We start from the raw sequence: 114,145 nt of genomic DNA, 5'->3' as shown, positions 1-114,145 counted from the left end.
GATACAGCCTGCAGCCAATGATTCTAGTAGCTGTCCGCATTTTTCTTTTGTAAACCAATTCGTACCAAAAGACACTCCAAGGCTCTGCACTGTTCTCCACCTGCTACATAATGCTAGGACACTGGAGGATTTGCAAAAAGTTATGAATCGTATTTTTTAAAGGACTTACCAGCAGCAGCAATGCCAAAGCATTAAACACACCCAGCCCCCTTCCTAGGTTGCTGAAACAGTGACAGCTTGGAGTGAACCAAGAGGAATTTATGGGGTGTTAATAACTTAGAAAAACAATAAAGAAATAATTGGCAAAAAGAGGGGATTGTGGTGAAATACAATATTAGTTCTGGTACCAAAACACAGGTAGTGCAGGTGCTATATATTGCCCTGCTTTCCCCCCCCCCACCCCCGCTTCCAATATTTTGAATCGGCATCCTGTGAGAATCCAAAGATTCACCAAAGCAGAACTGACAAACTCATCTCTATCTAAGAGGACCCAAGTGTCTTATACAGTACTTGTCAGTGGTTTCATCTCTTCCCCACCCCTGTTGTTTGTTAAAGCTTTATCCTTCCTCTGCAATATGACTGGGTGACATACAGCTAGCCATGCTACAGACAGAGGAATGGTAAAGTTTTGAAGTCCAATTCAGAGCCTTCAAATACATCTGGGCTCCATATATCAGCAGTATGAATAATGGAAAACTTATCTCCCCAGCAAAAGCAACTGCCATGAAAGTGGTAATCAAACTACTGGAACTGGCATCAAAAAATGCTATTCTCCCACCCTCGCAGTCCTGATAAACACGGATTCTGCTGAACTATGTCCCCCAAGGCAGAAAACAGATCTGATTTCAGAGCCCAGATCCCCTATCAAGACCCACTGCAATTCCACCTATCGTTTTGACAGATTCCATAGCAACACCCACAGCCCAGCGCCCACCCCGCAAAATTATCGCTACCTACCAGTAATGCCTCCCTGAGGCAAAGCCCTCACAGCACAGTGCACAGACAACCGAATCAAAATACATTTAGGTAGTTAGAGAGCCATGCTTCATGCACTTTCAATTTTCAAACAGCACTAGGTGTGGATGCACACTATTTGGACCCTTCGTCAGATTTGCTTATGGAAGAACAGAGCAAATCCACATTAGAGGCAAGTCCAGGCTAGGGGCAGACTGGGTAATACGGAGCCCAGAGCAAAGAAAAACGTAAGCTTCTTAAATATTTATTTGGGGCCCTCCTCCCATCACTTTCCGTTATTTGTATGCTCTCAAGTGCACTGCATAATAGTTGTGGCAACACCATATCCTTTCTGATTGGGGCCTAACTTTAAGTAGATACCTGTATAAATGCAGGGATATATATAGCAATGTATTGATGCTAGTTCCACATCTCCCAGATCTAGCATTCTGGAGCAAGACCCCTCCTCTTCAGAGAGGGGGGAATTTGCGGGCGGGACCCGCTCTACGCAGCAAGCAGGGGGCGGGGTCCGCCCCCTGCTCCACCTTTACCTGCCGCGCTTAGGGCTGGCCAATAGGGCCAGCTGGGGGGGCGGGGCTAAGAGGTCTTTAAAATAGCGCGGCAGGCTCCAGATCGCCCCTTCTCGCCCCTGCACCTCATCGGATCTCCCACCCACCCGCCCTTTAGGTCGTCCCTTAGTCAGGTACATTTTGACCTTGCTATGGACTTCGGTTGGTCGCCTTTGGGTCGCCTTTGGTGGCCCAAAGGGTCCGGGTAGGAGTTTTTTCTCCAATTGGCTAATTGGCACCGGCCTCTTGGTTTTTTCGCCTACCTCGTAGCAATTCGTCACAACTTCTTCTTCGGTATTTGGCGGTAGGCAATGGAATATGGAGTTGTCTGGTGTGTTCGAGGACTGGTTGTGGCCATCATCCAACCCTCCTCGTATAGGGGTATCCCCTTAAGGCAGGGGTGTCAAACTCAAATTCATCGGGGGCCGCATCAGCAGTTTGGTCACCCTCAAAGGGCCGGTTGTATCTGTAGGACTATGTGTCCACTCTTTATTATCATAAATTATTGTCACTGCATTCAATTATTACTGTTTTTGTAATAATGTAAGTAATAACTAGCTCTGAAAGCAGAAACATAGTCAGAATAATGGCAAGTAGATATTCAAATGTACAATTATTGTACAATTTATTGAAAAATGATTTTTGGTAACTGCACTGGGTGGTGGAGGCTCGCTAGGGTTTCATGCAGGACCTTTGCAGAGCTACTAGTACCTGGAGATGCTGGGGTCCTTCTGCATGCAGGACAGATGTTCTGCCAGTGAGCCACCACCCTTCACCAAGGGACTGGCTGAGGTTGACTCACTGAAGCTGCTCTCCTGGTTCCAGGGTTTAAGGGCCAGAAGTATAAAGCAGCATCCTATGTTTCTGAGGAGAGGGAGAGGGAGGGGAGGGGAGGAAGGAAGGAAGGAAGGAAAGAGGGAGTGGGAGGGAGAGAGGAAGGAAGGAAAGAGGGGAGAGAAAGAAGAGTAGGAAATAAGGAAGGGAATAAAGAAGGAAAGAAAAAGAAAGAGGGAGAGAAGACGGAAAGGGAGAAAGAAGGAAGGAAGTAGAGGGAAAGAAAGAATAAGAATGAGGGAGAGGAAGAAAGTTGGGAAGGACGGAAGGAAGAAAGGAAGGAAGTAAGGAAGAAAGAAAGAAAAGAGGCAGCAGGAGGGAGAGAGGAAGAGTAGGAAAGAAGGAATAAAGAAGGAAAGAAAAAGAAAGAGGGAGAAAAGACAGAGATAAAGAAGGAAGGAAGGAGAGGGAAAGAAAGAATAAGAACGAGAGAGAGGAAGAAAGAAAGGGAGGGGGGGTCGCCGCCTTGATTCAGCGCCAGAAAAGAGCGCGAAGGGACCCAGGGGCAAAAAGCATTTCCCGTGCAGCGTGAGGCAGCGGGTGTCCGTTTTAGGAGAAGTGCGTAAAGCCTCAGAGTTACACTTCGTGAGGCTGAGCCGCTGCTGAGCTCACGTTCATGAGGCTGAGCCGCGGCAGGAGGAGGAGGAGGTGAGGCAAGAGGAGGAGGAGGCAGCGGCTTGCCGGGTCGGTGCCCGGCAGCGCCGTGCGGAGAGTCCCGAGCCTCTGGGACGCAGCAGTGCTCTGTAGCACTTTGAATCCTCCTCCTCCTCCACGCGGCACTGCTGGGTGCTTTGTCTGTGCTTCAGCAGCAGCAGCAGCTGTTTCCAGGCGCCGAGCCGTGGCAGGAGGAGGAGGATTCAAAGTGCTACAGAGCACTGCTGTGTCGCAGAGGCTCGGGACTCTCCGTGCGGCGCTGCCGGGCACCGACCCGGCAAGCTGCCTCCTCCTTCTCCTGCTGTGGCTCGGGGCACTCTACGCAGCGCTGCTCCAGCTGCCTTTCTACCCCCCCCCCCCCGGCCCCAGCTGTTTGTCGGCGCGGCGCTTCAGCAGCAAGGTCCCACTGCTGGGTCCCGCTGGCTGGGGCGCTCGGCGGGCCACATGACGAGGTCTGGCGGGCCGGATTTGGCCCCCGGGCCTTGTGTTTGACACCCGTGCCTTAAGGGATCCAGCGGTCGTGGATCCCGTCCTACGCCCTGCGGGTGGCTAGGGCCATGGCATGACCCCGGTGGCACCAGGGGGAGCTTTCAGTTGTATTTGCATCAACAGGCTCCTTGGGGTGTTAACCTGATATGACCCCCCGCCGAGCGGGGTGGAGTCACGCTTGCTAGGGAGTCCAATGCCTAAGCCAATACCACTCACTTGCTTTAACCAATAAAGTTGTGGCCTTATTCTACCCATTAACCTTAATACCACGTGTCACTGTGTCTTTATTTCTTGCGGGGGGGCGGGTCCTCGAACCGCAAGTGGAAAAACAGGGCAGAACACTGGAGCCAGTGTATTGCCAGTGTATTTTTGCGAGGTTGGTATACAAAATGAAAAGTTGGAAAGCTACTAAGTATTCCTGGCTACAGGCTGCAAATTTAGGGGATTGGGTTGTTTAGTGCCCGATTGGGGTTATGCATTGCTTTTCACAGAACATGGGGTCCTATTGCTCATACTGATGTATTCTGGATGCCAGCAGAAAATAGCTGTCATGGACTCAATAAGATGTAATAATCTTCTGTGCAAGCGGGCAGTCAGATGAAAAGTTGGATTTCCATTCGCATGGGATTAAAGTATGCCGACCAAGCAGGGGTGTGTGTGTATAAATTTGTGACCAGCAGCAGCAGCCTTAAGGTGTTTTTAAGAAAGGCGTAAAATGACAGGGAGCCTCAGCCAACATTTGGGAGGCGTTTTCGAAGCAATGGGGGAAGTGTCCGAGCGAGCGGAGAGGTTTAATTATATTTTCGGCGGTAGTGCTTCCGTTCTTCTAGGAGCGTTGTGGGTGGCTCTGAAAAGAGCCTTTGGGTCTGGGTATTTTGTCAGCGGCCCTGGTCCGGGCTATTTGGCCTTTTGGCCTCACTACACCGCAACGGGCGCGGTGCTGGGCTTGGGGGCCACTTTGGTGCCTTTGGCGGTCTTGGTCAGGGGCTTGGGCGCAGCCTTGGCGCTGGCCGCGCTATGCAGAGCTTCGGTCTTCTTGGGCAGCAAGACGGCGTGGATGTTGGGCAAGACTCCGCCCTGCGCTATGGTCACTCCGCCCAGCAGTTTGTTCAACTCCTCGTCGTTGCGTACCGCCAGCTGCAAGTGGCGCGGGATGATGCGGCTCTTCTTGTTGTCCCTGGCTGCGTTGCCGGCCAGCTCTAGGATCTCTGCGCTGAGGTACTCGAGCACAGCGGCCAAATAAACGGGCGCTCCGCCGCCGATGCGCTCGGCGTAGTTTCCCTTGCGCAGCAGCCGATGGACTCTGCCCACGGGAAACTGCAGGCCGGCTCTGGAAGAGCGGGACTTTGCCTTGGCTCGCGCCTTGCCACCTGTCTTGCCGCGACCAGACATCTTCAAAACCTCCTGACTTCTATCTCGACCAAAGAACGAAAGGAATGCAGGTGCTTGGAGTGCTTGGAGCCTTTTATACGTTTCTTGACCTAGCTGCGATTGGCCGACGACATACAGGCCAATAGAAAAAAGGATTCTATTTCTAAACCAATGGGAGACGAGTGCGCGCGGGTGTGGTCCTGGGAGAGGGGAACGGTATATATTTATTGTAGAAGAAAGGACAAATACTGTCTCTCTCTGCTTTCTATTCGTTAGACCCTTCCCGAATGGTTTCTAATGGAAATATTGATGCTCGTGGGTTGTTTTTTGTTTTTGTTTTTACCCCTACGATGTTTTGTGAGAACGGGCCTATTTTGCAAGTTTCCCCTGTGTATAGAGGTTCTAACCGATTCCTTTGGTTATACATTTCCAACGCGTGAAAGCTGGATATCATATTAATTTATAATATATTTAATGTAGACTGCCTCATTGGCTGTTTTCACGCAGCAACCCAAACCAATCCTTTTAATTTTCTGTTTCTTCTTGCTTCCGCGCACTGGAGGTGGTTCGCAGTGATTTATAATCTCAGATAGGAGATTATTATCTTTACTCCGATCAATCTTGTGTTCCCCGCGCTGTTTGAAGGGCAAATATATTTGCGTACCAAAGTGGAATCAGGAAAGGAAAGATAAAATAAAACCTGGAGGCAATTTATAACTGCGACTACCAATGCAAAAGACGTCTGAGCAAAACAAAAAAAAGTTTCCCTAGCGAGAACATACTTGAGATGCGTCATCTGGTATGTGTGGTATGGACGCGGGGATCGTGGATTCTTTGAAATTGATTTTGTTTTGCCACAGCTTTGCACGTTTCAGTGCATGATTCCACAATGCATTTATTAGGAGAAGCCAAAATGTCACAAAACGAAGGGACAAGCTGTGTTTACAAAGCTCTTCTGTAACAACAGCAAAGGCGAAGGGAGAGGCGGGGAAAGGTGCCTTGATGTCAGCCTTTTTATGCACATACACAAACTCCGGTTTCTGTTTACTATTCATCCTGATGATTAATACACATTGGATTTTTAAAAAGTAGGTTCTGCAGATTGGTCTAAAAGTTAGTAACAAAGGTCAATGCATGCATGTATTTAAGCCAGACTGTTCCCACTGAGTAAAGGACGGGATAAGTACCAAAGGGGGGCGGGGCGGAATCTGCCAACAAAACTTCAGGCGTTAATTTGAACATCCAGGAACAGAAGAAGGATTTTGTGTGGTGTCAAAAATGTTTACAAAAAAAAAGGGATGATTGAAAGGTGAAAGGAAGCCAGGATGTTCTGTGGTTCTATGGTATTGTGCGGATTTGGCAATTGGTACATGAAATAGACTTGATAGTGGATAGTAATATGAATACAATAATAGCTAGGGACTCTTTATGGCGATGGCTAATAAAGACCCAGATGTTGGGTTTGGGGAGAAGGGGACGACAGAGGACGAGATGGTTGGACAGTGTTCTCGAAGCTATGAACATGAGTCTGACCAAACTGCGGGAGGCAGTGGAAGACAGGAGTGCCTGGCGTGCTATGGTCCATGGGGTCACGAAGAATCGGACACGACTAAACGACAAAAAATGTTGGAATTGTCTGGAAAATACAGTGGATGACATCTCAGTCCGGTCCTGATGTGAAGTGAATGCAGAAATTCCTAAAATTGTTTTGCTGCTACTGTAAAACCTTTGACTGCTACAGAAATTAACAAAAATCATGCTCAATCTGCCTCTCTGACATTAGTTGGCAAGAACCGCCTTTAGATCTTATGATGAAGGGCAGTATATAAATCAAATGAATGAATGAATGAATGAATAAAATGACATAGATCTGAAGTCTTTTTCCAGGTTTCAGACTCTCAGTGAACTAACCAGGAACAATTTAAGGCTGCGCTTGTGAGATAACCAAATCAGAAGCACTATATACATACAGAGTAATATTATTATTATTTCAATTTATTTGCCACCTAATACAAATGCCCAGAATATTTCTGTGCACATTTTTAAAAATAGAATCAAATCTAAAAATGAAGCACTGCACCCAAAATATAACACAAACGCAGTTCAGTATGATGTTCCTATTTCCTCGGATACCTGGAAGAAGTGGTATATCCTATGTGTGTCCCACTATATTCAGTGGCTTACTCACAGGTAAGAGGACACACAATCTGTAAATCCTTAACATCTGTAAATTAAAAAAATGTAAGATAAATGTGGGACTACAGTGCAAAAAAAGCTGCTGCCGGAATATACTTCTTAGTTGTTTTTTTATAAAAAAAAGTTGCCATGAAGACTGCTGTGAGGAGAAGGTGGCTCCTCATCCCCTTATAAGATTATACATATGGGTAATTATTACGGAAAACCAACAGTTTTTGAAATATAATTTGAGTTCATGAAAGGTAACTATGTCGCACAGGGATTATATTTTAAACGAAAAGATTAAAATGAGATGTTATTTGTTGGTATTGGTAACCTTCTTTTGTCTATGTGAACGTCAAGACTAATTACATTTACAACGTCTCTAATAAGTGTCTTTTTGAGCGGCTCAACATTTCCCTCAGGCAGGCGAGCGAGGTGCCGGGGAGGGGAAAAGGCGGGAAAATCTGAAGCGCTTGGCAGCCATTTCCGCCAACTGCTCAGGAGCATCAAACCCCGCCCCCCTCTGCTTTCTCTACCGCAGCCTGGGCCTGTTTAGTCCTAGACTAGAGGTTAGAGGTGCACTTTTACGAAGTATCGCAGGGAATTGTCTAACGTAAACTGCGTAACAGGTTTCTTGGCGGACCGTTGTAGCTTTCACGCGCTGGAAATGTAGAAGCAAAGGAATCTGCTAGAAACTGTATAGACGGGAGAAACTAGCAAAATATCCCGTTCTCACAAAACATCGTATGGGTAAAAAAACCCCAAAAAACACAACAACCCACGAGCATCAATATTTCCATTAGAAAACTGTACGGGAAGGGTCGGGTGAACAGAAAGCAGAGATAGACAGTATTTGTTCTTTTCTTCTACAATAAATATATACCGTTCCCCTCTCCCAGGACCACACCCGCGCGCACTCGTCGCCCATTGGTTTAGAAATAGAATCCTTTCTTTTATTGGCCTGTTCGTCTTCGACCAATCGCAGCTAGGTCAAGAAACGTATAAAAGGCTCCAAGCACTCCAAGCACCTGCATTCCTTTCGTTCTTTGGTCGAGATAGAAGTCAGGAGGTTTTGAAGATGTCCGGTCGCGGCAAGACAGGCGGCAAGGCGCGGGCCAAGGCCAAGTCCCGCTCTTCCAGGGCCGGCCTGCAGTTTCCCGTGGGCAGAGTCCATCGGCTGTTGCGCAAGGGAAACTACGCCGAGCGCATCGGCGGCGGAGCGCCCGTTTATTTGGCCGCTGTGCTCGAGTACCTCAGTGCAGAAATCCTGGAGCTGGCCGGCAACGCAGCCAGGGACAACAAGAAGAGCCGCATCGTCCCTCGGCACCTGCAGCTGGCGGTGCGCAACGACGAGGAGTTGAACAAGCTGCTGGGCGGAGTGACCATCGCGCAGGGCGGAGTCTTGCCCAACATCCACGCCGTCTTGCTGCCCAAGAAGACCGAAGCTCTGCATAGCGCGGCCAGCGCCAAGGCCGCGTCCAAGCCCCTGACCAAGGCGGCCAAAGGCACCAAAGTGGCCCTTAAGGCCAGCACCGCGCCCGTTGCAGTTCAGTAAAGAGCAAATGGCAAAATAGTCCTGCCCAGGGCGACCAAATACCCAGACCCAAAGGCTCTTTTCAGAGCCACCCACGACGCTCCTAGAAGAACGAAACCACTATCGTAAATAAATTCAGGTGTTAACTTGGACAATTGGCCCGTTGATTTTTAAGACTCCTGGGAAATTAGGTTTCAGGGTCATTTTAGGATATAAAATCACATTTAAGCTGGTCGCATCCCTTGCTTTGGTTAGACACTTAAATCCCAACTTTTTGTGACTCATTAGCAATATTGGGGACCAATGCTTGCATGCACCATACATCCATATGAGCACCAGCACCCCATGTTTTAGGAAAACTGTTGCATAACTCAAAAATGGGTCACTATCTGATGATTTCTTATCTAACTGGTGAAGCTAGCTGTATGGTCGGATACAGCCTGCAGTCAGTTATACTAGCAGCTTTCCAACTATTTTGTATACCAACTTGCACCAAAAGGCACTGCCTCCAGTGCCCTGCGCTATTGTCCAACTGTACACTTGGGGGATTTGAAAAGGGTTCTGACTCACTTTGTAGCAGCAGCAGCAGCAGCAGCAGCAGCAGCAGCAGCAGCAGCAGCAGCAGCAGCAGCAGCAGCAAGGCCTCTCAACCCAACCCACCCCTTTTGCAGGTTGCTGAAACAGTGACAGCTTGGAGTAAACTAAGAGGGTATTGTGGGGAAAGACAAGCTCTTCTGGTAACAAATACACAGGTTGAACAAGTGTTATCGATTTCCCTGCCCCCAGCCTCAGGTCACTGTTTTGGATCAGCATTCTGTGAGAATCCAAACATTCACCAAAGTAGAACTGACAAGCTTCACCTCTGTCTAGGAGAAGCCATGTATCTTATACAGGGTGAGTCTTTTTAAGGAGGCCCCGTGGAACATGTGTACTCTGTATCCACGGGGCCCCTTTTAAAGGACTCACCCTGTACTTGTCAGTGGTTTCATCTCTTCCCCACCCCTGGGGGGGGTCTAGTGGCATAAGAAAACACAACAGCTCAGAAATATTTCAGTACTTTATTAATTTTTAGCTTTGGAGGAAAATGTACAACTTTTGAGATTTATATACAATCCTATGAAAACATTACCCAGTAAACAGCGTAACTCTAAAACTTAACTAGACTGGCTAGCCTCTCTAGTAAGTCGGTTGCCAGTCCAGACCTTTAAGTACCGGTACATAATTTCATCTGGGCTCCATATCTCAGCAGGATGAAGAATGGAAAGAGGGCCTTCTTAGTAGTCACTTCCTCCCTGTGGAACACCCTCCCTTTAGATGTCAAGGAAATAAACAACTACAGTACCTGACTTTTAGAAGACATCTGAAGGCAGTCCTGTTTAGGGAAGTTTTTAATGTTTGATGTTTTATTGTATTTTTACTATTCTTCTGGGAGATTTTCAGAGTGGCTGGGGAAATGCAGCCAGGTGGTTGGGGTATAAATAATAAAAAATATTATTATTATTATTATTATTATTATTATTATTATTATTTAGTAGTAGTAGTAGTAGTAGTACTAGCAAAAGCACAATTTAGCCTTTGGGCACGTGGCCAGGGATCTTTAGCCTCTAACAGCTGTGTGGCTGGCAGAAACCCAACAGGTCAAGCCTTTCCTATACTGTACAGTAGTATGGAAATACTGCAAGAAATGTGTATGTGGTTGCCACCTAGTGGCCAAAAGGCAGAAGTATCTCTTTGGAAAGGTTGAAAGAGCCTTGCCAGCACCAGATAATACAAGCAGTTTTAAAAATTGCACCTGCAGTCCAGAATCACAGGCTCCTTAAGAATCTCTAGGCAGATTGGACTGGTGGCCTCACCCTGGGATGTGGACTAGATCAACTTTCACCAATCTGGTGAGCCCTCCAGATGTTTGGGGGCTGTAGCTCCCATCAGCTAAAGCCTCTGGAGGGCACCAGGTTGGCGAAAGCTGATCTAGCCCACATCCCATAGAGGCCAAGAGGTCCTGACGTAGACGGACTCCTAGCCATGGGCACTTACTGATCTACACAATGGAGCTTCCACTGTTTTGTCTACAACCGCTTGCAAAGACCTTGCACAGAGTTGATTGCCGCACCTTAAAACAAGACACCTATTCAGGACACGGGTGTGTCACCTGCTTGCTGTAAGGCAGAGTCACAATCCCAGTGGCCACAGCTTTCACTTTTGTTGTTGATCTGCAGCAATGAGCAGGAGATGATGTTTCATCCTCATACCATGAAAAGCTTCATTTGCTGGTTTCTGCACACCAGGCCGCTTTAAAGGGACAGGAGCAGGCAGGTGTCTTTCGCTGAACAGCAAACAATCCTAATAAACAAGGTGGATGGTAGAAGACAGGGAAGCAGCAGCCTCTATGGCAAATCAGGTAATATATGCAAATATTACCGTTATAAATGTATTAATATAACTGTTTTGATTTCTACGTTGCATTGATATTATGTTATGTAGTTGTGTGGTGTAAAGTGTCTGTGGTCTTCTGATTGAAGGGTTGTATATAAATAATAATAATAATAATAATAATAATAATAATAATAATGCAGATAAATAAGTGAAGATTAAGTCTCTGAATTAGCTCCTCCACAGGCAAAAAAATCCAATAGGTATGGCTTTCCCATCTCTGCATTACCATGCTGAAAAGCAGCAGCTTCTGTACAATGGTCCTCAGCTCAATCTCAGATGGAAAAGCTGACCAAATGCAGCAACCCTATCTAGGTGTCAGCATAGCTTAGTCTACCTCAAGGTCCGACCTCCCCCCCCCCCGAGTTAAATGGCTGAGTGGGGATTTGAACCCTGGCTTCCCAGGTCCTAGCCCAGCACTCTAACCACTACACCACACTGCCCCTCTGCCTTTTCTCCTTCCCGTATTTTCCATACATCCACTACAGCTTTCCCCTCGTTCCCCCCCCCCTTTTTTCAAAATGATCATAAGGAGCGCCTCTTTTAAGGGAGATGTGGGGAAGATGTTACTTTACCTCGATGGGATTTCTTTCCAGCAAATTCCAGTACGGGGAGAGGTATAAATGTTCTGCCTCCTTAGTTCCAGACACTTGGAGCCCTCAAAGGAATGGAGTCTTGGGCAACGAGAGCTCACAACCTTGAGTAGATTTTAATAATGATAACTCTAAACATTTATACAGCACTACAGATTGCTTGGGCTCCATGATCACTGCAGATGGTGACAGCAGTCAATAAATTAAAAGATGCCTGCTTCTTGGGAGAAAAGAAATGACAAACCTAGACGGCATCTTAAAAAGCAGAGACATCACTTGCCGACAAAGGTCGATATACGGTAGTTAAAGCTATGGTTTTCCCAGTAGTGATGTATGGAAGTGAGAGCTGGACCATAAAGAAGACTGATCGCCGAAGAATTAATGCTTTTGAATTATGGTGCTGGAGGAGACTCTTGAGAGTCCCATGGACTGCAAGAAGATCAAACCTATCAATTCTGAAGGAAATCAGCCCCGAGTGCTCACTGGAAGGACAGATCCTGAGGCTGAGGCTCCAATACTTTGGTCACCTCATGAGAATAGAAGACTCCCTGGAAAAGACCCTGATGTTGGCACAAGGAGAAGGGGACGACAGAGGACGAGATGGTTGGACAGTGTTCTCGAAGCTACGAACATGAGTTTGACCAAACTGCGGGAGGTAGTGCAAGACAGGAGTGCCTGGCGTGCTCTGGTCCATGGGGTCACAAAGAGTCGGACACGACTAAATGACTAAACGACAACAACAGATTGCTGAAAACACACTGATACGTTCTCTTAGAAATTCTAATGACACTGCGAGGTAGGTTGGAATATTAGGGTCCCCACATTAATTTTTATGTGTGGTGGGGAGTGGGCTAAGGGAGGAGAAAATGAGTCAATTGAACTTAATTTTTACTTTAAACATAATTGATAATGGTGAGGTAATACATATTGGGTATATGTGAAGTTAATCTCATCCAACCCCTAATTAAACAGACTTGTTCCTGCCACACGGGCCTCTGCAATTGGTGGCACAGTGTCTACCTGTGGAAAAAAGTTTTGACAATTGCAGGTGAAGTTACTTTGGGAATATCGAGGGGGGCATCGATTGCCACAGATTGCTTGCCCTCCCCCCTCCCTCCCCCCAATTTGCTTCCTCTTGTCAGCTTTGTATAATTATAGGAATATCCATGCTGTACAGTGGTACCTTGGTTCCCAAACGCTGAAAACCCGGAAGTGTTCCAGTTTTCGAATGTTTTTCGGAAGCTGAACATCTGATGTTGCTCTCGGCTATTGTTTCGGGGCACCAATAAGAAGCTGCACCTTGGTTTTTAAACATTTCAGAAGTCAAACGGACTTTCGGAACAGATTAAGTTTGGCGCTTTTGTTTTGCAATTTATTTTGCATTTTTGTTTTTGAGGCATTTTCAGTTAATTTGTTTTTGTGACTATGTGGAACCCAGTTCAGCTACTGATTGATTGATTGATTGATTGATTGTGTGACTGCGGAAATGGATTTTTTAAAAAAACCAAACCCATCCAAACAATGACTATCATCAGTGCAGGTAATAATTTTTTATTTTTAAATTTTTATCATCTACAATACTGTCTTATTTATTTTATAGTACACTGCATTGGTTCTTGCTTTCATTTATGGATCAATGGTCTCATTAGATAGTAAAATTAATGTTAAATTGCTGTTTTAGGGGTTGTTTGGAGCAGATTAATCCGTTTTGCATTATTTTATAGGGGAAAGCACACCTTGGTTTTGGGACGCTTTGGTTTTGGAACTGACTTCCAGAATTGATTAAGTTTGAGAACCAAAGTGCCACTGTACTCGTATTCAAACCTTTCACATACATTTGCAATTCTTACAACAAGCCTGCAAGGCAGGCTGCAAATAGCAGAGGTGACAGAGAGGGAGGGAGGGAGGGAGGGAGGGAGGGAGAGAGAGAGAGAGAGAGAGAGAGAGAGAGAGAGAGAGAGAGAAGCTTGTCTAGGTTACCTGAGTGGACTCATTACAAGAGAGGAGAGGGCAACTCTCAAATTTGTAGCACAGGTGTTCAGCCATTATGCTATGACATCCTTTCCCTCTACATAAGAGCCAGCCGGGACCCACATATTTCATAGCTGACGTCAAAAGAGGCTATTTATTTTTATTTCATATGGGGACAGAAGAGAGGGTCTCTTCTTATTTCTTTCTTTCTTATTTATTTATTGAATTTATATACCGCCCTATGCCCGGAGGTCTCACAGCAAAGATCACAATATATAAAATCAAAATAAAAACAATGACCCAATAACACCCGCCCAAAAAAGAGTTGCATTTTAAAAGGGTATAAGTATGTTGATCAGGTCAACAAAAGGAACAATTTTGGCTGGCGCCTAAAAGTGTATAATGAAGGCGGCAGGCGAACTTCCCTGGGGAGAGCATTCCACAGACGGGGAGCCACTGCAGAGAAGGCCCGTTCTTCCCAAGACCTGCCATGAGGGTTCCTTTAGGGGAAAGCAACAGATTCAGTCCGACTTCCCCTGCTCTTTCCTTTCCATGTACGTGCTCAAAAGATCCCTGATCTCCCGCGCTCGGGGGTTGGCTGCGTACACTGGCTGCCTTTCTGGCTGCTGGTAAGACCGCGAGACGGATCTGACCACTTCCTGCCAGCCTTCCTGGAGAGGCTCCCCTCTGGTCTCGCAAATGTTGTGCAGGATGCAGCAGGCCACAATGACCCGGGGGGCGTAGCGCTCCCTCACGTCCAGGCGGGAGAGCAGGCAGCGCCAGCGGCCCCGAAGGCGCTCGAAGGCGGACTCTGCCACCGCGTGGCAGCTGGCGAGGGCGTTGTTGAACCACTGTTGGCGGGCATCCAAGTGCCCGCCGTACGGAGTCATCAGCCAGGCCAGCAGCGGGTAAGCGGGGTCTCCGAGGATCACCGGCTTCAGCTGCTCGCCCCCCATGTCCATGGTCACGCTGGGACCAAATGTGCCTTGGTTCATGGCGCGGAAGATGGGCGACCCACGGAAAATCCGGGCGCCGGGAAGCTTCCCGGAGCGCCCTGCATAGACGTCCGTGAACCTGCCTCTGTGGTCCACCAGAACCTGCAGGACCATGGAGTAGTAGCCTTTGCTGTTGATGTACTCGGTGGCTCTGTGCGCCGGGGCGATGATGGGGATGTGGGTGGCGTCGAGGACCCCGATGCAGTGAGGGAAGCCCTTGGCAGCGAAGCCTTTCATCACCTCCTGGGCACCGGCCAGCTGGACCACGTGGTGGTAGACGTCGTAGAGCGCTTGGCAGACTTCCATGACGATCCTGGAGACCGTGGAGCGGCCCACCCCAAAGCACTCGGCCACCGAGCGATAGCTATCCGGGGTGGCCAGCTTCCAGACGGCGATGGCCAGCTGCTTCTCGACGGTGATCGGAGCGCGCATGTTGGTGGTCTGCCGCTCGAGGACGGGCCTCAGCCGATCGCACAGCTCCGTGAAGGTCCTCCTGCTCATCCGGAAGTTCTCTCGCCAGAGATGGTCGTCCCAGTGGGGCAGGACCACTTTCTCCCACCATTCGGAGCGGCCCGGCTGCACCCAGAAGGCCCTCTCCATGATGTAGAGCTCGTCAATCAGGCCAGCCAGGACAGCCGGCGACTGGAAGAGGCACGAGCACATCATAGCCTTCAGAGAGTCGATGCTCGACTCCACCACCGCTCGGAGGCGCACCGATGCAGCGTTCTCCACCATCTCCTCCAGCTCGGCCAGGTCGTCGCGCCCTCGCGGCAGAAGCTTCCGGCGTGTTGCCAGCCGTGCAAAGATGCGCGACTGGACCCCCACGACGGTCGTGATGGCAGCCACGGCAGCTGTGGCGGCGGCGAGAGCTGCTGACACCATCTGATCGCTTTCTGGAGAAGAGGAAAGACAAGAGAGACTGTTTTGGGAACACCAGGAATTAGCTGTTTTGTACTAGGGGAGATTCTGGCGATGGAGCTCCATGTCTTTTAGGCAGTGGGTCCCAGGAGCCTCAGTGGGGAAGAGCCTCACACCAGCTTTGGCCTGAGCAGGAGATGCTTGAGGCTGAAGGTACAGGCCAAGTAGCCTCTCTCTGGCTAAGCTACAGACCTCCTCATTTCCAGAAATGGACTTTACTTGCATTTTAGGCCAGGTTCAGTGTTCAGTGGCATTTGTTTATTTATATTATTATTTTTATTTATATTATTATTATTTATATTGCAACTCAATAGAAATGGTCACCTCATTCCATAGCTGCCAAGTTATCCCTTATTTTAAGGGATTTTCCCTTATGCTGAATAGGCTTCCTCGCGAGAAAAGGGAAAACTTGGCAGCTATGCCTCATTCTACAACTGGACCTTATCCTGCTGATTAGGTGGGGCCTCTAAAAGAAAGGGTTTTTTTCACGCAGTGCATGGTTTTTAAAAAATGATTTTCAGTTTTTGACATTTCAATAATTTTACAATTCTTCTAACATTTCAAAACTCGACTTCCTTTTCCCTCTTTCTGCAGTTCCTTAAATTTATTTAGTCCAAAACATCTGGAGGGCCGAAGTCTGGGGATGCCTGATCTTAATCAATCAGAAAATAACCTATTGTTGCTCCTCACCCTATTCCCACTCTTTTGCCACCTATCCACCACTCTCCCTTCTTTGTCCCCTGCTGCCCCCCCCCAATTTTCTAACTGTAGCACAGTGCCATCCAGCTATGCTTCTACTTTTCAGCCCTATCTCAATTTCCCCCCCAGTTAAGCTCAGGCCCTGGATCCTGCCCTCCCTCCCAAATATTTGAATGCTTCCTCCTGTACAAGGAGAATTTCCACGTTTGAAACTTGCAGTCATGGAAAAGGCCAGGCTACTTCTGTAGGTCCAGGATTTTGTTGTTGTTTTACATTGAATAGGATAGAATTAAAAAGAGAGAGATTTCCTGCTTGTAGCAGGAAATGCTGAAATTCTTTTGTGTTTTGCCAGCCGTTGAGAGTAAAAACCGACCTTGACATGTTGGTTTAATCTCTCAAAAGCTGAAAACATCCCAGAGTTTGCACTACAAGAGTTTGCACAAGCTAGGGCCGGACTGGTATGTTCTTGGAAGCCTGAGAAGGAAGTGGAAACTGCCTTGTTTATCAGTTTCGCATGCACACCCTTCACAGCAGCCCTTGAAGGCTCTTCTTGGTCACACACCCTCATTCTCAAATCTAATAAACTAAAAAAAGAAAGAAAAAATCCCTACCCTCTTTTAATTCTATGAACATGTACCTAGGCACGCATCTTTTAAGTCTCTCAATAGCTATGCGAGAGTTACAAATATAAACAAAAACGCTAGCTTATTCTCCTGCTTTGTGAAACGAGCAACTTATTGTGGGCAGAGGATACCTAGTTTAGATATACAGTCATACCTTGGTTGACGAACGCCTTCTGAACGCCTCCCGAACGCTGCAAACCCGGAAGTGATAGTTCCGGATTGCAAACATTCTTTGGAACCCGAACGTCCGACGCGGCTTCTGATTGGCGGCAGGAGCTTCCTGCAGCCAACTGGAAGCCACGCCTTGGTTTTCAAACGTTTTGGAAGTCGAACTGACTTATGGAGCGGATTCTGTTCGACTTCCGAGGTACGACTGTACTTCAAAAGCACACCAGACAGAAGGGATGCAAAAGCCAGCAAAGCACATCCACCTCCCACCTGATGAAATCAAACTTATGACTCACATGGTTGCCATTGAAATACTCTTCTGTTTAGTTTTTCTGTCCGAGTCCTTACCTGAGCTGCTATTCCTTGGCATCTCCTCTTTCTCAGGGTCCTGGAGGTTCCACGTTTCATCTTCTCTCTCCATCCTCAACCTCACCTTAGGCTTTAAGAAAGGAGAACCTAATCAGGAAAGAGAAGCCAGAACAAAGGCAACCGCCAGGGGCTGGCAGATCCCAACAAGGCCTGCCGCTCCTACTGCGCCAAGATGCTGCCTTTACAAGATGAGAAGCTCCAAAGATTATAATCATCCTCCCAGCATCTGAATAATTTCAGTAGTAGCTTTAAGAAAGATATGAGACCTAAGATAAACCAATAATTAGTTAATCTATGATAAAAGTGGGTACTGGCAACAAATACTGTAATATATAACTGAAATAAGGAATAGACGGGAGGTCGGGTCTATAGTTCAAGGACCACTTTTTGCTTTATTGATTTGTAATTCATACTGTCTTTATCACTGTTTAGATTTGTATTTTTGTCCCCCCCCCTTTTGGTGTATCAATAATAATAATAATAATAATAATAATAATAATAATAATAATAATAAATAAAAAAGATGATAATCATCCAAGCATGTGCTGAGCAGAGTAGGGTCTGGAACAGATTTTCATAGGATTGTAGAGTTGGAAGGGACCTCAAACGTCATCCAGTTGGTGGAGCATGAGATTCTCAATCTCAGGGTCGTGGGTTCGAGCAAAAGAATCCTGCATTGCAGGGGGTTGGACTAGATGACCCGTGTGGTCCCTTTCCAACTCTATGATTCGAATGCAGGAATTACAGCTTGGTTTCCTGGTAGAGCTGAAAAAGCTCCAGAAAAATGGAACCAAAATCATCAAGAGACTGGAGACACTCACATACTCTGTATGACCATACTGAGCAGGGGCAATGTGCCTCACATCCTTGGGCATCAGAGCAGATCTACCCAGCGCTCTGAACAGTGCCAGGCATTGTGGTTTATCCGCTATTTTAATGCCCACCAGACCCCACAGCAACACCACATCCCCATCTGTACTGTACATTTAAAGCAGTATCATTCCGTTCAAAAAAAGATTAATGGCTTCCCCCCGAAGAATTCTGGGAAATGTAGTTTGTTAAAGGTGCCGAGTGTCATTGCATGCCTCTGACTACCAGTCACTGGGAAGTGCAGCGGGGCAACTGTTGTGCTCCAGCCTGCTGGCAAACCTCCCCACAGGCCATTGGATGAGCCATTGGCTTAGTGAGGCAGGTAAAGGGACCCGTGACCGTTAAGTCCAGTCGCGGACGACTCTGGGCTTGCGACGCTCATCTCACTTTATTGGCCAAGGGAGCCGGCGTACAGTTTCCGGGTCATGTGGCCAGCATGACAGACGCTTCTGGCGAACCAGAGCAGTGCACAGAAACGGCACTTACCTTCCCACCGGAGCGGTACCTATTTATCTACTTGCACTTTGACGTGCTTTCGAACTGCTAGGTTGGCAGGAGCAGGGACCGAGCAACGGGAGCTCACCCCCTCATGGGGATTTGAACCGGCGACCTTCTGATCGGCAAGCCCTAGGCTCTGGTTTAGACCATAGCGCCACCTGCGTCCCTAGTGAGGCAGGTAGAAGACCCCTATTCCACCTGCAGAGACATTATTCCCAGAGTTCCCTGGGGTTAAACAACACTGTTTCCAGTTCCCAGCATTCTTGGGGGTAAACCACAGCCTTTCAAGTGTCATGACGCTGGTTTACAGTAATGGTATAGTGCAGAAGAAGTCTGTGTTGGACCCATTTCTAGGAAATTGTGCAGGCGGCTGCCAACTTAAAATAGCGACCCTTAAACAAGCTTCCTGGGAAGTCAGTCTCGCTGAACTCATTGGCACTTGCTCCAAAAGAAACATGCACAGGATTGGGCTGGGATTGGGGAAGGTGGCCACTCCTCTGCGGTGGAGGAGGTCTTAGGTTTAATCCCAGGGACCTCAGGATTTCAGGCCGCTAGCCTGAGAAGGCTTGGGACCTGGCTATGGCAGGGATGAGGGGGGAGGATAGCTGGGGGCAACAACGTCCACCGTCCCTGGTCACTGGCTACGTTGCCTGTGGCTGATGGGAACTGGAGTCCCACAGTGCCAGGACTTTGGAGACTTGCCACTGGCTGCAGCTGCAGACAATATATAGCTAAATCAGAGGCAGTCAGTCTTCCGGTTTGTCTAATATCCTATTTATTTTTACCTAGAAGACCAAGAGCTTCCAACCAGAGCCAGATGCAAAAGGCATGCCTCCAGGGCGGGGTTTTCCCAAAGGTGGGTCGCCAACTGTGGTTGGTTTTTTTGGGACTACAACTCCCATCATCCTTAGCTAGCAGGACCAGGGGTCGGGGTGATGGGAATTGTAGTCCAGAAACAGCTGCAGACCAAAGTTTGGGAAACCTTGCTCTAGGGCAGGGGCAGCCAGTGTGGGGCTTCTGATACTTCAAACTACGACCCAGCCTGCATTCCCAAAGGTCAGGGACAATGGGAGCTATAATCCAAAGCGGCTTAAGGGCGCCGGTGGAGTTACCTTGTGTTCTGAGCAGCAATAATTTATTTCCAGGGCCAGAAAGGAATTGAGCCGGAGCTGAATTTAACGCAGGAATCCCCCTCCCCCCCGCAGTTCAGGAATTTATGTTTAGGTGGAGAATATCATTTCTTCACTGCTGATGGGACGACCGAGCGCTGGAAGCCCTTGCCGATCTACTGCAAACCATCCAGATCTCGAGCCACCTTCCGCCTACGGATTCCCACTTGATCCAGCCTTGTCGGCGTCTTCCTTATCCCATCCTCCCGTTTGCATTCAGGGAGGCGCCAGGCTCCTTTATCGCAAGCTGCGGACCACAGGAATCATCCTGGTCGCTCCATCTGGGAGATGAAAAGATCTCAGATTCACCCCCAGGATCGGCTCGGCTCTCCGGGCAAAGTTGGGTTTCTTAAATCCGCCCACCCCCCGCACGATTCCTCCGCCTTGTAAGCAGCAGAGAAGACTGGGATCTCCTGGGATCCCCCACTTCCTGGAGGTCTCGCGGATTCTGCAAATGCACGCAGGAAACGCGCGTGCAGCGTGCAAGAAGAGACACGAATCCAGGATCGGCAGCACACCCTCCTCCGAGAGCCACGGGGCCGAGGAGATCCTCTTCCTGTGGCGGCTGCGCCCGAAGATCTCTTACGTGTCAGCTCCCCTCAGGGTCCTAAAGCCCGCCTGCTTCTGGGAGTTGTTATTCTGGGTCGGCTTCTTCACCAAGACTGTGCCTGCGATCAGTGCCGGATTTACCTATAAATCTAAGCTATAGCTTAGGGCCCCACTCTCTTGGGGGCCAAAAAAAAAAAAACACCCTGGGTGTACATTTCCAAAATATAAGATAAAAAACAAATAAAAGCTACATATAGTAAGCTAGCCTGCTCCCTAAAATATCACAGGTTTGCTCTTTCTAGATATAGGGTGCCTACATTCTGCATGGACTGGTTGCATGGCAACATGTGCAAATGGCTTTAGATACCTGTTAGGTCCATAAATTACCTTATAAGGTAAAGGGACCCCTGACCATTAGGTCCAGTCATCACTGACTCTGGGGTTGCGGCGCTCATCTCGCGTTATTGGCCGAGGGAGCCGGCGTATAGCTTCCAGGTCATGTGGCCAGCATGACAAAGTTGCTTCCGGCGAACCAGAGCAGCACACGGAAATGCCTACCTTCCCACTGTAGCGGTACCTTTTTATCTACTTGCACTTTGAGGTGCTTTCGAACTGCTAGGTTGGCAGGAGCAGGGACCGAGCAACCCCCTCACAGGGATTCGAACCGCCGACCTTCTGAGCGGCAAGCCCTAGGCTCTGTGGCTTAACCCACAGCGCCACCCGCGTCCCACAAATTACCTTATAGCATACGGTATATTCAACACCAAAAACAGTGACCCTTTGTTGTTGACAAAGGACGGCTGGACATATAAAGTAGCTTAGGGCCTTCAGTAGCTTAGGGCCTCATCAGACCTAAATCCGGCCCTGCCTGCGATGCAGTTCTTCCTGCTACACTTAGGCATCATGACTGTGCCCTGTCACCATGGGTCAGGCATCCACAGCAGTGACCAGAGGAGGAATGACTGCTGGGAGGAGCCCAGAGAGAAGAAACGCCATGGGGCATCTGCAGCGGCACAACTGGATACCTTCATCTGCCCCACCTTCAACAAAACATGTCTCTCCTACATCAGTCTCTACAGCCACAGCAGGCGCTGTGACTCTCCAGCGGTTTGACTTTACCCCCCAAGGTACACTCTTCCATAGAATCATAAAATTGGCGAGATGGAAGACAACTGGAAGGTAATCTAAATATCCAACCCTCTCCAATGCTGGATTCTGAACTAAAGTACAGTGGTGCCTCGGAAGTTGAAAGGAATCCGTTCTGGAAGTCCATTCGATTTCCAAAACGTTTGAAAACCAAGGTGCGGTTTCCGATTGGCTGCAGGAAGTTTCTGTAGCCAACTGGAAGTTGCATAAGTTGCGTCAGGCGTTTGGGTTCCAAAGAACGTTCACATACCAGAACACTCACTTCCAGGTTTGCGGCGTTCAGGAGCCAAAACGTTCAACTCACAAGGCATTTGGGATCCAAGGTTCAACTGTATATGCATGATGGATGGCCATCCAACCTCTGCTTTAAAAACCTTCAAGGAAGGTAAGTCCACCACCTGAAAAAAGAGTCCATTCCACTTTTGAACAGCTCTGACCATTCTGATGTTTAGTCGGAATCTTTTTTCTTGTAACTTGAAGCCATTGGTTCAAATCCTGCCCTCCGGAGAGGAAAGAACGAGCTTGCTCCATCTTTCATGTGACAGGCCTTGTGATACTGGAAGATGGGCTATCCTATCTCCTTCTCAAGTCTCTTCTTTTCAAGTCTCCCAAAGCTCACAGATGCCAAGCAACACACCACACTCCCGTGTGGCTTTCAACTGGCTGCAGTAGCTGTGCCTTTGACAGGAGTAGCAGGCGATAAATGTTTAGCTCCGAGACAAATTCTCCCACCAATCATCCCATCACTCATGGGAGAGGAATTCTCCCCTACCTGTAGGCTTCGGGGTGTTACTGGACTTCAACACCACCTACCTTAGGGATGATGGGTCTTGTAGTGCCATGTTCATCTGGCAGCCGTGGGGGATGTGAAGCTTTTTGTCTGAATTTTCAGTACAGAAATGCTTACGCAGAAATGCTTAGAAGATACCAGTAAATGATACCAAGGAAGGAGGGTGGGGTTGTTTGGGTCTGCATGGTTCACAGGCGCCCCCCAGTGTGGAGGCTGTTTGTTATAATGTGTCTAGGTAGGAACAGCTGGTTCTTGCATCCCACAAAACAAAAGATGCTCCAGGCCATTCTCAAAGAAGAGGCGGGTGTGTCAACAAGAGCCCTCTTCACGCAAACAGACCCATCCAGGCAGACCCGTCTGACAAGGTCTCTTCACCGCTGCCACCTCCAAACCCTTTTGCAAAGGACAAATCTACCACTTCTCTGACGTAGCACCACCCCTAACCAGAAGCTTGCAGAAAGGCCATGGGTAGGCAAACTAAGGTCCGGGGGCCGGATCCGGCCCAATCACCTGCTAAATCTGGCCCACGGACAGTTCGGGAATCAGCATGTTTTTACATGAGTAAAATGTGTCCTTTTATTTAAAATGCGTCTCTGGGTTATTTGTGGGGCATAGGAATTCAATCTCCCACCCTCAAAATATAGTCTGCCCCCCCCACAAGGTCTGAGGGGACAGTGGACCGGCCCCCTGCTGAAAAAGTTTGCTAACTCCTGAGACAGACCATCCCAGAACCCGTTTTCCTGCCTTGTCCATCCTCCTTCTCATCCACAGCAATTTACTCAACCCTGCCTCCCAGAGTCTTCTTCTTGCCCCCCCCCCCAGCACAAACTCATAAGAGTTGGAAGGTACCCCATGGGTCATCTAGCCCACCCCCCTGCAATGCAGGAATCCAGCCCACAGCCATCTCTGGGTGGGCTCGAAACACCGACCTTCTGGTTAACACCCAGGTGCACTGACCCATTGCGCTCTTATTCATTATTGCTTGCTTTTGTCTCCATCTTTCAGCCACCCTGCCCTTTATCCTCCCGTCCTCTGGGCTCCCTTCCACTCCCCAGTTCTAACCCCGCCAACCCTCTTTTCAACACACACATACGCGGAGAGTTTTCTTCCAGCCCAATCTATTTTCATTTCCTTCCCAGGTGATTTGTCAACAGTATGTAACTATCACTTCCTCTTCTGCACTTAAGAATACTCGACAACATTCCGTGATGTTGCAGCAGCTTAGCCAATGGCTGGGGGTTATTTCAAACACCAGCCTATTCTTTTAACCTATCCTAGTAAGTCATTCTCCAGCATGGAGCTTACAACTTCCTGCGTATGGATCCCACAGTAGAACCGGCATATAGGAACCATACATTGAAGAAATTGCCTGTAGGTTTATGTATGTTGGCTCCCACCCACTCAGATAGATTGTGGGAGGGGTCTGTTTTGCTCCTGTTTTATTATGTCTTTTGTGTTCCCCAAGAGGTGCATCTGAGATCATAGAAGACGCTGCCACCAACTTTTCCCTATCCACGTTCTCCAGGCCATTCATCATTGTAAAAATGTGCCTGGAGACAGACAGGTTGTGTATCCGTAGCAGTGACCAGAGGAGGAATGATGACCACTGGGGCAAGTACAAAGAGAAGAAATGCCATGGTGCATCTGCAGCAACACAACCAGATGCCTTCATCTGCCCCAGCTGCAACAAAACATGTCTCTCCTGTATCGGCCTCTACGGCCACAGCAGGTGCTGTGATTCTCTAATGGTTTGACTTCACCCCAAAAAGCGCACTCCTCCATTGTCTCCCGAGACAGACAGATGCCAACAAAAAACCATTCAACCTAAGGTCCCATATATGTGACACACACACACACATATATATACATACACAGGTGAAGCTTGGAAAATTAGAATATCGTAAAAAAGTGCATTTATTTCAGTAATGCAACTTAAATGTGAAACCAATATATGGCATAGATGCATAACATGCAAAGCAAGATATGTCAAGCCTTTATTTGTTGTAATTGTAATTATTTCTCGTTAGGAGGGTCAATTATAAATGGAATGTAATTAATGAAATGTTATAGCGATGTTTATTTTGTATTATTGTATCTATATGTTTTATTACTGTGGAATTTCCAAAAGAAAGCATTTGTAAAAATTAAAAGAAAAATAAAAAAATAAAAAGTTGCATTACTGAAATAAATGCACTTTTCGACAATATTTTATTTTTCAGAGTTTCACCTGTATATATATATGGGTGTGTGTTTGTGTGTATACAGAGAACTATGAAGATCGAACAAAATGGTTTTGTGTTGAGTGGCACGTGAGTCTCTGTGCTACAACATTTTCCTCCCACCCCTTATTTACCAGAACTAGTAATGTGGGGAGAAAAAAGAGTAGGGGGAAAAGAACCCCACCCTCCAACTTTTATCCCGCCCCCCTTCCTAATTACAAAATCATTAACTGCAAAAAAAGTTTTTTAAATTCCTGAAAAAGAAAACTACAACCCGTTACAAACGTAGCCCGGATGCCCCGCACGCTAATGGAACTACAGCCAAAGAGTGCCGCCACAGCCACATCGCCGCCACAGCCGTCTTGGGAGTCACCTCCGGTACCTCGCCCGCGCCATGGGCCGCCTGGCGGACCCCAAGCGCAAGGGAGAAGCGTCTGCCGCGTGACCGGGCTGCCCGAGCCGGGGTAGCCGGGCCTGCCGGGTTAAGGCCGGGGCCGGGGGAGCCTGCGCCTCTGCCTGCTTTCGCACGAGCGACTCTAGCAGTTCCGTCTGGCGGTTCATGAGCGCAATGATCTGTTCAGTGTCTACGCGGTCCCGCTCCCGCTCCTCCAGATCGGCCTTCGCGTACTCGCCCAGGGCCGCCAGGATCCGGTCGGTGGCCGTCTGCACCCTCCTGTCAGCCGCGTGGGTGATTTCCAGCGCCAGATCCTGCCTGTTTTTCCTCTTCCGCTTCCGGATGTTGGCGAGGCGCTCTGCGGCGTACGACCTGGCGGGGTCAGGCAAGGGACTTGGGGAGGGGGTTATGGCCCCGTCTGAAAAGCACGAAACAAAACTATGCTTAGAACTCACTTCCTCAACAGCAAGTCCCATTGAACAAAGTGGGACTTTCTGAGTCAACATGATTCGGATTTTCAGTGTTAACTTTAAGAAGCAGTGCATGAGTTTGCTTCTCCCCCCCCCTCCTTTCTCCTCCTATTATCCTTTTGTGTTGTGTCATTTTTTGGTATAGCTTGATTTTTTAAAAAATTGATCTGTAAGCTCTCTCTACTATGGGTTGGTTCAACTGAGCCACAGTGCGAAGTAAAGACAAACATGTTGGCTCCTATCCATCCCTTGCTGCAAATTGTGGGCTGCAAGACCAACCTGCAAGGCTGTTCCCTCGAACAGCGTCCCTGTTGACATGAGACAAGCACTCGCTACCAGTACTTTCTGGAAACGAATAACATTTCTGGAAACACTGAAGACAAATTTGTTTCAACACAGAAACGGCCTTAGGTTTAACAATACAAAATGAAAACGTCAACTTTTTCAAACGTTGGCTTTTGGTGCTGCTTTTAATAGCTTTTGCGTGTGTGTCTGTGTGTTCCGCTCCTTCTGTGGCCTGCCTGCAAATTGCCTTGAGACAGTATGTAAAAAGTGATTTATAAATTAGTAAGGCTACCTATTAACCTAACTCCACCTATTAGAAAGGATTCTTCCTTGCCCCAGGTGAGCATCTAATTTACATCCAGTCATTCAAACGATTAACCTCAGGAACTGGCAGTTCTTATCTACAGTAATTGTTTTGTCCTGTTCTTACCTACTGTTGAGGCAGAGCTGCCCGGTTTATCGCAGGGAGTAGACAGCAGAGGTGGAGCCGGACTGCTGGCTTCTGCTATTCCTGAAGACAGACATAACATTGATTAATTTCAGGAGCATAGCTGGCCTTTGTCCACAGCAACAATCCTAGCCCCCCCCCCCAAGCTTCTGGTCTATTGTATCACAAACCACTTGCAGGCTACACAATGTTGTTGCGCAGAATGGGCTGAGGAAATGCTTGGGGCAGATGTGTGAATGCAGAAAGCATCAGAATGAAATGATCATTATATACAAAACACACCGCAGTCCCTTGGGCATTAACCCAGCCCTTGCATTTTGATTATCGAGTTCAAGAACATCATATAACAGTGTTGTTGTCTTCAAGCACTAATCCTGGCAGCCAAAGGCAACCAAGCCTTATGAGGACCAGTTGAAGGAGATGGGTATGTTTACCCTGGAAAAGAAGAGATAGGATATCCATCTTCAAATATCTCAAGGGCTGTCACATGGACGATGGAGCAAGCTTTTTTTTCCTCGCAATTTAGAGGGTAGGACCAAAACCAAGTTGCAAGAAAGGAGATTCTGACTAAACATCCCATAACTAAACAACTGCATGAGAGGAAGGACGTGCACATGCTTCATGCCCTCCCCGAATCTGTTCTGGAGGCACGGAGGCAACCGCAGAACAGATTTAGGGAGCTCACTGTGGGGGTGGGAAGTCTCACTGTACAAGCGGAAGTAGCTCTGCTCTTGCAAGGTTTGATTGCTACTTTGGATAGGACTCACTGTCTGTAACGCTGCAGGTATTACGGAGCCATTGTGGCAGGTAGTCACTGGTGTTTTTTTTTTTATCCTCCGTGAATTTATCCAGTAAACTCATCTAAGCTGGCCGGCTGTCACTACATCTCATGGTAAAAGGTAAAGGTAAAGGACCTTTAGACACTTCGCAGGGTTGTTGTGGGGGATTAAATGAGGAGGACAACCATGTACCCTACCTCAGCCTTCTTGGAAGAAAAGGCGGAATCTAAATGCAAGAAAATAAAATGAAAGACACTGTCTCCCAGGGATTCCTTTTTTTTTTAAAAAAAAAGGCTATTTCGAAAACCTCATTCCACAGGGGTCTCCTCAGACACCAAATGCCGCTACTGACCCATGGGAGATGTCACGGGCATTTCGTCGGGGGCTTCCTCCTTTATGTACAGTATAGGGAAGCCACCCCCCAGGCTGGGGACCTGGGGAGGCGAGCGCGTCCTTAGAGGCAGCGTTTCCTGGCTGCCCGCTTTGGCCCCCTCCGCCACAGCTTCCTCCTCGGTGGAGCACTGAGACATCGAGTCGGCGACAGACGCCCCGCGGCGGCTCAAGGCGGGCAGCGCCTCTGGGGGTGAGAGGTCCGCCTCGTTGGCCAACAGGTGGTCGAGCTGGTCGTAGAAGAGCCAGGCCAAATGTCCTTTCCCCGGGGAGTTGTTGGCCTTGGCTATCCGGTAGTCCCTCTTCAGAGTCTTGATCTTGGAGCGGCACTCCAGGGCAGAGCGCTTGTGGCCTCTCTGCGCCATCTTGCTGGCCACCACTTGGAAAGTCTCGATGTTCCGGTGGCTCCGCTGCAGCTCCTGCTGGATCTCCCGCTCGCGCCAAATGACCAGCAGGTCTATGATCTCGGGGTAGGTCCACGTGGTGCCGCGATACTGCCTGTAGGGGGCAATGGCCGGCTCGGGCGTTTCGGCAGCTGGAAAGCCAAGTGGGATGGAGGTGAAGCCAAGTGGGAGGGAGGTGAAGAGAGAAAGAGAGAGAAAGGTTAACTCAGACAGGACAGGGTGGGGAGAAAAGAGCTGAGAAAATTTAATTCTTTTTTTTTGGGCATGTGTGTCCTGAAGCATCACAATTACAGTACAATAATTTTTAAACTCTTGAAACAGAAGGAGGTATCAACAAAAATAAGTTACAGGTAGGTAGCCATGTTGGTCTGCCGTACTCAAAACAAAATAAAAAAAATCCTTCCAGTAGCACCTTAGAGACCAACTAAGTTTGTCATTGGTATGAGCTTTTGTGTGCATGCACGAAATCTGAAGGAGTGTGCATGCACACGAAAGCTCATACCAATGACAAACTTAGTTGGTCTCTAAGGTGCTACTGGAAGGATTTTTTTTATTTTGTTTCAACAAAAATAAGGACTGCGCTAGATCTGAAACTAAGAAACTAGAAGGTTTTCAGCATTCCTCAAGTGGACTCTGCTGTGCAGCCAGGCTTGAGGCACACAATGCACGAATCCCCTGGGATAGCTCAGTTGGGAGAGCATGAGACTGTTAATCTCAGGGTCGTGGGTTCGAGCCCTACATTGGGCAAGAGATTCATGCATTGCATGGGGTTGGACTAGATGACCCTCGTGGTTCCTTCAAACTCTACGATTCTTTGATTCTTCTTTGATGCTTTGAATAAGGAGGGTGCATCTTCCTCAACGCTGGGTGAGCGTAACCTGCTCATTCAAACTCTGGGCAGACAGAGGGAGAATAGACTTCCCTGCATTGAGGTTGAGGGAACATTCTTTCATATGTGGTGGAACTGTAAAATGGTAAAAGAGCATTGGGAAATAATTCATAATGAATTGGGGGAAAAAATGTTTCAAAGTACTTTTTTAAAAAAAGAAACCAGAGTCCTTTTTGCTGGGGATAATCCAGACGGAAATTCCTAGGTGTCAAAAAAGGTTAAACTGATGGAATAAGTGCAGCTTGCGGACCTAACATAAGAGAACAAGAAGAACATATGTTTAAAGATTGGAAAATGTTTATTGAATGTATGGGGGAAAAGGTTGAAAAGGTTGGCAGCATTAAGATAAATTCAACAGTGTAAACCAGTTTTGGTGCATGTAATAATGGAATACTGAATGGTTTAGTTTATGTAAAATATGCAGGGATTTATGATATGCAAAATGAACCATGGAAAGAAAAGAAGGGAAACCACTGACATTTTCAGGTTGCTTAAATGAGTATTCTCTAAATTGTAAAACAGAAAGTTTAATAAAAATTAGAGAGAGAGAGAGAGAGAGAGAGAGAGAGAGAGAGAGAGAGAGAGTAGAATTCCTGGTTAGAAGGCATGCCCTAGCCCTTCCAGGTGGAGTTGGCCCCTCACCTAACTTCCTGCTTCCAGGCAGGATCCGCCTCCCTCTCGCGGCTTGCTCGCTTGGGATCCACGGCTCTTCCTCGGACTCAATCTTGCAGATCACCTCCGGCTCTTCAACAGGCAACCCTGCGCAGGAAGGAGCAGAAGAGCAGCAAGGCCCAGGTGAGTTGGCCATTCTACCCATCACTGGCTAGGGAGACGTTCTCCAGAGTCCACGCTAAAAAGAATTCCATCATTACTGGATGGAAAGGTTGGGGGTGGGGAGGGGGCAGGATTTGGGGTTCTTACCCAGCAAGGCCATCCTTGCAAAGTTGTTCTGCATGACAACACCCCCAGCGCAGGGCTCTTTGGTTCTGGTCCAAAACAGCTCCCTGATGAAGTCCCACCACCGTTGGGCTCAAGAGTCACCACCATCCAGAAGAAATACACGGGGTCAAATTTCTCTTCCCACGGTTTCTACCAAGGAACTGTGACATGTAGGGGGAAAGCAGAGGAAAAGGTGAATCATTTGGGAGCACTCAATGCCGCAACAAGGTTGAAGCCAAAGCCTGGTCGCCTGGTCTGTTTTCTTTCTGATTCTGTGCTTCTAACTCATTCAAGAGTTTCTTGTTCTCTAGCGTATCTTGGTCCTTTTACTTTTTATGCTCCATATGCTTGGAATCACCTTCCAGGAAGCAGTGGTGAGTTGCCCCCTCACTCCATATGTTCAAAGCTCTCTTTAAAATTTGTCATTTTTTTTCTGGAGCCTTTGGCTCTGCACAGCTCGTTCTATTATACCAGGTGTCACTGTCTGTGAATTGGTGCCATTTTTAACTATTGATGTTTATCACATTGTTTATATTAGTTGCTTTAGACCAGTGGTTCTGAAACTTTTTTCTCTGGGCCACACTTTCAGAATAAAAATTTGCTTGCAAATACCACAAAGTATTTTATTGCTAAGAAATACATTGGGGAGGGGGGAATGCAACAACTTCTAGCAGCGTTTGATTTATAACATACAGGTGAAACTTGGAAAATTAGAATATCATCGAAAAGTGCATTTATTTCAGTAATGCAACTTATTATTATTATTATTATTATTAATTTTTACAAATACTTTCTTTTGGAAATTCCACAGTAATAAAACAAATACCTGTAGTTACAATACGGTAATACAAAAATAAACATCGCTATTACATTTCATTAATTACATTCCATTTATAATTGACCCGCCTAACGACAAATAATTACAATTACAACAAATAAAGGCTTGACATATCTTGCTTTGCATGTCATGCATCTATCTCATATATTGGTTTCACCTTTTAAGTTGCATTACTGAGATAAATGCACTTTTCGACGATATTCTAATTTTCCGAGTTTCACCTGCAGAACACAACTGCTTTATAATATGATCATGGGACAGCCAGAAAGTATAAAATGATGCAGCTACATAAGAACGTGAATCATTCCCAAAATCAAAATATATTGATTGTCCTTGGAACTTCCTGCCTGATACTTGCCATCTTCTCCTGGACTGACCATGGCTGATTATCGGTTAAACATCTGTCATCTAAACTTGCCAGATGTTTAACCGATAATCAGCCATGGTCTGCTCTAGCCCAACCCCACTGCTCCATACAGGATCGACAATACAGGGATGCAACTACAGCACCCCTGAGAGAGCCACCAGGTTTCGGAAGCTGCTCTGAGCCTTCCGGGACACCCGACCCTGGCAATTTCAGGGTGGCTTTTTCCTCCCTGGGTCCTGCGTCAAAAGCACCATCAAAACCCGCAAAACTAGTTTGAACAGAGATCCCAGCTGCTGGTGGGGTTGGGGAAAGAGACCGCGAGTATGCATACGTTGAGCAACGACAATGGCTCTAAGATGCCACCTCTGAATCTCAGGAGAGATTATTTTCTGTGCTGAGAGCCTGTCTCTGTGGTTGGTCTTATTATTCCTTGCCCACCCTTCACCCTAAGGTCCTGGGGAATTGCAACACCAAACTGCAATATTAAAAACAGTTTTATAGTCACAAAAATAAGGCAGGTGCTAAAAATGTACACCTCAAAAGCAAGGGTAGAGAGCTATTTCTTTAGCCACCACCAGAAGCTGTGCAGTAGAGGTGCCACTCTGTGGGGAGAGACCCCCACAACGTAGAGCAGGCATAGGCAAACTCCGGCCCTCCAGATGTTTGGAACTACAATTCCCATCATCCCTGACCCCTGGTCCTGTTAGCTAGGGATGATGAGAATTGTAGTCCCAAACATCTGGAGGGCCGGAGTTTGCATATGCCTGACTTAGAGGTTGCCACCGAGAATGCCCTCTCCCAGGCTGCCACCCACTGAGGGTGGAGGAACTGCCAGGAGGGGCCCTTCTGTCTATCACAGCACCCGGGAAGGACTCCAGGAAAGGAAGGTCTTCCAGATAGTTGGGGGGGGGTCTAAGGCAGGCATCCCCAAACTTTGGCCCTCCAGATGTTTTGGACTACAATTCCCATCATCCCTGACCACTGGTCCTGTTAGCTAGGGATCATGGGAGTTGTAGGCCAAAACATCTGGAGGGCCGCAGTTTGGGGATGCCTGGTCTAAGGCATTTAGGGCTTATTTTGAGCACCTTATATTGGGCCTGGAAATGAACCGGCAACCAATCCAGCTGCTTTAAAACAGGTGAGATCTTAATTGGAAGCCCAGCCAGGAATCTTGCCTGATGCTTTTTGGAGTACGATGGGCAAGTCGTGTCTGCCTAGAGAGGAAGGTGGCTGAAACCAGATTCCAAATGCCTTGTTGATTTGTTTAAAAATAAGAGCCACCGCTTGGGAAACTGTCCCGAGACAGAAGGAAATCAAAGTAGCAAATGTAGCATAACGTACCTGGGGATACTAACAATGCACGCACACACACCTGGAGAACACTGCCTCTCTCATGCCACCTGCAACTCTCTCTTAAAAGTAAATAATTAAAGTAGTGACATGCTAAAAATAAAAATCAGAACTCGGGCCCTATACATTATCTTGTGAATCGCCCTGAGATTTTTGGATGAAAGGTGGTGTATAAATTTGAATAATAATAATAATAATAAATTATTTGTATTTATACCCCGCCCTCCCCAGTCAAAACCAGGCTCAGGGCGGCTAACACCAATAAAATTACAATAAGACATAAAAGAAAAGAAAACAATTAATTAAAATACAGATTAAAATACAATATTAAAATTTAAAATTTAAAATGCAGCCTCATTTTAAGTAGTCCATAAATCCAAACCACGAGGGAGGAAAACACAGGGATCAGACTGAATCCAACCCAAAGGCCAGGCGGAACAGCTCTGTCTTGCAGGCCCTGCGGAAAGATGACAAATCCCGCAGGGCCCTGGTCTCCTGTGAAAGAGCGTTCCACCAAGTTGGGGCCAATACTGAAAAGGCCCTGGCCCTAGTTGAGGCCAATCTAGCCACCTTATGGCTCGGGATCTCCAGAATATTGTTGTTTGTGGACAGTATCATACCATACAAACAGCCATGGCTAAAGAATCCTGGGAACTGTAGTTTGTTATGGGTGCTGAGAGCTGTTGAAGGAGACCCCTATTCCCCTCACAGAGCTTCAGCTCGCAGAGGTTCCTAGGAAGAGGAACTGATTGTTAAACCACTCTGGGAATCGTAGCTCTAAGAGGGGGACAGGGTTCTCCTAACCACTTCCAGCACCCTTAACAAACTACAACTCCCAGAATTCTGGGGGGGGGGAGCCATGATTGTTTAAAGTGCTGTGAAGACTCTTTATCCTAGCTTTTGACCCCAGAGGTGTATATTGACCTCTCTTGATTGTAAGTTTTTATGTTACGCTTTAATGATGAAACCCACCCTGGGACCATGGTGTGAAGGGCAGGTAAATAATAATAATACAGTAATAATAATAATATTGTGCAGCTGAGGCCACACACAGAGGGACGCAGGGGTGAGGGTGTCAACTGAGGACCCCAGGACTGAAAAACGAGAAAGACATTGGAGTTTCAGTGAGAGTGGCGGTACTGATCTCAATTTTCTTTAGGGAATTTGAAGAAACCAGGGGTAGAAGCACCTCGCTTCTTGCCCAGGACTTCTCAACCTTCTCTTCCTCATCCGGGTGGATTTATGCAGGCATAAACAGGAACAACAACACCCCCCCCCGCCCCCAGCCTCCCACCAGTTTATTGCTGTCTTCTCAGAAACAAGTTCCACTGAGTTCCATCATGTTGCGCTTACACAGCCCCAGGGAAAACGTCGGCCAGCACGGACCACCATCCTACTTTCCCCAGCCCTACCTTAAGCCCAGACAAGTCGTTCTTAGCAGGAGAGGGGGGAGGATCTCAGCTCCCTAATCGCCTTCTCCACTTCTTGTGTTTCAGTGGGAGGCAGAAACCTCTGTTTCTGGATTTCTAGCAATCATTATTGGGGGGGGATTTCTCTTTCTGCAAAGTTTCTGCTGTTTCCTCGCCCGATCCACCGCACACCCACACCCACTCCCAAGCCCCAAGACCTGCAAGAGAAGCAGGAACAGCGCGGAAGCATAAAAAAGCATGTGAGAACGCGCGATCACGGGAGTTAGGGGGGGTCTCTACTCGCATTATTCTGGAGAGCACCCCAAACTCTGATGCACTTCCAGGGCCACCCCGACCTGCCAGAATGACTCACACACTTCGCCCAACTCCGGTCAGGTCCTAGAGACGCACCTTTTCCCTTTTTTTACCTTCCTACCTGCTGGGTGTTTGGTTTCTGCAAAAGTGACGCGTCTGCAAAGCCTCCGCGATCCTGGAGCGCGTTTGTAACGCGGCGAGGAGGAGGCAGCCTCGGTGGCAATGGCTCCGGCTGCTGCTTCCGAGGAAAGGAGGCGGAGGACACTCGCCAGCACGTCCACACACTTCGCGGTACCGAGCGGGGAAACATGGAAAAAAAGAAGACCCAGGCACTCGGAGCTGTCGTGGCTTCCCTTGCAAGGCAGCCCGGGTACTGTAGTTCCGCCAGAGGCCGCGCCTCTCTTCGCCGGAGTCTCTCTGTTCCCCGCCAGAACTACAACTCCCAGAGTTCCCTGGGAGAGAGCGGACCCGGACTAGCTGAACTAGTTTTGGAACCGGTTTGTGTTTGTAGTGCAGATGCCGAGAGGAGCAAGCAGCGACCAACGCCTTGGAAAGGAGGGGGTGTGGATGCGATGGGGGTTTCAAAATACATATATATTTTACCCAGAGCTCAGAGGCCAAATTTGCATGGCTGATTGTGGGGGTATTTGTTTGTTTGTTTTAAGTTGTGATTTTGTTCCTGGAGGCTTTATGGAGCCTGGAAGGAACGCTTTTGTTTCGGCAGATGTTTAGAAAGTTGATGCAAGTTTTAATCCGTTTTTAGTCTACTGTTTAAATTTTGGGGGGGAGGGAGGAGTTATTCTATAAATTTATTTTGTATATGGCCATCCACCCGCAGATCTCAGGGTCGTTCACACACACAATATTCAATATTGGAAAAAAACCCCACAAAATATGTAATAAAAATATTGTAACTTTTCCTTATTGATAATTTTATTGTTTTGTCCTGTTTTGTAAACCGCTTTGAGTGTGTTGTTTCTTTGTTTTGCAATGAAGCAGTGTATAAATCACATGGGAAAATAATGAACAAACATTTTGAAATAGATTTGTTGTGCAAGCCTATGCATGGCTACTCGGAAGTCAGCCCCGTTGAATTCAATGTGATTTTGTCTCCAGGATGTCTGTATAAGATGGGATCTGCAGGCTGCAATTCCATACATGTTTACTAAGATGCTTGGTAGGGTTTACCTCTGAGTAAACATGCAGGATTGCTGCTGCCCTTTGCAGGTTTACCTGGGAGCTGTGGGTTAAACCACAGAGCCTAGGGCTTGCCGATCAGAAGGTCAGCGGTTCGAATCTCTGTGACGGTGTGAGCTCGCGTTGCTCGGTCCCAGCTCCTGCAGAAAGCACGTCAAAGTGCAAGTAGATAAATAGGTATTGCTCCGGCGGGAAGGTAAACGGTGTTTCCGTGTGCTGCTCTGGTTCGCCAGAAGTAGCTTTGTCATGTTGGCCATATGACCCGGAAGTTGTACGCTGGCTGCCTCGGCCAGTAAAGCGAGATGAGTGCCGCAAACCCAGTGTCGTCCGTGACTGGTAAAGGGATCCCTTTACCTTTAAGCCCCACTGAATGCAGTTGGGCTTCTGTATAAGCATGCATTCAAACAGCACTATTAGGATTGCTGAGGACTGTTCACCTGCCTGCTCCCTTCCATCCTGCACCTTCAACAACCTTTCCAGTGAAGCTTTCACCTGCACTTCATTTGTATGCTGGGGTAGGGTGTGGCTTCGCTTGCAGAAATGATGTACACCAATCAGCATGCGGCAGTAGTCACACTCTGGGAATGGCTTTGGCTCGCCGGCTAAACCAGGTAAGGGTAGCCGATGGGTCTCAAACCCTCCATGAGTTAGGAACTTCTGAATGCGAAGATGGCGGATTGAGTGGATGAGATCAATAGTGGATTCAATGATCAAGAAGGTGGCTTCTGCACCTGCTGTAGAACAGATGGGGCCCATCAACCTGGAAAGGTAGCCCATCTAGGAGATGGAAAACTCTGATCCTAAACCTCCGCTGCCTTGTGGATATACTCATTTTTGAACCCCGAGGAAAAATTCATACCTGCTGGCATGTGGGACATCTTCGGGAGAATAAACGGCTAAGGAGTAAACCGTACACATATCAGGAGTGGAGTCCCTAAAAGGGTCAGATGTTGCTTTGTACGCCTCCTTCTGGCAACTCCTACAGCCAAACGTTGTTGTTTAGTTTAGTCGTGTCCGACTCTTCGTGACCCCATGGACCATAGCACGCCAGGCACTCCTGTCTTGCACTGCCTCCCGCAGTTTGGTCAAACTCATCTTCGTAGCTTCGAGAACACTGTCCAACCATCTCGTCCTCTGTCATCCCCTTCTCCTCCTGCCCTCAATCTTTCCCAACATCAGGGTCTTTTCCAGGGAGTCAGCTTCAGGATCTGTCCTTCCAGTGAGCACTCAGGGCTGATTTCCTTCAGAATGGATAGGTTTGATCTTCTTGCAGTCCACGGGACTCTCAAGGGTCTCCCCCAGCACCATAATTCAAAAGCATCAATTCTTTGGCGTTCAGCCTTCTTCATGGTCCAGCTCTCAGTTCCATACATCACTACTGGGAAAACCATAGCTTTAACTATACGGACCTTTGTCGGCAAGGTGATGTATCTGCTTTTTAAGATGCTGTCTAGGTTTGTTATTGCTTTGCAGCCAAAAATATTTCTTTCCTTTCCTTTGAACCACATCAGCAAGGCCAAGAGGGGGGTCTTGTTATCTGGGCAGCCCAGGACCTCCATATACACTGCCCAGGCTTGCAGCCCAGGGAGGTCACTTCAGTGCTGCAAATGCAGAAAAAGCAACAGTTAATGAGAGCTTTTGAATGCATAGGAGAAAGGTTAGTGAGATAAGATTGTAACTGTTATGTATTAGTATATATAGTTTTCCCTCAGGTCCTTGACAGTTGTTTTAGGAGGGAACTTTAGGGGGGAACTTTGAATTATGTTTGATACATTGTTTGAGCCAGCCTCTATAAAAGCAGGCCAGCTCGGCAATGCAGTTCAGTTCTGTTCCAGCTTCCAAATAAAGAGCTGCTTTGGAGAGATTGCTGTGTCGTCTGCTATGCTTACCCACAACTTAACAGTAACTTGAGGCCATTTAAAAAGAAACCATCCTTAAGAAAGTGAGGCTGCCATGCCTGTGAGAGCACTGTTATGAAAGGGCACATCTCCTGCGCTAGACATAATTTTAATATTATCTCTCCCCAGGCCAAGGAATCCCGGGATTTAAAGTTCTGTAAGGAGAGCTGGAGGCCTGTTACAGAGTTATTGGCACCATCACCAAACTGAAACAGCAAGGATTCTCTGAGCCTGGGAAGCAATGATTTGGCATAAAATCTCTCCAGGCTTTCCACTCTGCAGCAGCTGGTGAGCTTAGAAGCACTTAGGCACAGAATAGACAAAGATAGCCACTGAATAAATCAATCTGATCACCCAGGCGATCTTGAATGGACACAATTAGAAGCCCAATTTAGGCTAAGCTGGAAAGGGCAAGAGAGAAGAGGGATCTTGTGCTCGGGGCCTGGTTATGGTTTCCCCCACAGGCATCTGGTTGGCCACTGTGAGAACAGGATGCTGAAGTAGGTGGGCCATTGGCCTGATCCAGCACAGCTCTTATGGTTCTTAGAAAAGCACCAGTTTTTAGTGTACTGTAGTTCTCTCCTAAGTCAACAACCACACCATGTCTCAGGGGCTATCTGAGGGGAGAAGAGGCACCAGAGATCACAGGTTCAAATCCCTGGCAAATCCTGCTGAGGGGAGATGGGGCAGCTTCATCTTAGAAAATTGGAGGTTGGTATGGACTGCAATAAAATCAAACCTAAATTATTATTATTATTATAAGGAAATCAGCCCTGAGTGCCCACTGGAAGGACAGATCCTGAAGCTGAGGCTCCAATACTTTGGCCACCTCACAAGAAGAGAAGACTCCCTGGAAAAGATCCTGATGTTGGGAAAGATGGAGGGCAGAAGGAGAAGGGGACAACAGAGGACGAGATGGTTGGACAGTGTTCTCGAAGCCAGCAACATGAGTTTGACCATGGCTATGGTCCATGGGGTCACGAAGAGTCAGACACGACTAAACAACTAAACACAACAAATCTTGCACTGGACTCCGCCTGACTTTGGTGATCCCTTTTGGCAGCAGTTTGCATAACAAAGTGATCTTTAATGAAATTGCCTCAAGAGGGCCACAAGGTGGCAGCAGATACAAAGAAACGTAAATTTGAGGTGGGAAAGGCTGAGTTTTAAACTTCATGCAAGATGTGATAGATGGAGAGATATTCATGCTATTTTTGTACTGAGATTTACTGCATTGCAAGAGGTTGGAACAAATGACCCTTGGGGTTCTATGATTCTATTATTCCCTTCACATCATCCTTCTGACAACACCTCCCTTGTATGGAATTCCTCTTCCAGTCTGTACCTGCTGCAATACACGAACATTTAAAAAGAAACTACTTTAAAAATAAAAATCCTGTTTCTGCATTAGGGTGCAAATCCATGCAGACTTAATCAATCCATTAAAATTCATTTGATCAAGCAAGTAAGATTTATTTAACAGGATGACTAACGTGGGCTGATTTGCCTGTGTGTGACTACACTTTGATTCTTGATCATTTGCACTGCTGACATGTTTAAATTAGCAGAACTTTAAAGGTACCTGTTGAGTTTTACATTATTATTTTTATAGGGACAAATGCACAAGGCAAAACACTCTTGAGCAAGCTGGTTTAAATGATCTTCCTTTGATACCTGAGTACGCTCCTTCGATAGCTCAGCTGGTAGAGCGGAGGACTGTAGAATGCATAAGAAAGTCATCCTTAGGTCGCTGGTTCGATTCCGGCTCGAAGGACATTACCTTTTGCGGAAAGGCCGAAGGTCGGCATTTCCAGTGAGGGCTGAGAGAGATACCGGTAGCTGCTGCCAGACAGTGTGGACAACGCTGAGCTGGGCGGACCAAGGTCCAGTATATAAGACGGCGTTGTATTTTTCCTAATCACTTCAGGACAAGATTCTAGTCCACAGTGATCAACAGCTGTTCTAGAATTCTGTGCCTTGTTACTCAGTGAGATCTCTGTGGCTTCTCCAACGTGTGCTAACAAGAAAAAAATGGCATTTTCGGTTCCATGTGTTCAAAGCGGATGAGCAGAGAGTCAAGGCTAAAGAGAAAAAAGCAGAAAGTGGGATGCCTAACTTTAAAAAGTAGTAGCCAATGGGGTGGCCCAAGTCAACAGACCAACCAATAGCGCTCGCTGCTTCCATAGGATTTTGCACCCAATAGTGTGACCTCTTTACAATTTCAACGAGCCAATCGCAGAGCTTAGTTCCAGTTCCGTACTTAAGCATTTCCCCAGAAGTTCTATTCCTACCCCGTACTGTTTTTACGTAAGGAAATTCATTCCAGGTGCAGCCTAATAACAGACCCTCTCCATCATTGTTGCGGTTACCCTTCTTGCCCGATCCTTTGCGTTCTGCAGCGTTTTGCAGACTCGGAAAGCTTGCCATGCTTTTGTGACCTTTTAGATTGTGCCACTAACGGTATTATTACCCGATCTTGGGATTTGGAGTTACAGTACTTTTTTTTTTTTTAAAGGAAGACAAACAGCGCGATCCTGTGCATGCCTACTCTCGAGTAACACCCATTAGTTCAACGAACATCTTCCCAAGTAAATACAGGATTGCAGTCAAAGCTCACACGTGCAACCCAAGCCAAGTCCACGATCAGAAAGCAGAGAAACAGATTAAAACTTCCATTATCTATTTGTCTGTCTGTCTAGTATTGCCCGAGAAACATGTGAGATCTGACACAGCGGAGCCTAACTGTATACTGTACCAGGTTCTCTGGTCGTAACACCTTTAAAAGAAAATGCATTCCAGTGGCGGGGCCTCTTTTTTGGGGGGGAGGAGATTGATGCCCTCAGCCTCCAGTGCACTCTGATTACCTGTGAATTAAATTGAGAATGCATCTGAAATTTGGTGGGACATTTATAATAGAAAAGGGAAAAAAACACAATGTCCTTCGAGCCGGAATCGAACCAGCGACCTAAGGATGACTCTCTTATGCATTCTACAGTCCTCCGCTCTACCAGCTGAGCTATCGAAGGAGCGCACTCGCGGCTTTTAGTCACAGCAAATAAGTGCCTCCGCGATCAGAGTTTCGTTTCTTTGCTTTTCCGCCTTCCAAATTACACATATGTCGACGCAACAGAAAAGATGACGTTGAAGGCAATTGATCGGCACGTTGCTAAAGCAACGCATTCCAACCACATTCTGTAAAGCTGACCAATTTAGCATGGAGGGGGAAGCAATCATATATATATATATTGCTTTTCGCAGACAGATGGGAACGCTGGTCGTCGTGCAGCAGCTACTGGTCGATGCTATCCACGTTGACTTGGAAGCTCCTCAGTGTTCAGAAAGGATTACTCTCAGATTAACGCGTGCAGGGTGGCAATCCTGCTAATCGGACTGGCCGAGGCGGCGGCAGGGCGTGAAGGACAGACGCGGAGAGAGGCACAGGAACGTGTACAAATGGGCGCGCGTGTGCATATAGGTAGGCGCGCGTAACGTGTGAACCTTCCTATGGGCGCGCGCGTGTGCTTATGCATACTGTATTTGCAGCTCAGCTTCCCAAGCAAAACAGCTGCCCTACCTTGGATCCGCCACACGGTGGCGGTAGGTCAGCGCCGAGGCTGGATCACGATCTGCGGGTCCGATTCTTCCAGTGGTTCCAACTCTCACGCTTGGAATCTTGATACTTTCCTCTCCTGGCACACTTCTATTTCTAATCTATTTTATTCACACCAGCAAGATTTTCGTGGAGCCAGACTGGAGATTCCAGGGCTAGAGTGTGGCGGCGCCTAAACTTTGGAACTCCCTGCCTATTGAGATCAAGCAGGCACCTTCACTATACTTTTGGCACCTGATTAAAAACATTCCTGGTGAGACAAGTCTATGCAGGTGCTTAGAAAGTGGTGGCAATTTTAATAAGTTTTAATTTTGTAACTTTTGTAATGCTTTATTATAGCATGGGTGGAAAATTTTGTGGATTTTTATGGTTTTATCTTTTTGCAAACAGCTATGGGGGCTTTTTAAACAATCAAGCGGTGCATAACTTTTTATGAAATAAAATAAAAAATAAAACAGGCTGTCAAGCTGAAGGTCGCCTGCCACATCAGCATCGGCAACATCTCACTGACTGACTTGTTTTTATTGTCTTTTGAATTATTGAGATTCTGGTTGGCTGCCTTAGGTGACTGGCAGGCTGTTTGGGCAGGCCTGCTTTCAAGCACGCAGGAGTTTGGCAGGAAAGAGGGGGAAAAGTGCAGCCCTCTCTCCTGAACTGTCACTTAAATGCACAGAGGAAGGAAACAAAAGAATTTGCTGGAAGATCCAACAGGAGCCATTCCAGGAAGTTTTTGCTGTTGTTGGCAAAGCAATCATTACCTACATCTGTTCCCTCTGCATTTTGTTGTGGGGTATGCGTGTGAGAGAATAACTGGTTTTAATTTGAAATGTTCTTGATCCCCTTTGCTGGTCCTTCCTGGTGCAGAACAAGGAACTTTTTTCCTTAAATCACAGTTGGTTCTCTTTTATAAAAACAGAAGCAGGGCTCACCTTCAGGCCTAATCTTGTTTTCCTCTCCCCTCTCCTTTCCTTTCTAAAAACCCACCTGTCAAATTTTCTTCTTCCTCTTTTCTCATTCTCCCCCTGCCCCGCTCTGATTTCTCTCCTTAAAAAAAGATATATAGAATAGTAACAATGGCACTGCTGTGACCATTCAGATCAGACAATATCCCAGGCCACTTAATCAAGCAGGAAAGCAAGTAAAAAATAAAAAAGTAGCAAAAGACAGGATTTGCAAGCTCCACCATAATGGTTCCACATAAAGTTTACACTGATGATATCACTGTTTTTCCACACAATTCACCTGCTCCTTTCCACTCAATGGAAGCACAAATATAGAAACATATTGAACCTATCAGGAACCACCACACATTGACTGAATGATATTGTAGGACCTGGATAGCTCAGTTGATTAGAGAGCAGGTTGCAGGTTTGATCCTTGTATGGGAGAGCTGCATATTCCTGCATTGCAGGGGGTTGGACAGGCACCCCCAAACTTGGCCCTCCTGCTGTTTTGGGACTACAATTCCCGTCATCCATGACCACTGGTCCTATTAGCTAGGGATGATGGGCGTTGTAGTCCCAAAACAGCAGGAGGGCCAAATTTGGGGGTGCCTGGACTAGAATCTAGATCAGGCATCCCCAAACTCCGGCCCTCCAGATGTTTTGGGACTACAACTCCCATCATCCCTGACCACTGGTCCTGTTAGCTAGGGATGATGGGAGTTGTAGGCGAAAACATCTGGAGGGCTGCAGTTTGGGGATGCCTGATCTAGATGATCCTCAGGGTCCCTTCCGACTCTACAATTCTGCGACTCCAGCTGTAAGATTAAGGCAGCTTGCCGAATTTAACCTGTGATCATTGTCCAGCTGATCCAGTTTGAGTTGAGGAAGGCATGCGCTGTGAGTTTGTTCTGGGGAGTGGGGAGGGGGTTCCATCCCATTCAGACTGAGGAGACTGGCTCGCCTGCACGAGTCATTTGAGCCTTTTGCTCTCTTTGTAGTGATCTGCTGGTGGGTACAGTTAAGGTCACCTTAAGAAGCACTGGTAGGTGAACAGTTTGGGGCAGTAGGAAGGTTATGTACTATAAGTTAGAATCACCACCACGTATGTAGCATAGTATGCTTTGCTATATGCACCTGCTAAGTAGCAAGAAGCACACAGCAGGCCAAACCCAGCTAAGGCAATTGTTTCATCACTGCAAGGAATTCATACTCTCCGAGTGTCCTGATTTCCCAGGAACAGACCCGGAATTACAACCTCTCCTTCTAGGCCAGGGAGTCATCGAGTGTTGCAAAGCATTTGTTGTATCTTACTGGTATTTCATGGACAGCTGCCACATCTTCTTAGGATACTGCAGGTATTCTAGAGAAACACATGAAGAAAAGCTGGCCAAGTCAGATGCTGCCCCAGGTTTCATGACTCTACTGCTGGTACTGCCTATGAAAACACAGGAATTCCCATTTGAAATAAAGGAACACCTTGGAACACAGAGAGATCCTGTTATCCAGGGTGGAAATCTGTTCCTTAATTACAAATGACAACCCTGTCAACTTTTGAATGGGTGGGAGAAAGCCTACTTGTACTGTACGTAGAATCTGGGAGGCTTTGAGAGGAGAAACTGATTTCATGAGATGAAAAATGCAGGTTACACCGCCCAACAAATCCAGATGTTTGCAGAGGTATAAGCAGCAATGTCTCTGCTTAAACATACACTTTCAAATGAAGGGAATCTTGTTGTTTTATTTGACATCTGGATTAAACAACAGACTTGCATGTGTTGGCATATTTTGCATAAGCTTCCGATTGCAAAGAATGGAAGGTTTCGTGTTGCTGTTTGAAAGAGAAGAGGTATATACTGTACAAAATATACCCATGAAGTTATTCAAGCATTTATTCCCATTCCTGTGATGCCTCAACCGGTCTGCTCTGCCAAGGCCTCTTGAGATTTCATCATGAACTGCCCAGATATCTGGGCTTGTCCAGCGATATTTCCGTTTTGGTCTGAAGTTGCTGTCCATACTACCTCCTGATTATCAGTGAAATCCTTTATTTTTGCATTATATTCTTGTAACATGGTAGCAAGCAGCACGACAAAAAATGGAAATTACAAACCTTTGCAGGTGCTAAGAGATTTAGAAGGGTAAATATTCACCTTAATGCCCTTGCTACATTCAAACTTATTTTCTATAAACACCGACTTCGTTTGAATACCTATTCAGACATCCCAACTCTACAGTTCTATGAGTTGGAGAGCCTATGTCAATACGTTAAGTGTAAATATGAATAGATCTATATTTATTGTGACTGTAGATGGCAATTCTTCTGTTGTTTCATTGTCCCCTTGTGCATGTTTTTCTTTTCTTAAATAAATTTCCAGTGAAAAAAGTATGAGAAAGGAGCTGCCCACATAGCTAACCTCAACGTGTAGCCACATGAGTGAGAAAGCTGCAGGTTTTATTCATGTTACATCACATTTCAAACGTCAGTGCCAATTATACAGATGCCTCTTCCACCTGAGGCGTATTTACTCAATAGGAGGCTAGAGAATAGGTTAGCCAATGGCTCTTGTTACCGGTAGCTATGTTAACTAGGTATGTAAACTCCATATTCAAAGTATAATGGAGCTGTCAGGTTAAGATGTATGCTGCCTCTGGACCCATTATGCTGCCAATGAACAAGAGGGCATGTGTAATAAATCACTATTGCATCCTGCTTCTGAACTGTCCAGGAGCAACTAGCCAGCCACTTTGGGACAGAACAATGAACTAGAATGAATCTCTGGTCTGAACCAATAAGGCAATGCTCATTCCCTGCCTGCTCCCTGCCAGACCTTTGTTACAGACTCTCGTGAAACGCGGAAGAATTGACACCGAGCGATTCTGCAAGATCAAAGACACAAAAGACAAGAGCTGTTTGAAAAGGACCGGCTTTTATTTTGCTGTGGAAAATAAGTTTTTGCATCTTCAAACATTTCACCAATTGAAATTTGGACATTAAAAACAGCATCTCTCTAGCAAACACCTTAAGAGTTCAACCACCCCGAAATTTCACAAGCTTTTGCTTTCAGTTGGAATTTCAAAATGGACCATTCCAGGAGCGGAAAGGGAGCTTGGGAGAGAAGGGGGGAACTGAAGATGCTGGTGGATTCTCCCCAACTGACCCAAAATGTTCTTCCGGGGCCAATGCCATCTCAGCTGATCTCAAGTCCCTTCACCTGAAGCACTCCCTGGGAATGGAAAGGGAGGTAGTAGCACTGTGAGCTAGGACATTCACACAAAACACGGACCACATGCCACAAGAAAGAGTTCAGGCCATAGATGACATGGATGGACAGAACTGTGCCACCCAAAACAATGGGTTGGGTGGGAAGGACAGAGAAAGTCCTCAATGTCAGGCCCTTGCACTGGTGTTAAAGGTAGAGTCAGTTCCCTAAAAACACTGTCCCACCCACTGGCTGAATCTTCAGAATTCTACAGGTGGGTAATAATACCAACTCCTGCCTGGACACGAGGAAGAAGGGTAGATACACAGGCAAGGTGAGCAATTGCGGTAAAAGGGAGAGGATCTCTCCTTCCCATTCTAATTCAGGGGACTTTGCCTGTGCCCCTAAAGACAGAAAGGGGAAGCATAGGGGCATAATGTGCTCCTCCTTCCTCCAACCCCAACCTCACTAACCGCCTTTCACTGGCCAAAGAGGTCATATTTCAAGTGCTTCCTTCCCTGCACTGGAAATCAGTTTGAGTCTAGGAATGTGAACCCCGAACTAAAGAGTCCTGGAGGTACTCCTCATTTTCATCTTGATGTCTCCCTGCCACTCCCAATTCAGGCAAATTTCAAAGAAGGGTGTAGGACCTACCGAGAGTGCAACTCGCCATCACCACACGCTCTCTTTCAACCTCCTATGGTCTGTCCACAGGTACCCATTCAAGAGGAGAAAAGAAGGCCTTTGCCTTCAATGAAGAATCTCCCCATTCATAAGTGAACACCCTTTCGAACGGAATATTTTCCCCAAAACCTTACCAATATGTATCCCCTCACAGAGGTTCCACCTCTGAGAGAAAACCGAGATGGATCACCCTTTGAAAAAGAAAATAATAATCTCATGATCAGGGTTTTCAACGGAAGAGACATCTTTCTCTCACAATCCCAGTAGCAATACTGCATTTTCAAGGAAGTAATAATGAAACATAATTAAATAGATGCAACAAGTTCATTCAAATGTGGTTCCCCAGAGGCATCATCTCCTGTTCTTCCATCTGCACCAGCTAGGAAAACAGATGAGGAAGGAAGGCCTCCCACACCCATTTCGCTGAACTTGGCCGCAGGAGAGAAATTCCTTACTGAAGTGGAATTCCAAAGCAGAGACAAGGGGCCGTATTCAACGAAATTGTGGAACCAGTGAAAGCCAATGGAAGGATCCCAGCTAGCACAATAGGACTTTCTCCCCTCTCCTCCCCACGCCCTTTCCATATCTGCTTCAGAGGGTTAGGAAAACCCAGAACAGCACACAGGGATGGAGGAGAACAGGGGAGATCATTCTGTTGGACCAGAAGAAACCGCTGCGCTGACAGAATGATCTCCTTAGTGCTAAGTTGAATACAACCCCGTATTTCTTTCTTCATTCACCATGGAGAGTTTTGTGTTGTTGTTTTTAAAAAAGACAGAAAGTAATACAGCATCCAAAGAAAGAAACAAAATACTACCCTTTGGTGTGGTCTGAATTTGGCCATATGAGGTCCGAAACTCCTTCTCCATGCTTATTTTATCTAGTGGCTCTGGAGCAGCTCAGCAGCGCCTTCTAGAGGCAAGAATGGGGAAAGAAGCTTCTGCACCGCTGAGTAAGGCTGGGCTCCTCCCATGGTGTGTTCTGCTGACTCGGGGATTCTCCCTCTGCCCCGTTGCTCCCACAGACCTGGTGGTGGATCAGTGCTAATATGGCAACCAGTTGCAAGAAAGCTACTCAGGGATAAGCCACCTCTGTGCTGGGGCTGAATTTAGAGACTGCCCCTCCCCCCAAAACCCAAGGCGAATTAAGGCAGCCATTGGGGACAAGTTTCCTCACTCAATCTGGGAAGAGAACGTGGCATCACGCCATAATTAAGCCAACCTCTCCTTAAATGTCATGTAGCTATTATATAATGGTGGCTACAAAACATAACTGAGAGCAAATAGGCGTTCAGGACGGTACCATTTCTGACTAAGTGGGAGTTCGAATGCTCCTTCACACACGTCACGGAAAAAGCTAGCCCAAGACCTTCTCCTGGACATGCTAGCCTTGCACATATAAGGGGAATTTCATGTGGGTGAGTTTTCAAATTTAATCCCCCACCTGCCATCTGAAATGGTCCAGCCCTTCCGGATTTCAGTCGCCGTAGCTTACAGAAAGGACCAGCTGACAAGAACCAGTTTTGGCAACCGACTACATCTCCCCCCATGCCACCGTTTCCTTATTACCCAGGTAAAAACAACCGGAGATTTAGACACTCGCCTCACCTGAGCAATCCTTACATCACCTTTATCAGTGCACGCACCTTACCTCCCATCGAACACAGTTCAATAATGAGTTATTCAGGAGACCCAAGTAAAAATGGCCAATATGGTCAATAAAAGTGGTCCTTCTAAGGGACTCACTGAACGTCCAAAGGAGTTTCCTTTTTGCAATGCTAGCATTCAACTATGTCCAAATGAGAAAGGAACAGGCAGTCAAGAGGGGAGAAAAGGCCCTCATTTCCTCCCTATTGCTCAGGCCTGAACAAACTGCGACCCATCAGGCAGAATGCAACACACCAGCCAAGCAAAGCGACCTAACAGGAGGTCAGCAACTTTTTTGCTTGGAACAGGGAAGTTATCAACCCATGTTGTGTGCCTGCGGAGCTGCACCTGGCTTGCTGGGCCGCAAGCTGCACAGGCTTCCGTGAGCTCAGCGAAGCTGGGAAAACCTCGATGGGTTGCTGCTTTGGTTTAGCACGGGCTTTGACCTCAAAAACACACCGACTTGGAGAAGCCACCAAGGATCTAATGAGTGAACAGACCACCACGTCAAAAAAAGGAGAATAGGCACTGGAGGGTAGAACGGAGAGAGCACTCAAAACGCTCCACCTCACCCCCTCTTTGGGGCATCGGAATAACCCCCGCAACCCCGCCCCTCCTACCCCATAATTTTAAGTGCACAAAACCACCCTCATCCCTGGAATGCACTCGAATGCCACACAGGAAAAGAAAAATACAGAGTTTTGTCCCCGCCCCCCACTCCCAACTCCAAGCACCCCTTTGACAACAGGGTCCAACATGCTTAAGGGTTGTCAGCTGCTAACTCCAGCTAGGGTCGTAGCCTGTCCAGTCCGAAGGAGGTGCTAAGTAAACGCGGCGGCCTCTGAAGAGGAAGCTGACAATGCCCTGGTAGCCGGCACGGGGCACTCCGGACTTGAGGTCGTCCATGACCCCTAAGGCCTTGGCGAAGGCCTTGAAGGAGTCGCGAGTGGTGTACTGCACTCGGACAGTGCCCAGCTCCCGGCGCTGGTTACCCTGCAGCTCCTCGACCCGTAGCTCAGGGGCCCCGTAGACCTGGGCTAGGAATGAGCGCTCGTACTCATCCTTCTTGAGGTAAGAGAGGTCCATCTGGGTGAAAGGCACGAAGCGGTCGTTGAGCTTGATGAACTTCAGGTACTGGTCAAAGAACTGACCGTGGCTCACGCCCTTGCGGCCGAAAGTCATGGTGCGCGACACTTCGGGCCTGATGCACGAACGGCCCTGCCGTTGCTCAGGGTGTCGCATCCAATCATCCCAGAAGGCCTTGGGCCACTTGGGCTCCAGCTCGTCCCACAGGTCAGACAGCAAAAGCCAGCCCAGCCCGGGGAAAAAATCCGTACGGTAGAGGAGCTCCGGGTGGTTGGCGTCTACCATCTGCTCTTTGCCGTTGTCGTTCCAGGCGGAGAGACACCAAAGGGTGGGGTCGGCGAGCAGGAGTGGAAAAGCGGCCTGGAAGTATTCAAAGAAGTCTGGAGCGACTTCCAGGTCATCTTCCACCACAATGGCCGCCTGGTACTTGAAGTTCCGGAAAACCTGGCTCAGGGCCCAGCGATAGTGTCGGGCGATCTTGTAGTAGCCTTGGAACTTGCGGTGGTCGGTGGGCACAGGGATGTCGCTCAGGTTGGGCTGCTTGATGTGCATGATGGCGTCTCCATAGGAGGCGATGACCCTGGCGGTCTCCTCGTGTCCGCAGTCCTGGCTCACGATGATGGGGAAGCGCTCCTTGGAGGGGCGGTAATGCAGCAGCTTGTCGAGGCAACGGCGGACCGTGCTGCGGTCACAGGCAATCACCAGCACCGGCAAGACGGCGTCCGGAGAGATTTGGCTGCGACGGGACAAGGGGGCAGCTGTTGAAGGCAGGGCGGAGGACGCAACCGAGAGGTGGAGTCTTTTGGCTTCGGTAGCCTTCCTCCTGTTCCAGAGAGCACTGTAGCGGTAGATTTGATGCAGGAGCTCCTTCTGGTGCTCCAGCTCCACCTCTGCGTCCTGGGCCAGTCGGATGACCTCTTCAGTGAGGCGGCTGTGGTCAGAGGAGGACTGAGGCCGAGTCCACAGGAAGAAGAGGATCAGGGCGTTCCAGGCCACAAAAAGCACCACGCCCCAGAGAACCAGGTTGCTTTTCTTCAGCATCCTTCACAGGCGCAGGCCCCACCCTGTCTTCTCGTGCTCGCTTTCCCCTCTGATGGGCGTCACAATACCACCATGGACCTGCACAAGTGGGGAGAAATAAAAGGGTGTTAGGGGAGGCCACAACATGTTCCATCTCTTTTTCCTCCTCCTTCCTTGCCCTCAGTGATGTGGATTTTCCAAACATAAAAATCCTATGCAAATTAGGATAATTTGCTTGTAGGCAAGTTCCGATACCTTAGAGAATGAACTAATTTATCACGTTTATTGTGCTTGTATTTAGTAAACAAAAGTTGTTTTATATACCTTAGAGAATGAACTAATTTATCACGTGTATTTTGCTTGTATTTAGTAAACATTAGTTTGTTTGTTTTTAACCCCATGTTAATTTTTCCCAACACACCACAAAAGTTTGACTCGATATATTTGAGGGGATGAAAATCAAAGCCTTCTTTTATCATCATCATCATTTATTAAATTAATGTGGTTTAAATGTTGCATTATGGGGGTGGGGAAAGAATTACTGGGAGAGACAGTTAATAGCATGCGCTTTCCTTATACTGTTAAAATTCAAGCAAAAAAACAGAGGTGCTGAAAACTGTTGACACACTAATTCTTTTTAGCAATCCAAAGGCTTGTGCATGATATGCTGACTATCTCACTGCCAGAGATAATTACTTGAAAAACAACTATTACAACAATGAAAACTGCCAAGCTTGCATAAAATTGCATTTGCAGTTGGCATCTATTCATTATTTTTACCCCACATCACTGCTTGCCCTCTACCAACCCAGGCTGTTAAAAAGATGATGATACATGCAATGCTTAACACAGGTCTCTAAATGGAAGGAGCAATTCTGCAGTAGGTAAAGGTAAAGGGACCCCTGACCACTAGGGTCCAGTCGCGGAAGACTCCGGGGTTGCGGTGCTCATCTCGCTTTACTGGCCAAGGGAGCCGCCGTTTGTCCGCAGACAGCTTCTGGCGCATGGAAATGCCGTTTACCTTCTCGCCAGAGTGGTACCTATTTATCTACTTGCACTTTTTGGCGTGCTTTTGAACTGCTATGTTGGCAGGATCTGCAGTAGGTAGCAGAGATTTAATGGGCCTGCGCTCTCAGTGCTTTCCAGATATTTCAACAAGAGAAACATCAGAGGTATATTCAGTCTCAATTCATCATCTACCTTCAGCATCACTTTTACTTTGAAGTCTACTCCACCTTACTCCCGTGCTCCATATAGGCCTCACCATTTATTTTAGCCGTATTGGAGGAGGGCAATGGAAGCAAACCAGTTATGCTAAATGTTTGGGCTACTTGAAATACAGAACTGTTGCAAGGAAACAAACACAATGCCAGAGTCATTGTGGCAAGAAAACATGGTCACATCAAATCAGAGGCCTACACAATCTAGCTTGCTTGGACTGGCACTGATTGCCCTATATATAAATATCCATTTGATGAAGTCCAACAGGGCTCCTATGACCAATCACTGAGAACCATAGTTTTGCAGAGAAAAAGAGTCAGCTGAGGGCATGGTCCTGCCCAGCACAGAGATTATACTGCTCACTGTAGACAAAGCAGCTGTACCAGCAAGTCCAGAAAACGTTACAAGCCCACATACATTTTTTTTTTACTATGTCAGTCATTTTGTAAATTAAAAAAGACTTTTGTTAAGTTCCCTGTCTGGGCATTTGGAGACGGTTCTTCTACCACAGGCAATCTGCTAAATGGGTATTTGCATGCCTGCAATCACAGTAGCTTGTCTACAGTGCAGCATTCTTGAAATAAGAAAACTTTAAAACAGAGCAAAGTCATACCCTCCAACAATTCTCCAAAGAAAATAGGGACATCCTAAGGAAAAGCGGGACATTCCGGAATCAAATCAGAAACCAAGATGGCTTCTCTAAATCAGGGACGTCCTTGGAAAATAGGGACACTTGGAGGTTCTGAGCAAACTACTGTATCTGAATTTATAGAGGGAAAACCACAAAGAATACAAATGCTCAATGTAGCAGCTTTGGGACAATCACTGCTTCTTGCTACAGTCTTGTCCTCAGTTGGGTAGAAGAGAAAGCGATCCCAACATCTGCCCTATAAATACACTCCAGTTCCATTCTTTTCCGAATTAAAGAGTGTTTAACAGACCAGGGTGGGGTGGAAAAATCTCTGCCTATTTTCAAAGCAGGAGTACTGTATTGGCTAACAGCAGCAGCTGCCACTCAGGGTTTCTTGGTTTTGTGCCCTACATAAACTCCTTTCCCGTTCTGTGTACTACCCAGAAGAGACCTGAAAACTTAAGGCACATTTCTAGTCATGCCTACTCAAAAGTAAGTCCTGCTGAACTCAGTGGGACTTATTCCCAGGTAAATGGAGTTAGGACAGCCTTAGCATCTAATGCAGGGGTGGGGAACTGAATCTGGCCAGCTTATCTCCCCCACCTGTGGTGGGCTAAGTTTGACAGGTGGATAGTACTGCTCATCTGTCAATCACCAGGCATCACAATGACACCAGATGAGCCTTTATTTTGCCTGCAAAACACTAATCAGCCAATTCTTCATAGGAAATGTGCCCCACACTCTGCCCCACAGGCTGAATTAGGCCCAACAGGCCAGTTTGGTCAAGCCACACCCTCCTGCCCTAAGGCAAAGCAGACCAACAGGCTTAAACAATGAATTAAGGCCTTCCCATCTCCCCTCATTCCTTGCTGAAGGCCGACATTTATTTTTAAAGCCCTTGCATTTTGTGTTTCAGGGCAAAGGCTGCGTACAAAAGATGAGTAAAGCTATACATTTTTTTCAGTGTCCACATAAAACAATTCAATGACAAAATCAAAAATGCATATTGTCATTCACTGCTTGGGTTGGGCAGAAGAGAAACACACTTCTTTATACCCCCAGCCAGCCTTTCATCTCCACCAACCAGTAGAAGCAAACACAAACACTTCTTTTGACAATAGTTTTTTGGCAGAGGGAGATTTAAAAGCTTGAGGGGGGAATCTCCTTTCCCACCACTAGGCAACATCCCAAATGCTGGGGAAGGGCACATCAGTTATATCCCTGCTTCGACTGAACAATTCACTTTGCTGAGCAATTATGCTGCACAACACGTGCCGACCATAGCTGCCAAGTTATCCCTTATTTTAAGGGATTTTCCCTTATGCTGAATAGGCTTCCTCGCGAGAAAAGGGAAAACTTGGCAGCTATGGTGCCGACTGGCCTGCTGTGTGTGTTTGGAGCTGTGGCCTTGAAATCTCCTGCCCCTTCTCCATTCAGTCCCCATGTTCCTTTGCTCAGCTCAGTCTATTTTCACCATGCTTCTCCCTCCAGAAAGCCTCAAGAACTTGAGATCAAAACAAAGCAAGTAACATGAGCTTGTTGAGCACAAGACAATTTTGTATCACTCTCATTTGCATAATTTATTTGGAAAGCAGAATCCGATCTTTGGGGAGAACAAAGCACGGACAGGTCTCCTTTCAGGGCAAAGAAAGAGCACAATTAACTTCTTGAGGAAACCACAAAACTGAATGGAGACTACCCAAGCACGGCACGGACTGGCACGAAGCCCAACCCAGCACTGCAGAGCCATGACTAGAGTATCCAGCAGCAGTTTGCTACAGACCAGGGTGAATCAAAGCCAGGCCTGTCTTTCTTTGGCTACAGGTATCGCCACCGCAGTAAGGAAGAAAAGAGGAAATATTTGAGACAGCTTTCTAATAGTGAGTGGCAGCCTTTATTAAAAATGTAAGCTCTTAAGAGAAATCTAGAACATGCACATTTATTTTATTAACCAACCAGCTGATCAGTTAAGAAGGAATAAGGAATAATTTATTGGCGAAGTACCAAACATACTTGGAATTTTGCTTCGACTACATTACAATATAAACATACCTTATACAAACACTGTTCCACTCACAATACAATAGTAGAGCAAAGAAACCCCACCTATAACTGGCCTCCTCTTCTGCTACACAACTACAAATTTAACAATTTGATGGCACAAGGGGAAAAACTTTTCCTGTGTCTAGCCGTTTTCGTGTATAGAGTTCTGTAGCGATGTCCAGATGGAAGTAAATCAAACAGATGATGGCCAGGATGCAAAGGATCTGCGACAATTCCCTCTGCTCTCTTCCTAGCTCGGACAGAAGTAGCTGATTATCAACCAGGTTTCATTTTGTGGTAGGCGGCCCTATTACGATGCACACATTTGCTGTTTCGGGTCTCGGATAGCGAGACAAAGGAACAGGGAGCCCTGAAATCACATACCCCTGTCCACTAGAATTCTGCTTAGACTCCCCACTAGGCTGCAACTGGAAAAGCCTTAAGGAGGCTGTAATCTGAACTCTGATCTAAGTGAAACACTTTCCCCTAGGCACACGTCCTAAGCAGATGACCAACTTACGCACACCTAAGGGTGCACAGTTCAATTAGGACGGAGGGGCTTGAGTGTTGCTAGACTTAGGAGAGCCAAAATGGTGACCTCCAGATGTTGTTGGACTACAACTCCCATTGCCCTTGAGCATTGGCTATGCCAACTAGGGCTGGTGGGGATTAAAATCCAAGAACATTTGAAGGGACCCTTGTTGGCTACCTTGGAACTTGACTATTCCACAATGAATCAGTGCTGCCATACCCAGCAATGAACCTAGTCATTGAAACCAGCACACTCAGAATGGGAAAGAGAGCAAGGCCCTGCCTAACCAAGACCACTCCTGTAGTATAGTTATATCCACAAGTTCCTCTGTGAGCAACCAAGGTTCAGATCAGCCTCTCTCCCGCTCAATGATAGTAGGAATTTTGGATATGGCCAGTAGTCATCTTAAGCACTACCTTGGTAAGTAGAAAGATGGGGATATAAATGAATAAATTATTATAATAATACAACACATTTCATGAGTGGGTGGGTGCAGAGGTAATGTGAAAAGCGAACTGAAAGCTGATGAAAGAAGTGTTTTGAGATCAGCTGCAGCAGTAAGGGTTTCAGAGTAGTAAGTAAAGGTAGTTTGTTCTACGTGTCAAGTCTCCAGTGGCATCAACTTCAAGAGTTCGCAGCAGTAAATTATCAAGGGCTTAAAAGCATCCCTGCTCATAATTTGCTTGTCATGTGATATAGGGGAACAGCAGCCATAAACCCAGTTATGGGAAAATGGAAAATACTGGCAAAAACCACACAGCATAACAAAGTTGATAGCATGCATTACCTATGGAGCTGTAGGTTTCATGAATGTGAGGTTGCAGATAGGGACTTTTTGAAAGGCATAAAAGTATGGTTCAATAGGCTTTCATCTAAACCTTTACACTTCATGCTATGGGTCTGTGGTGTGAGTGACCTGTAAATCCCTCTGATTTAACCCCCCACAACTCTGCAGCTGACCCCCATAACCACTTGTCCCCTTAAACACTAATCCTCAATCCTCCAATCTTCTTGACTCCCTTTGGCCCCTGCTGCTTAGCAGCTGCATGGGCAACATTCCTAATCCCCACTCAGTAAGAGAACCAGACATAGACATTTAACATTGCAGGGTTTGATATGGACTTTGCAGCCAGGCTTGTGCAAAACCTAGTCATTCTGAGGCCCTGGAATCCCACTTAATAGCCAGGCTACTCTGAGGGAACCTCAGCTTCTTATAGGAGATGGCAGGCAGAAGTTACATTTATGTGCTTGTCTGGTGTCCCTCTGTGCTGCTCAGCAGTGCTCTCAAGATGTTTCCTTCAACATCTGTTTAAGTCAGTCAGATTCCTGAAATGACCACCTCTTGTCCAGGTAGGGGTTAGAAAGAACACGGTCAGGATAGCAAGCACTCAGGCAGTACAATAAAAAATTCAAGCTGCCAGAGGACATTGGATGATGATCTCAAGGAAAGGTTCCACAGTTTTCATGGGTAAGATTTTTTTAAAAAGCAGATCCAGTACTTGAAAGAAACAATTAAGGCAGAAGCTCCAGTGGATCTACCCAGCAACACAGATCTCTCACTCCCTTTCCTCCCCTCCAATAGTCACTGCCTTCTTCCAAACGTTTGGCAGCAGAAAGGAAAAGCACAGAAGCTGTGGCCCTTGGGACCCAGACTACCCATGTTAACTATCCAAGAAGACTGCAGAGGAATACAGAAGGTTTTACTGGATCAGATCCAAGATACATGAAGCAGGCTAGTCCACCCAACAGATAGAAGCAGCTTAGCATCAGTTTATTGTCTGTGTTCTGGAGAAAACTGGATGGCCTGAACAAGTGACCAGTTTGCCTGCTGATGACACCACATCCCCAGATAGCTTCAGTCAGCGCGGCACCAAATACAACAGAAGATGACACTGATCCCTGTGGAAACTCACAGGAGTAACTATTCTCTAGCACTGCCTTCTGAATTCTACCCTCCACATAAGAGCAAAACTGCCACAATATGGTGTCTCCAAACACCAATCCACAAAGGGAATCTGGAAAGATAACTTCTCTATGAAACGTGGTCACACTCCCTCATACTTCTCTTGGGAGAAGTCATCAGCCAGAGCTACCACGGTTGTTTCCTTTATTGCAACACTGGGTGCTAAAATCAGACTGCTAAAGATGGGGGTGGGGGGGATAGCTTCACCGAAGAGAACCTGGAGCGACAGGTGCTGAAAACAACCAGTAAGTACCCTTTAAAGCTTTATTGAAGTAAACAGCAATCCACAGAAAACCCGAAATGATACTTGCTTCAATTGAGTGCTAAAGTATGGGTTTTTGTGGGGAAAGCTCTGGGCCAAAATTTTAAAAAATGCTTGTACACGGAGCTTTTAATTTCAGACTTGTGCCTGGAAAGAGAGGGGCAATAGGAAAGTGTTAATAAGTCTTCAGTTGGATTTTCCTTGAATAGTCTACCACTTGCACTCTTGCTGCTATCCCAACTGCTTAATCTCCTACAGCTCAAAAAACTAAGGAGCAGCCTTTGTTTTAGTCACTGGACTAAAGGAGCAATAGTCAGCCCCCCATCTTAATACCTTATGCTAGGAACAGACCAGCAATTTGACAGGAGAGCTTGCAAGGTCTGCTGGAAAACCCAAAGAGTAGCTTGGAAAGCCAACAGATTCAACTGCTCCTAGGGACAGACCATTTCAACAGGTCCCCTGCAGAAAATAACTAAACCCTGTGATACTGACCCTTCACGGTTTATGGCTAAGACACCAGAAACAGCTCTCATAGGCTATGCAAAACCCAAAATGAATCTATGACTGGTAGACTGTGTCGAGCTCAAAATACACTGGCCTCTTGGTTGTCTTGGACTGCACTAAAAAAGAAGGAGGAATCGCTTTGAGATGGCTAAACACCAAATTTGAGATCACATCTGCACAGTCAATCAGGGAGTCAGGCACTATGATGGGTGGAATGACGACCAAGCCCCCAGGCTGTCCCTGCCATACAAGATAAATGTACTAAATAAAACCCTCTGCAGGACAAGGTGTCTGGTGAGAGTGATAAAATCTTTATAGATTCCTCTGCTTCCACCACCACTACACTGATGCTAGATCAAATACCTGGCTGGAGAAAGTAGGACAGTCGCAGGGTCAGCTGCCTCATCCCACCAGCTCTGTGATCCACGCCAGAGTGGCTTTGTTATCCAGGATCAAATGCTGAATTACCGCTGTTCCTTTTAAGACTGATCTGGCATTTAACAGGAACAGGCAAAGAGAAGCTGACTTGGCAATTAGAGTCCCCAGTAAAGGAGGTAGAGTAAAAAGCGAAGTTTGCTTTTTGCTCAACACCTCCTTATCTCACCTGGCAAGCCCAGCCACCACTGCCATATCTCTGTCACAACACGCACATGACAAATGGGAACGCCCACGCCCTACCCTATGCCTGACTATTCAACTGAAGTAGCACCAAACATGCCTATAGTTTGAATGGGGAGCTTAAAAATGAAGCAGAAAAACAAAACTAAGGTGGGGCAGTCAAGGAAGGAAATCTAGTTACTTCCCACCTCTGGCTACCCAGTTGCAACGATTGATCCCACAGGAACACATTGCTAAAAGCAGAACACAGAAGACACACACACGCCCCCCCCCGCGGCAACAATACCCTCAACTAGGGCACTCAAAAGGCACTCACTCCCAGCCTTGCACCAGTCACATACATGTTACTTGCATTTCTTCACAGCCATGAGGATTACAATCTCCAGTGCCTGGATTCTATTCCAGAGTGCATGTTCTGCAAAAGGTCTGCTCAGGTATTAACTGCATAGTATAAACAGCTCTGGATGCAACTTTAGAGGGCCTCATGAATCTGGCCGAAAACAGTTGTGTGCTTGAATGCCAAACTAGGCAAGCGTCATGCAGAAGAACAGGTTTGCTTTTAACTGTTTCAGAGGAACTGTATTCGCCTGGCTAAAAAACTGAGGGCAGTTTAGAACAGGAAGTTGTGTTTTTTCCACATGCCTTGCAAAAATAAATATTAGTCAGGAATTTAGAAGGGGGTTGGGGGAAGGATATGGTGATACAAAAGAGAACTCTTAGCAGTATCATTGTTCTTAGAACATTACAACATCAGTGTCAACAGAGTCTGAAGAGAAAGTCCCCTAAATGTTTTCAGTGACGTGGGCACTGGCAGAATTAACTTGCTGGCCTGTGAACAAAGAGGGCCTGACACTCTTGCAAGGGCAGCCACCTTAAGAATGAGCCAGAAGTAGAAGCAGGCACACATTTCTGATTCAGCAAAGCAGAGAGATGAGAGAACAACTCTATCTTTGCACTCCGCAAAACCAAAGACTGCATATATTTTGCATTCCACCCATGGATGCCAGAAACAAGAGAAAGCAGAGGATTGCCTAAATCAGCAGTGAGCAAGTCACAAAAGAGCCTTGAGTGAGGTAGAGTTTTCAGGATGGCATTCCCAAGCACCAGCACACATGCTCATGTTCTTCCTACATCCCTCTGTGACAGAACACAGAAAGTTGGCTGATACCAGGTCAGACCATTTGTCTGCCTAGCTTAATACCAATCACTCTACACCAACTGGCAACAGTTCTCCAGGGTTGTAGAGGAGTCTTTCTGAGCCAAACCTGGAGATGCCTGGGACTGAACATGCAATCTTCTGCTTGCAGAGAATGTTTTCTTGCCACAGCACCACACTCCATCCTTATCTGCAAGGCATACGAGAACCAAGTCAGCTTTAAAGCAGATTATCGCAGGAGCACACTGATCTCAAAAGGCAAGTTCACTAAGCCACTGATATAAATGAGGAGAAAGTCCAACTGTATCTGTCAAGGTCTTAATGGAGAAGAAGCACTCATATTCATGCAAAGCCAGACAACCATGTACTCCCAACAAAGAAGTGCAAGGTCTGTAACACGCAGACAGATACCTTGCACCCAGAATAGGAATTATGCAAATTTTCGAGTTAAGTTGCATGATTTATTCCAACCCCATTACTCCCCCCCCCAAGAATGTTGATTGTACTACCGTAGCATGGGCAGCATGGTGGAAAGCAAAGAAAGGGAGCTGTGGAATGAGATCTATGGACATTTCTGGTATGGGCTTTTATCTGCCTGGAGTCTCATTTTTATTTCCCAATGGTCACTGAGACACATCATGTGCAAACAAACCACAGGGTGATGATGGGAAGAGAAGGCTTCACCATCCATGGGATGCAGTTGTGGGTTTAAACTTTAATAACTAGCAATACTTATAACTTATCTCAAGACTTACTAGTCAGTGTTCCAGCTCATATTCTACAACTTACAGCAAGCTGTGCTGTTCATAACCCAATCTGCTAGATGAGTGAAATTTGAAAGAGTGTCTGCTTTGTTACCTGCCATCTCCTGCATGTACTGGCACTAATTGGTATTAACTTTCGGTATCTTTCCTGGCACCAAATTTCTCCTTGTCAATCTTCTCCAAATTCTGAACGCTGTATTAGAGTTTTTGCATAATAAACAAATGGGTCAAAATAAATATCCTACAGGTTTGCATTTTTCCTGGGGTAAAACAGAAAGAGCTTTGTTATGAACACCAAGGCAGTAGCCATAGGAACCACAGCTCAGCAGATGCTTTGCATAGAAGAAGCTCCAGGAGCCATCCTCAATAGCTCCAACTGAAAGGCAGCACTAGGAAAGATCTGAGACATTGGAGAACTGATGCTAGTTTGAGTAGACAGCCCTGGCCAAATAGACCTTTGGATGGACTCAGTGTAAGTCAGTTTCGTATGTTCAAGAGAAAGGGAAACTAGGACACATGAAAAGGAATGGAACCAAAGATGGAGGACAAGGGGCAGCTCCTAAGCAGTAGAAGTCCTACTCAAGGGGGCCACTTCAACTCAAAGTCATTTTATATTTCTTTAGAACAGTGGCTTTTGAACTGCAGGAAAGATTGGGTAGGAAATAGGTGGAAAACCTGGAAGAGGAAACAAATGTCCAGGGAAGAATATGACTGAGAAAACTGTACCCTTCCTCTGCCTATCAACCAAGAGGATCCTCTCTGAGTAATACTGGACTGAGGGATGCCTTCTCTCAAATTTACACCACCATCCCAATCAGATTTGGGAAAAGTAGCTTTAGGAGGGGATCACAGAGGTGTCTTATTCTACTCCTTTTCTAATCATAGAATCTTCAGAGTTAGAAGGGATCCAAGGGTCATCTAGTCCAACCCCCTGCAAGGTATGTCACGTGAGTGTCATGTGTCCTTCACAGATCTTTGTACTGTGCTGAAGGGCTGCTGTGCACTCTACTGTAGAGCAGAGGGTTAGCATTGGGTAAGCTGAGGCAAGGGACAGAATGTAGGGTAGGTTGAGCAGGCAGGTTCAAAAAGTTTGCAAAGCCACCTCAAATGCAAGAATACAAAGAAAGTTCTTAAACTGTTGTCCTGCACTACAACACTGGAAACCACAAAAATATTAAAGCATCCCCTTGTGCCAGATTCAGAACAAGCACTGAGAAAGGGCCAAATTACAGAAGGCAGGAAGTAGAAGGCAGAGAAGGGACAGGGAAAGAGCAACAAAGGGAAAGGGGATAATGTCTAAGCAGGGGAATTCTACCCTGGTGACAAAACACCCTCTAAAATGCATGGAGAACCTCAGATGTGTAGGACAGATCCCACCTCTTTCCATTTCAATTCTAGGCTCTAATCAAAGTTGTCCATTGAGATAATTTAGGGAACATAGGTGGAGAATAAATTTAGAATTCTTCTAGGGAGGCAAAAAAGGGGGGAGGAGGGATAATACTCCCCTCTACAACCAATAAAAAGATCTCTCACTGTAGTCAACCAAATGTTTATGGGATGCCTCCAACAGAGCCCTCCCCACTTGCTGCTTCCAGCAACTAGCATTCAGGGGGCTATTGATCCCAAAGTGGTGGAATAACATAGCCATTCTGCATAGTAGCCGCCAAATTTGTCTATACCTTGAGCAGAAGTTTTGATTCCCCCCCATATGTTTGTTTAATAAGTAAGGGATGAGAAAGCAACAGTTACTGTATTCTATGCAAACATATGCAAGCTTGCAGGTAAAGCCCTCTTCAGATTCACATCCTATATAATATACCTTAGGATCAGGGCAGCTTACACCATAGTACCGGTAGTATCAGTACAGTAAAATTCCATCATCCTCATAACCTGAGCAGAATAGGCTCTGAGCAGAATAGGCCCTTCCCCTTCAGAATCCTCAAACAGGATGCATTTTAAAGAGGTGCAGCAGCAGCACAATCCCAATTACCGAGAAGTATCCTGCCAACTTCTACTACTTTCGTGTGTGTGTGAGAGATGGTGGTGAAGGACCCCTCGCCTAATGTAAAATCGGTACTCCAATTCAACTTCCTTTTCTTGTCTTATCTTCCAAACACTCCTTCCTTTCCCAATTACTTGACGAACTCCACTGACCCCAGATTCTGCTAGTCCAAACACAACATCCTCTATAAAATTAGCATGAGGACTCCTCATGCCCTAAAAAACCACCACAGAGCAACTCATTCTCATTCCCCACCACTAAAAAGATGTGGGATGAAGTTTGGATTGTGAAAGATGTGCTTTTTCAAAATGTAATGTGTGCCAGGTCTATAAAACCTTTTAAAGGACCTTCAGCATGAACACAAATATACACACAGAATACACACACCTACAGAAACTGTAAAAGTGATCCAATGTTCCCAAGGGATCTGGATTTAATTTGTCACTAGGGGTCCAGGGGCCCTCAGTGGCTAGGTGTGCCCATCAACCTCCGTTGGTGTGTCAACTAGAACCATTCCTAGACAGGGATAGCGTTGGCTACAGTGGTCCATACAATGGTAACCTCACAATTAGAGTACTGCAATGCACTGTATGTGGGGCTACATTTGCACCTGGTTTGAAAGCTCCTGCTAGTTCAAAATACAGCTGCTAGGGCACTCTTCTATTTCTTTGTTTGCTTTTTCTATGACACCTCATAAAATAAATTATCGAGGCATCTTTATGCATATTCCACTTGCATTGAAAGATCTGCAGTGGCTGCTAATAAGCTACCCAGTCAAGTCCATATTTCGATACAGACACTTAAAGCACTAAACAATTTGGGACCAAGACATCTTGCAGACTGCTTCCCTTGGTTCAGACCAAGCCAGGAGTGTTAACTCCCGAGTTAAGTCTTTGAAGTTAAAGAGCTGACTGACATTTATTAACACTGTAGGCCATGATTGCTGTGCTTGCAAACATGGCAAGGAAACCCATCCCCCAAGAGAATGATGGAATGAGATGCCTCCATGTAATAACTGCGAAGAACCTGGCCTGTATTAACCATAATATCCAAAGTTTGGCCAGCTTGATGTTTACTGATCTCATTTTTAAAATGGATGAAACTCAATTTCTCCCAGGTAAGTGTGTTCAGGAATTCAGCCCTAGTTTTCAAAATGCTTCAACCAACTCGTTCATCTCACAAAGCACACCATCATCAAATAATTTTGAGGCAACTACAAATCCTCCAGCTGGGTTGGGGTGATAACTCTGGGATCTCATGACCAAATCCAAACACAAAGTTAGCTTCAACAGGCCTCTTCTTTCTTTGGGCTGAATAAGACTTCCTCGGGGCTGCCTCATATATTCCCTTCAGCTCCTAGCAAAAGAAAACATTCCAAGTGCATGAACACACGTCACATGGATTAGTCATGCCCACAACTAGACTCAGTGAGATTTGCAGGATTCGACCCCCTCCTGTTTTCAGTTCCATGTTTCAAGAACATTGGAGCATCGGGTCTGTTTTATACCCAACGGGTCTGTTTTATACCCAACACCCCTCCTTTCCCCCCCCCCATTCCAACCCCCAACACAGGCACAGCAGAATCCAAACAGGTATTTCCTTTGGGAGCTGCAGGCCACAGTAACTTCTAAGCCTCCCCACTTCCCAGTCATGGCTGGGCGGACGGAACCCACAACCAAGTGCCTCAGCCTGGTCTACTGAAGTAAATGAATGTCAGGCAAAGTAAATTCAGTCAATGAATGAGAGTTATTTATGTGTCGATAGTGGCTTCTTCAGCATGGGGACTTCAAATAAGAGGGACCTCTTCCAGACCTACCACTTTCCAAATCAAAACACCTTGAGCATTTCTTTCCACCAGGAGCTGAGGTCCAGTCAAGTCCATCCAGCCAAAGCCAGGAACTCCCTCACCCACCCCCACCAGCAGACTAATAGCTATGCCGAAACTTCCAAAGCATCTGTCAAGCTGTCAGTGGAAAACTCCCAGCCAAACTTGTTTGACTGTCCAACGCTGAGCCCTGGCCTGGATTAGAAAATCAAAGGTGGAAGGTCAACAAATCCCAGGTGCTCCCTGTTTTGTCTGGCTCCAGCTCTATCCACATGAGAAAAGCCTTGGTTCCCAAAGGGAACCTAGGAACAGATACTGCTGAGTTTCAGTCAAATTCCTCACAGCCCCACATGCACAACTAAATATTGTCAAAGCACCAGATATCAGTCACAATATTTGCATCAGTGGAGAAATTGGTTCCTTAAAAAATGCAGGGGGTACTGAAACATTTCTTCTGTATTAGATGTATATGTATGCATACAGGCCTCACATTAGAATAATGGGATTTTAGCTCTGGATTGGATCGTTGAAATACTGGGTAACAATTGTGGGTGCTGCTCAGGGTTTTATAGTGTCTGTGGTCTTACACATTTGTTCCCCTTATGGCAAAACAGCACTCCCTCAAATTCATATGTTGACACTTCAGCCCTCTAGATATGAAGGACACAAAGTAATAGGGATCTCACCAAAAATATGTGCCATTTCTATATCAGAGATGGGGACTGATCTTGTAAGCTAATTGGGACCTGCTCCTATTTTATAGTGCTTCTCTGCTGAAATCTGGGAGGTACACAGGGCAAAGTCACTGCAGAATGATTTTTCAAACGTTTGCTAGGTTAACACAGGAAGGGGGAAGAAAAGGGTTCTTGGCAGCATGAATAGAAATTCCTGTTCCATTGGAGAGCTATGACTAGTTCTATTTCCTCATGCTGCTGGGAAGGAATATACAACTGGCTGATCCTAGCAATAGATTCATGAAACATGCCTTTGGCTTGACGTGGCACCTCTAAGCAATGGGCTCTGAGGCCTTAAATCTTAGAAGCCTACACAATGCTGTTCCAAGAAACCAATCAGTTCTAACAATTCAATTCTCATTAAAAAAACAAACACATTAAATATGAAGAGGAGGCATTTCACATTCCAAACTACAGACTAAGGTTTACAAACTTCCTATCACTATTGCATTTACAGAGGAGACACTGAGAAGATCGGGTCTGGGCACGGTGGTGTTCAGATACAACATGAAGAAGTCATGCTTACTAAGGAAAGGGTGGAGATTTTGAAGCAGAAACCTCATGCAAATCACTCTCTCTGGGCTTGTGTCTTTTACCTATGCTTATTGCTTACTGGAGTATACAATCAATGGGTAAACTGGAGATAAAAAGCAAATCAGAAAGTAGTATGCAAGGAACTTTGGATGATCAAGGCCTCCATTTTTACCTTTGCAATTGGCACAAGGTTACTGATATTGGCGTTGTAATGCATATACTGAGAAGGTGCCTGGTAAATGCCTTGACTGTCACAATGACCCACAACCATGCATCAGACAATGCAATGGAACTGTCTGCAACGACAGTGAAATCTGGGGGTTCACATTTTCACAAAGGTCGTCTCAGGATTTGAGGACAAACTACACTACGCGCAACAAGCCTGAGGCTACATTGGGAAAACAACCCAAACCTCAACACATTCAGCCCTGTGCATCTTATTCAGACAAGCAAGAGACTAACCCCAAATATAATGAATCCTACTCCTTCATGGCTCAAGTTTTCCAGCCCTGCCAGAATTGAGCATATTCTTTCCCCATCCTGCCCCCCCCAAGAGAGAGTTAAAGTACTCTTTCTAGTTGTGTGTATCCACAAGCAAAAGGATAACATATTTACTAAAACAGAATAGATGTAGGGTTTTGATCTTGCCTGAAAGGTAGCCTCTAGGCAAATTCTAGGTCAGTTCATCATTGTTAGGTGACAGCTTAGATAACACTTTGCCCTGCCCAGAGGAAGTAAATTCTGTTTTTGTACTTTCGTGAAGCTAAATGCAGAACTGAACCTTTCAGGAAGTCAGCGCAGCTGCCAGTCTCATGGTTACTCGTGCTAACGTTCAGAAGGCAAAGTGATGGAAACACTCTTCTCTTCATCTGGGTTTAATGCTCACAGGAACTAGGTCCCACTTTCTACTCTGCCAGGCTCATAAAAACAGTTGAAGCCACAATAGTTGGTTGTGAAAGCTTCACAAACTCTGTAACAGACACGGGCAAGCTTTGGCCCTCCAGACTGCAATTCCCATCATCCTTGGCCATCAGCCACACTTGCTGGGACTGATGGGAGTTGTAGTTCACTAACATTCGGAGGGCCATAAATTATCTACACCTGCTCTAAATGGAGCATGAGAAGAGAAGCATTTGAGGTTATAAAGTGTGAAGACAGAAGGTTAATGGGAAGCAGAACTACCTAAAGACTGAAAAGAAAAAAGAAAAAACATGAGACAGTCTCAGCTGTTCAGCAAACAGAAACGTCCAGCAACTAATCACGAGGTAGCCTAGCAAGACAGGATATCAGTATGACCGGCTCCATGCTTTAACCTTGGACTTAGAACTAGTTACAGTTAAACACACAGAGTGCCAGAGGCTCAAGGAAGTGTGTTCAGATAGTGGCTCAGCCGCCAAAGGCATCTCAGTGTATTAAATAGCCAGCTCTTAAGACAGCCTGTGCAGTTATTTTGTATATTTTGTCTATAAACCACCATAAGGATCCAGCTGCGCGGTAAGATGAGGGATACAAACGTGATGGGAAAATACAAGGTGACAACAGGAGAGAGGCCATGACCATGCAAAATTGTTCCTTCCAAGTGATTCTAAGAGATGCAGACCATTCTATCACCTAATTCCTTGCTGTAAGTGCTGTTTGAGCAAGTAAAGACACAGAAGGCAGGACAAAGAGGCCCTGCTGGAAAGAGCACTGCTATCCAAAGAGCCCTGCTGGAAAAGTACATGTACTCATGAGCCACAACAGACACAAACACTCCCGGATCTAAAACCGGTCAGATAAGGTCTCTCAACAGTTTTGCTCCCATGTCTAATACCCACCACAGAACTGTACAGAGACTACTACAAAGGAAACACATTCAACACATGCAGGACTGTTCTTTTGCACCAAATTCATCAGATATAAACAAGTAAACGTAGAATTACCAGAACAGCCTAGAATTTGTTCCTTTTTAAAAGGCCACACCACTGTAAAGTGTTCCTAAATCCCCTCTCCATAGTGCCTTAGAAGTTCAACTTGTACCCACCGTCACCATTAAGCTGCTGTTGCCACATGGTGCCAGCACTTTCCCCTCTATCTGAAGCTCTGTGGAGTTAACACACAGCATTTGTCCCGAGCAGATTAGCAAGTCCAGCTCAGGAGACATTCCTTGTGCGCCTCGACAAATAAGTCCACTTCAAGAGCACCCTGCCGCTGCTGCTATGTTCAGCTTTTACCTCCCCTCTCTGTCCTGCTCTCCGATCAACAGCCCAAGTCCAGTGTTATAAACTTGCCTTCTGTCTCTCTGGCAGTTTTAATCGCTTGAAAAAGATCTTTCCTCCGGTATCCAATTTCCAGTGGCAGGAGAGCGGCAGGGCAGAATCTGACAGATTCGCTAGATGCCCGAATTGAGAAAAAAACAAACACGGCAAGGCACGCTGCCCTGCTGCAAAGTTTTGAACCCAGAGAGCTAGTTTCACTTCCCCGGGGAAATCAGGAAACGGAGCCCCTCCTTTGTAGGAGGGAAGGGGGCAGGGTTAAGAGGTTGCCACAGGGCAGCCCTCTCTATCAGGAAGTCAGGGCCCCTCTCCTCCTTCAACCTGAAGAGGGAAGGCTTAACTCTCACACACCCAGAACATCCATAGGTAGACTGAAGATAAAAGGATTGGATTCTCAAGTCTGCATCTTACAGCGAGTGCGGTGAAGCTAATACAATCCTGAAACTGTTGCTGTGGCCAATATGGGAAAGGTGAGGGCTGGATTCTGACCTCAGTTACTAGCTTTAGCCCAGTCTGGATGATTCCACTGAGTCAAAGCTGGGATCAGATACTGATCTAAGTGACAGAAGTGGATGCCAAGCTCCCCCCCCCAATACTGCATTTATGCCAAGGAAACAGATCAACACGACTCTCTTGCTAAAAGTGGGCTTTGCTGGAGTTGAAGAAGAGTATCAGCAAAGAAGCACAGGCAAAAGGTACAATATTCTTGGTAAAATACTAGGAATAGGTCTGGAAGAGAAAACAGCTCTCCTGGAGATGATTAGCTAAGCAAAGCAAGCAATGACCGCAATGAGCCAATTTCTCCTGCGACATTTCCCCACAGAGGAGCATTAACCATTAACTGCTCTCTTCCCAGCCAGCTGGTTGCCTGTTTCTGGTGTTGGGGGAAGTGCATGTGTGTGTGTGTGTGTGTGTGTGTGTGTGTGTGTGTGAGAGAGAGAGAGAGAGAGAGAGAGAGAGAGAGAGAGAGAGAGAGAGAGAGAGAGAGAGAGAATGTGCTGGTTTAGAGGTAAACAGGATACAGAAGAGGAAGGGGATAATTGTGGGGAAATTAGGAAGACCTAATTTAGGCGAGCTGTGCATTAAGGGTGCAATGTACCCCACCACTCAGAGTCCCATCATGGGAAGGGGATTAAGGGACAAGAAACAGGAGCATGATCTCAGACCACTCAGAAGTCTCAATGGGACAGCAAGGGGAAAAGTGAAGTGTTACCTGTGGCTGGGTGTGTACTTTTGTTTCCCACACCAGCACAATGAAACTGTGAGAGAAGGGAAGAGCCTGGTGGGGAGGAAGGAAAAGAGATACAATGGTAATGTGCCTTGGAGCACTTTAAAATTCTCCTCAACCAAAGAGGCTGCTGGGGGATGGCGGGAGAGAAAGAAGAAAATCTTTACTGAATTGGGAACCAGTTTAATTATGAGGGCAGGATTCAGCTTGACACAGAAGGCAAAGATGGTTAAAATTCCTAATCAGACACATTGAGTCCACCAAACTCTCTTACTCTCACTGATTTTATGATTGTTTGGAGGACAAATTGGAGTTTGGTGTTATATCTGTAACACCAAACAACAAAATCATTTATTGGATGATTTGGATCAAGTTTGCATCAGAAGATCAAGGCTGCAATTGAACACGGGGAGAGCCAGACGCAAAATTAGGACCAGATCACTCAACTCCATCCCCACCACAGCTGCCTACTCACTAATAGGAAACAGAACTCTGTCCCAGCCTGCCTGATCTTCTGCGTAATTATGTTGGGGGGGAGGGGAAATGAACAGAATGGACAAAAAACAAACAAAAAGGAAGCCATCAACAAAATCAAGGCAGACAATTAAGAGCAGCCTTGGTAGATCAGGCCAAAGCCCTACTAGTCCAGCATTATGCTCCTAAAACCAAATGCCTAAGTGAAGCCCACAGACAGGACATAAGCACAAGAACACTCCTGCTGATGATCCTCAGTAACAGATCCTCAGAAGCATGCTACTTTGGATAGCAGAGGTAACATATAGTCATCTTGTCACTGATAATCCTTCATATGCAACTTTTACAAAAATAAATTTCTACTTAATAGCTCAGAACCATTGAAGGAACTCTACATCCCTTAACCTGGTATTCTCCAGATGACTTCTGAATGGCACCAGGCTGAGGAAGGTTCAAAACATGGGTTTTTAATTTAATTTCTCACCTTGCTTCCACAATGTAATTCCAAGTAGCATACAGAGGGTATCCAAGGCAGTCTCCAAACCAGGCGCTGACCAGACACAAACCTGTTTAGCTTTAGCAAAGTTGCTATATCCCGTGCCTTCTGACTATGGAAACAACATGCATTTCCACAGCAGAGGGCAGACAGGTCTGGGCAACTATATTCCTATGATCTATTCCCTCCCAAGCTAATGTGCATATAGCCAAGTCAATTACAGAAGGAAGGCTGAAGGATGGCTGGAAAGGTCATGCTGTCGAGCTGTGGTCTGAGCCTAGAGATGAGAAATAGTCTCATATCTGTGCAAGGACACAGTTCCTAGTTTCTCAGTAGTCCTGAAACAGGCTAGCAGCAAACCAAAGTTTGGCCCACAGGGCTTCTCATTTGGCCTCCAAGATAGAACCCTCCTTGTTGCTTAGGCAGCTCTTCGTTAGGCAACTCGGTCACTTTCTCCTATGGGAGCTCACATATTGCAAAAAAAATCTCCCTGTGCCAACAGCAACAGAAACATTGGCAGCATTCAGATACTCCTCAGCTGCTCACTCCCATTTGCCTGTGTTTTGACTCACACAGGGGACTGTGCAGCTGTGATACATCTTCAGGGGAGAGCTCTGTCCAAGTCTATGTTGTGCACTGAGGAAGAGGAGGGGATTAAAGAACCATTGGCCCATACATTGTACTGGAGTAAGTCAGCAGGCAGGTCTAAAACTGCTGGCCTTTTCACCGTTGCTCAGTTATACAGCCCCCAGTATGAAGCTAATTGTCAACCAGGCCACTATGGTAGTTCAAGTATTTTGCTCAGGCTCGATCAGGACTCCTTTGTTCTAGCCACAGCTCTAGAGCAGGCATGGTCAAACTTGGCCCTCCAGATGTTTTGGGACTACAATTCCCATCATCCCTGACCACTGGTCCTGTTAGCTAGGGATGATGAGAGTTGTAGTCCCAAAACATCTGGAGGGCTCTAGAGGATAAATATCTCAAACTGAAAGTCCTAAAGCAAGAAAAGAGGAGCAGAGCAGGCAGATGGAAATCAGAGAAAGCTCCCCACTGAGACCAACCCCCAATCTTGAAGTCTCCAAATCCCAGGGACTGGAGGAACAGCAACTATAGGAGCCCAAAGGGAAAAACTCCAATGCCACATTCTCCACCCTGATGGTGATGAAGCAGCAGCAGACGAAGATGACCTCACCTTTTGCCTCTCAGTTTCACTTGCCGGAATACGAGTCAACAATTTTCATGATCGTTTTCTGAACACTTAAGAGGAGAAAGACATGTGAACTCGCACAGAGTTAAGAAGGCAGCCAGGAAGCCTTGTTTCACAGGTGTACAAAAAAACATGCCTTCCCTTGAGACTCCAGGATGGAGATATTTAAACATGCCTTCCCTTGAGACTCCAGGATGGAGATATTCTAGTCCAGCTGGTTCCCTCGTGATACCTAACTCCATCCTCTGTGAGCATCAGCTACCAGATCAGGGAGGATTAACCTTTCCCATCTAAAGAGAGGTGTGTGAGGAAGTAGTGAGAGGAAGAGAGAGAACTCGGTGAGTAAATTGATAATGTTTTGCTCAGTGGCTTTGCTTGCTTGTTGAGTGGAATTGAGCAATACGGTACATCACTCTCCCACCAAGAAGAGGCAGCACTAAGCTGGAAAAACGGAAACAGACTCTTGAGGCTTGGCTGCTGACCAAGTCTGTCAGAATTGGGACCACCAGAGCTAAGGAATGCAAGCCACAGAAAGAGAAATAAAAAGCTCCGGAGCCAGGGAAACCTTGCCACTTGAAGACCTCATAGAAAGTCCCTTTTGCTTTGTAAGCCTTTCATTCGCCCCATCTGCGCAGCTTTAAAACTTCAAAGCTGTGGAGACCAAAAGCCTGTGTCACTTGGAAAGCATGCAAGTGCAATGCTCAAAGAGCCAAATCCCATGACAGGTTCTGTGCTCTGTGGCATAGCACACAATACGCATGCCCTCGGGCACAATTTGTCCCTTTTCAGGAAGTGCCACCTTCAGGTGGAAAAGGGGTGGGATGATGAGGAGAAGGCTGAAGGCTTAGCTGGCAACAGGAAGGATTCCTTAGAGCCTGTTTCAGCATCAATTGTAGGAAGGATTCAAGGTTGGAGACAGGGAGACAGGCAAAGGCAACAACATCAGGACCTGCTCTGGCTGGACTCCACAGGACTACCACCACCACCACAGAAAGGATCCCAGTTATGTTTTGTATGTTGCTGCAATTTATTGTGTTTTTTAATGTAGTGAGAGCTGGACCATAAAGAAGACTGAGTGCCAAAGGATTGATGCTTTTGAATTATGGTGTTGGAGGAGACTCTTGAGAGTCCCATGGACTGCAAGAAGATCAAACTTATCCATTCTGAAGGAAATCAGCCCTGTGTGCTCACTGGAAGGACAGATCCTGAAGCTGAGGCTCCAATATACTTTGGCCACCTCATGAGAAGAGAAGACTCCCTGGAAAAGACCCTGATGCTGGGAAAGATTGAGGGCACAAGGAGAAGGGGACGACAGAGGACAAGATGGTTGGACAGTGTTCTCGAAGCTACCAAGATGAGTTTGACCAAACTGCGGGAGGCAGTGGAAGACAGGAGTGCCTGGTGTGCTCTGGTCTATGCGGTCACGAAGAGTCAGACACAACTAAATGACTAAACAACAACAACAACAACAATCTTTGCCCATAAAGCCTCTGCTTAAAGACCTCCAAAGAAGGAGACTCCACCACACTCCTTGGTAGCAAATTCCACTGCAGAACAGCTCTTACTGTCAGGAAGTTCTTCCTAATGTTTAGGTGGAATCTTCTTTCTTGAAGTTTGAATCCATTGCTCCATGTCCGCTTCTCTGGAGCAGCAGAAAACAATCTTTCTCCCTCCTCCATATGACATCCTTTCATATATTTGAACATGACTATCATATCACCCCTTAACCTTCTCTTCTCCAGGCCAAACATACCCAGCTCCCTAAGCCGTTCCTCATAAGGCATCGTTTCCAGGCCTTTGACCATTTTTGTTGCCCTCCTCTGGACACGTTCCAGCTTGTCAGAATCCTTTTTGAACTGTGGTACCCAGAACTGGACACAGTACTCCAGGTGAGGTCTGACCAGATCTACTTCCCTGGATCTAGATGCTATACTCCTATTGATGCAGCCCAGAATTGCATTGGCTTTTTTAGCTGCTGCATCACACTGCTGACTCATGTCAAGTTTGTGGTCTACCAAGACTCCTAGATCCTTTTCACATGTACTGCTCTCAAGGCAGGTGTCACCCATCCTTAATAATATTCGCCACACCACCAGGGGCTCATTCAACTGCTTATTCTTCTACCTCCACTGCTGGATATCAGTTGCTGGGAATAACAAATGGGAAGGATAGGGAGAGTGCCTTGCACTCAGGTCTTGCTTGCCGGTGTCTCACTGGCATCTGGGTGGCCACTGTAAGAAAAGGAGGCTGGACTAGATGGGTCTTTGGTGTGATCCAGCACAGCCCCCCCCCCCCATCTTCAACATGTGATGGAAGCCATCACTTGCCAACAAAGCCCTTCTGATACTATATGACGCAAATAGATCAGTCACTATGCAGGAGTGTAAATGGATACAAGCCAGACATATAAATCCCATGTACATTTAGAAACCAGCAGGAGAACATTTCAGCCTTCCAGGATACTCTGCCACTGACCTAAACATAATATTTTTCATGCAAAAAAACTTCCAAGGGAGAATCCAGCATGAAATGGTTGAATAGCATTTACCAGCAGGTTTGACTGTATTCATGGGCTTAAATCAGAACCAAGGGTGTGGGGAAGTAGGGAAGTCCCATTATCCGAGTAGAAACGCTTGTGCTGATGGCATGCATTAGATACCACTCCAACAGAAAGAAATACTCTTAAGCATGTGAAATTTGGATTTCAAACTGAAAACAGTATCATGACTACATGAATAAATGCTGTTTGCTTTTGCTAACGGAATGGTAAACACATTTACTTGGAAATAAGCACCACTATGTTGTAGATACGGTGCTAGTGTATGATCTGAAGGGACACACACGAGGCCTTGCTGAAGCTAAGAAGCTCTGGGTCTATTCAGTGCCTGGATGTTTACTCCCTTGGAAAGAGAGATGGGATATAATGGAAAAGAGGTGAGATATAAAGTAAAATTTAAATCAATAAATATAAACAACAAATAAACTATCCTGATTGTTACTTCAGGCATTTTGTAAGGTAGCCTCTTTCTTTTGGAAAGAAAAGGCAAAACAAAAATTGTAAAAATATAGGAATAATGCACACCATGGGCAGAAATCCCTGGAAATTATTCTGAGAGAATCTGATCTGCAGACTTGTTTTTAACACCCATTGTCTTGCTTTGCAGCCTCTCCTTTATCCTTCAGGAGAACTGGCGACAGATACCTTCCCTGGGCATAATGGGCACTGTAAACAATCTGCCTTGCTTGGGACACAGTGACCCAGCATGATAAAGGGCTACAGGCAGGGCACAAGAGACAGAGTCCCATCTCTGCATAAAGAGGGAAATCAAAAGGTTTAAGGAAGGAAGTAATCAGATCATAGATGAATGAGGGGTGGTGTTGCTTTCAGCTCTTTTGCTTTCCACATCACCAGAGGATTTAAAAATATTCGAAGGAAGGCTAGCTGTAAGTACCTCCACCATGAAGCATAGTCCATAAACCTAAGATGTATGGTTTCCTCCACAGTGGTGCCCCAATTATGGGAGCTCTTTATCCAGAAAAGCTCACCTGACCAATTCTACAAACAGTTTAGAAGGTAAAGCTTTCGTCCTCTTGGAACAACGTCAGAATCTACCTACAGATTTTTTTAAAAAAATTATTACTCATTTGTTTTCCTTGTTGGCTGTTAATTTAGAACACATTTTTTTCCCTGATGGGGTTCCATTGTCTCATTGTACTTTATGCTGCATTCCAATGTGAGCCACCTTTGAGATCTTGGCTAAGACACAAGCTTATGCACGTGAATTAAAAAAAACAAAAACGTGACAACTGTGGTAGAGTCATAATCGGTTATTAGGCTAAGTAATACTAATAAGGAGTGGTAGAAGTGGACAATTGGTGAGCCAAGGTTGGATCACAGTTAATGTAAGACACAATGGGACATGCTAATAACGAATGTAACGAATGTAACCCCCTGCTGTCTTTCTCCTCAGACTATGCAATGAGCTGAGCTTGATTGAACAAGTTGAACTTGAATCTAGGCAAGGAAAAGGCACTGCGGGTGAGTGGTTCTGTTGTCTGGGAAACTGGTCAACTGTCTGCCCTAAATGGGGCTGCACTCCCCCTAAAGGAGAAGATATGCAGTCAGGGGTGCTTCTGGGTCCAGCTTTGTCACTGGAGCCGCAGGTGACTCAGTGGCTGGAAGCGCCTTTTACCAGCTGCGCTTGGTACAACAGCTTTTATTCTTCCTGGACTGGGAAAACTTGACTACAATAGTTCAGACACTGGTGACTTCAAGTCTGGATTGCTGCAATGTACTCTAAGTGGCGCTGCATTGTGCCTGACCTGGAAACTGCTGTTGGTGTGAGACCCTGCTCAAATATCTGCACTGGTTGCTGATTTCTTACCGGGCAGAGTTCAAGGTGTTACTATTAGTATACAAAGCCCTTAATGGCTTGAGACTAGTTTACTTGTGGGATCGCCTTACCCAATATGTGCCCTCTAAACCACTTTGATCTACAGAACTGGCACTGTTACAGGTAGCAACATAATACCCACTCCACAGTTCTGAGGAATCAAGCCTTTGAGTATAGCAGCACCCATACTTTACATTTACCTGCCTCTTGACATTGGGCAAATGCCCTTACTACAATCTTTTTGGCACTTGCTTGTAACAGGTTTAGGCAATCCTACCCCGACTCGTAAATGTTGATGTGTTTCAGTATTTTCCACAGTTTTTTAAAAATTATTTTAATATTGTTTAAAATAGTTTTTCTGATATTTTTAGTATTTCTTGGAAACCACTTAGAGGTTTTATTACAATCAAGTGGTATAGAAAATGTTAAAGGGGCGTGGGTGGCCTAAACCTATTGGGTTTGTCAATTGGAAGGTCGGCAGTTCGAATCCTCGTGATGGAGTGAGCTCCCATTACTCTGTCTCAGCTTCTACCAACCTAGCAGTTCAAAAGCACACCAGTGCAAGTAGATAAATAGGTACCGCTGTGGCGGGAAGGTAAATGATGTTTCTGTGTGCTCTGGCCCTTGTCATGGTGTCCCATTGAACCAGAAGTGATTTAGTCATGCTGGCTACATGACCCGGAAAGTTGTCTGTGGACAAACGCTGGTTCCCTTGGCCTGAAGCGAGATGAGCACTGCACCCCATAGTCACCTTTGACTGGACTTAATCATCCTTTATCTTTATTTTTACCTATATAAAATGTTGTTAAATAAATAAGTCCAGTATGGCTCTATCTATGCCAAGCTGGCATTCTGCTGCATTTTAAGGATACGCACCTTTAATAAAGGAATCTGACCCCAGTATTAGTCTAGGACATGGATGGACAACTTTGATCGCATCAGTAAAATAACTTCCTGTGCCAGATGCGTGCATCCTATTTGCCTGTCTCAGCTTCAAGCAAATTACTGCAATTTGCACACTGTTTTCTAAAACCAGAAACCTGCCACATTATAGTGGGCAGACACCTCTTCATAAAACAATGTGTTGGTTTTGGAGTGGCTATCCTCATGTACAAAAGCAGAAGTTACTTGAATAATCCCCCCATGGCTTGCCTTCTCATTTGGCTAACCGTGTAAATCAGGCATCCCCAAACTGCGGCCCTCCAGATGTTTTGGCCTACAACTCCCATGATCCCTAGCTAACAGGACCAGTGGTCAGGGAAGATGGGAATTGTAGTCCAAAACATCTGGAGGGCCAAAGTTTGGGGATGCCTGGTGTAAATGGTTTGCATCGGCTGTCCGTGTTAAGGAAAATTTGCCACCTGATGGGGAAACAGGGAAGGAAGAGCTGGAGTCTCTTTCAGATTGCCAGTATGCCAGGAAAGGACTAATAGCCACCAGGCTGGCAAGTAATTTTTGTGAAGCACTTTAAAGTGATGTGCAACACTTGCTAATAACTAAGATTATTGGTCAGAAATACTATTGTCTGCTGGAAGCCTCAGGAAGGTTTTAAAATAGTGTTTGTTTTTTTAAAGCAACACAGAATGAAATAGCACCCCTTATAGGCCCCCAATCTTTTGCCACCTTATTATGGGATGCTATTCTATTTCATTTTACACTTGAAAGCAACATTTCTCCCTGTGCTTTATTCTATCTACCTTCAGCAGCTGCCTCTCTTTCTAGGGCACATTTTAAGATGAATAGAGACATCCACAAAGGTTGAGCATCAAAAGAAGGGAAGAAATGTCATGCCTGACTCCAGGAGAGAGATGGTATGCTTTGCAGCAGAGTGCCACTGAGCCAGAAGAAAAATAAAATGGACATGAAAGATCAAACAGCAAATATAGGGCAGGATTGTTAGCATACCTGCATTTAACAGAAAGAATAAAAATGAGAGAGGCATAGATAAAATTGTTCTAATACCTTGAGCAATTTAAAAACTGGACCCTAAAGAGATACTTTTGACACTGCATTGATTTGGGACTTCTAGCATTTAAGCCACTGCACATGCCTCTCCTACCCCGCTGCCAAATCACAAATAAGAATTGCTGCATTTTCCCTCAGCACCCAACTGTCATCACATCCCAACCCAAGCCCCCCAGGACAAAACAAGTAACAGCCCCCCCCGGCTCCCTCCCCTTCCTCCCCAGCACGCCTCTTCTGCATCCCCTCTCCTCTCAATTTCCAACCAATTGCCCCCCACAAACACCCTTCTCTCCCCTTTTGCAGGGCTCCCTCCAGAAAATGAGGATATATTTGGCTCAGGGAGACTCTCCTTGCCTCCAACTGGGACTTACTGATTTAATCCCCCCCACCCCTCCTTTACCCACATCCTGCCTCCTGTCTGGACACCCCTCCCCCCAGCACCCTCTCCTCTTCCTCCAGACCCTCTTTTCCTCCCCCCTCTCTCCTTCTGCCAGGATCCCTCTTCCATTCTCTCCCTTTCTCCGCTTCCTAGAGCAGACTCCTTTCAGGCAGCTTAGTTTGCAGTGATGGGAAGGGAGATGCAGGCGGGTCTCGCTTTAGAGAAGCAGTGCCAGGTCTGTGGGAGCATCCAAGAGCCCTTGTGCTGCCTTCTCAAAACCAGGCAGGGTTTGGGAAGGTGGCAGGGTCCACCCAAAAGAACAACAACAACAACTCTGTCCGGATTTTCACTTTTGGAACTATGGCAACCCTAGTTAACTGCTATGTGGGAACTCATTCCCAGCCATCCTGTGAGAAAATGAAAGCCTTTCGGGGCAAAAGGTCTCCACAACAACAGGGTTATAAAGTCATATGCTCAAAGTCATAAGCCATGACAAAATACAGGAAATTTCTCTGGTAATAAACTTGGTTATCTCAAATGCAAAGCTAACTTGTGAACAAGCCAATAATATTATTTATTTATTTATTAAATTTGCCTACTGCTTTTCATCTATAGATCTTAGGGTGCTTCATAACATAAAAATGCAAGATGAACATCCAAATAAGTGACCCGAATCAAATTTTAATACTTCTTCTAAAGCAGCCTGTTTTAAAGATAAGTGATAGTTGATGCTTGGCACTCCCACATCTAACAATTGTAAGCTGGTAAAGTTTGATCCCCCCTCCCCACTTCCACAACAGACCCATGCTCATTGAGTCCCCACCTACCTTTTTCTCAGAAGCAGGCACAAAAAGCTCCTTATATTTTTAAACGCAAGTATAGCGTGTAAGACAACTCCCATGATGACATGTGTGCAGACGTTATATCCACTTTGTGAAAGACTCGAGACTCCTAGAAGTCACCTAATTAAAAAGAAAAAGTATGGTAAGTCTGATACTTGCTGCCAAAGAAACATTCAAATATAACTAGTATAAGTTGATAAATCATTAGGATCTCTGTACTTCACCACTGATAGATGAGGCATGGCACAAAGATCAGGAGAGAGATGTCAGAAGACCAAGTTCGTTTTTTTCAGAAAGCTTAATCTCCCTGCTCTGGATGGTGAAACTTGGATTTCCTGCTCAAATTTTTAAAAATGCAGCTTTCACACAACTTTTGCAGTCATGATGTACTCCCAGGACATGCAAATAAACAGCCTTATAAACTGTGTAACATAGTGGAAGCAGATTGGGAGGGGGTGCAGGGGGAATAGGCAGGAGACTTCATATAATAAAATATGGGTCTTTACATCAAAAGGAGTAATGCATTTTAGGTTTTAATAAAAAATAAAATAAAAACACAAGTGATGTAATTCAGATTCTTTTTCAGATGTGCCAACATTTCTACACAACAGCAGGCACTGAGGGTTCCTACCTGACAATATGTCAGAGACTAAACAAAAAAGAACCCCTGTGTTGCTGACAATCCAAAAGCAGCATGGTAGGCTAATAATATAATTACAATACTTTTATATCACTATTGAATTATGTCTTAATTGACAATCAGATAACGTACAATGCGCTTTATGTAGGGCTACCTTTGAAGGTGACCCGGAAACTACAACTAATCCAGAATGTGGCAGCTAGACTGGTGACTGGGAGCGGCCGCCGAGACCACATAACACCGGTCCTGAAAGACCTACATTGGCTCCCAGTATGTTTCTGAGCATAATTCAAAGTGTTGGTGCTGACCTTTAAAGCCCTAAACGGCCTTGGTCCAGTATACCTGAAAGAGCGTCTCCACCCCCATTGTTCTGCCCGGACACTGCGGTCCAGCGCCAAGGGCCTTCTGGCACGTCCCTCGTTGCAAGAAGCCAAGTTACAGGGAACCAGGCAGAGGGGCTTCTTGGTAGTGGCACCCGCCCTGTAGAACGCCCTCCCATCAGATGTCAAAGAGAAAAACAACTACAGTACCTGACATTTAGAAGACATCTGAAGGCAGCCCTGTTTAGGGAAGCTTTTAATGCTTAATAGATTATTGTATTTTAATATTCTGTTGGAAACCGCCCAGAGTGGCTGGGGAAACCCAGTCAGATGGGCGGGGTATGCATAAATAAATAAATATTACACACACACACACACGGTGACACCAACATATGTATCCTGTGTACCCTTTTGGCCATTTTACTTGGTAATATATTTCTTATTGTGTAATAACCATTTACAGAATGTTCAGAGCTGAGGAAGAACATTGATTGAAACAGTCAGTCATCCTGGAAGGACTGTCCTGTTGCTGTGTTTGGAGCACCAACATTCTTCAGCTTACTCTCGGCAAATACTGCATATTTGCCTCAAGCTTTAGTGATTCTTCATGACATTATATCAACCTAAAAATCCCTTATTTTGGGACATTTTCTTAACTCACGTTAGTTGGTGTCACCATGTATATGTTGTACGTTATCTGATTGTAAATTAAGACATAATTCAATAGTGATACAAAAGTACTGTAATTCTATTATTAGCCTACTGTGTTGCTTTTGGAATGTCAGTCAATATGTCAGAGACTTACATTCACACATGATGCCTCCCCCATGATTCTTAAAAGCCCCATCTTTGACTGGCATTCTCTTGGTTTCCAGGCTTAACGACTGAAGCCTCGAAACCTAGAGAAAGTTCTTCAGAATGATAGACTACTCCAACAGATTCCAGCCTTACCTGGTTAGAATTGTAATGCTGACCAAGTGACAGACCAAATGTCAACCAACAGCCTATCTGATAATAGTGTCCAATTGTGGCTAAGCATTCCATATGAAAAAATAATGCCAATGTGAAACTGGCATTCTTGCAACAGTGCCATCCATTCTCAACGGCAGGAGTAAGGTCTCCATGCTGCCCAGTCATGCACTCCACCCTTCCTATAGTATCTGCCACCATCTGCCCAGAAACTCTCCCTCCGGTTCTACTGCCACAATTAAAATTACACAACCCAGCTTCTCCTACTGACATATCTGAACAGAAACAGGAAGAGAGAGGTTAGGAGCAAAACAAAAAGAAACACACAAGCAGTCGCAGAGGGGATGGGTCTAGTGTTGCCAACTAGAGAGAATTTTACGGATTGGCCAATTGCCATCACAAGAGAACGCAAAGCCAAAAAGTTCCAGCTGAGCAGTTTGTGCTATTATTGTGCCCACATGCGCCGTTTATAGCAAGCGCTGAGGCATCACATGGGGGCAGTAACTGCATTTGTAGTGGGGTACACATGTGAAAGCACTGAAAGCTTTGTGCTGCTACTGCAATGAACATTGCATTGCTCTGTTCAGCTCTGCCTCTCAATAAGAGGCTGCCAGAGAAGTGGCAGGCACCATTTTGTAGAGTGCACTTGGAAAGACCACATGAATATGTATATAGTAGTTGTCTTGATGGGTAACGGCAAGTGAGCAAGTGCAGCAGAGGGGCCAAACCTCTCCCTCTCAGCTGAACCACCATCTCACACTGGGTCACTTCTCAGACAGTGCTGCAGTTGTGAGGCTGCAGTCCCTGGAGGCAGGAGAGAGGAGGACACCAAATTACACTACCCCCCCCCAAGACAGGGAAGCATTATCCTCACAAAGGAAAGGCCCTCTGAACATGCTTGGGAGCACACTTGCCCTTGAGCCCTTATCTGAAAGAATTTCAGGTGGTGAACATACAGAAGGTGAAGTTGGCCATTCTCAGAGGTTCTCACTTCAGCAAAACAAAGCACAGGCCACAAGTGTCCTGAAGTCAAGATTATTACCAAGTTAACTGCATTTGGGGAGGTGAGAAAGGTGCTCAATTTCCATTCCATATTTTCTCCAGGAATTCAGAACTACCTACAGTGTTCACCACCACCTTTTATTTGCTTGCCACCCTTTGAGGGAGGTTAGATTGAGAGATAATACTGGGAAACCTTGCGCTAGTCACTTTTTGGCGGAGCTGCTTTTTGAAGCTGAGCTCCCTGTTCTACAAACGAAACCCTAGCTGTTACATCACACTAACCTGGCTTGTTGACCTGTAAAGGTTGTAAGTCAGGGTGTACCCAAACTTTTTTCAAAGGGGGTCAGATTTGATGAAATGAATATGCATGAGGGGGCTGACCAAAGTTGTTGAGCTTTTTTAAGGATTGAAGTTGTTGAGCTTTTTTAAAGGATTTTTTACCCCAGGACATATACTGCCACGGGGGCCAGATTAGGCTCCCAAAACAGACTTTGGACATGTCTGTTGTAAGTAGAATAGAAATCTTCTGTCTTCTATAAGGCAGACATTTCTGCAATTAGCAGTTTTGCTACTCTTCCTAAAAATAAGCTCTTAAAATATGTTATCAGTATTACCACCAGTGAAATGGCAACCAGAAATCTCAACAGAGCCAGCCAAGGTTTCTAGATCTGCAGATAACAGCAATCTGTCAGAAAACACGTGTCTGACCTTTGCAATGTTTCTTGGGTTCTGCCAAGCAACAGAGACTTAATTGAATGGCTTTCAATATTTAACACTAATGAAAAGAGTTCTTCCCCAGAACACAGAAGCCATCACTGAGTTCTGAACACTCATTCAAGTCAGTCTCACCTCACAGAATGTACGATGGCCAGCAGCTTAAATGGCTTTTTAAAATGCCCAAACCAATTTACAGAGGATAGGCCTATCAATCACTGTTAGCCATGAAAACTAAAATGAAAGTACCACAGATGGAGGCTGTACAGATCTGTATACCAGTTGCTGGAGAGTAAATTATAGAGAGAGCCATCACATTCATGACTTGTTAGTGGGCTCCCCAGAAACATCTGGCTGATTCCTGTTAGAAAGTGAATGTCAGGGAATTCTTGTAGGTCTAATGAGAGGTTGAGATGTTTCTACCTGCAATCTTGTTAGATTCTACAGGCCAGGCCCCATTGTGACTTCTTCCTGAGGTTGTAAGGATCCACTGCAGAACAAGGATTGGAAATCCCAGTGTTATTGGCCTACAACTCCTGGCCTGGGTCTGATGGGAGCAGGAGCCGGAAGCTACAGGCTTCCTTTCTTAGCACAGAACATATAGCAGGTACCTGTGTCTACTTACTACAAACATGTAATACTGGGCTTAGCTGTAAACAGAAATAATGTAATTTAAGCAATAATCTTGCAGGAAAACAAATCATTGGTTTCAGAATGGAGACAAGCAGCTCACAGATGGAGTGAAATGTTAAGAGTTCTCCAGCTGTGAGAGGGGCCACCCTCATGAAGCACAAATAGTTTCTATGGGGGAGGCAAGCTTCACATCCATTCCAGTTTGTATCACATTTCATCCAGGATGTCCCTTCCCATTGACCTGGCTGGCCAAGACTATTTCTCCACTGGCTTTTATGCTTCTATTGGGTGGATTCCCAGGAACCAAAATTACACAGTAAAAACATACAACTACTTCCAAGTGAGGGAGTAAGTCAGGGGTCAGCAAACTAATTCAGCAGGGGGCCGGTCCACTGTCCCTCGGACCTTGTGGGGGGGCCAGACTATATTTTTTTTGGGGGGGGAAATGAACGAATTCCTATGCCCCACAAATAATCCAGAGATGCATTTTAAATAAAAGCACACATTCTGCTCATGTAAAAACACCAGGCAGGCCCCACAAATAACCCAGAGATGCATTTTAAATACACATTCTATTCATGTAAAAACACGCTGATTCCCGGACCATCCACGGGCCGGATTTAGAAGGCGATTGGGCCAGATCTGGCCCCCGTGCCTTAGTTTGTCTACCCATGGCGTAAGAGATGTAGCCAAGGCACTGCTTGTTGAAGTGTCCTGGCTATACTTGAGTAGAGTTTATCCTGATTTAGAGTGGCATGCTAAGCAAGTTTGGGATTGCCCACAATCAAGGCAATAACAACACAACTCTCAGGAAGAGAGAAACCACAAATCACACATTTCAGTCTAAACAACCCTCTGGCCAGACAGGATAAACTATTATGCTGCGCATGCTGAGTAGCCAAACAGACAGCTACCTCGTTTGTGTGTAACACTAAACCATTGTTTAGTGATATGTTCACAGGCCAAAGTGAGCGAAAGCTCACATGCTCCCCCTTTCCTCCTGTAACAGTTGGGAGAAGGAATTCATTAGTGTTTACTTTCACAGAGATCTGTTGTTTCATACCAATCAAAGATTGGAATTTAAAACAAACTCTGGTCAAATAAACAAGCCAACTTCAAACCATAGATTATTACATTGCATGCAACAAGGCAGCAGGATTCTGTGAAACCAAAAGTAAATGCAAGCAAAGTCTTCCTCCTCGCCACATGGAAGTGAAGAACAGGTGTAAATCTAAGGCTTTGCTTGGGCTCATTCCAGGTAAGGGAATAACATGGATCCCCCAGAAAAGACCCTGGAGCTGCTACCCAAAGCCACCCACCATCAGAATAACATCTTCAGTTTAGCGTCTGTGGTCACCTGGATCTGAGTCTCTCTCTTCCTCCATTAATTTGCACAAAGTCATAAGAGGCTGAACATATTTGGAAGAGACTGAGTTAATTAGGGCCTCAAAGTACTTGTACAGTCATGATCTCAGAAAACCAGAGATGGATGGAATTCAGTATTCACAGGGAATACTGTACGTGACGTTGGAACTAAACAGGGAGTCGCTGAAACATCTTCCCCATAATACAAGCCTAGCCAACCATTGTTAAATTACTTTAGCATCACTGACCTTACGAGCCAACATTTAACTTTAAATTAGGACATGCTGCATAGAATACTGAATATACAGTGTAAAACACTGTGGTGGATTCAACTTGACCCCATTCAAGGCCAATCTTGCAATGTTAAAAGCATGGGGGCTGCTTATTGGAGACTGGGATTCAACTAATGAGTTGTTAGAGGAAGCTCTGTCAGCAGTCTTGTCAGAGGAGGGGGGACACCAGTTTTCCCCTCCTCACCGGGGGGGGGGGGGCTCAGGGGGGGGGGAAGGGAAAATACAAACTCTGGAACAGTGCACAGAGTGGGTAGGGAGTGATCAAATCATCTGGCAAGTCCATGAAAGAACAATCACTTTAGAGCAAGGTTGAATTTCTCCCTAAAGTCCTAATGACTCTGCCTGTTGTGTAGACACGATGCAGCAGGCAGTACAACCATTTTGCTCCATATCTTTCCTGCTCTATGGGATCAGTGAAACAGAAGCATTTCCATGTGCACCCTTCCCTTCTGCACTTTCTGCATATTTGTTTCATCTTTCATCTGGGACATCCTAATATCTCCTCCCCTCTAATTTAGCATTGTATCAGAGCTAAGCACCATCTGTATTGTGGAAGCCCATATACAACTCTTGGGAGTAAATTACAATCATGTTTGGACTTGCTGTATTCAGATATATGGAAATGTGCAGGTTGATTTAATAAGCCTACAATATCCCCTGACTAGCTGATCAGGGCTTTCACAAGTTTGAATTTTTAAAGCAAGGATCAAAGTAATCAAACAGGTTTTTGTTTTTCGTGTTTTTTTTTTTAAAAAAAAGGAGGACAGAGGCTTGTGGGACTCGTCAAAGCAAGAGGGTCAAGTGCCAGAAATAGTGCTCAGAAAGCAATATTTAGTATACTGAGTAGTGAGCAAATAGACACTATAAACAGAACTTTACAAAATTACCCCATGCCAGCCCCTGCTTTGCCCATGTCAGACTAATAGCCTGACATGTGATTTGCTATGTAAGGAAGCAATTGGGGCTTTTGCTCCAGTGTAATATCATGCGTTGTGATCATGCACCACTGCAGCAGCTCATGATACCACAACTTGATCGGGGTGCAACTGATCAAGTCAGACTTGGCAAGAGACAGTGGCATCACGTAGGCAGGGCAGTGGCCACACTAAGCACTATCCTATCCACGCCAGCTGAACCACCCTTCCCTCAGTGCAAAATTATGCTAGTAAGAACTCAATAACATGTATGGCAGGACTCAGAGACTAAACAGACAGGACAGACAACCCTGGGCCCTAGAATCAAGTGTCAGTTTCAGCAAGTACCCTTCACAGAAACCATTAAATTGAACTTCCAGTTCCCTATCTACTGCTTCACTGTCGCCAAGGCCGCAATCCTGCACACACTTACTGGGAGTACAAGTGAGCACATTGGGACTGACTTCTAGATAAACATACATAGGTTTGCAATTCATGGGAATGATCTGTGAACTAGAAGCCTCTGGCCCAGATCTTACTTCTGACATTAGGTGGCCCTCAGTAAGCTACTATCTCTCACAGATTCAAATACTGTACCACATAGCTAGAGAGGGATCAGCTGTGTTACTGGAACACAGTTTCCAATTGGAAACTCTGTAATGTACCCAATCAGTTTAAAGAACAACCTCAACACACTTCCAAGGCTCCTGATAGTTCCGTGGCAGCCACGTCTCTACCTTCCCCACACCTGGCATTACATATAGTATCAGGTGGGTGTGGTTTGCGGGGGGGGGGGGGTCTCACAGGCAAAATTGGAAATTTATTATTATGTATTAAATTTTATCCCATCCTTCATATCCCATCCCATGATTCCAAAGCAGCAAACACCCAAGTAGCAAAATTTTATTTAAAAAACAAATTCAAAACATCTAAAAGCACTATGAATAACCCAGAAACTTGCAGAACAATTACATACCCTCACGGTTAACAATTTCAAGGTTGTAAGGAACAGTATCTTTGAGCCATCCAATGGCAGGGTGAACAGAAATGCTTTTAAGATCTTCCTGAAAGTTAATAATGAGGGAGACAGGTTGCACATCAGCAGGAAGGTTATTCCACAAACAGGGAACCGCCCAAGCTCTGCCACAGGTCTACACCAACCAGGAAGTCAACAGCTGCGGTATTGCTAACAGGGCCCCTTCATAGGGCCCAATATGGTTGGTGTTGAGGGAGGCACATATTTAGGTACTGTACATCAGTCCCAAGCTTTGTTTAAGGCTCTGTACACTTTTACTAATGGGATGCGGGTGGTGTTGTGGGTTAAACCACAGAGCCTAGGGCTTGCTGATCAGAAGGTCAGCAGTTCGAAACCCTGTGATGGGGTGAGCTCCCGTTGCTTGGTCCCAGCTCCTGCCAACCTAGCAGTTCGAAAGCACGTCAAAGTGCAAGTAGATAAATAGGTACCGCTACAGCGGGAAGGTAAACGGTGTTTCCGTGTGCTGGATGGTTCACCAGAAGCGGCTTTGTCATGCTGGCCACATGACCTGGAAGCTATACGCCAGCTCCCTCGGCCAATAACGCGAGATGAGCGCCGCAACCCCAGAGTCGGTCACAACTGGACCTAATGGTCAGGGGTCCCTTTACCTTTACTTTACACTTTTAATAACACCTTGATTAGGACTGGTATCTCACACTACTTCCTCTAGGTATACCTGTAGCTAGCTGGTCACCACCCTCTCAATTACCTTGCCCAGGAAGGAATTATTAGAGACTGGGTAGCAGTTTTCTAAAACCTCTGAACCCATGAAGGCCTCTTCAAAAGGGGCCACACTACCACCTCTTTCAAGGCAGTGGGCATAACTACCTCCAATAGCGCATTAACCACTTACTGGACCATCTAGTCATTACTTCCCACAAGACTTCACTAGCCAAGATTGACAGAGATCAAGAGGGTGCATAGCCAGCCCCCTGTCAGGTGTTCCCTACCCCTGAACAAAAATGCTCAGCAAGATTGAAATATTAACTTACAAAGGCCTTGTAATATGAAGCATTCTGACAAGCATTCTATCCATATTACAACCATTATAATACTGTGATTAAAAAAAATGATAAGATATAGATCTGGCTAAAGAAATAAGTAAAATCACTCCATTAAGTCAATCTAGAAATATCTCATATCCAAACTAAATGAACCCTCAAATGCGAATTACACCCAACACAACCATATATTATGATGATAAAGAGAAACAAAGAAACGAATGATCAATGTGCCCAGCATATTTTAGCATATGTGTTCTACACCGAAGAGATTTCTTCAGAAATACTTACCACATTTCTGGACATCCAAATTTGTTCCTGCAATGATTATTTTTGTGCTTTCACAGGTCTCAGGCACTACATGCACAACACTTATACTGGTCCCTGTCTCTGAATGACTGCAGTTAACCGATACAGGAAAGCACTCAGATCTACTACAGGGTGCATTCAAAAGGCCCTCACAAGATTCAATTACTGTGAAGGGTTATGTGTACCTAGCTAATTGGCAGTTTTGCACCAAGTATGAATTGTGAAAGCCAAACAGATGTACACAAGTCTACCGGTACTTAACTTTATTAGGAAAGAAATGGATCACTGCAGACATTAGGGACATGAAATCCTACCTACTCACATAACCTACCAAGCCCAACTTTCAACAGATTAAAGGTAACAAACATGGGGCTTGATTCATTCACTTCATACTTGCACTTTCATACACTGAACACACACTGCATAACATCCAAACACTTGCAAGCTAAACAGAATATGGTTACAGTGCAAAACAAGTATAAGCTTTGAGTGAATTGCTCACCTGGAAGATGTCATATTGCCATAGATACAGGGTGGCCAGCCTAATGTTCTTCTCTCCTGGGGGAGGGGGGTCTCTTGGCACCCCCCTCCCCCTTCAAAGACTCCACCTTGAAGAAACAGTAGAGGGAGATAAGCCAGAAAAAGTCTTCTTTCTTCAATTTCCTACACAGACCCCACTATGCTCAAAGGTAGGGGTGAAATGTTCCTGCAGCCTTAGCCACCACTAAAATGAATGGCAGCATGGTCTTCTGGTGCCAGGATAATCCCCTTCAAGTCTTTTTTAAGGCTCGTGTGGAATCTTCCATTTCACAGAGGGGAAGTTCAGTCTTCACAATTGATCATAAACTCTGCTACAGAAAACCCATGGAGAACAGCATTCTCATTGTCCTCAGTGTCTAGCTGTTCTTCTCAGTTGTCCTTAAGCCTGGTTTCACATCTCTTAGGACTGTAGATTTTTTTTTACAGACACAATCTCAAAAAAGACTCAAGTTCTTGCTGGATTTAAACAATCCCAGTAGGATTCCCTGGCCGGAGGCACAATACTGTGTCACCAATTGTTCTGGCCTCAGTCATCATGCCCCTGTGAAGCATATAAAACTGGATTAAAAACCTCCTGCCTTTCAAGCAACAAAAGCCTTGATCACTACCACTAATAATAATAATTATTATTTATTTGTACCCCGTCCATCTGACTGGGTTGCCCCAGCCATTCTGGGTGGCTTCCAACACTTATAAAAACATAATAAACACAGACTGAGACCAGAACTTTCCCGTGAATAACTCTATTGTTTCACGCAAACACCACCCTGGAGGGCAGTCATATAATCATTTCTCTAAAATGCAACCTCTTGCCTGACACTGAAAGAGAGATGGGACCGCTTGTCACACACATTCCCTCACATAGGTTGCAGGGGTCACATAATTAATTAGTGTTTTGATTTGTTGGAAGCTGCCAAGATGGGTGGCTTATAAATAAACTGTTATTAATAATATATTATTAAAAGCATGGCCATAATAATTTTCTTTATTAGGCACATTTCTAGCCCACCCTTCATCACAACAGATCCCAGGTCGAAATAAACTCATGCGCACATATATATCGTGTGTATATGTATGTTTCTGTGTGTATACACACGCACACATGCGCACGCACGCACACAGTGTATACACATACAAACACCAGTGCAGCTTTTAAGATTTGGGACAGCTAATAGCTGTGACAGAAAACGATACCCAGTATCAGGCAGACTCCTATGCTCACCTATATATTGTGAAGACAGTGCTGCTTATATGCACCCTTACTGATCAGGGGAATGGAGGTCCTATAGGAAAGAGGTCTCCCCTTTAAAAAGTCAAGTGACAGGGCCTTTCGCGGCTCCTTCTCTGCGCCCACCTCCTGGCCGACTGCGAGCAGCCCCTTCACTTCCCTCAGGCTCGCTCCCTAAGCACAGGCGCTACTAAATACGCGGATAAATAGGGCGCGGAGCGGAGAAGGGCTGCTCCCTCCCTCGTGTCCTTCGGTTCCCCCTGCCTTCCGTCCCTTCCCCCTCCATACCCCTCTCAGGCCCTCTCTCCCCCGCCCGCGTCACTCTGGGGGGGGCGCTGCCCCCCAACTCCTCCGGCGAGAGGGGCGCCCCCCGCCTCCCGCGCACTGACCGAGGGCAACGGCAGCAAACGGCAGCCAGCAGCAGAATTCCAGCCACTTCCGCCAGGCAGCGCCGGAAGCGAACCCATGGCAACCAGCCGTCCCGCCCCCCTCAGCCCCCTGCTTTCTGATTGAGGCCACGCCTCCCTTCCCTCATGCAAGTCAAAAATGAGGGCGGAGACTGGAGGGCGGTTTCTTTTCTCGCCGGAGGCCACGCCCTCCTCCCTCCCTCCGCGGCGCTCCTAACCAACACACGACTCGCAAGGCGGTAGGTGGGATGGTTCGATCCGGCGCCGGCCACGCCCCCCTCGCCCTTGACCCGTCGCGTCAAAAGCATCACCTCTTCCGTAGGGAGGACGGGGGAAGCGCGGCGGGTGACGTCGCTCTCGCCTCAGAAATATGTATATTCATGCGTGCGCGCGCTTGAAGGGACGTAAAACGACGTAGGTAGGACTCGTCGCCCCTCCCCTTTTGCTTTGTTCCAATCCGCCGCCCAACAGCCCGCACCAGACACGCCCACATTTGGGAACCGCCCCCCCCGCTTCCTACTTGGTTTCAAGGCTGGTTTCCCCCCCCCCGTCGCGTCTCCGTCTGTGTGCCTCTTGCGCCCCCTGGCGGTTCAGAATAATCATTGGAAAACTAGAGCTTCCTTACATAGAACGTCAATTGGCGCTAGAAGAACTCTGCGTTTTTATATCCAGTTGTGGCCGCATGGTGTATATGCCCATGCATACTAAACATTTACTGGCACGCATCACGAGCCTCCAAATTGTACCGATGGCACTGGCTCCCACAGTCCCTGGCATCTGTCTCCCTTCTCGCTCCTTCCTGCCTATCCATAAGGAACTCTGGAACTCGAGAGAGAGCATGCCTCAGAGAGGACCACAGTTGGTCTGACGCAGTTGGAATAAAAATAAATAAATTTATTATTATTATTTTCCAGGCAGGGACAGTCCTGGATTTACATAAGCCACCCCCAAGTTTCTGATTTGATCTCAGAATATCCCACTTTTCCTTAGGACGTACCTATTTTCATCAGAGAAATATTGGAGGGCATGGTAGGATCCTGAAGCTGAGGCTCCAATATTCTGGCCACCTCATGAGAAGAGAAGACTCCCTGGAAAAGACCCTGATGTTGGGAAAGATTGAGGGCACTAGGAGAAGGGGACGACAGAGGAGGAGATGGTTGGACAGTGTTCTAACATGAGTTAAAGCTACTAACATGAGTTTGACCAAACTGCGGGAGGCAGCGGAAGACAGGAGTGCCTGGCATGCTCTGGTCCATGGGGTCACGAAGAGTCGGACACAACTAAACAACAACAATGGTAGGATGTCCATGTTTTCATTAGAGAAACGTTGGAGGGTATGGAGTTATCCAACCTGGAGTCATCTGAAGGCAGCCCTCTAGGGAAGTTTTTTTAAAAAAAAACAAAAAAAATTTAAAAATGTTTTATCCAGGGCCAGTGCTAGGGTTTTTTGCGCCTTAGGCAAGATCACCTTCTGGCGCTCCACCCCCCCCCCCCAATTAATAAAAAATAGAAATAGAAAATAGAAAAAATAAAAATAGAAAATAGAAAAAATAAAAATAGAAAATAGAAAAAATAAAAATAGAATAGAAAAAAATAGAAAATAGAAAAGATAAAAAGTAGAAAATAGAAAAATAAAATAAAAAAACAGCTGAGAGGCCCGGCGAGGTGGCCCCAGGCTCGCGCTCCCTGCGCGCTTCCAGAGCTTCGCGCGGGGAGCGCGAGCCTGGGGCGCCTCCACTGCGCCTGTCAGCTGTGCCTGTTGAGCGGCTTCAGGCCGCTCTCCGGAGGCATGCGCGCACCTCGGGAAAGCGGCCTGAAGCCGCTCAACAGGTGACAGGCACAGTGGAGGCAGAACCGAGGGGCGGCGGGCAGGCTGCTTAGTTCGCCTAAATGGATGCGCCGGCCCTGGTTTTATCCTGTTTTTTATAGGAAGCTGCCCAGATTGTCTGTGGTGTTCGACCTGCGTCTGCAAAGGTAGCAAGGCTTCTTTAAAGGTAGCAAGGCTTCTTGACACCTTCTTTAATAAATTGCTAGAACTGGCCATTCTGGTGCTTTTGGCATCCTTCTTTGGTTTCCCTGCATCAAACCACTCCCACAAGCCCTAGAGTGAGCATCATCATGTAGCCCTGGTGGGACCCATGGCCACAGTTACATGCATAGGATGTACAAGTACAATCAAAAGATACAACTCTTAATAGTGCGTGGCATCAGATTCAGGCCCGGCTCTACATAGACCCCCGGTGGCGCAGGGCACCATGGCGCCGGCCCGCCAGGAGGGCGCCGCGAGCTGCGCCCGCCCGCTGGCCAGCCGGTCCGCCGTGCAGCAGCACGCGGCGCCCACCTGCCCACCGCGCTGGGAAACGGGGCGGGAGGGCGCCGGAGAGATCGCGCTGTGCCTGCCCGCCTGCCCGCCCGCCGCGCAGCAGCGCCGCGCCCACCCGCCCACCGCGCTGGGAAACGGGGCGGAAGGGCTCTGGAGAGATCCAGCGCACCATGGCGACAGGGGCGCTTAAGACGGCGCTGATCAGATTAACAGTAATCTCACATCAACATGCTTATGTATTTATTTATTGTTAGCTTCCTTTTCAAAATGCAACATTTTCCCAAGGTGGTTTATGATATCTGATAAAATCCATGGAAAGCATGTACAATATTAAAATAAGGAATGCAGCAATAATGAGCAGGAGGCAAGGAATATCAAATTATTTCAAGCTCATTCCAGCACAAGCACTCAAAACTAGAGATGGAAGGATCTGTCTATTTCGGTCCTCTCTGTTTCTCATTTTAATCAGTTCTCCACATCTCTGTGGCAAATTTGCTAATTTTTTGAGGGGCAAGCAGTTCCCCCCAATATAACACATTTTTGTATGCTATTTTTCTTTTACAAAAATATTCATTTTTTACGCACACTTTCCCCATATAATCTGCATTTTTGTGAGCATTGGTTAGTTGGAGAAGTGCGCCACAGAATTCAGGCAACTGTGAATTTCAAAGGATGGCCTTGTTTTGGTTCTCACTTTGTTCCTCAGAATTGCCCCCCCCCATTAACTTGTTTTTAAATGTCCCCCAGGGACAAAAGTGAGATGTGGCCATAACTAGAAAAGTGGGACGGCTCAGGAATAAGAAGCGAAGCAGGGCGAAATCAAATTAAGCCTCGGCATGTTTCATGGACGTAGCCAGGATTTACCAGTATGTTAGAGGGCAGGCTTTATGTTGAGGGGAGTAGAACCTCAGTTAGTTAAGTATTTTTATTGATTTACTTGATTTAGGGTGGGCAGCTGCCCCACTCCCCCTTTGGCTATGCCCATAGCATGTTTGTTCCACAGGGATTGTTCCCGCTGTCCATTGGTCATATTTGTAAATGCAGGCATGCCTCTGAAATATTGCGGGGTTCCATTCCTGACCACCTCAATAAATATTGCAATATAGCAAGTTGCATAATTCCCCCCACCAGTGCATATAAAAGTTATGTTTACACTATACCGTAGTCTGTTAAGTGTGCAATAGCATCGTGGTGTTTGTTTGTTTTTTAAAAAACCAATGTATATATTTTAATTAAAAAATACTTTATTGCTAAAAAATGGTAACCATCACCTGAGCCTTCAGCAAGTCATGATCGTTTTGCTGATGGAGGGTCTTGACTTGATGTTGAGGGCTGCTGACTCATCCATTCCTTCATTTTGTGTGTGTGTTTTTAAAAGCAATATCTGCGAAGCGCAATAAAGAGCTTCCAACATAGAGCCGGACGGGACCGTGAGGTCCAACCCCTTGCAATGGAGGAATCTTCTGTCCCACGTGGGGCTTAAACCTGCAACCCTCAGATTAAGAGTTTCATGCTCTACCAATAGAGCTATGGAGGCTGCTCATTAAAATGAGGTATGCCTGTAATGTGTTGAGAAGGAGCCTGATGCAGGAAAGTCGGCAGCTGAACTTACAATATTCTGTTTGGGGGGGGGAAGGCAAAGGACCCCTAGACGGTTAAGTCCGTTCAAAGGCGACTATGGGGTTGTGGCGCTCATCTCGCTATCCGGCCGAGGGAGCCAGCATTTGTCCACAGACAGCTTTCCAGATCAATGGGACAACATGACAGAAACCAGAGCTCACGCAAAACGCCATTTACCTTCCCGCCACTGCGATACCTATTTATCTACTTGCACTGGCATGCTTTCGAACGGCTAGGTTGGCAGGAGCTGGGATAGAACAACGGGAGCTCACCCCATCATAGGGATTCAAACCTCCGACCTTCTGATTGGCATGCCCAAGAGGCTCAGTGATTTAAACTGCAGCGCCAACCGCACCCCTGTTTGTAGCAATAGTCCAGGGGTCGGCAAGGTTTACCTTGCCTGGGCCGGTTCACTCCAGCGGAGATCCCTCCATGGGCTGGATTGTGCGCGTGCATGAGCGCGGCCCCGCGATTTCCGGCGTCTGCGTAGACGCAATTTCCAGTGTCTGCGCATGCGCAGTCACAATTTCCGGCAGTGCGCAGGGACTCGCTGTGCGGGTCGTTGGCCAGTTAAACGACCCCCGTGGGCCGCTTGTGGCCCATGGTCCTTAGGTTGCTGACCCCTGCAATAGTACTTCTTCACATTGGCAAACTTAAAGTTGCCATCTGGTAGTCATTGGCTCTGGAGCCACCTACTGTTGTGCTCCCTGCCCACCACCCTTCCAGTTTCAATGGACACCAGCCAACATTGTTATATATGAAGCAAATGGGCATATGTCTAGCTGGGCGGGGGGGGGGGCACGCAGGTTAGTGGCAGCAGCAGGGGATGGGGAAAGGAATATTGCCTTCCTAGAGGCATCTAGTTAGCTGTTGTGGGAAGTTAGGCTGTTGCCTGACCAGAGAGACCTTTCGTGTGGTCGCACAGAGCCCCACAAGGGATGCAGCCGTAGTGCATTTGCCCTCTCTCTAAAAGGCAAACAAAAATTGGCATGGGTTTCTCTACTCGGATATGGGAGAGAGCCTCTAACAAGACAGGTGTTTTTAATTGGCCAGATGATTGCTAGCAGAAGCTTTTGCAATGGAAAACTCAGGCTGGTTTCTTCCCAGTGAACCCGTAGAGTGATACCAGAGTTTGCAGTGGCCCATGAAACCAAAAGCTTAATCTCAGCTATTATTCTTTGTTTACTATGTACATGGATTAACTGTGTGCATTTTTTTTTAAAGCCGTTTGACAAACTTCCTTTGGATCAATGGGTGGGAACAGCTTTTGTCTGTGGGGCTTTTTAGTTTAGAGAAAAGACAACAAAGGAGGGGTTGATGGGGAGAGATGGGTTTATAAATTTATTTGTGGTTGTTGGGCAGAGGAGGGGTGCAGGAGAGAGAATGCCTTCCTTCCTTCCTTCCTTCCTTCCTTCCTTCCTTCCTTCCTTCCTTCCTTCCTTCCTTCCTTCCTTCCTTCCTTCCAAATCCTAGGCGGCCAACTGGCACAAAAAGATGGTGTTTCTTATGTGTAATGGTCACATCGCCACCATACATTTAAAGCACATTTGAAGGGCACGGCTTCTCCCAAAGAATTCTGGGAACTGTAGTTTGTTAAGGCTGTTGGGAATTGCAGTTCCTGAGATTGGTAAACTATGGTTGCTAGGTTTCTTGTGTGGGGAAGCCATGGGGTTGAAATGTGGGTGATGTGAATGGACTTCCGATAGCCAACAGTGCCTGCCAACAGTGATTAGCCTTTGTAGCTAAATAGAACCTCCAAGTCCAGCCACGACTCAGCCTCTTGATTAGGGATGGTCAATCTGTGGCCTTTGAGATGTTTTTGGGCTCCGACTCCCATCAGCCCCAGCCAGAATAGCCCATTGTCATGGGTGACAGGAGTTGCAGTGTATCAACATCTGACATGCCCCAGCTCTAACCTGCACGCTAGGAACAAAGAGCATCACTCTTTGGGGGTGGCCAGAACCTTCCAGCTGGCCAGATGGGTCTTGGTTGGATCCAGCAGGGCAAGTCTTTATGTTCTTTTAAAGCAGAGGCTAGTGGTTGGATGATTGCGGTACAAAGGGAGGGAGGGACCTCCCTGCACCTTTATAGCAGAGAGGTGAGAGGGCCCTGTAGAAACTTCAGATGTTGCTGGGCAACTCCCATCATCTCTGACCATTGGTCATGCTGGCTGGGGCGGATGGCAGATGGAGCCCAGCAACGTTGGAGGGGGCTGGACTAGATGACCATGGGGGCCTCTTCCGACTCGGTAATAATAATAATAATAATAATAATAATAATAATTTATTATTTATACCCCGCCCATCTGGCTGGGTTTCCCCAGCCACTCTGGGCGGCTTACAACAGAAACATTAAAATACACTAATTTCTTAAACATTAAAAGCCTCCCTAAACAGGGCTGCCTTCAGATGTCTTCTAACTCTATAAATACCTGCAATCCCTTTGGAGGAACCGTCTGGGGGGACCACATGCCAGCTTGTGGGCAGGGCCAAATGTAAAAGTGGGTGTGTGCAATGGGTGTTATTTTTCGTCCTTTGTATAGTAGGGGACTTCCTTCAAGGTCAAACACCCCTCTCTGTTTTCCATCAGGCAAGCAGGAAGCATGAGCAAGGTTCAAGGACTCATTCCAGCCAGGCAAAAGCATTAAAGGAAGTGGGAGAAGGGTGTGACAGAAACCTGAACAGGGAGGCTGCGGGTGATGTTCTTCTGGAAGGGACCCAAAAGTGGTTCTTCAGTTGTGTGTGTGTGTGTGTACATGTAAGGGATTCTCTCCTGTTTTGGAGTGCCTGCTTCAGTTTTGGAACCCATTCAATGTCAAGAGAGAGCAGCCAAGCTACCCGTCACTTAAGTTTTCCCTGGCAGGCTTCCTAATTGGTTTAAGGCACGGGTGTCAAACACAAGGCCCGGGGGCCTAATCCGGCCCGCCAGACCTCGTCATGTGGCCCGCGTAGCCGCCGCCGACAATACCACTGACAGTAGTTCTGGAGCCTGCGATTGGCCGAGGGTCAAAACCGAGGGCGGGGCTGCAGGCGGAGGCCGGGGTGCTGGAGCCGCGCTGACGGCCTTGGCCAGGGAATTTCAATTTCGAATGAGGCTGAGGGAGGCGGTGGCACAGCGGCCAGACAGGGAAGTGAGATGCAGGAGGAGGGGGAGGAAGCCCGCTGAGGAGGTAGGAAAGCCCTACAGGCGCCGCCAGCAAAGTTGGTGCCGGGACGGAGCAGCGCTGGATTTTGGGGGGGGGCGGGCTTTGCTGTTGTCTCCAAGAGCGAGTGAGGTGGCACTGGGGAGCCACCGCCCGCCACTTCCCTTCCTCTCCTCGGCTGCATCCGGGAGGTGGGCGAGCGAGCGGGCGAAAGGGACGTGGAGTGAGCCTGAGGGGAAAGTAGGCGAAGCGCAACAGCCACTCTCTTGATGGAGCCGGGTTTCTCTTCCCTCTTCCTCCGTTTTCTCCTCATAGACACTCGGGAGGGTGGCTGGATTTTGCTCTGCCCCCCCACCCCCGAGCCGCCCTTTGGCTTCTCAGTTCCGGCGGAGCAGCTCCCCAGGGGGGGGTCGGGAGGGAGGCGGCGACGACGGCACGGGTTCCTGCTCTTCCCGCTCTGCCGCCGCCTCCCCTCAGCCCCTCGTGATGTAGGGCTCCAGATGGAGTCGCCTCACGGTTTGAGTAGGTGGGAGGGGATTTTTTTGGGGGGGGGGAGGTTTTCAAGCCTCCTCTGCCTGCAGTCCCGGTAGGGAGAGGCGGCGGCGAAGACGACAACAGCGCGGGTGGGGGGAAGAGCAGCTCTGAGGCGAAGATGCACGTCCGCTGGGGCTGCCGCCGCCTTCCTCCTCGGGAAATCCACTGCCCTCCCTCAGCGTGAGGGGAAGGGACTCTGGCGCTGAGGAGGGAGGATGCAAAAGCAAAGCAGGGAGTTGGCGCTGCACCGCATGTTCCTGCCCCTCTCCAAAGCATGGGGTGGGTTGCAGCGTGTGGCATCCTGCCTAGCGGGGTTTGGGTGTGCGCAGGGCGGGAGAGGGGAGCCCTCTTTCCATCTGCAGGTTTTTAATCCCAGCAGTGGCTTTCTCCTTCCTGCCGAAGGTTTAGTTGAGCCCCCCCCCGGAAGCCGTCGATCCCCACCTTTTGTTCAAATTTCCCTCGTTTATATCACCTCCCACACACGCGCCACGATGCAGGAATGTGATCCACGTGGGGGCGGGAATGAGCTTACATTATTACAAAAAACAGTAATAATTGAATGCAGTGACAATAATTTATGATAATAAAGAGTGGACACATAGTCCTACAGACACAACCGGCCCTTTGAGGGTGACCAAACTGCTGATGCGGCCCCCGATGAATTTGAGTTTGACACCCCTGGTTTAAGGGTTCTTCTGGCAAACAAGGAAAGTACCTACAAGAAGGAAGGAAGGAGCAGCTTCCCCAGAAGCCTCTTCTTTCCATATGTTCCATAGGTTTGCATCCAGTGAAGGAGGTGTTTTATCTCCCGCTTGGACAACTACAATGCGCTCTACGTGGGGCTACCTTTGAAGGTGACCCGGAAACTGTAACTAATCCAGAATGCGGTAGCTAGATTGGTGACTCGAGGTGGCCGCCAAGGCCTGAAAGACCCACATTGGCTCCCAGTACGTTTCCGAGCACAATTCAAAGTGTTGGTGCTGACCTTTAAAGCCCTAAACAGCCTCAGCCCTGAATACCTGAAGGAGCATCTCCACCCCCATCGTTCACTGAGGTCCAGCACCAAGGGCCTTCTGGCGGTTCCCTCACTGCGAGAAGTGAGGTTACAGGGAGGACCTTCTTGGTAGTGGCGCCTGCCCTGTGGAACACCCTCCCATCAGATGTCAAGGAAAAAAAAAAAAAACTACTCGACTTTTGAATACACCTGAAGGCAGCCCTGTTCAGGGAAGTTTTTAATGTTTGAAGTTTTATTCTGTTTTTATTGTTCTGTTGAAAGCTGCCCAGAGTGGTTGGGGAAACCCAGCCAGATGGGCGGGGTAGAAATAACAATTATTATTATTATTATTATTATTATTATTATTATTATTATTATTATACCTACAGAACCTCCTGCTGCAATAAATAGTCTTTAGATTGTCACAAAGATCGTGGCTTGCTTTTGCGATGGCAGAATTAGTGTGGTGTTTGGGGGTGTGTGTGAATCTGTATTTTCAACCATTCTCCATCAATTAATGAGATCAGAACTTGCGTCTGAAAATGATTAGAAGGGAGAGAAGAATTTGGTGAAGTCTTTATGGGCAGGAGACAGGTTCTCACTTCCCCACCCTGTGCTTACCTTCCTTTGGAGATGACCAAGGGGTGTTTGTCAATGTTCTTTCTCTTATTCTGCAAATCATCTCATCAACGGTCTGTTCTCGGCAGCCTTCCCAGGTGTTTTTGTGTTTTAGTTGAAAGGCCAGGATGGAGGGGCTTTTTTAGATTAGGAAGTGCAGGCACCCAGGGTGGCTGCAAGTGCTGGAGAAACAGAAGGAAAAAAACACACATCACCCTCAGCCACCCACCTCCCAACAACATGGTACCCTGAAAATCCCACACCCACCAAAATGCGAATGGAATTGGCATGTGCCGTGAGAATGAGTTAGAACCTCTTTCCCAGAGGAATAAAATTTCAGAGGAAATTGGAGGACAGATTGCAGCACATTACCATTGTAGAATATAGTGGGCATTCTTTGGGCAAATATCTCCAGAGATTCCCCCCCAGTGTAAGGGGAGGCTGTGGCTATGGAGTTCCATTTCATCCTTCCTCTTCTCCACCTGCATGGGACTTAATTTTTTTTCCTGGGAAGGACAAGATCTTTCGTCAAATCTCTCTGCTCCTCCTCTGATGCAGCTGGCTTGTAGCCAAACACTTCCATGGCTTCCTTGCAGATGCTTTGAACGTCTTGCACCTCCTGGAAACTGAGGTGCTTCCTCCAAGCTTGGGAAGCCACCTTGGCATTTTTCTGTATCTCCAAGGGGTCCACACTGGAGATGCCAAGCTTCCGGTCGCTGTTGGCGGTGGGCCAGTGAGTTATGTTGTAGACCCAGGACTCAAGACTATGGGAGGAAGTCAGGCCAGTGAACTGGTACCACTTGGCCAGATGCTCCAGCGGGTCCCTCACCAGGTCTTCATACCGCGTCAGGAGATATCGCCCCCTCAAGGCCGGAGGCATGCGGTACAAGGCCGTGAGGTACATTTCGGCCTGGGCACGGCAGACCCTATGCATGACTCCGAGGGTGCTGAGAGTGCCGTTGACGGCGTTGCTGATGACCAGGTCGTCGGGGTGAAGAGACACGGCCTGGCGCGATGCGTACACGGCACGAGGGTCCCTGACCAAGTGGATCACCCGGAGATGGAGCGAGGGATCCATCAGGAGCGGGTAAAGCGCTTCCATCTGGAAGAAGCGGACGGCTTTCACCACCACGTGGCTGTAGGTGAGACAGGCCTCAGAAATCATCTCAAAGGGCATTTGGCCACACCGGGCCTCGCACTCCTTCACCCCGATGATGTCGGAGCGTCTGAAGGCCTTGCAGGCCGGAGGGGAGCAGAGCGCCCTGCTCATGGACCACATGAAGAGTTGGTAGACCATGCTGGGGTCCTCGATGTAGGCACAGAGGGCCCCCATGTCACAGAGGAAGATGGAGCGCAGCAAGTCCCTCATGGGCCCCTGGAGGAGTTCGGGGCTGCCCCAGGGCATGCGATGCCACACGTGCTTGGCTGGCTCCATCATGTAGAAGACCGACGGGTTCTGGCTGAAGAGCTGCCCTGCGAAGGTCGAGCCGGAGCGCCAGCTGGAAAGGATCAGCACGTGGGTCTTGGTGGGAGCCGAGACTCCCTCCTGGGGCTCGAGACTTCTCCAGGATGAGAACAAGAGGAGGAGCAGCAGTGCCGAGACAATGAGAAGTTGGGCGGTGTTGAGTCTGATGAGCATTTTTCCTGGTGGAAGAGAGGGACCTGCAGGTGAGAGGCGGAACGAGAGTTAGAGACATATGAAGGGGGGGCTTGCAACAAAATGCTGCAGTGTGGAGTGCTTTGCATTTGGGGGATCCAGGCAAATCGATTTCGCTCACCCCTCCCCAATTTTCCTCTTTGCCATCCTCTGTCAGTCAACCAGCATTAGTAGCACAATGATCATGCTCAGTTTCCATTGGACTGTTTTGGGGTTCCCTCTTCTGTTTAGGTCAACAAAAGAGGTTTAAAGACTCTCTCAAGGCATATCTTTAAAAAATGCAGTATAAACACCGACAACTGGGAAACACTGGCTTATGAGCACTCCAATTGGAGAACAGTCTTTTCCAAAGGTGTCATGGGCTTTGAAGACGCTCAAACTCAGGACGAAAAGGAGAAACGTGCTAAGAGGAAGGCACGCTTGGCAGACCCTCACTGTGATCAACTTCCGCCCAGAAACCTATGTCTCCAAAGGAAGTGTGGATCCAGAATTGTCCTCCACAGTCACTTACGGACTTACTGTTAAAATTGTGTTCATGGAAGACAATCTTACTCAGCTACGGGTGATCGAAGAAGAAGAAGAAGAAGAAGAAGAAGAAGAAGGTGGTTTCTCTCTCCATTTTGAACTGGAGAGTTTGCTAATCGACACATTTATGCCCAGGGACAGATACATTGAAATGATTTCTATGGCCACATCTCCCTTTTGTCCCTAGGGGACATTTAAAAATAACATTATCAGTGCAGACCAGAATAGGACAATGAGATGGTTTTCTCTCTAACTTTTGGATATCTACATGTCTCTTCCTGTGTTCTCTCCTTCCAACAGTGTCAGCAGTAAACCACACTGAGCATGTTGGAGTTTACTCTTTATTATCAAAAACAGGACCTGCATGATCTCCCCTCTCTCCTACTTAGACTTTTGAGTCGTCGTCCCCCACCAACACCACCTGACATAGTGCAGCAATGACTAAAGTTCTCTCTCTGCTTTTCCTGGGATAGATAAGGGAGCCGGTTTTACCTTCTGTTGCAGCTGCCGCTACCTCTCTCAGATGGCTTTCGTTCCTGTTTGAAGAATGAAGCTCCCCTTGAAGAGGACTATTGCTTCTTTCTCTCCCTCTCTGTGTGCTCAAAGGGTGTGCTCAGCCCTGAAGGAAAATGATAATCTGGGGCCATGCAGGAAAAACAAACAACGATGCTCCGGGCATCTTCAAAACAATGCACCTGCCTGGAACAGCTACAGAAAAACACAGAAAACCCCCCACCCTATCAGTGTCACCCATAAAAGGAATTAGCTTGGTTTCTAATATCTAGAGGGCCATGGGTTATAGGGGCAGTTCGATATTGGTCTTCCCTGCCCATCATCTACATGCTCTCAGTCTAAGGTAACAGGTAAAGGGACCCCTGACCATTAGGTCCAGTCGCAGACGACTCTGGGGTTGCGGCGCTCATCTCGCTTTACTGGCCGAGGGAGCCGGCGTACAGCTTCTGGGTCATGTGGCCAGCATGACTAAGCCGCTTCTGGCGAACCAGAGCAGCTCATGGAAACACCGTTTACCTTCCCTATTTATCTATTTGCACTTTGATGTGCTTTCGAACTGCTAGGTTGGCAAGAGCAGGGACCGAACAACGGGAGCTCACCCTGTTGCGGGGATTTGAACCGCCGACCTTCTGATCGGCAAGCCCTAGGCTCAGTGGTTTAACCCACAGCGCCACCCTGCCCATCCTCTACATGCTCTCGGTCTAAGGTACCCAGGTGCTAAAGAGGACAAGGGGCTTCTGCACCTTTAGTAGTTGTGCGGAAGATTATGCAAGGTGCAAGAGCGCAGTTCTTTCTTTTGCATCTGGCCATCCTAGGTGGTTGCAGCTAGGGATGTCCACCGAAAAGAGAAACAGGAATCTGCTGACGCCTGCAGATTTGTCCCATATCCAGAATGGAAATCAATCAAGCGAATACAATTGGTATCTATTATTCAGCACCTGAACCCGAGGTTCTAAGAGCTGCATTATCAGGGGACATTTTCTCCATCGCTCCGTGCAGTTGTTGAAGGTGCTGGAGTTTTTCTGGGTACTTGTAGAAGTGCCAGCTCCCCTATGGATTCCCTGAAACTTTGCGAACACTCTCTGACTTTGTAACTCCTTGGCTCTCCCTTTGGGGCTCATCAAGAGACTCCCGCATGCTAAAGAACCGAATGCTTGTTTACAGTCAGTCTCCCTTCTCATAAATAGCAAGCGGCGTTAAGAAGAAACAGGGCTCTCCTGTGTTGCCATCCCCAGCAGAGAGACACTAACAAGGCCCGCTGTGCCACATGGTGGCAATTAATGAGTGGGGTGCAATGATGGCTTCCAGTAGGGACCAGGGGTCCCTTCACTCCCAGCTCTATAGACAGAGATAGTCTAAACAGACATGGCTCTGGAGACCTGTCATTGGACCGGCAACATCTCAGATATTAATTTAATAGGAGAAGAGACATTGGGGGTATGTTTGTTAACTCCTTCCTGTTGTGCTGTTTCCACAGCCTAAATCGCCATCAATGATGCTGCAGATACGCATCTCTTTACTCCATGGAGCTGTTTAGATCAGGGAAGTAAAAGAGGGCAGGAATGAGCAATCTCTATCTCTCCCCCCCCCCACTTGTTGAAGGCCACATTCATGCAGGACCCACATGCCACAGAATCATAGAATTATGCAGTTGGGTGGAACTCTGAGGGTCATCCTAGTCCAGGCATAGGCAACCTTGGCTCTCCAGATGTTTTGGAACTACAACTCCCATGATCCCTAGCTAACAGGGCCAGTGCGGTCTGGGATCATGGGAGTTGTAGTTCCAAAACATCTGGAGAGCCAAGGTTGCCTATGCCTGGACTAGTCTAACCCTATGAAATGCAGGAATCTCAACCAAATCATCCATGACTGGTGGCCATCAAACCTCCACTTAAAAACCTCCAAGGAAGGAGAGGCCACCACCTCCTGAGTAGCCTACAGTCGTTTAGGCGCCATACTTAAAATAATTTTACACCAGGCACCCCTGAACTTTGGCCCTCCAGATGTTTTGGACTACATTTCCCATCATCCCTGACCACTGGTCCTGTTAGATAGGGATCATGGGAGTTGTAGGCCAAAACATCTGGAGGGCCGCAGTTTGGGGGTGCCTGTTTTACACCCTTGGGCTTCTGGCAGCTAATGATATGTCTGGGGTCCTGAGACTGTGGCCTCTGTGTTTGTGTTTCCTAAGGAGATACTGGAGATAGTTAAATGCACCTCCTCAAACTGGGGGGGGGGGGGAGGAACCTGGCAGATGAAGGTCAAGGCACTTACAAATGGCTTGTTTTGTTGAGCTTTCATCCTGATTTATTTGCAGGGAAATTAGACCATGTTGGCTATTTAGTGAGCATTCATCCTGATTTGTTTGCCGGGAGGTCAGATGATGCTGCGTCAAAGCAAGTGTTAACCCACACTTCCCCATGTACAAACAGAACAGGGTGGTTGGTGACAACCCCACAGAGTTCCCTAAATGCAACACATTGCAATTATAACTATGGTGCTGCTTCCAGATGGATGTTTATCAAGGGATGGGTGCTTCTCATCTATGCAAAAATATTTTTGAAGTGTAGATGCCATTAAAACACCAGTCCAGCAGAATTGCAAGTCCAGTTACAGAGGTTCAGCTGAGGCTGTTGCCACCTTGTGGCAGAATACAGATGATGATAATAATAATAATAATAATAATAATAATAATAATAATAATAATAATTTATTTTTTTATATCCCGCCCATCTGGCTGGGATAAAATATAGTAATCTATTAAACATTAAAAGCCTCCCTAAACAGGGCTGCCTTCAGATGTCTTCTAAAAACCTGGTAGCTGTTTTTCTCTTTAACATCTAATGGGAGGGCGTTCCACAGGGCAGACGCCACTACCGAGAAGGCCCTCTGCCTGGTTCCCTGCAACTTGGCTTCTTGCAACAAGGGAAGCGCCAGAAGGCCCCTGGCGCTGGACCTCAGTGTCTGGGTAGAATGATGGGGGTGGAGATGCTCCTTCGGGTATACTGGACCAAGGCATAGCTGCCAAGTTATCCCTTTTTTACAGGGATTTTCCCTTATGCTGAATAGGCTTCCTCGCGAGAAAAGTGAAAACTTGGCAGCTATGGACCAAGGCCATTTAGGGCTTTAAAGGTCAGCATCAACACTTGACTGCTGGTTGTCAGGGGCAGGGCTGAGGAGGAATGGTGGCGGCCGACCCCCTTCTCCTGAACCTTCCCAAGGGCAGGAAGACACTATTGATTTAGAACAGTGGTTTGCAGAGGGGCATAGTCCAGAGGGGAATAGTTGCGAAATACTGGGTGAGGAACAGCTAAAAGAGGAAACACCAAGAGAGAGAGAGCTGCCAGATTCAGTTTCCTTGGAAAGCATTCCTGAACCACCACCCCCGCCTAAGACTAGACAGGCTTTGAGAGTGATAGAACAGAGAGCTCAGCAGCAACAAGCTCAGATTACCCAATGTACGAGTTTTGTAGATTAGGGGGGGGCGGATGGGGTGAACCTGTACTGGGAGCAATGCCATTTCTAGAGAGATATGCATTCCTTTGTCTCTCACTGTGATTATTAAAGAAACTAACTGGTAAGAATGCTCCTTTCATTTGATATGCTTATTTACTGCCATCGGGGGAGGGATCCGATTCCCTGAAGCCTGACACTAGTATATGAGGAGCATCTAGGGCCCTTCCAGAATGGTGGCCTTTTGCAGGTGTATTCTGCAACTCGTCCACACAATAATGTGGATGCTTTTATACCTGAGAGATTTTAGGACCCACCCTGAGAACTTGAGAAGAACCCAACTTCCGGCCAATTGCACAGCAATGGCGGACGCCATTCTCCTCAGCTGAGGAGAACGTGGTGCTTCTGAGGCAAGGGGGGACTGCTCCAGCGCAGCGGCCTCCCAGAAGAAACCCCGAATCGAGCGTTTCGGGGACGTGGATCCCGCAGACGCCAGAAGCGAGCCCCCCCTCCCTCGGCTAGCCTATTTTTGGGCAGCGAGAGAGCAGGGGGTCTTGAGCTAATGCGGCGCAACGGAGCATAGCTATCTCGGAGGCACGAAGCTGCGATCCTGCCAGGCAACAGCGATCGGTTCTTCCTCAAAATTGAAAAAATTTGAAGACATTGGATACCGTGAGTAAAAGGAGAAATTTAAGAATTATTTTGCGTATTTGGAATGAATTGGCCACGGGAGGAGATTTAAACAGGAAGTCAATCTCCCCCATTGAGAGGACCATAATGCAGTTAATTTGCCTATATCCGGAAAAGTGAAAGGAACCTATTAATTATTGAGGACTGGACTCAACACCTTCCCCCGGAGGCAGGGTAAAGGGGAGAAGGATTAAATTTATTAAAATCCCTGCAAAACATTTTAAATTTGGATTGGGGAAAATCCCCCTGGAAACTGAAGTTAGGTCCCGGGAGGAAGCAGCGAGCCGCCATTATGACATCACAATAGAAAGGAATTTGTTTATCTCTTTGAGACTGAGAACTGTCAATTGTGAAGAGAGTGTAAAATATAAGGCTGTGTATAAGAAGTTTGACAAATGCTCTTTTCATAAATGGACACAAGCATTTTTAGACAAGAATTAAAAAATGAGACTATAACCAGTTTGGATATTAACTTGGTTTTTGATGTTTTGGGAAATATAATCTGCACCACTTCCTGCTCTGCTCTGTTCCCATGAAATCTGAGATGAACAGGATGCCTGTAGCCATAACATCACCTGATGGCCTGGACTTTCAGAAGGAACTTTTGGAATTGCTTTTGGATTTGAGAAATGAACTGTGGCAAAATAATATATTGTTGCGTGAAATGGTGTGAATGGTGTGAAAGGAATCAGAATTGTCAGGACAGAGAAAAAGGATTAACTAACAGAGAGCGAAGTCGAGCAAGAAGAACAATCATCAGTCTTGGACAGTGTAATTGAACTTTAAAAAAGGAGGAAGATACATGGAACATTGTTCCCCCAGTGAGGGGGGGGGGAACAGGACATCTGTTTGATCCAAGGAGTCCCCAAAGAAGAACCAGCATGGAGTAATGGCCTCCCAGTGAGAGAGGGAGGGCAGGATCCATGCTGGGGTCAGAATCCAAAGGGAATAAAAACTGAGAAAGGGCTGGAAAATGGAATTATTGCTGGATGGTTTTGTACTACAGCATTTAAAAAAATTGGGGAAGCATCAGGGGATGATTGAGGAAGAATGGTGGGTAGGCTGGGACAGGGTGGGAGTGGGGTGAGGGGTAATAATGGATGTAACTTTCTCGACTGATTTAGATGGTCCGAAACTGGAATGACTTATGGAACTCACTGAAGAATCTGGGAGACCCTGAGTTCAGGGGAAGGGGGGTTAAATTTGTTGTAATGTGTTTAAATGATAGTATGATAGAAGAATTAATATTTAAATTTATGGAAAGTTCTTGGTAAAAAAATTGAGGATAAGGGGAGAAATAGAAGATAGAAGATAGAAGGAAGGGAAAATAATTTTTGATTTGGATAAATTGATTAATTATTGGTGGAAAATAGATGATTTTTTAAGAATAGAATATCCGAGTGTTAATGATAAAATGTGTTGGATTAATTTAAGACAGGGGTCCCCAGACTTACGGAGCGGCGGGCCGGTGCCCGCCGCGCCGACCGCGCGGTGGGCCGGACTGCAGGGGAGTGCGCGCGCAGCGGGCCGGAGGGCGGGGGAGTGCTCGCCCGTGCGCATGCGCACACGCACACGGGCGGAAAAAAAATCGGCGAAAATCGCTTGTGCGCATGCGTATGGGCCTCCCCCGACCCGGAAGTGCACCAGAAATGACCTCTTCCGGGTCGGGAGAGGCCCGTACGCATGCGCACAAAGGATTTTCGGCGATTTTTTGCCGATTTTTCAGATCGCCGCTGCGCCGCGCGCCGTGAGAGCGGGCGGCGGCAGCGGGCGGCGGGGGTCGTCGCGGGCCGGATTGGAAGGCCGATTGGGCCGCATCCGGCCCGGGGGCCGTAGTTTGGGGACCCCTGATTTAAGACATAAGATGAAAACTGCTTAATTGGAATTTTAAAATGGACCCAGTGAGGGGGGAATTGAGGAAGTCAACAATGTTAAGCAAATAATATAAGATTTGAGATGTTTTTCTTTTTGTTTGTTTTCTTTTTGTTTGTTTTTGGTTTTTTCCTGTTTTGAGTTTTTGTTTTGTCTTTTGTGATTTTGTATTTGGAAAATGAATTAAAAAAATTTGAAAAAAGAAGAAGAGAAGAACCCTGCAGGATCAGGCCAATGACACTTCTAGTCCAGCATCCTGTTCTTACAGCGGCCACCCAGATGTCCTGCAAGCAGGGATTCAAGCACAAAGCACTCCGCCTCCTGCAGTTTCCAGCAAATGGCACCCAGAAGCATTACTTCCTCTGAACTTTGAGGCAGAGCGTAGCTATCATGGCCAGCAGCCATTGATAGCCTTCTTGGGACTGTAATTTGCTTTAAACTGTGTTCTATTTCCTAGCACTCCTCTAATATGACTTAAGGGGAGGAGCTTTTTGGTGCATGTAGAAAAGTATTCCCCCCTCCTTTTCTCTCCTCTCTTTCCCCATATACTCCCCCTGCACACTCCTAATGTAAAGCCCAGCAGCTTTGTTCTTCCTTTACCCAGCCACCCTAAGCTGCAACTCTTATTCAAAGAAAAACCTCATATTAATATATCCCAGATTATGTTAAACAGAGGCAGCAGCTAAAATTGATCTCGAGTTGGTTTTGGGTCATTCCTCTGTTGATTCTGCAATGGTCAGAATGGAATTTACACCGAGGTGAAATAACTTGTCCTTTTGACCCTACTATAGTGGATAAAAGAGAAGCTAGACAACGGATTCAGAAGGCAACACATGAATATTTCAGACTCGATTGTGGATTGGTAGATGCTACAACTCTGTATATTGTGGAGTGCTTTCAAAGTGGTGATACGTAGGATTGTAGTTGCAGGGGGGAAAGAAGAAACACAGGGGGGTGGGAAAGTGTTGGAAAAAGAGATGATGGATTTGGAAGCACAACACAGATGGGACCATCTTCCCTCTATTATCAACCATTAGTGACCAGGGCTAGAGTTGATCTGCTTGATACAATCAAAGCTGAGAAATCTATGTGGCACAAACTGGTTGGATGCAGAGAAATTGTCCGAGAAACCTGTTGGGGAACCAGCAAGGGAAGAAGGTTCAGAGCCTGGGGAGTGGCGGTGGGACAATGATGAGTGGACAGAGGGAGAAGACTGGGAGGAGGATCAGAAGCTGAGGAGGTAACAGGGCTTACTGAGCAGGGGCAATAAATGCTAGGAATGCCAGGTTGAGAATTTGGAGATCTTTGGGTTTGGGGTTGGGCCGTAATCACATGGGTAGAGGACTGTTGAACTCAAGTCCTGCTTGTTGGCTTCCCACGGACATATAGTTCATAGAATCATAGAATCATAGAGTTGGAAGAGACCACAAGGGCCATCCAGTCCAACCCCCTGCCAAGCAGGAAACACCATCAAAGCATTCTTGACATATGCCTGTCAAACCTCTGCTTAAAGACCTCCAAAGAAGGAGACTCCACCACACTCCTTGGTAGTTGCCTCATCGAACTTCCAGAAGGACTTCAGTAATAATCATGCAATACGCAATCCAGCCTAATTCATTGGATTCAACTGTGGGTGGTACAAAATAAAAAGGAAGCTTCGTTCGTACTGTGAACAGCTCCATGCAAGTCATCGACAAGGAATCTTTATTTTTTTAAAACAAAAACAGCAGAACCTCTTAAGGAAGCCAGGAGCTTTAATTCCGCTTCATTACTCTTCTCAGAGCTTTGTGTACCTCTTTGTTCCTCAGGGTATAGATTAGTGGATTAAGCATGGTGGTGACAAATGTATAGAAAAGGGAAACCATCTTGCCCTGGTCGCGGGAGTAATTGGACGGGGGCTGGAGGTAACTGAAAATGGCCGTCCCATAAAACAGCGACACCACAATCAAGTGGGAGGCACAGGTGTTGAAGGCCTTTTGCCTGCCCTCCGCTGAGCGGATCCCCAGCACGGCAGACACAATGAAGCCGTATGAGATAATAATGAGGCCTAGTGGTACTAAAAGGAACACTGCACTGGAAGCAAAGAGCACAGCCTCATTGACTGAGGTGTCAACACAAGCCAACTTTATTAAGGCTGGCACTTCGCAGAAAAAGTGATCCACCCGGTTTTGTCCACACCGTGGGAGCCGAAGAGTCATCACCGTCTCCACCAGTGAGGTGCTAAAGCCACTAATCCAGGAGACGGCAGCCATTTTGAAGCATAGGGAGTGGCTCATAATGGCAGTGTAGCGCAGCGGGTGGCAGACAGCAGCATAGCGGTCACAAGCCATGGCAGACAACAGAATGCATTCTGTGGAGCCCAGAGCGAGAGAGATGTAGAGCTGGGCCACGCAGGCACCGTAACTAATGGTCTTGCTTTTCCTCCAAAAGTTCACCAGCATCTGGGGACCAAGACTGGTAGTGAAGCAAAGATCAAGGAAGGAGAGGTTGCTGAGGAAGAAATACATGGGAGTGTGGAGATGGGGGTCCACCCGCGACACCACAATGATGGCCGTGTTGCCTAGCAGGGTCATCGTGTAGCAGATCAGAATGATACCAAAGAGCAACATCTCCAAGCGTGGGCGGTCAGCCACTCCCAATAAGACAAATTATCCTTGGTAACTGTGGTTACCTTCTTCCCATACTGCTCCCCTGTACATTATCTGGAATAAGAAGCAAAAACAGTAACAAAAGACCATTTCAAAATGGAAGCTGGTATGAGCAGCTGACACAAGAGCCATAGTGACAAATTTCTAAGACCGAGGACCTAATCACAGTTGGAATACGATCCAGGAACCACACACAAGAGGAAAGAACAGGTGCTACACTTGATTCGTACAGGGGTGAGGAACCTTTAGCCTCCATCAGTCCTGAAAACATAGGCAATAAATAGCAAGGGATGATGGGAGTTGTCTTTTAGAAACATCTGGAATCCCACATGTTCTGGTTCAGTTTCTACACAAAGGACCAATTCCGGAAGGTGGTGCTTGGAGAGACTACTGCTCAGTTCACCCCACCTTGCTATAGCAATGTTTGAGAAGAACAACCTGACACGCAGCTCTCCAGAGGTTCTGTAGCTCTTCTGACAGGTCTGCCTACCCTGCTTTTCATTGTCTCAACTTTGTACCCCAACTGTTTTTGCTTGGCTGGGATGTGCCCTTGAACTCTGCTGGGTGGAATCTAGACACATATAAAAAAACATTGTGAAAACGCTTTCTAAAAAAAGTTTTGAAAAATATATGGAATTTGCCATAGCTCACCATCGCCACCTTGTGTCTCATTTGTATAATGCACTTTAAAGGTAAAGGGTCTGAAGCTCAACATAACAAATATGGTCTGAAGCTCAACATAAAAAAAACCCAAGATCATGGCCACTGGTCCCATCACCTCCTGGCAAATAGAAGGGGAAGAAATGGAGGCAGTGAGAGATTTTACTTTCTTGGGCTCCTTGATCACTGCAGATGGTGACAGCAGTCACGAAATTAAAAGACGCCTGCTTCTTGGGAGAAAAGCAATGACAAACCTAGACAGCATCTTAAAAAGCAGAGACATTACCTTGCCGACAAAGGTCCGTATAGTTAAAGCTATGGTTTTCCCAGTAGTGATGTATGGAAGTGAGAGCTGGACCATAAAGAAGGCTGATCGCCGAAGAATTGATGCTTTTGAATTATGGTGGTGGAGGAGACTCTTGAGAGTCCCATGGACTGCAAGAAGATCAAACCTATCCATTCTGAAGGAAATCAGCCCTGAGCGCTCACTGGAAGGACAGATCGTGAAGCTGAGGCTCCAATACTTTGGCCACCTCATGAAAAGAGAAGACTCCCTGGAAAAGACCCTGATGTTGGGAAAGATTGAGGGCACTAGGAGAAGGGGACGACAGAGGACGAGATGGTTGGACAGTGTTCTCGAAGCTACGAACATGAGTTTGACCAAACTGCGGGAGGCAGTGGAAGACAGGAGTGCCTGGCGTGCTATGGTCCATGGGGTCATGAAGAGTCGGACACGACTAAACGACTAAACAACAAAGGTAAAAGGACCCCTGACCATTAGGTCCAGTCACGGACTACTCTGGGGTTGTGGCGCTCATCTCGCTTTACTGGCCGAGGGAGCTGGCGTTTGTCCGCAGACAGCTTCTGGGTCATGTGGCTAGCATGACAAAGCCACTTCTGGCGAACCAGAGCAGCACACGGAAACGCCGTTTGCCTTCCCACCGGAGCGGTACCTATTTATCTACTTGCACTTTGATGTGCTTTCAAACTGCTAGGTGTGCAGGAGCCGGGACCGAACAACGGGAGCTCACCCCGTCACGGGGATTCCTTAAACGTTTTATTTGCAGCTATATAGCTGAGTTCCTCTTGCTACTTGCTTGCCTGGATGGAGGCATTTGCTCTGACCCAGCAGGGCTGTTTCTATGTTGTAATGTGGTTACTCCAGCTTATTCTAGCACTAGTGATAGCCAACATGGCACCCTCCAGATGTGATTCGACTCCAACTCCCACAAGTGCCAGCCAGCAGGGCCAATAGTCAAGGATGGTGGAAGTCATAGGACCAGTGCAATATCATTGGTTTCATTTTTTAAAAAATATGGTGTTAATTGTTTGGTCTAATGTGTAACTGTTGTAAACTTATCTAACAGCAGTATATAAATATACGGTATATATTTCATAAAGAAATAAATATGTGCTAAATGGTGCTTTTTAAAAACGCAGCAGAGAAGTTTAGTTAGTACAAAATGAAGCAGGTACAGTGCTGACAGGAACCCAGAAACCTGTTTTAAATAGAGGAAGGAAGGAAGGAAGGAAGGAAGGAAGGAAGGAAGGAAGGAAGGAAGGAAGGAAGGAAGGAAGGAAGGAAATAGTAAAATGCTGTTTGACTCTGAACTGGACATCTTGGAGTCAGATTACAAAGCTTACTGAAAAAGACAATGTATTGTGTTAAAGTAAAGAATAAAAATTCACAGTTAAAATCTTTTACAATGAAATAAACTACCTGTGATCATACGCTAATATATGAACATACGATCACCCACATTTTAAATAGTGTAATAGTATTCTGGTTTCCAGATCTCAGAAAGAACATAGAGTTCAAAGAGGTTAAAAAAAAAAAGACGACAAAATATAGTAACTAAAAATGATTCGGCATTGAAGGCTTTTGCTACTAAAGAGATCTTTAAAAAAATGGGTTCCTTTTAGTTTAAGAAAGTTTAAGAGATTATTAATGACCTGACTACGTATTAGCTGCAAACTCAAGTAACAGAAACACAAAGGTGCTTTCATTTGTTTGTTTGTTTAAAGGGAAACTTCAGAAGGGAGCATTTTGCAATAAAGATCCTCAATTAGTGTCCCACCTGAAATTTCAAAATCCCCTCTCCAGAGGCTTTTCTCTTATTCATTTCCAGGCAGGAGGAACAGCGGAAGAAGTGTGGCTGGGCTAAGATAGCACAAGACCTCCTAGCCTCAAAACACCTGACAACAGATATCTTTGCTTTACCTGGAATTAAAAGACTGCTCAGGAATTGGATTTATAAACGGGATAATGAGCAAGACCTATTTTTAACCCATATCTCAAAATTTTCCTACTGGTACCACTTTCTGAAACCTAGCCATACCTGCAGTCACTTACCTTTGCTCCCTGAGAACTGCATTTACAGCCCTCTGTTTTCATACAATGACCACTTCAGTCTTAGATGGAAGATAAAGGAATGTCCCAAGAACAGGCATAGGCAAACTCGGCCCTCCAGATGTTTTGGGACTACAACTCCCATCATTCCTAGCTAACAGGACCAGTGGTCAGGGATGATAGGAATTGTAGTCCCAAAACAGCAGGAGGGCCGAGTTTTGCCTATGCCTGTCCCAAGGCATCTAAGATTTTGTATTTGCAGGTCAGGCGAAGTAGAAGAGCTCCCTCATTATATACTCCATTGTCAGCTCGATCAAAACCCCAGAAAGAGATTTTTGGAACAGCTGCTGGCTCCGCTACAGGGACAGACCCCTGAAGTGAAAATATGCCTTATTTGCTAAAGCCGCTAAAAGTATTTGTGCTAGTTTCCTTAAAGACAATGCTGTAGATTGTGTAGGGGATTCAATAATCTGATTTATTGCAAATACAGTGTTACCCTGGTTTGCAAACAGCCTAGTTTACGACCATTTTGGATTATGACCAATTCAAACTCGGAAGTGCGCGTCCCAGTTTGCAAACTTTTTTTGGATTATGACCCCTTTTTTGGATTACGAACAATTTGTTTGGTTTACGAACAATTTGGGGGGATTACGAACAACTTTTTTGGGAGGCCCCATTGGCAAAAGTGCACCTTGGGTTATGACCTGTTTTGGTTTACAAACGGACCTCCGGAACGGATTATGGTTGTAAACCAAAGTACCACTGTATATACATTCCAGATCTCTTTTAACAGGTTTTACTTGTATTTTATTTGTTGGATCTGTAATTGGATTGTAATGGCTTTTAGCTAAATACAATAAAGTGTTGTTGTTGTTCATTTCCAGGCATATGCCTCAAATATATGGGGGTGAGAAACTTTTGGGAGGGAGAGAAGAAAAGCAAATAACTCACCAAAGTATTGTGAAAAGTGCTACAGTACATCCCATGAATTGAGAATATTGAATATGTAATCTCTGCTCTGCTCTTCATTTTGTTCCATTTTATATCTATTCTTTTCCTCATTTCACATTCACCCATTCTATAATTTATGGCCCCTTTATTTCTCAAGCAGACACTCCTCACACTAACTCACCCCTGTCTCAGTAAGAAGCACATTCATTACGCCTAGGTCAGTCTTACACACTTGCAAATGGTATCTATTGTACTGCATTTAAAATGTATATACCCTGCACTGCATTCTGAGATCTCTGGGCGGGAGAAATAAGACATACTCCATTTGCGGTAAATAAAATGATCACAAGCCATTAATCTCATGGAGTGGTCCCTAGGTTGGCTTCTTGGTCTGCTATGAGAATCTTTAATAGGGGAGCAGGTTCCTCAACCCTGGGCCCATGAAACTCTTACAGAACTGACTGTGGATGAGTTCTGTAGACCATAGACGGACCAATGTAGCCACGAGACTACAGTGAGGAAGACACCAGGTGTATCCTGAGGAGATATGTGAACCAAGGAAGACAGGAAACTGCCTTAGTCAAAGTTAGAACATTAGTCCACCGATCTCAGAACTATGCTGACTGGCAGCAGCTGTCCATGATGGCAGACATGTTTTCGCCATGCTCTTTCTGGACATGGGCAGGCAAAGCACAAAAGAGAAGAGTGGTGCAGTTGGAAAGCGAAGAGAAGAAGAAGAAGAAGAAGAAGAAGAAGAAGAAGAAGAAGAAGAAGAAGAAGAAGAAGAAGAAGAAGAAGAAGAAGAAGAAGAAGAAGAAGAGGAGGAGGATGATGATGATTTGGATTTGATATCCCGCTTTATCACTACCCGAAGGAGTCTCAAAGTGGCTAACATTCTCCTTTCCCTTCCTCCCCCACAACAAACACTCTGTGAGATGAATTAGGCTGAGAGACTTCAGAGAAGTGTGACTCGCCCAAGGTCAGCCAGCAGCTGCATGTGGAGGAGCGGAGATGCGAACCCGGTCCCCCAGATTACGAGTCTA

At 46.6% G+C, this 114,145-nt stretch overlaps 7 protein-coding genes and 2 non-coding genes across 14 annotated transcripts; 2 read left to right on the top strand and 7 right to left on the bottom strand.

Annotated features, from left to right (window-relative positions):
* Positions 1–4,418: 4,418 nt before the first annotated feature.
* Positions 4,419–4,892, bottom strand: LOC118080948 (histone H2A-like). The gene has a single exon (XM_035107000.2). The coding sequence runs from the start codon at positions 4,890–4,892 to the stop codon at positions 4,419–4,421; it is 474 nt and encodes a 157-aa protein (XP_034962891.1).
* A 3,235-nt stretch (positions 4,893–8,127) lies between these two features.
* On the top strand, positions 8,128–8,604 carry LOC118080947 (histone H2A-like). The gene has a single exon (XM_035106999.1). It carries the CDS (start codon positions 8,128–8,130, stop codon positions 8,602–8,604), a length of 477 nt encoding a protein of 158 aa, XP_034962890.1.
* Positions 8,605–11,371: 2,767 nt separating this feature from the next.
* Positions 11,372–20,984, bottom strand: LOC118080949 (uncharacterized). The gene is made up of 3 exons (XM_035107002.2): positions 19,830–20,984; positions 17,329–17,419; positions 11,372–15,465 (listed from the first exon to the last, which is right to left on the bottom strand). Exons 2-3 carry the CDS (start codon positions 17,399–17,401, stop codon positions 14,099–14,101), a joined length of 1,440 nt encoding a protein of 479 aa, XP_034962893.1. The 5' UTR covers positions 17,402–17,419; positions 19,830–20,984; the 3' UTR covers positions 11,372–14,098.
* Positions 20,985–24,816: 3,832 nt separating this feature from the next.
* LOC118080950 (uncharacterized) lies at positions 24,817–34,221 on the bottom strand. Its single transcript, XM_035107004.2, has 6 exons — positions 33,989–34,221; positions 29,571–29,749; positions 29,292–29,408; positions 27,319–27,891; positions 26,170–26,250; positions 24,817–25,402 (listed from the first exon to the last, which is right to left on the bottom strand). The coding sequence occupies exons 2-6, from the start codon at positions 29,602–29,604 to the stop codon at positions 24,960–24,962; spliced, it is 1,248 nt and encodes a 415-aa protein (XP_034962895.1). The 5' UTR covers positions 29,605–29,749; positions 33,989–34,221; the 3' UTR covers positions 24,817–24,959.
* Positions 34,222–38,647: 4,426 nt separating this feature from the next.
* On the top strand, positions 38,648–38,736 carry TRNAY-GUA (transfer RNA tyrosine (anticodon GUA)). Its single transcript is given in 2 exon segments — positions 38,648–38,684; positions 38,701–38,736. It is a non-coding gene; the product is annotated as a tRNA-Tyr (tRNA).
* Positions 38,737–39,899: 1,163 nt separating this feature from the next.
* Positions 39,900–39,988, bottom strand: TRNAY-GUA (transfer RNA tyrosine (anticodon GUA)). Its single transcript is given in 2 exon segments — positions 39,900–39,935; positions 39,952–39,988. It is a non-coding gene; the product is annotated as a tRNA-Tyr (tRNA).
* A 4,436-nt stretch (positions 39,989–44,424) lies between these two features.
* Positions 44,425–88,601, bottom strand: MGAT1 (alpha-1,3-mannosyl-glycoprotein 2-beta-N-acetylglucosaminyltransferase). 6 transcript variants are annotated; one of them, XM_035107005.2, is made up of 4 exons: positions 88,535–88,601; positions 86,880–87,458; positions 77,167–77,301; positions 44,425–49,251 (listed from the first exon to the last, which is right to left on the bottom strand). In XM_035107005.2, exon 4 carries the CDS (start codon positions 49,171–49,173, stop codon positions 47,824–47,826), a length of 1,350 nt encoding a protein of 449 aa, XP_034962896.2. In that variant the 5' UTR covers positions 49,174–49,251; positions 77,167–77,301; positions 86,880–87,458; positions 88,535–88,601; the 3' UTR covers positions 44,425–47,823. The 6 variants fall into 6 exon arrangements, with proteins under 6 accessions (XP_034962896.2, XP_034962897.2, XP_060126840.1 ...); XM_035107006.2 differs by lacking the exon at positions 88,535–88,601 and adding an exon at positions 88,140–88,398; XM_060270857.1 differs by lacking the exons at positions 77,167–77,301; positions 86,880–87,458; positions 88,535–88,601 and adding an exon at positions 56,672–67,138.
* A 9,675-nt stretch (positions 88,602–98,276) lies between these two features.
* Positions 98,277–99,422, bottom strand: LOC118076007 (carbohydrate sulfotransferase 6-like). Its single transcript, XM_035098490.2, has one exon. The coding sequence runs from the start codon at positions 99,420–99,422 to the stop codon at positions 98,277–98,279; it is 1,146 nt and encodes a 381-aa protein (XP_034954381.2).
* An 8,825-nt stretch (positions 99,423–108,247) lies between these two features.
* On the bottom strand, positions 108,248–110,536 carry LOC118076015 (olfactory receptor 2G3-like). The gene is made up of 2 exons (XM_060270871.1): positions 110,200–110,536; positions 108,248–109,143 (listed from the first exon to the last, which is right to left on the bottom strand). Exons 1-2 carry the CDS (start codon positions 110,231–110,233, stop codon positions 108,248–108,250), a joined length of 930 nt encoding a protein of 309 aa, XP_060126854.1. The 5' UTR covers positions 110,234–110,536.
* Between the last annotated feature and the right edge of the window lie 3,609 nt (positions 110,537–114,145).

The sequence above is a fragment of the Zootoca vivipara genome, chromosome 2 (assembly GCF_963506605.1).
Source record: "Zootoca vivipara chromosome 2, rZooViv1.1, whole genome shotgun sequence".
In the NCBI taxonomy this organism is placed as follows: Eukaryota; Metazoa; Chordata; class Lepidosauria; order Squamata; family Lacertidae; genus Zootoca; species Zootoca vivipara.
Note: the sequence above shows the minus strand (reverse complement) of the source record. Positions and strands in the feature narration are given on the sequence as shown.

Coding starts and splice junctions, on each gene's coding strand:
- LOC118080948 (XM_035107000.2), bottom strand. CDS start 4,892: ATGTCTGGTCGCGGCAAGACAGGTGGCAAGGCGCGAGCCAAGGCAAAG.
- LOC118080947 (XM_035106999.1), top strand. CDS start 8,128: ATGTCCGGTCGCGGCAAGACAGGCGGCAAGGCGCGGGCCAAGGCCAAG.
- LOC118080949 (XM_035107002.2), bottom strand. CDS start 17,401: ATGGAGAGAGAAGATGAAACGTGGAACCTCCAGGACCCTGAGAAAGAG. Junction 15,466..17,328: donor GCCAAGGAATAGCAGCTCAG/GTAAGGACTCGG, acceptor CCTCTTCTCCAG/AAAGCGATCAGATGGTGTCA.
- LOC118080950 (XM_035107004.2), bottom strand. CDS start 29,604: ATGCAGAACAACTTTGCAAGGATGGCCTTGCTGG. Junction 26,251..27,318: donor GCCCGTGACATCTCCCATGG/GTCAGTAGCGGC, acceptor GTCTGTCTTCAG/GAATAGCAGAAGCCAGCAGT. Junction 25,403..26,169: donor CAGCTCTGCCTCAACAGTAG/GTAAGAACAGGA, acceptor CGTGCTTTTCAG/ACGGGGCCATAACCCCCTCC.
- MGAT1 (XM_035107005.2), bottom strand. CDS start 49,173: ATGCTGAAGAAAAGCAACCTGGTTCTCTGGGGCGTGGTGCTTTTTGTG.
- LOC118076007 (XM_035098490.2), bottom strand. CDS start 99,422: ATGCTCATCAGACTCAACACCGCCCAACTTCTCATTGTCTCGGCACTG.
- LOC118076015 (XM_060270871.1), bottom strand. CDS start 110,233: ATGGGACTCTCAAGAGTCTCCTCCACCACCATAA. Junction 109,144..110,199: donor AGTCTCCTCCACCACCATAA/TTCAAAAGCATC, acceptor GTTACCAAGGAT/AATTTGTCTTATTGGGAGTG.